We start from the raw sequence: 121,512 nt of genomic DNA, 5'->3' as shown, positions 1-121,512 counted from the left end.
TAGCCCAGCACCTCTGTCCTGTCAACAGGGTACAAAACACCAACCAGCAGACAAATTGAGCAAGACGGACAGTTATTCTTTGGCAATCACGAACAATGAGTCCCATCCAAAGCTTCTGTCTATCAAAACAAAAATAATTGTCACAAATGGGGTCACACCCATCAAGGACTGGTTTGCCACAGAATTATAACACAAAAGTGTCAGAATGTTTGGCTCCTGGTGCCCTGCAAGCCCTGGCTTGCCCAGTCAGATGCTTTTCCCTTGTTAATTATAACTTAACTCAGGTGATAATGGATGTGTACCTCTAATACTGAAGCCTGGTCTACACTGGAGGGGTGGGGGATTCAGAACCATCTTAAGTTACGCAACTTCATTTAACATAGAATAAACGTAGCTGAAATCCGACTTAGGATCTAACTTACCGTGGTGTCTTCACTGCGGTGAAGAGTCGATTGGCTGACCCTCTCCCCACATTGACATCCACCTGTGCCTCTCACCCACTGGTGGGAGCTAGTAAACCAGAGTTGATCCGGAAGAAGCGCTCGTGCAGTCGATTTATCCGTGTCCTAAAACTAGACGTGATAAATCGATCCATCCACCGCTGGATTGAATCACTGCCTGTTGATCCAGCATGGTAATGTAGACAAGCCCTGAGGGTCTTATTAGAATACTCAAGTGCAGCGGACATGGAGTGTAATGGACCCCCCTGGTAGCACATCATCTGCGCTGCGTGTCCATATGGATAGTTTTTTGGGTATCCAAAATCTAAAGAAATTATCCAATTCCACCTGTCTAAGATATAATTTTCGACAAAACAATGGACAGATTCTTTAGAACAGATTATTTTTCATGAGGACCCAACCCCACTTGCGTCATCACAGCATGGATTTTCTGGCTGGCTAACTTGAGGGTGGAGAAGAGACTATTCCTCTGAATATTCTCTTCTCCACATGGTTCTAAACTTTGGAACAGAAAATACTTTCCATAATGCAGCTCATCTATAAAAGATTCAATGATTTGGGGGGCCAGAACAGCAATCATCTTTCTTCCGTGGAGAACACAAATCCCCAAGAACTAATTCCCCGTTCTATTTTGGATTGTTTTTATTATATTCTCTGGAAGAACTAATGGACCTATAACTATTAGTTTCTATTAGAGTGCACCCTGGTCAGGAATATCCAAAGACCCCCATTGTCCTCCTGATTTCATTCGGGTTACATTTTATTCTTACACCGTCCTTAAAAAAGGGCCTAGTTTTCACACCCAAATGTTTTCCTTCTGTCCCTGGGAGCCCCCAACCAACGGCCACCCATTTTCTTCCTGGGGATCTTAATGTGGTTTTAATAAAACTAGATTGATGGATCTCTCCCCTTTGAGTACCCTTGGCATCATGACTCTCTCTATACCAATACAAACTAACTTTCAGTTGAAAATTGCCTTTTTTTAGTGGCAATCACATTAGTCTCAAAAGGGCCAGGGAGTTGCAGGCACTCATCGGCTGTCCCATTGCACATTGTCTACATGCAAAGAAAAAAAGGTTTTTCTTCTGGGGGCCTGGGACCTGGACAAATTTTTTTTATTATCTGAAGTGATCCTGTGAACTTTGGTTGGCATCTGAACCAGATGATCTACCTACCCTAGGTTCTTCCTTGCCCCATGTCTGATGACAACAAAACCTAAGGGAAAAGACTAATACACCATACTTTAAATAATGACACTTCGGCTGGGCTTCCTCTCGATCCTCCTTTTTAACTTAGATAGACCCAAAACACGTTTAGGGATCTCACCTAAGACCTAAATTGCATAATGCTTTTGTGGAGAGGGCTGAAAGCCACGGCTAGTCCTCAATCTCATCCCCCAAAGAATTTCACAAAATGGGTCTCTGATTTTTTGTCATTAAGCTAAGTATATTAGTTAGTCTAATTTAGAGAAGAGCCCCCCCTCCCCTCTGATTCTCAATCAAGCAAAAATAACGGGCTCATTCAATCAGCAGCAACATTCAGCATCTGTGGCTTCTTTGAGATGAGTTCCCATCACTGAAATGTATAAGGCAGCTAACTGTGATCAATACATTTATGTACAAGACACTGGTTCCTCACAGAGGCAGTTAAATCAGATCTCTCTTGGCAGAACAGTCTTACAATCATTATGTAGGTAGACTCCGGCACCCGCTGCTTGTACATCACATTATTGTTTGTCCATATGTATTCAACTCTTGGTGATTCACAATCACTTGAAGAAGAAAGAATGACTACTTACCTTACATCTCAAGGAAACCAGTTATTGTGTTCTCATGTGTATTTCATGCCCTGTCCTCCTTCCCCACAAGTGTGGATTCTTGTGGATTCTCTGCTGGTAAAGAAACCAATGGATGGTTGGCAACACTTTGCCCTTTATGCCCTTTGAAGGGCACAGGTACAGCCCCAACAAGCACGACTTGCCAAATGATTTTGATCTCAGGAGTGTGCACATCAAGAGTGGACTATATCTGGACAACAGTGCAAGGTAAGTAACCGTTCTGTTTGTGGTGTTGATTCTCAGCGTTTGTCCTAAGATCTGGGGCAGGGGCGGCTCCAGGCCCCAGCACGCCAAGCGTGTGCTTGGGGCGGCATGCCGCGGGGGGCGCTCTGCGGGAGGTCCAATGGAGCCACGGGACCAGTGGACCCTCCGCAGGCATGTTTGCGGGAGGTCCACCAGAGCCGTGAGACCGGCGACCGGCAGAGCGCCCCCCGTGGCGTGCCGCCGTGCTTGGGGCGGCGAAATGAGTAGAGCCGCCCCTGATCTGGGGGTAAATCCTGTGACTCTCAAGACATGTTCATAAGGCTAGTACTTCTATGCAGAGGTTCAGTGCCTGCTTCCCCTTTAGAGTAACAGAAGTAGAAAAGTGTTGCAATCTTATAAACACCAGTTCCATGTCTCACTAGAGTAAGTATAGGCAACATAGATATCAAACCCCAGTGCATTTGTATGGCCCCATTCCCTAAACAAAGATGACCATTAACTAAGAGCAAACATGGAAACTTCAATGTGCCAGTGAAAAAGGACAGCTCTTCATCCCAGAGAACAAAACACATTAGTGACTGACAATGGGGGTTATGCCTGTAGGCAGGGGCGGCATTTCGCCGCCCCAAGCACGGCGGCACGCCGCGGGGGGCACTCTGGCGGTCGCCGGTCCCGCGGCTCTGGTGGACCTCCTGCAGACGTGCCTGCGGAGGGTCCGCTGGTCCCGCGGCTCCGGTGGAGCATCCGCAGGCGTGCCTGCGGGAGGTCCACCGGAGCCGCCTGCCGCCCTCCCAGCGACAGGCAGAGCACCCCCCGTGGCATGCCGCCCCAAGCACGCGCTTGGCGTGCTGGGGCCTGGAGCCGCCCCTGCCTGTAGGCATAGATCTTGCTGGGCATGAGTAAGCTTGCATATAGTTTGATTTGAGTACTAGGTTAAACTGTAACTAAGGGTGTAACAGGTTGTGTGCTACAGATGGTGTGTTCAGGCTAGTTGATACAGTGGGAACACCCTAACCTGATAAACTTGAAATGTAGATGAGGTAAGGATATAAGTGATTGGTCCTTCCAGGATCTACAAAGTGATTGATCCTTACATGATCTGTATGATGTCCAAACCAATTAAATTCAAGATTTAACTAGGAAAAATGTAGTGTGAGACATGGTTTGCATGATTTGCAATCACCCTGTATCTAAACTCCCTGTGTCTGGGCCTGGCTAGCATGGTCATAGGGCTGCCTCATAAAGTAACATGAGAGACAAACTGGAGTTGAACTGAGTTTTTGGATCCCAGAGAACTAGAGGAAGTGTTGTCCCAGAACTGGACAACATGTTCTGGATAAGCTGGAAAAGGTCTCAGAGGGAATCCCAACAATGCCATGATAAGGGATCAAGATCACTGTCTTTAGATGTAGGCATATGTAACCCTTCTGCCAGGTGGAGTCGGCAGCAACAATCACCACCTCTGGGCCCCTCTAAGGCCTGGTCTACACTAGGACTTTAAATCGAATTTAGCAGCGTTAATTCGAACTAACCGCTCAACCGTCCACACCAGGAAGCCATTTAATTCGAACTAGAGGGCTCTTTAGTTCGAATTCGGTACTCCACCCCGACAGGTGGAGTAACGCTAAATTCGACATGGCTAGCTCGAATTAGGCTAGGTGTGGATGCAAATCGAACTTAGTAGCTCCGGGAGCTATCCCACAGTGCACCACTCTGTTGACGCTCTGGACAGCAGTCGGAGCTTGGATTCTCTGACCAGCCACACAGGAAATGACCCGGGAAAATTTGAATTCCTTTTCCTGTCTGGGCACTTTGAATCTGACGTCCTGGCTGGACATCGGGGCGAGCTCCGCAGCACCTGCAACGATGCAGAGCTCTCCAGCAGAGGAGTCCGGCCAATCCAAGAATAGAAAGAGGTCCCCAGCATGGACAGACCGGGAAGTCCTGGATCTGAGTGGTGTGTGGGGCGAGGAGTCTGTGCTGTCGGAGCTGCGCTCCAACAAGCGGAATGCAAAGACCTTCGAGAAGGTCTCCAAAGCAATGATAGAGAAAGGATACAGCCGGGATGCAATGCAGTGCCGCGTGAAAATCAAGGACCTGAGACAAGGCTACCAAAAAGTCAGAGTGGCAAACGGACGCTCCGGAGCCCAGCCCCAGACATGCCGCTTCTACGAGGCACTGCATGCCATTCTAGGTGGGTCTGCCACCACTGCCCCACCAGTGACCGTGGACTCAGTGGATGGCATAGTGTACCTGGACAGTTCCTCCTCGATGTTCGCCGATGTGGAAGATGAGGAAGGGTCTGTGGAGGACGGCGCAGGCGACAGCGAACACAATACCGCTTTCCCTGACAGCCAGGATCTCTTCATCACCCTCACAGAGATCCCCTACCAACCCTCCCCGGCCGTTAACCCGGACTCTGAATCAGGGGAAGGATCAGGCGGTAAGTGCTATAAACATGTAAACATTTATTTTTTATAAAACAGGTATAAAAAAATAGAAATACTATATATAAAATTTTCAATGAAAAACTATACGAAAAGTAGGTCCACACATATAGGGATTGAACAATAATCCTCCAGGGACAATTCAAGAAAGGTCTCATTTAGGTCCTCGAAAAGCCTCTGCAGGAGGTTCCTGGGGAGAGGTGCCTTGTTGGGTGCTCCGTGGAAGCACACTCTTCCGCGCCAGGACATCCTTATGTAGATGGGAATCATCGCCTCCACAAGCATGGCCGCATATGGTCCTGGTCTCTGCAGGGCTTCCCTTAGCATCCGCTCTTTGTGACTCCGAGGGACCCGCATCAGGGTGATCTCGTTCATGAAATGCTGCATCTAATTAGGGCAATTAGTGTATTGTTACTGTTGTGAATGGTTGACTTTTACTTTGCATAACAATGACCCTCGCTTAACAGCCACGTGTTGTAGGCCACATAGGAAAAGCATACATTGATCTTTCCCGTGCACTGGCGGGAGTGGCTGGAAAAGGGTCAGAGTATATGATTTCCAGATTGCCTTTAGCGGGAGGGCACAGCTATCCATTAACTGATAAGCAGAATGTACTGTAAGGCTTACCAGGACTGTCTGCTAGACGGATTCAGCTGTCTCTCCCCACTTGTCCGCTCTCCTGTGCAATGCCGCAGCCAATGAGAGCGTATTCCGAAATCTCGAACTTGTCCTGAGATCTCGTGAGACTTGTTGCCCTGTATGGTCTTGTTCAGAGAAACTGACTAGACTGTGTTCACTGTTCGCAAACATGTATCTGTTCAAGGAAATCAGTTACTTTTCCCATCACACAGCTTCGGCTCTTTCCCGGACTGCCCCGGCATTCCCCTCGCAGAGGCTGGCGCAGATTAGGCGGCGAAAGAAAAAGACTAGGGACGAGATGTTCGCGGAACTGATGGCCTGCTCCAGAGCCGAGGCGGCAGAGCAGAGACAGTGGAGGGAGACCCTATGTCAACAGCATCGCACACACATCGAACGGGAGGATAGGTGGCGGCAGGAAGACCAGCAGGCAACTCAAACGCTGCTTGGGCTAATGAGGGAGCAAACGGACACGCTCCGGCGCCTTGTTGATGTTCTGCAGGACCGCAGGCAGGAGGACAGAGCCCCCCTGCAGTGTATCTGCAACCGCCCTCCCCCGCCAAGAAGTCCTGCCCCCCCTCACCCAAAAGTACAAGACGGAGGGGCGGTAGGGGCCATGAGAACTGTCACTGCACCACTGCATAGCGCTAATGTACCACACACCTCTCACGCTATACATTTGTAGAAGTGCTTCCCTTACAGGCTCACCCAGTCCCAAATCCAAGTTTCATCCCCCCACTGTGTATTAGATTATTAAAAGCTGTTTGCTGTTATTCACTGTTTCGGTCACGTCTTTCGTGTCAGAGGATTTTTTTGTGTATGGGGGGGGAGGGGATTTATAATTGCACGGTATAGCCTACATTACCAGGGTACAGACTTGGGGGCATGATCAACTGCAGGGCACACACACACTGCAGTCACTAGGCACCAGGGTCACTCTATGTGGTGTATGCTGCCCCGGGTCATTCTGTGATGTGTATGCTTGTCCAGGGTCCTAGCGCCTGCCACCCCCTTAATGTTAAGGCACGCTGCCCTTACCATGCACTTCCATCGTAGCAACGAGCCTCTCCGTTGCCCTGAGCCCCAACAAGAGCCCTCATCCACGGACAGATACTCACCCTTCCCCCACACCCCTCACCCCTTCCTACGCCCAAACCCGCAGCCCACTGCCGTCATCCAAACCCCTATCCAAAGAAGGCACCACTCGCCCCTTCCTGCAAACCCACCCCTTCCTGAAATCCCTCCCCTTCATGCACAACCACTTGCAACCGTCCCCCACCCCAGAGACCTATGTAGGAGCAGGAGGATGTCATTCCTCTATGGAACAAGTGGTCTGTACATCAGTGCACACCGTGCCCAGCACAGTATGCGTCCATGTTTCAACACCTGAACAGAAATGCAAAGTAAAACAAAGATTTATTAATAATGAGTGTAACAATTAATTTGCTTTAAAACGTGCTTTGGAAGTGGGGGAAACTTGGAGAACGGGGTATGTAACCGCAGATCGAAATCGACACATATAGACACAGGCCCAGGGTCAGTTTCTCTTGAAAGCAAGTGGAGAGTCATAGGTTACCCTGCTCTCTGAGGAAACTTGCTTTCAAAGCCTCCCGGATACACAGCGCTTCCCGCTGGGATATTCTCTCAGCACGGGTGTCTGGCTGAGCATAAACTGCAGCCAGGCGATTTGCCTCAACCTCCCATCCGGACAAAAAGGTCTCGCCCTTGCTCTCACAGAGATTGTGTAGCACACAGCAAGCAGCAATAACTACGGGGATATTCTTTTCGCTGATGTCCGAGCGAGTCAGTAAGCTCCGCCATCTCCCCTTGAGACGTCCGAAAGCACACTGCACCACCATTCTGCACTTGCTCAGCCGGTAGTTGAAGAGTTCCTTCTCTCTGTCCAAGGTGCCTGTATAGGGCTTCATGAGCCAGGGCATTAGCGGGTAGGCTGGGTCCCCGAGGATCACTGTAGGCATCTGCACATCCCCAACCGTTATTTTGTGGTCCGGGAAGAAAGTACCTGCCTGGAGGCGTTTAAACAGACCAGAGTTCCTGAACACATGCGCGTCATGAACCTTGCCCGCCCACCCAACGAAGATGTTGGTAAAACGTCCCCTATGGTCTACCAGTGCTTGCAGCACCATTGAAAAGTAGCCCTTTCGGTTAATGTACTCGCTGGCCTGGTGGGCTGGTGCCAGGATAGGGATGTGAGTCCCATCTATAGCCCCACCGCAGTTTGGGAATCCCATCGCGGCGAAGCCATCTATGATGTCCTGGACGTTTCCGAGAGTCACTACCTTTGAGAGAAGTTGCTCAACGATTGCGTGGGCTACTTCAATCACAGCAACCCCCACGGTAGATTTGCCCACGCCAAAGTGGTTCGCTACTGACCGGTAGCTGTCTGGCGTTGCAAGTTTCCAGAGGGCTATGGCCACTCGCTTCTGCACACTCAGGGCTGCTCGCATCCGGGTGTCCTGGCGCTTCAGGGCAGGGGACAGCAAGTCACAGAGTTCAAGGAAAGTGCCCTTACGCATCCTGAAGTTTCGCAGCCACTGTGATTCATCCCAGACCTGCAGCACTATGCGGTCCCACCAGTCCGTGCTTGTTTCCCGGGCCCAGAATCGCCGTTCCACACCATGAACTTGACCCATTGCCACCATGATCTCCACGGCGCGGCGTACCCTGCTTTGTGAGAGGTCTGCGCCACTCTGTGAATTCCTGTCCTCACTGCGCTGCCGGAGCCTCCTCGCCCGATTTCTCAGCAGCTGACTGTGGAAGAGGTGGACAATAAGGTGCGAGGAGTTGACAACGGCCATAAGTGAAGCGATGATCGCAGCGGGCTCCATGCTCGCAGTGCTGTGGCGTACGCGCTGTAACTGACAAGAGAAGGGCGCGAACAGATTTCCCGCCGGAGCTTTCAGGGAGGGAGGGCGTGATTGACGGTTCAATGACAACAGTTACCCAAAAGCACCCTCAACACATTTTTCCCCCAGGAGGCATTGGGAGCTCTACCCAGCATTCCAATGGGCAGCGGGGACTGCGGGAACTGTGGGATAGCTTCCCACAGTGCACCGCTTCCAAAGTCGACGCCAGCCCCGTTACTGTGGACTCAGAAATTCGAATTAGTGTATTTACTGTGGATACACAAATTCGACTTCATAACGTCGAATCCACAAATTCGACTTAAGTAGATTCGAAATAGTCTTGTAGTGTAGACAAGTCCTAAGAGGCAATACTTCCTCACTCACAAGCACTGAGTCTGTGTATAGCAAAAGAAAACTTTTATTAAAAGGGAATCCAGGAATGATTTGGCAAAACACCACAATCGCATTCAAAAGCCTGTGACCATAAGCAAACACCCACCCACAATACATTGGGCAGCATCCTTAGCTATGTTGAGAGCTTCTCCCATTGACATAGCTACAGCCTCTCATGGAGATGAATTAACTATGCCAACGAGAGGAGCACTCCCATCGGCGGTGCAGCTGCGCTGCTGTAGCATTTGTATATGAAGAAAAGCCCTAGGTGTGTCTATGCAAATACTCTCTGCTCCTGAAGTCTTTTCCCCCAGTTCATCACTAGCTGCCAAGGGAGGGTTCATTCAGATGCTGCTTAAACATAGTATTACAGTAGAACCTCCGAGCTACAAACACCCTGGGAATGGAAAAGCAGCAAAGAGTCTTGTGGCACCTTATAGATTAACAGACGTTTTGGAGCATGAGCTTTCGTGGGTGAATACCCACTTCGTCGGATGCATTCCTGGGAATGGAGGTTCTTTGTAACTCTGAAAAGTTCGTAACTCTGAACAAAACATTATGGTTGTTTTAAAAGTTTACAACTGAACATTGACTTAATACAGCTCTGAAATGTTACTATGCAGAAGAAAAATTGGATGTGAGATAATGAGATTGCTTCACTGGGCAATTTATTCCAGTTCTTAACCACCCTGACTGTTAAAATAGGGAAAGAATAAGTTAAAAGTTACTTAGACAAGTTAGATGTCTTCAAGTCACCAGGGCCTGATGAAATATATTCTAGAATACTCAAGAAGCTGACAGAGGAGATATCTGAGTCATTAGCGATTTTCTTTGAGAAGTCATGGAAGACAGGAGAGATTCCAGAGGACTGGAAAAGGACAAATATAGTGCCCATATATAAATAGGGCAATAAGGACAACCAGGGGAATTAGAGACCAATCAGTTTAACTTCAGTATATGGAAAGATAATGGAGCACGTAATTAAGCAATTAATTTGCAAACACTTAGAAGATAATAAGGTGATAAGTAACAGTCAGCGTGGATTTGTCAAGAACAAATTATGTCAAATCAACCTAATAGCTTCCTTTGACAGGGTAACAAGTTTTATGTATGGGGGGAAGTGGCAGATGTGGTATACCTTGACTTTAGTAAGGCTTTTGATACTGTCTTGCACGACTTTCTCATAAACAAACTAGGGAAATACACCCTAGACGGAACTACTATAAGGTGGGTGCATAATTGGTTGGAAAACCATTCCCAGAGAGTAGTTATCAATGGTTCACAATCAAGCTGGAAGGGCATATCAAGTGGGGTCACACAGGGATCAGTTTTGGCTCTGGTTCTGTTCAAAATCTTCATCAACGATTTAGATAACGGGGTAGAGAGTACACTTATAAAGTTTGTGGATGATACCAAGCTGGGAGGGTTGCAAGTGCTTTGGAGGATCGGATTAAAATTCAAAATGATCTAGACAAACTGGAGAAATGGTCTGAAATAGGATGAAATTCAATAAGGACAAATCCAAAGTACAAATCCAAGGAACAGTCAGGCGCACACAAAATGGGAGATGACTGCCTAGGAAGGAATATTTCAGTATAACACTGTTGTAAAAAAGCAAACATCATTCTGGGATGTATTAGCAGGAGCGTTGTAAGCCAGACATGAAAAATAATTATTCTGCTCTACTCCATGCTGGTAAGGCCTCAGCTGGAGTATTGTGTCCAGTTCTGAGTACCACATTTCAGGAAAGATGTGGGCAAATTGGAGAAAGTCCAGAGAAGAGCAACAACAATGATCATCAGTTTTCAAGTACATAAAAAGGTTGTTACAAGGAGGAGGGAGAAATATTGTTCTCGTTAACCTATGAGCATAGGACAAGAAGCCAAGGGCTTAAACTGCAGCAAGGGCAGTTTAGGTTGGACATTACAAGGAGTAATGGTCTCAAGTTGCAGTGAGGGAAGTTTAGGTTGGATATTAGGAAAAACTTTTTCGCTGGAATGGGTTACCTAGGGAGGGGGGGAATCTCCTTCCTTAGAGGTTTTTAAGGCCTGGCTTGACAAAGCCCTGGCTGGGATGATTTAGTTGGGGATTGGTCCTGCTTTGAGCAGGGGCTTGGACTAGGTGACCTCTTGAGGTCTCTTCCAACCCTGATATTCTATGATTAGAAAAAAACTTCCTAACTGACAGGTTGCTTAAGCGCTGGATTAAATTGCCTAGGTAAGTTATGGACTCTCCATCACTGGAAATTTTTAAGAGCAGGTTAGACAAACACCTGTCAGGGATGGTCTAGATAATACGTAGTCTTGCCATGAGTGCAGGGGACTGGACTAGAATCATAGAATCATAGGACTGGAAGGGACCTTGGGAGGTCATCTAGTCATCCTGCACTCATAGTAGGACTAAGTATTATCTAGACTACAAGACACTTTGAGGTCCCTTCCAGTCCTATTATTCTATCATCAGGGCTGACACTCTGAGACCGTACAGGAACAGTAAAAATTCACTTATCAGATAAAATGCACTGTGCATGTTTACATTGATTTTCAATACAGAACAATTATTAAAATAAATCTCAACTGTTGCTTTAAATCCTGACATTATTTTTGTATTTCCAACACTATTTTTTTATGCTTGTACAGTGCCTAAAACCTTTTGGGCTCTACCGTAATATAAATAATATTTACAGAAGAAGAACAAGTTCTGATAAAAAATCAGAGGGATATTTGAGAAGTGTCTTGCATAAATACATTAAATTTTCTTTCCAAGTGTCATAAATTAATCAGGAAGGTAATTGTAGTGTTGACTAATCTAGTAAATGGATTAATAGATTCCAAGACCAGAAGGGACCATTGTAATCATGTAGTCTGACCTCCTGTATAACACAGGCCCTAGAACTTCCCCAAAATTATTCCTAGAGCATTGTGCAAATGTGGCACTAGAGATGCAAAACCAGTGTTTGTAAGTGACACAACATGTGAGTTAGACATTTTCAGGGGTATAATCCAAGATGGGATTCGGTGGGAAGGATGTGGGTGGAACATGACAAATAAGAGCGGTTACATTCCAAGTACATTGGTGGGGTGGAACAATGGGACTGAAAGTTGTGTAACCACCTTGGCTTAACCACGAGATCTTGCATGATCTAAAAAATAAAAAGGAGTCATATAAAAAATGGAAACTAGGACAAATTACAAAGGATGAATATAGGCAAACAACACAGGAATGCAGGGACAAGATTAGAAAGGCAAAGGCATAAAATGAGGTCAAAGTAGCTACAGGAATAAAGGGCAACAAGAAGACTTTTTATCAATGCATTAGAAGCAAGAGGAAGACCAAGGAGAGGGTAGGCCCACTGCTCAGTGAGGAGGGAGAAACAGTAACAGGAAACTTGGAAATGGCAGAGATGCCTAATGACTTCTTTGTTTCGGTCTTCACCGAGAAGTCTGAAGGAATGCCTAACATAGTGAATGCTAATGGGAAGGGGGTAGGTTTAGAAGATAAAATTAAAAAAGAACAAGTTAAAAATCTCTTAGAAAAGTTAGATGCCTGCAAGTCACCAGGGCCTGATGAAATGCATCCTAGAATACTCAAGGAGCTAATAGAAGAGGTATCTGAGCCTCTAGCTATTATCTTTGGAAAATCATGGGAGACAGGAGAGATTCCAGAAGACTGGAAAAGGGCAAATATCGTGCTAATCTATAAAAAGGGAAATAAAAACAACCCAGGAAACTACAGACCAGTTAGTTTAACTTCCGTGCCAGGGAAGATAATGGAGAAAGTAATTAAGGAAATCATCTGCAAACACTTGGAAGGTGGTAAGGTGATAGCGAATAGCCAGCATGGATTTGTAAAGAACAAATCGTGTCAAACCAGTCTGATAGCTTTTTTTGATAGGATAATGAGTCTTGGGGATAAGGGAGAAGCGGTGGATGTGGTATATCTAGACTTTAGTAAGGCATTTGATACGGTCTCGCATTATATTCTTATCAATAAACTAGGCAAATACAACTTAGATGGGGCTACTATAAGGTGGGTGCATAACTGTCTGGATAACCGTACACAGAAAGTAGTTACGAATGGTTCCCAATCCTGCTGGAAAGGTATAACGAGTGGGTTTCCACAGGGGTCTGTTTTGGGATCAGCTCTGTTCAATATCTTCATTAATGACTTAGATATTGGCATAGAAAGTACACTTATTAAGTTTGCAGATGATACCAAATTGAGAGAGATTGCAACTGCTTTGGAGGATAGGGTCAAAATTCAAAATGATCTGGACAAATTGGAGAAATGGTCTGAGGTAAACAGGATGAAGTTTAATAAAGACAAATGCAAAGTGCTCCACTTAGGAAGGAACAATCAGTTTCATACATACAGAATGGGAAGAGACTCTCTAGGAAGGAGTACGGCAGAAAGGGATCCAGGGGTTATAGTGGACCACAAGCTAAATATGAGTCAACAGTGTGATGCTGTTGCAAAAAAAGCAAACGTGATGCATTAACAGGTGTGTTGTGAGCAAGACACGAGAAGTCATTCTTCCGCTCTACTCTGCGCTGGTTAGGCCTCAGCTGGAGTATTGTGTCCAGTTCTGGGCACTAAATTTCAAGAAAGATGTGGAAAAATTGGAGAGGGTCCAGAGAAGAGCAACAAGAGTGATTAAATGTCTAGAGAACATGACTTATGAAGGAAGCTGAAAGAATTGGGTTTGTTTAGTTTGGAAAAGAGAAGACTAAGAGGGGACATGATAGCAGTTTTCAGGTATCTAAAAGGGTGTCATAAGGAAGAGGGAGAAAACTTGTTCATCTTAGCCTGTAAGGACAGAACAAGAAGCAATAGGCTTAAACTGCAGCAAGGGAGGTTTAGGTTGGACATTAGGAAAAAGTTCCTGTCAGGGTGGTTAAACACTGGAATAAATTGCCTAGGAAGGTTGTGGAATCTCCATCTCTGGAGATATTTAAGAGTAGGTTAGATAAATGTCTATCCGGGATGGTCTAGACAGTATTTGGTCCTGCCATGAGGGCAGGGGACAGGACTCAATGACATTTTGAGGTCCCTTCCAGTCCTAGAATCTATGAATCTATGAATCTTCCTTGGCTGAGCTTGCAGAGATAACTACTGGCACTGAACATGGTACTTATGACAGCAGGCAGCCAAACCAAGAGGAACCAAGGAAGAAAGAGAAAATGTGAAACTCCCATCTGCTCAGAATGCCATGTAAAGAAATCCTCTATATGGCCACAAAGATAGCCCACGACCACACATGGTAGACTTGACCCACAAACAGAAAGCTACCTCTCTCATTTATTTCCAGTAATATGTAAGATTATGTTATAAACATTTAAATGTTTTTTTAAATATGATAAAACTGGAACTTTTTAATGAGAATAAAAATATCCACATATTTAGTACGAGAATATAAAAATCCTATTGATAGCCAGAAAGCTGGAGAGGGGGAGGAGAAGAAAATGGGAAGACATTAAATTTTTAAAACATTGAAAAAGCCAGAGGTTAATAAATGGAAATAGAAGTTTGAAAAATAAGCAAAAGACAGAGGATGGAAAAAACCTTGTTCTGTCAGAGTCAGCAACTTGTGCCCTAGCTAGTATATGTGTCCTTACCCAACCCTGCCTCCCTGCTGTTTCTTGTGTAAGCTTGTAGCATCTTGGTTTATAGTCAGAGTTTAGTACAATGGAGGCCTGATCTTGGCTAGGTCCTCTGGACAATATAGATGCAATGCAAATAATAGACAATAATAATAAATCTTGAGAGGTTCTGAGCTCCTACTGAACACTATTAACCCCCATGGGTTTACAATACTATCAACTATATCAGAGTCAGAGTATAAGGCCCAGGCAGCCCAGACAACACCTTGGAGCAGCTCAGAAAATATTAAGCAAGATACAAGTAACAGCAGGGGTGAGGGAACCCCATAGGAGAGCTGGGACTATTCAGGATCGTGTAGGAAGTGGTTTTAATTCCCACCCTTAGGAGCAATCCAGAAGGCTAACACACAAACCAGCATGTGACATTCAGCATTCTGCTAAGTACAGTAATCTGAAATATAATTTGTTGTGAATAAAATTTTCAAAAACACTTATGCTCCATTTTCAAAAGTGATCCAGGCTCTTAGGACTCTAAGTCTCATGGAGAGGATTTAGGTTTATAAAAGCTCAAATCAAATTTGAAAATGGGATCAAGACTTGTAAATCATGTAGGTGGCTCTTGAAAATTTTACCCCTATGTCTCCCTTGTTCTCTCTTTTCCCTATCTGAAAAGCCATGTCTACACTACAAAATTATGTCAATCTAACTTACAATGGCATACAGCCACTGCAGTTATAAAATTGCTTGTACGTGTGCACACTTGGCTCCTTGTGTCGGTGGTACGTGACCTCACCAGGAGCGCTTGTATCGATTGTATTGTCAGTGTGGGGCATTGTAGGACAGCTCCTGAAAGCCAGTAACAGTAGACGTAAGCAATGTGACACTGACATTGCGTCAACCTAATTACATCAACTGTGACTCTATTCCACTCGGGGAGATGGTCATAGGTGCTGACTACATAGGTGCTCACCCACAGAAAAAAAAAGGCAGGTGCGGAGCACCCACAGGCAGCCCCCCAATCAGCTGTTCCACAGCGTGCAGAAGGCACTGCAGGGAAGGAGCGAGAGTGGGGTGCACTTGGGGGAAGGGACAGAATGGAGTGGGATGAGGTGGAGCAGGAGTGGGAAGAGGCAGGGCAGAGGTGGGGCATTGGCAGGGGTGGAGTTGGGGTGGGGCCTGGGGCAGAGCTGGGCAGAGCTAGGGGGAGCACCCCCTGGCACATTAAAAAGTCATCACCTCTGGAGGTGGTGGTACTAAATGGGCATAGAGAGGCATTTACGTCGGTGGGAGCCAAATTTAAGTGAAAACACTTCCACAGCTAGGTTGACCCGAGGCCGTAGTCAACCTTTTTCTCTTTTGTTTCTCTTGTGTATATTTACCTTTTTCCTTCCTTCTCACTCCCCCTTCTTCATTCCCCTATGTTGTGTTCTCTCTCTCCTCCCTCATTTTCAATTGCTCCTTCCAGTCCCGCATTCTCTCCCTCGTGCACTCTCTCTCTCCTTCCAAAAACTCATTAAACTGTCACTCCACCCAATAGCTCTTTTCTAAAACATCCACCCAGTCTTTTCCTCCTACTTCCCCACTAATCTAGTCACCCTTCACTTGGTTCTATCCCACCCAGTCACTCTCTGTCTCTGTGCATTTACAAGGTGTCAATCACTAGTCTAGGCAACAAAGCTCACATCCTCAAAGGTATTTAGGTAGGTGAAATCAATGGAAGTTAGGTACCTAAATACCTTTTGAGGATGTGGGCCCAACTCCTCACTGCTTTCTTTCTCCCTCTAACATAGAACTAGCGAGACCTGAAATAGCTTTGAAAAGCAGTCTGCATTGACTTCATCTCCCTCCCTTTCCTCACAAAGTCTGCTTCTTTCTTTCTCTGCTGTGCACAGAGCCTCTGAAAGCAGAGTGTGTGGTGAAGATAAGGTGATATGGCTGGCGTAAAGCAGTTTTCCAGCTATTTCCAATCGCCAGCACAGCCCTTAGAGCCACAGACAACCGTCTGTAAGTTAGGCCAGCAGCTCTGAGGCTGCTTTAATTTACACTGGGGCCAAACTGGTTCCTGGCCAGCCCCAGAAGCTGGCATAAAAACACCTTTGCCCCAGACTTCACTCCGGTCCTGTGTTGATTGCAGCTTGGCCAGACATAAAAATGAGTGCCTAGAAAACCAACTGTGCCTGGCTCATCTAATTAAAAATAGCATTTTTATACTTTAAAATCTCATGACATTCACGTATGTTATTTGTGGCATATCTGCTAGTAAGTGCTGGGCCCCACTGGAAAGTGGAGAATCTCCCAATCCCAGTAAGATAAAGCTGCCATTTCTAGTCCTGTGGTGTCCTGAGAGATCAGATTTTGAAACTGAGGTTTTTATGTACAGAGAACCTGTTACTGGCCCAGGAGTGAATCTTGCACCATCCCGGCCTTCAGTTAAGGACAGTTTTGTGAGAGAAATTCTATATTTGAGGGAGGAGTAGGCATTTCTCTGGCAGGTAGACTTTAAAAATATTGTGATTATTATTTGAAGCTCCTCAGGGGTTTAAAATGTTAAAATGAGGCCTGGGGGTGATAGATTAGTGGACAGGTGACACGAACATATGTTTTGGTAACATCTAAATGCCACAACTCGGATCCATTGTCCTAGGCAGTATAAAAGCACATAGAAACAGTTCCTGCACCAAAGAGCTTAAAACTAAATAGACAAGACAGTAGTAGTATCCCCATTTTACAGACAAGGAACTGAAGTACAGAGAGATTAACTGACTTGCCAAAGGTCACATGAGAATTCTGTGGTGAAGCCAGGAATTGAAGCCAGATCGTCCAGTCTAGTACCTTCACCAAAAGGCCATCTTCACTCTCTTAGTATGTGATAATATATATTATTTATTTTACATTTATATTATGGTAATGCCCAAAGGTCCCAATTAGGAGGGTGCTGTGCAAACAAAGAAAAGAGACAGTCCCTGTTCTGAAGAGCAGCCAGTCTAAAGATGGCGGGGGGAAAGAGGATATCACATATAAGCAAAATATAGCCTGTGCTGGTCTATTGCCCATACAACATACAAGCAAAAATATAAACAGCAAAGATGTGTTGCCCATATGTAGGAGAAGGGCATAATGACTTTTTCTCTATCTACTCCCAGCTGTGCTCAATGTGAGCAGAAACTGAATACCAACATGTGTTTTTATCTGAAACTTGGTACCAGTATGTTTTTTCACCTCATATAAACAAAGAAAAAGAAGGGTTTGTTCTGCTTCACTGGAGCAAAATAATAATACAATAGAGTACCATTCAGCAACACAAACAGCAACTGTCCTGTGACCTCTCTGTTTAAATGGGTATCCATGGTGAGATCCACATCGTTTTTGTTAGATGGCTTCAGCACTGCTTGGCGGTTTGTACTGTAGATATAGCAGAGAAGAAAGGCTGAAAATGCCATTTACAATTAAATAATGAAGTAAGATATAGAAATTTCATTACATCGTACTGCAGAAGGCTATGCCCCTGGCTCTGTTAGTGTATTTCTATTCATCCTGCTTGTCCAAAACCATTCAAATTAAGAGCTAGATTGTGGCTTTAGGCACAGCCCTGAGCAAGGGGTGGCACATAAATTGCACCACTCCTGGCACAGTGCCTTGCTTCCTTTCCTCTTGTTTTGGCAGGGCAGAGAATAGCAATTTGCTGCTAGCTTCTAGTCTGCACTGCTCCTGGGCTCTGCCCTGCTCAGAGGGCAAAGGGGCATCTCAGGATTTTAAGCAGTAGCTATGGATACCCGCAGCACAAGTGGCCCCTAATGCCTGAAGGAGGAAACTGCAGGCAGCTCAGGCAAACCTCCTCAGGTGTCTGTTTTCTTGTGAGAACACATGAGCTCCACACAATTGACCTGAAATCCCAGCACTCACAATAATACTGTGGGTGCTGGCTGCACTGGATATATGGCATACCAGGAGGTAGGGAAATAAAGACAAGAACCAGATGCAGGAGTCTGACAGAATTAGTAATGAAATGGTGTGTATCATGGAACCTTTATGTTTTCATGCCAAAGTATATCTATTGGCAGTATTGCCAACTCCAGATTTCAAAAATCACGAGTCAGGCCCCCAAATGTCATGAAATTAGCTTAAAAAGCATGAGATTTGTAAAATAACATCTGAGGTTCTTTTTATTTATCTTCTACTGTTGGGGCAAATAGAGTTCCTATTTTCAAGCTTTTCTCTAACAAACACGAGGGCTAGAAACGTATTTTTTGAAATGAAAGCTGAGTTCTCAGGTAATAACCTGAATCCAGAAGCTGGGGCTTTAAGAAACTCCCTAAATATCATGAGACTCATGATAAAGTCATGAGAGCTGGCAAAACCTGATACACTCTGCAGTCTGCTTGACATTTGAGTTCTGTCTTATTTGCCAAACTTGGATCATATATTTCCCGACAAAATCCTAGAAGAGAAATCCAGCCATAACATCAGCAAAGGAATGCAATCAAATTAACAATTCTGAGCCAAACCCTAGTCTTAGGCCTGGTTGGGGTGACCAGATAGCACGTGTGAAAAATCGGGACAAGGAGTGGAGCGTAATAGGGGCCCATATAAAAAAAAGCCCCAAATATCGGGAATGGCCCAATAAAATCGGGACATCTGATCACTCTAGGCCTGGTCTACACTAGTCTGTTATTTTGGAATTAGCCGAGTTGATTTGAAAAAAAAAAAGATTCCATCCACATGACCAAACTGACTTTTTCGATTTAAAGGGCTCTTTAAATCAATTTCTGTACTCCACCTCGGCAAGTGGAGTAGCACTTAACTCGAGATCGCAATCCCTGGTTAAAGGTATTGTGGACGCAATTCAACATTATTGGCCTCTGGGAGCTATCTCAGAATGCTCCCTTGTGACCGCTCTGGACAACACTTTCAACTCTGATGCACTAGCCAGGTGGGCAGGAAAAGCCCCGGGAACTTTTGAATGTCATTTCCTGTTTGGTCACCATCAGCACAGGTGACCATCAGCACAGTCTACCATCACAGGCGACCATGCAGAGTCCACCATCACAAGAGATCACGCAATCCTGGATTCGCAGATGAGTTCCAGCATGGTCCAAACAGGAGGTACTGGATCTCATCACATGCTGGGGAGATGAGTCTGTTATGGCAGAACTATGTTCCAAAAAAAGGAATGCAGATACGTATGCTAAAGTCTCCAGGGCCATGACAGAAAGAGGTTACTCCAGGGACACAGAGCAATGTTGTACAAAAATCAAGGAGCTCAGGCAAGCATACCAAAAAGCCAGGGAGGCAAACGGGCGCTCTGGGTCACAGCCCCATACATTCCGTTTCTACCGTAAGCTCCATGCAATTATGGGGGATGACACCACCACTACCCCACCACTGTCTGTGGACACTTGCAAGGGGGGAGTTGCACGGAGTGAGGAGGAAGAGTCATTGGAGGACGAAGAGGAGGAGGAGGAGGAGCAGGACAGTGCACAGGTGGCAAGTGGGGAATCCGTTTTCCCCCATAGCCAGGAACTAGGCTTAACGCTGGAGCCAATAGCCTCCCCCCACTCCCAATGCGGGCTCCTGGACCATGACCCTGGAGAAGGTACTTCTGGTGAGTGAGAGCCTGATCTGAGCCACGCGGTGGGGGGTGGGAGGGAAACCCAGCCATGCTGGGCTGTTCACTTATAGTTTAAAGGGCTCATCCTTGCTCAGAGCCTCATCGGAGCCATGAGGTGGGTGCGGGGTGTGGTGGTGTCCAGGGTGCCTGTGTACGGCTTTATGAGCCATGGCATTAAGGGGTAGGCTGGGTCCCAGACGATAACTGTAGGCATTTCAGCATCCCCAAAATTAATTTTCTGGTCTGGGAAGTAAGTCCCTTCCTGCAGCTGTTCAAACAGACCACAATTCCTGAAGATGCGAGTGTCATGCACCTTTCCTGGCCATCCCACGTTGATGTTGGTGAAATGTCCTTTGTGATCCACCAGTGCTTGCAGCACCATGGAAAAGTACCTCTTGCAGTTTATATACTGGTCGCCCCAGTGTGCCGGGACCAAGATAGGGATATGCATTCCGTCTATTGCCCCGCCGCAGTTAGGGAACCCCAGCGCATTAAAACCATCCACAATGGTCTGCACATTTCCCAGAGGCACTACCCTTGATAGCAGCTGGTCAATGATTGCGTTGGCTACTTGCAGCACTGCAGCGCCCACAATAGATTTGCCCACTCCAAACTGATTCCCGACTAACCGGTAGCTGTCGGGCATTGCAAGTTTCCACAGTGCTATGGCCACTGGCTTCTCAGCTGTGAGGGCTGCTCTCATTTTGGTGTCTTTGCGCTTCAGGACAGGGGACAGCAAGTCACAAAGTTCCATTAAAGTGGCCCTATGCATACAAAAGTTTCACAGCCACTGGGAATCATCCCAGACCTGCAACACTATGTGGTCCCACCAGTCGGTGCTTGTTTCCCAGGCCCATGATCTCCCAATCGCCACAGGCTGTGCTTCTAGGAATGTCTGTGTCCATGTCCTCATCAGTATAGTACAGGGGTCTCAAACTCAAATGACCCCAAGGGCCGCATGAGGACTAGTGCATTGGCCCGAGGGCCGCATCACTGACACGCCCCCTTGCTGCCCCTGGCCCCACCCCCAATCCACCCCTTCCATGAGGCCCCGCCCCTGCCCTGTCTCTTCTCCACCTCCTCCCCTAAGCGCGCGCAGTTTTAATAAATATATACACTCAGTAATGCACCTCACTCAAAGGACAAAACACGCACTTACATTTACTGCCTAAGGCTCTGGGAGGGAGTTTGGGTGGGGGAGGGGGTCTGGATGCAGGCTCTGTGCTCGATGCAGGCTCCAGGCTGCGGCAGGGGGTGGGGGTGCAGGCTTTGGGACGGAGTTTGGGGATAGGAGGGAGTGCAGGGGTGAGGGCTGTGGGGCTGAGGGCGAGGGGTACATGATGCAGGAGGGGGCTCAGGGCTAGGGAAGAGGGTTGGGCTGTGGATGAGGGGTTCATGATGCGAGGGGGCTCAGGGCTAGGGAAGAGGGTTGGGCTGTGGGGTGAGGGCTGTGGATGAGGGGTTAATGATGCGAGGGGGCTCAGGGCTAGGGAAGAGGTTTGGAGTGTGGGGTGAGGGCTGTGGATGAGGGGTTCATGATGTGGGGGCGCTCAGGGCTGGGGCAGAGGATTAGGGTGTGGGGGGATGAGGGCTCTGGCTGGGGCTGAGGATTAGGGTGCAGGGGGATGAGGGGTTCATGATGTGGGGGTGCTCAGGGCTGGGGCTGAGGATTAGGGTGCGGGGGGAATGAGGGCTCTGGCTGGGGCTGAGGGTTTGGGGTTGGAGAGGCTCAGGGTAAGGGAAGCCTGCCTTGCCAGTACTGGCGGAGGGCAGGCACTAGGACCCTGCACCCTAATCCTCAGCCCCAGCCAGAGCCCTCATCCCCCCACACCCTAATCCTCTGCCCCAGCCCTGAGCGCCCCCACATCATGAACCCCTCATCCCCCCGCACCCTAATCCTCTGCCCCAGCCCTGAGCGCTTCCCCCCCCCCAGCCCGGCCCCGGCGGGTTCCGCTTCCCTTCCCCCGGCCCGGCCCCGGCGGGTCCCGCTTCCCTCCCCCACCCCCCGGCCCGGCCCGGCCCCGGCCCCGGCCCCGGCCGGTCCCGCTTCCCCCCCCCCCCTTACCCGAGCGCATCTCCGGCGGTCCCGCTCAGAGCCGCGTGGTGAGGGGGCGGGGCTGTGAGCTCCACGCCGAGCGCAGCGCTCAGCCCAGAGCTCCCAGCCCCGCCCCTTCCCCACTCGGATCGGGGCGGGGCTCAGGCGCTCGGACGGAGACTCGGCGCTCTATGCGCCGAGGCTCCAGGAGAGGGGCGGAGGCGGGAGCCTCCGCTTTTCTCTTGGGGGCCCCTGCGGAGCTCCCCTGGGGAGCTCCGCGGGCCGCAGGGAAGAGCTCCGCGGGCCGCATGCGGCCCGCGGGCCGCATGTTTGAGACCCCTGGTATAGTAATTGCGTTTTGTTGCCGCTGCCTCGCCCGGTTTTGCAGGTACTGCACATACTGCTGGATAATGTGTGAGGTATTTACAATAGTCAAAACTGCAGCGGAGATCTGAGCGGGCTCCATCCTTGCAACACTGTGGCACCTGCATGGGTAATCCTGGAAAAAGGGAGCGAAACGAGCTCTTCGGTTCAAGATGGCCAATAAAAGGCGGTAAATGGTTGTCTTCTGTAGCTTTCACGGAGCTGCCTTATGTAAATCCTATTTAAGGGTGGGGAGGAAGGCAAACAGGACTTCTCCTCTCCATGGCCTGTCTGCTTAAGAGAAAAGACTGCAAAAGATGGACTGGGAGTGGCTGGCTCATTACAAAAGCAGCTTTACCTCTCCTGGAATTGACACCTCCTCATCTATTATTGGGAGTGGACTACATCCACCCTGATTGAATTGGCCCTGTCAACACTGGTTTTCCACTTGTGAGGCACTCCCTTCTCTTCATGTGTCATTATATAGTGCCTGCATCTGTAACTTTCACTCCATGCATCTGAAGATGTGAGGTTTTTTACCCACGAAAGCTTATGCCCAAATAAATTTGTTAGTCTCTAAGGTGCCACAAGGACTCCTCATTGTTTTTGCTGATACAGACTAACATAGCTACCACTCTGATATTTGTAGCCAATGTTTTTAGTGAAACTAGCTTAGTTTGCGTGTTTGATTTCATTTGCTTAGTAATCTGCTTTGTTCTGTTTGTTCCCCCTTTTACCACTTAAAATCTGTCTTTTATAGTTAATGAAATTTGTTTTGTTTATTCTTAAACACAGTTTCTGTAATTTCTAATGAGGGGGCAAGAAGTGTGCACACCGCTCTCTACAATGAGGGAGGGGGCGAACTTCATAATATATCTTTGGGTCTTCACTCCAAGAGAGGTAGACATCTGAGTGCTGGGGCAAGTCCCTTAAACTGAGTCTTCCCAGAGATGATCTGCAGCTGGGTGTGGCCCTTTGTGTGTGTTAGAGGAGGTTTTAAGAGCCTCGATCAGTAAGACAGGTTAAAGGGGGCCCATGCTGGCAGAACAGGTAGACTCAGTGATATCTCAGCACATCAGGTGGCTTCCCAAGGGGTCCAACCCATTACATCTGGTTTAACTCATCAGTTATGCGACAGGTAAGATGCACTGGATTCTGCATTATTTAATTAGGTGTCTTGCTTCTATAGACATATAATTTCAGCAGCTACCGTCATCAGTCAGGATTTAAAAAACATAGGGTAATAAGCTAACTGACTGTTTCATTTCTTTTTATGAGTATTGTATTGGGAGGGGTATCGATTTAAATACAGTTTCCTTTCCATATACTTATTATTAAAACTATTTGTGGTGATGTGTAGGGGGGGCATTCACTTCTTGAGTGCCTCCTTGCAGCTATGTACAGTATTGCAATCCTTTTCCTGCTCCCAGAACCCCCTACCAGCTGTCTGCCTGTCACTGCCAATCTTCTCTGGCTCAGCCCTCCGGCAGGGTCACACAGTCAAAATTAATACCTTCCAGGGCAGCAATGAGTCCAACAAATAAATAGTCTATCTGCCCTCCCCAGGCTCTTCAACTCCAGCTCTGGGCTCTTTAGATTTAGCCCTTCGCTCATGCCCTATCCCTTTCTTGAGCTTAGGTTAGGCTTGTCTCTGTTTTTTAGGGTTTACACACTTTGCTGGTGATCAGTGGGGGAACACAGGCTTGATCACTATTCTGGGTTCCAACCCAGGGACTTTGTAAACAGCATTTGTGTACTGCTCAGCTGAGTTCATTGCTGCTTCTTCCATAGGCCTCTTCCCTCCTGGGTCCTTTATCTTCACCCTTAGTCCAGGGACAAAATTCTCAGGTCTCTCTCTCCCTGCAGACCCAGCTATGCCTGTAAAGCCAGAGACAAACATTGACTAGTCCTCCTGCCCATGTGGCCAAATAGGGAGACCTTTCTCCACTTGTCTGGTCCCAGAGAGGGACTGCCCTGAGGGGGCCCTGAAGCTCCTTTTATTTAAGCCTGCTGGGCTATGATTTGCTGTCACTAGCCCTTGGATGACTAGATTTCTGGAGTTTGCAAGATCACTGCTCTGGAAATGCTTCTCTAGGCAGGCCTGGAGGACCCAGCTTCACTGCTCCATTCATCCCACATTGAGAACTGTGGGATCTCTTGCAGGGAGCTACAAAGGCCTGGTGCACCCATCGCATGCCAGCTGAACAGTGAAAACTGTATGGAACTTTGTACCTTGTCAATCCACAGTTGTTTTTTTGCAGTATGTTATTTTATTGATTGGCTTATTTTGTGAATATATGTGTTCCTAATTGCTGAGTAGTTCTTACCAGAGTTTTACAGTTTCAAGTTTTTCTATAGCACCTGCTGAAAATTAAAATACCGGTGTTTTGTTTGCTGTATAAGCAGATTCCATCTGGAGGATCTTCACAGTAAGAACAGTAAAATTTAGCATATCTTGTTAATGTGCTTTAAACCACTCATTTGCACTTGGGGTTGTCAGCAGAAATAAATAAAAAAAAATACGTGCAGTGTATAATCTATATCTCCCTTGCCTTTTAGTGTGATAGAGCTAATAGGAAACAGTGTTGCAACATTCTTACTATGTCACTTAATTCTCTTTTCATTTTGGAATCTTTTTCTTTCTGGTCTGGCAGGGAAAATTATACTTAAAACAGCAGCAGATTGGAGAGTCTCCATCCTTTATATAAATTATAAATAACAGCAAAACACTGACATAGTAGCCAAATTCCAAGATTTTCAGAGGTCTAACTAGCCTCTGTTTCTTAAATAGCAGCATTCAGGGCCACAAAATATCCACTCCTCATCCCCGATAATTGACCCTGCTAGACATAGAAAGAATTGTTAAAAGTGAATGTAACTTTCACCATATGTTTGTTTAGTTTTTGTATTCCGCTCAGTTTGGATAATGAAACTAGACCTGTCATTAAATGCTCTGTCTGTACAGATCCAGGTAGGCTAAGCCCCACTAAAATATCCCAGCTCTTAACCACACTATAAACGTTGTGTAGCCTCTGTTCAAAATCTAACACACAGTTAATAAAGAATTAAGGTTAAGAGTATGTGTCAGTGGAGTCCAGCAAACACCCCTAAAGTCAATTTTTCACTGTCTTTACAAAACAACCCAAATGTTACAAAGACTGGAAATGAACAGTTAAGGGACCCAGCCAATTCCCCGCTGCAATATAAATCCTTCATCACTCACTGTTTGCCTGAATTACACTGCACACCCACACTGGAATGCTGGGGTGGCTGACGATGCTCTTGCTGCTGGGTCCCCCACCCTTGGTACTGAAGATGCTGATGCTGCTGTCCCTTCAGCCTGGAATGGGTGGGCTGAAGATGCTCTCAATGCTGCCTCCATGGGGAAGCTGAAGAACTTGGCTGGTGGGCTCCTTCTGTCCAGAGCAGAGCATCTGGAACAGCTGCTCTTTTCATGGGGGAGGGGAGGGGAGTGAGGAGCGGGACCCAGCAGCAGAGGCCGAATGGTGACTGAAGGCCCAGTGCAAAGGCAGCATGGCAGAATCAAGAAAAATATATGGCTCATGTACCTATGGGGAGGAGGGGGTTTGGCTGTGCTTGGAGAATAAAATATGGGTGACAGTTTATGTGGGCATGTATGTCTACATGTGTGAAGACAGAACAAGTGTGTGTGTGGGTGGGGAGATATTGATCTGTTTTGGGGGGTAGAATAAAATGGTTTGTATGTTTTTGTTGGGGGAAGTAGAAATAATTGGTGTGCCCAGGAGAGGCAGAATTGTTGTGGAGGTTAGAATTAAACAAACTGTGTTTCCAAATACATGCATGTTTAAGCAAATTAAAACTGGAGTGGGTTTGATTGGATAGTGTTGGCAGGTCTGAATCTTCATTGGCCTCACTTCTGAAACAAAGATGAGGGCAGCTCCCGGCTGTACTTCAGGCCTCCAGAGGCCAGGCTTTTGGGGTGTGTGTTTTCAGGTTTTGTGTCCTGTGATTTTTGCTTTCTTTCTTTCTTTCTTTTCTTGGTTTTTATACCGCTTCCATCACTATAGTATCTGTGCTCCTTACAAAAGTTAAATCATCCACAGGCCAATCCCCTGCTTGGCATGCCCAAGGTGTGAGCATAGATGGCTTTCCACCATCTTTCCAACTCCAGATCCTGGTGGTAGCCAGGAGCTGGTACGGTGCAAACTAGAGCAGCCTCTAACTGCTACTGACTAGTTCTTCTGGCCCAGGATAACCAGCATGCCTTGAACTCTAGCCACACTCTCTCCTGACCCCAACCCTGGGGCCAGGGCCTGTGGCTAGAACTGTTTATGCCACCTGGGGCTTGCCCTAGGCAAGGGACATCCCCAGCTAGATATTTATGTCTGTTCTCCATTTCCTTTGCACCACAACAGCCTCTCAGAGAGAATGGAGCTGGGGCCAGGATCTTGTCCTGTGTAACTGTTCTACAGAGAGACCTGCAGCATTATTCATCTTCTAGCAATGCTTCGTATATAACAGAAAAAATATTCTTAATCGAGGTTGTTTCCCAAAATGGAGCTTCTGGAATTCCCCAGTCATTAAGGAGCCAGTGTGGTGATGGTAATGTTAATGTCTGGCACAGTTTTTGTTTTGACTCTCTTTACAGGGGTGAATTTCTCTGTGAATCACCTAAATCCTTAAAATAGGCTCAAGTGGCAAATAGGCCTTGTGTTGGGTATCTGCCCAGGTGTGAAATTCCTTCAATAGGAACAAATAAAGGGAGAAAGAGAAAAGCAGAGAAGATGGGTGGAAAGGTGCCTAAAAGTGGGAGGAAGTGAAAAACTACTTCAGAATGAGATGGCTGTGAAGGGGAGCAGAAAAGGTAGCACAGAAAAAGGGGAGGAAGAAGAAGAAAGGAATAAAAAGAAAAAAGGAAGAGAAGTGGAGATGAGTTAGTGAAGGCTTCTGTGTAAGAAAACTAATTTCAGAATGAAACTGCCACTTCACCAGAATGAAGCCAGAAAAGTTCTCTCAGGACAGAAGCAATATGCTCAGAAATCCAAGTTTTAATAGTGCAAATGCCTCAGGGAAGTAGCAGACAGATCTGACTGAAAATAATGAATTACAGAAGTGAAGTCAAGATGTAAGAAAAGCCTCAGTACCCCTTTGAGATAACATGTGCTCTTACCTGGAGAGGTTCCTACGAGTGCTGTAGGAGCTTTAAAGAAAGCACAGGTTCCAAAATTGCAAACTTCAGAAACAGGAAGAAGAGAATTGCCTTCTAAAGAAACAACTAGGAGAGAAGATTCCTCTGCTAGGAGAGGTCAGTCAGTAACAACCCTGTCTTTAGTCATCATTGAAACACTGAAATCAGAAAGGCAATTGTGCAAGGCAGCGAGAATTGCTGCAAGGGCTGACTGATATATACTTTTTTCTCTATATATCAGTGATGGAGCCGAGTCACCAAGCTCAACTCTGACTTCAGATCCGGATCCAAGTTTCAAGAAAGTTTGGATCCTGACTTTTTGGGCAGGGCACAAAGTTCATCCGAACTTCTCAAAGCTTGGGAATGTTCAGATCCAGTTTTTTAGCTGTCTTTCTATGTTGATGTGTAAGTATCTAAACAGAATAAAACTAGTTTCTGATGATGATGACAACGGAACTATACATCTGATTAGGAATGGTACACAGATATTAAATAAAATAAAAAATGGTATGCTCAAAAACTGCTATGGAAAGGGGAATGTTAAGTGCCTTAACATTGCTCTATCTGTAAATAGGAGCATCCCTAGGAGTAATAGCTGGGTACTCAGTGAGCACTATATATTATATATAGTGTGTATAGGGAATGTTGAATGAAGGCGATGAAGAGTAGAATGCACAAGTGGGAGGTTTGGCAGCTGAAAAGGTCAGGTTACAGGCAGAGGAGACATAAAGAGATCAAAAGCTAATACCACAATAAGAAGATGAAAGTATTCAGCCAAGTATTGAAATGAAATGGCAGTTTAAAAGGATCTGACCAGAACTTCCTTAACAGCAGTAATTAATTTCTTTATTTTGGAAAGTAGCAATAAAGCTCTCCTCTAGGTAATTTTTTTTAAACCTTCACAGCTAATGATTTCCTCTGCTTTGATAATTTCAGCTGAACGTTTCTATGTGGATTTGTACAGTGCAAGTCTTATCTGTTTGGATTCTTTTTGGTTCATTCTTGCAATGTGTCACTTCATAAACATTTGAGGAACTATTTTATGCTTTCTGGGGTAACTTTGGGCCTAATCCAGGTCTCACTCACCCTGTGTATTATTATTAATTGTATTGTGGAGTGCCTAGAAGGCTTCTCTGAAGGATTAGAGCTAGGGTGACCTTAATCAGAGCTCCATTGTGCTAAGCATTGTACATGTATTTTTCCGAATGCCTATCCCTGCCCCAAATAGCTTACAATCTAAATACAAGACAAGAGATACAGGTAGATACAACAAACAGACGGGGAGGAGCACAAGGTTAGTAATGAGACACTTATCATTAGTATACCAAGCTGTGGTTACAGGATTCAAACTATCTAGTCCCTGTCAAGTGTTTTGTACACATCAAGGCCCAGGTGGGTTTTAAGGAGAGATTTAAAGGAGAGATTTGCTGATTCTTCCAGGGAGCTCTTCCCATGCATAGAAGGTGAGTCATATGGAAGAAAATAAGGAAAGAATCTTTGCATAACTCCAGTCAGTGGAGGTATGCACAAATCTTGTGTTATCCCTGGTCAACTGTTTGTCATATGCTGTATACTGTAAGCAGTTTAAGAAAATTCTGTGCTTTTGGAGTGAGAAGATGAGCTTTATCCCTGCTTTGCTGGATTTATTATAGTCAGAAAACTTAGATGCAAACTCCTAGACAATCAGGAGTTGAAGGTCATGTTAAATATATATATAACTGAAAGGTCATTTCCCCTAGCTTTAAGTCTCAGATTTTTTATACCTATGCTTTTCATGTCATAATCCTTTGTGAAATTTAGTATGTCTGTTCCTGAGTTGAGTACCTCAGTTAATTTATTCAATATTTAATATGCAGGATAAAACTGACACAAGAAAAGCTTTGCAAAAAGATCCATAGAACTGTTTTAACAATATTTTTGATTTGCATAAATATTATTCAGCTAAAGTGTTTGCAATGTAAAGCAGCAAAAATATTTCTATAAACCCAGAAAAATATTTATGCAAAATCAGAAACTCCATGTTTTAATACAGACAGTTGGCCATGACACAATCCCTGCTGGTCTGCCGGCGCATTCTCCAGTTAAGCTCTTAGGCATTCCCTACACTGTAGGGGAAATTCGATCTAAGCTACACAATTTGAGTTATATGAATAGCATAACTCAAATCGACGTAGCTTAGATCTACTTACCGCAGGGTCCACACTATGTGACGTCGACAGGAGATGCTGTCCCGTCGACTCCCACTACTCTTCTCTATCTGGTGAAGTACAGGAGTCAATGGGCGAGCGATCTGCGGTTGATTTAGCAGGTCTTCACTAGACCCTCTAAATCGACCACCAATGCATCAATCACTGCTTGACAATCCCCTGGTAAGTCTAAACAAGCCCTTAGTAAATCTTTAACTCCGCGAGTGACTCCTGTAATCTTGTTCAGTTTGATACAAAATTGTGTTTTCCCTGTTTGAATACCACATTTTACTCTTGATTTTTTTTTAAACGTTTGCTAAAACCAGGGATGCTAGAACCATTTGTATAGTGGGGGTACTGAGAGCCTTTGAACCAAACTGTAAACCCTGTATATGATGGAAACCACTTCAAGCCAGGGGGTATAGCAACACCCCCAGCATCTCTACTTCCAGCACCTATGACTAAAACTGGTTTCAAAGATCTTGAAGTATTTTTGTGAATGCATATTGCTAAGGATTTCTGTCATTACAGTGGTTACATTAAAAATGAAAAGGAAACATGTACATTGTTTATTTACAGTGTTATAGTTTATATGTATGCAATAATTAAAACTAATCATTTTCCTCAAGAAGTGTTAATAGTGGGTTGCAGTGCCTATTGCAGCTGCACAGGTGGGCCTCAGGGAAAAAAAGTTTGGGAATCCCAGGTTTAATATATTTACAATGGACTTCCCAGCTAGAAAAATCTGGTGATCAATATATTTTAAATAGTGTAAGTCATCAAAGCAATGAAAGTTGCATGCAGCATTGAATTGAGTGCAGGACTGTAGTTATGCTCTTTTCTGTCTGTGAATGAGAAAGAAGAAAGGCAAGAAGAATCATTACTTTCTTGGAGTCACAGTGACATTGCCGTTATAATAATATTCACTGCTATGACTTACATACACTTTTATGCCTTTTTCCCTCCATACATACAATTAAATACTCAGTGTGATTAAAAATAGCAGAAACCTAAAAAGTAAAAAAGTAAAATAAATAAATAAATACATAAATAGTTTAAAATATCATTCTGTAATTTACAAGGCCTTGTCAGGAAGATTATATTGCTAGGTGACCTCAGATGATATCAGCCACTAAAATACCGCAGTATTTTCCAAATGCAGTAATCAAATCATTTTAGACTGAACAATTTTGTATTATAGCAGAGTGCCACCTCTGCTATAGTTAAGGTTGATCATTACATTCTGTTTAAAGGTGGACTATTCTAAGTGCTCTGCAATCACATGCTTCCTTGGATTGTCTTGAAATTGGACCAGTGGTAGGGCAGTCTCAATAGTTGGGGAGAGTATGGGCTGTTGGAGCAGTGAGGGGGAGTATTGGAGTAGTATTGGGAAGAGTAGGTTGGAAAGGAAGGAGTCAGAACTGTGCAGTCAGGGGGTTTGGTGGGAGGCTTCAGCTTTGTCTTCCCAAAAGTCCCACATCAATCTATCAGTCATAGGTACTTATGTGGCCCCCGTTATTGTAGCCTCACAATCTTTAATGTGTCTATCCTCACAACATCCCTGTGTAGTAGGGAAGTGCTATTATCCCATATTCTGAAAGGGCACCAGGCACCATTGTGCAACTCTAATTCTGTGTTAATCTAGTTTTTCGGCATTTAATAACAATAAAGGGTTAAGAAAGCTTTGCTTAAAACTAGTAGTCAGGGGAGTTCGATTGTTTTTAAGTACAACCTAATGCCATGAAGTCAAAATAAAGTTCCATTTTTTAAAAATGTTAATTTCTAATCCGAGTGCATGTTTTTTTAACCTTATAAATGGTATTTTATTGATTGAATTCATGCTAAAAATAATCTATTGTAGTCGCTGGTGATTGTTTCAATAAGGAAATAGTCATAATGAATCCATAGCTACAGTAGACTAAATATTCACTTAGAAACTAACATTTCTTTAATCCACACTGCACTATTAAAAAATGTGGGGACAAATCAGGTTCATGTTCTGTCATTTTTTTTTTTGGCAAACAACAGTAGGAGAGATATTTTTTTTTGGTCTTGTGATACAGAAAATCATTTGAATTATTATCCGTATATTTTGTTTTACAAATTGAATTATATTAGGATGTATTGAGACTTAAGGAGCTCAGTCTGGTTAGGTTATCAAAAAGATGATTGAGAGGTGACTTGATTGTGTTGTAAAAGTACCCACACAGGGAGAACATACTGGATACCAAAGGCTTCTTTAACCTAGCAGAGATAGCATAACAAGAGCCAAAAGCTGGAAGTTAAAGCCAGACAAATTTATATTTGAAAGAAGGCATACATTTTTAACAGATTTCAGAGTAGCAGCCGTGTTAGTCTGTATCCGCAAAATGAACAGGAGTACTTGTGGCACCTGAGAGACTAACAAATTTAGTTGAGCATAAGCTTAACTATAATAAGCTATTATCAGCTCACCTTATTATTATCTCCTGCTGATAATAGCTCACCTTAACTGATCATTCTCCTTACAGTGTGTATGGTAACACCCATTATTTCATGTTCTCTGTGTATATATATATATCTTCCTACTGTATTTTCCACTGCATGCATCCGATGAAGTGGGCTGTAGCCCACGAAAGTTTATGCTCAAATAAATTTGTTAGTCTCTAAGGTGCCACAAGTACTCCTGTTATTTTTAACAGAGTGATTAAGCATTGGAACGAAGTCCCCAGGGACGTGATGAGGTCTCCATCATTTGAAATCAGGACTGGATGCCTTTCTGGAAGATGCTTTATTCAAACACAAGTTATGGGCTCAATAGAAGAGTAAATAGATTAATTTCTATGGCCTTGGTTAACAGGAGGTCAGAATAGTGGAATGTAGCCTTAAAATGTATGAATATATTAAATGGATTTTTGCTTGCTGTAATTGTTCTTTTAAGGGCTGGAGGCCTGGAGCTGGCCAGCCCTGTACAATTAGCCCTGCCTGCAAAACCAACATGTCATGGAGCAATCTGGGCATTTTGTTGGCATGCCTCATGTACTACCAGAAAGAACATACATTTTTGTAGAGAAGATAAAGTGACTGGTGTGGATGTGTGTTGTGTGGATTTTTTTAATTGTCTTGTTGTTGACTGCCTAAGCCCCAATTTCAAAACCAAGCTTTAATTCTCTTTCCTTCAGGGCTCTAAAATGCAGAACACAAATTTGTGGGTAAATCATCTTGTTAGACATTAACAGCAACTAAGAGTTAGTAATGTTATTTTTTCCTCCCAAGGGAATTATTTAATGTTTAATGAAAATACTGATTTGCATAATTCACTTGCAGAGTGAAGGTCACCGTCAATCTGTCACTAGGATAACAGGATAATTACTTTAAATGACGATCTTCCAGCCACAGAAGAATGCTCATTTGTTGAAAATGACAATTTAAAATGATAATATTAGTTATATCCTTGTCATTCTATTTTAAAGAATGTCTGAAGTGTCTCTGCCATAATTCTCAAAGCTGTGTGTCTTTCTGCCCAAACTATGGGAAGCAAGAAGTAGCTGGATATACCAGCAGTGCTAGCAGAGGGAATCCTTCCTTCTTAACTTATCTATTTTCCATCAAACAGTATTGCGCTTTCTTTCCCACTATCCTACATTTGATAGTTATCATTTAAGAGTCCAGATGGTTGGCAACTTTAACAGAAATTTGCAACAGTTTAGCAAATTAAAATGGCAGAAACATTACAAGCAAGGTATCTCTAGTCCATTTAGGGCTATGCCATCCCTAGTCTTGCGTGAGTGCAAGGAGCCTCCCTGCCCACTCCACAACCCCGATTGAGTCAAGAGTCAGACACAGTCTTGATCCTTGTATTCATAACAATCAAGTGATTCTAGCACCAGCAGTGATGCTACAAGTTCCATAGAGGTGAGGTGAATTAGAGTAGAACCATCATCCTGCCATCCAAAACAAACAGTGATGCTGAGTGGCTTCAGATATGGCATCCTAATAAAAGGTGTAGCAGATGCCACTGTTGTGTGGGCTCCCTGGCGCTCCTGGAGATGACATTCCTGCCTTAGGCATGATGCCGCCTGCTTTTGTCAATTCACAGCCCTTCATCGCACAAAAGAATCTGGTGCTTTTTTAAAAGTCAAAAATAATCAAGTAAACCCAAACCAGGAAGTAAACTCTTTTGCAAGTCACTTCTAGGCAACTCACGTTCTCTGTATTTTTCTAGAACTTCTTCATGCTGAGAAAGGCTTCCACTGTATCTTGACAGGTGTCATTACAAGTAGAACAAATCACTCAAACACCTCTTTTGCAGGACTTCTCAACAGAAATAAATTACAAACGAAGAATACAGACTAAATCCTTCCTTTGACATACTGGTGTGGAAATTCTTCTCGCCTCCTTTCCCATCCCTTCCAAACAGCACAGCAAGATCCCCCTGCAGTATTTGAGTATGATAGGCTGGGAAACCAACTATGCACTGGCTAGCACATCATAACCCCAAGGGGTGCATCCTATTGGTTAAGAGGCCACAACTATACATGGATAAATCAGAACAAGTTAGGGTATCAGCACCTGCCCCTTCCTCTTGTAAATAGCACTTGTGTAGTCCCAGTGAGTGCAATGGGTGTGCCCTTTGAGTCAGCTGTTACCTTTGTGCTAAGTAACAGAACTGGCCCATAATAGGAGGGCTTTTCCAGCCCTCCTAATCCACAGGATGCAGCCATCAACAAGTCTTAGCACAGGGCACATGTTGCTCCCACTCAGTAGAGCAGTGAAGTGTATCCTATAGCACTTCTTCCTGGTCCTCTGAGGAATCCCACTCTGGCCAGCCAGAGTCCTCTCAAAAGTGGTATTGTCTCTTCCTTTCCCTCCAGGAGGTCAAGATTTTCCCTTGTAGTTTTGAGTGCATCATACATTTGCTTTTCAGGTAGGTAAGTGATCATGTTAATTACCTAATGCCTGGAACGCATTCAAGGCTTGGAAAGTGCTCTGTTTTTCCTGTTTCCAATGCAACATGCCATACTGCACCCACCCCATGGCAACCAGGGTGTTTCCTCTAATGAATTGTTTGGCCCCCTTTCCTGTGTGAAGCTTTTGGCCAATACGTCTCATAACACTAACCACTAAAAGCAAGATTCAAATAAATAACTGCTAGAATCAAAGAACAAGCAGCAGATTTGCTCTTCAGCTGAATCAGCCTAAGGACTTTTAAAGCCACTGCTGCATTACGGGGAGTGTGTGGGGCACGACAGCATCAGTGGCCAGAAGCAATCTGTGGGGAACAGACAAGCAGGCGCAGCACTCCGTTAACAGAATACTGTGCTATCCGCTTTAAAGAGGTGCAGTGCACACTTCCCCCATGTTGGTTCTGGACCACCAGGGCATGCAGGCAGGGCCCCAAGTATCAAGATGCTGTCTGTAACAGGGGTAGATTTCAAAGAGTTATTTGCTTGTGCTTCCCGGTTCCCGGCCAATGGGAGCTGCGGAGCTGGCACTCGGGGCGGGGGCAGCACTTGGAGCCTCCCTGGCCGCACACGCGCTTAGGGGCCACAGGACATGCCAGCTGCTTCCAGGAGCCACGTGAAGCCAGGGCAGGCAGGGAGCTTGCCTTAGCCCCGCTGCATCACCAACCGGACTTTTAATGGCCCAGTCAGCAATGCTGACCAGTCACTTCCAAGCAACGCTGACCAGGCGTTCTGGTCGAAAACTGGACGCCTGGCAACCCTGGAGCCGAGAGAGGCTCCCCAATGCTGCAGGCAGCTGCTGCAGCACTGTGGCCGAAGTGGGAAATCACTATGAATGCAATTCATATAAAACAACATTTAATCAATGTTCCATAAGAACAAGCATTCTCTCAGTGTTCAGCATTTTGGTCATTCTAGTTAAGTTAAAGCATCATAAAACACTTTTCATTTTTGGAGTAAGAATACAAACTCTTTCCTGCTCCTCTCGCCCCTCCCACCCCAAAATAGTTACATGCTTGGGTTGAGCACTTAAGGGACAAAAAAAAGCGAGTCTTTATTTTAAAAATACTCCTCTATGTCCTCTCCTTTCAGAAAGGTTTTGAGCAGAAGCACAGGAAATTACCGGTCACTTCCAATCCCTTAAAGCAAAATGTGGATTGAGCCAGAACTGTTTACTAATGCCAGAAAGCATCTAATTCAGGAATGTACTGTACAGAAGGGGGATGGGACATTCTGGAGAGATACACAAGAATGCAATAATTCTGCAAGTACAAAGTTCTTACTCATGTTTGCTTTTATTGTAAGAGTCTTAAGCATAAAGAATTAATAAGAAAAGCCTGGTCCTTCTCCAACTCAAATTGATGGCAAAATTTCCATCTACTTCACTGGGAACAGGACCCTATTCAAAACGGAACCCAAATAACAAAAATGATAATGCTAGTGGATCAAAGTCATCCCTGGTGTGTCACTTCTTCCTGCAGAATCTAAAAGCCATAGTGTGCTCAAGAAATGTTCTACCATAGGATGGTGTTCTAACATCACCTCCATCATTTTCACCACAGTATGTCCATAAATATGAAATTATTAAATATTTTTGTCTTGCCCTCCCTCAGCTGTATTTTTAAGAAATAAAGAAACTTTTGCTATAACAGGCAACAAGTAATATTGAGGGGTAAAATTGTCTTCATGATGTTTTGTCTTTTGCTCTTTATATGATGAAAAGAAAATGAAGGAACCAGATAGCCACCGCTGTCTCAAATAATTGTTGATTGAATATACACAAACGTTCAACACCTAGCTACGTACATCCTGCTGGTGCTGCTCTGGCTGGTTTCTGGCAGCTTCTATGTGAGGCCTTGAGGCAGGGTCCCCCAAATAAAGTGACTCTGAAACTCTGTATAAGATGGTAATAAGCTTTATTGCAGTGAGAAGCTTATGAGAGAAAGTTCCTGCACTAGGAGGTAGGAGCCTCCTAGTGCAGCCCTCAGCCACTACCGCCTCATAGCTAATTATACACTGCCAAAGCTGATTCCCCACTCTGGCACTCCGAGTGCAGGAAGTGGGGGCCTGCAAGAAGTCTAAAAATTAATACTGGCCCCTCCAGGCTTGTATTAAACTCCCAAGGTTACAGCTTTTCTCTGACCTTGGATGGGTAGATGCTGCCACCACCCAAGTGCAAAAGCCCCTTGGGACCCAGGAAGGTGCATTGGGAATTCCTCCCTGTGGGGCACCCTCAAGCCCTTTCACCCCTCCTCCCCTCCCAGGGAACAGCTGAGAAAAAAAACAAAGAAAATCAGCTGTTGCCACCAGCTAATTAAACAACATATGCACGCACCTCTTAGGACCCAAAAAACCCAATCCTGTTCTTAAAAAAAAAAAAAGGTACATTTTATTAAAAACAAAAAGAAAGAGAATACATCTGGAACTTAGGCTGTTGCTAGATTTTAAAAGAGCAAATATAAAAATTAAGCATCAAGAATGGTTTTCTTGAGGTCCAGCTTAATGGTTACCAGCAAAACAAAACCATATGGGGGTTAGTACATAGGAGTCCACAAGCCAATAAGAAATAAAAGAAATAACCCTAATCACATCTTCCTAGACATTCCCTGATTTACTTACATATATGAGGTTTTAGATAAGCAATTCCTAGGTATGATTTGATGATTTTTCATACCTGGTTTAGCTTCTTACAGCATTGCTGCTCTGTGTCTCCTCTCTCTGGAGAACAACAGACAGACAAACAAAGGGAAAGTTTTTTTCCCCCCAATTTAAAAAAGTTCTAACCCTCCCATTGGCTCTTTTGATCTGGTGCCCACTCCCTTCCTTTTACTTATGGGCTTTTTTAACCCTTTACAGGTAAAGCAAGTAGAGAACATATAGTAACAGGGATTTTATAGCTAACTGGCTAGCTGGGTGTCTATAAAAGGGAGCTACTCCCCCCTTCATTTATCACATGCACCCTGAAATCTTATACCGTAATCAGCCTGGAAACAAGTTACACTCTGGCTTTCCCTAGTGGATCATTACAGCACATTTACTCTAGACTATGGAGTTTTCAGTGGTTAATGTTCATTCTAGTTTTATTATTTCTATTGCAGTAGCATCTATGGGCCCCAACCATCCATACTATGCATTCTACGATTTCTGAGAGGTCTGCTTCCAGGCTAACCCTTATTTGAAAAAACAACAACAGAAACCCACAGCATTTGACAGCAATGGTCCAAAAGACGATTGTAATAGTAGCATCACTGCAGAGCTGGAGGTGATGACTGTAGAATACAGTAGTAATACTTTATAAGTATAATTAAAATCCAGTGTGGAGGTCTGCTATGTAAACTCAACTGCTGATGTATCACAGGTACAATTGTAATAACACAGCTGAACAACAGCCCAACCTTTATTGGGAAGTAAAACAGTAAAGTAGAGCATGGATTATTATCAGAGCCAACTGGTATCTTGTAAATCCTTCTGGATTTCATTCTTTTTATCGAATGACTCCATTTTGCAATCTTGATGCAGCACCAAGTTTCCATGTTGTTTCCTCTGGAGAAGACTGAATTCAAGAAAAAAAAGTCAAAGGATAATATGAATTTTCATTGGCAACATTTAAATAAATATCCTGCACTAAACCAGGCACAGTGATGGAACAAGCTCGCAGGCTAGCCTGGAGATTTGACTGAGCTTGAAGGACTGTAAATATAATTACTGTCACTATTGGTTGCATCAAGAATTACAGCCACATGACTTCAAACCTTCATCAGTTTTAGTCAATGCTTTAAGGCTGGGTCTCTTTTTAGTGGCGTGGGATCCCTCTAATCCCCTTCCCATAGTTTTCGTGTCCTATTTTTGGACAGCTAGGGAACTTTTCTATGTACATTTCCCAATTCACAATGACAATAAAGTGAACTGAGGACTGGGTCTGATGAGGAGGAACAGAAACAAGAGAACTGGCTCTGCACTGCGTCTCATAATATGTAACATGAGGAGGAGAAGCAATGCTTCCCTACTGTGGTGAATGGAAAGAGGACTCCCCTATTACTGTGTCTCGGGAGGGGATTCCATGACGAGGAGCAGGAAGAAGAGACGACCTGCGGGAAAAGGAGTCAGCCACCAAAGCCAGAATGTCTGTCAGGAGTGAGACACTAAACTTCCATCAATTCCTCCTACAGAACTCCATCAGGCTAGCAGTTGGCAAATGAACCCTATCGGGGCAGAGAGGTGTAACTGAGAATGGCAGGTGAGGGGTTTGTTTTGGAGATAGGACCATGTTAGTGCTGTCTTCTAATCATATCTCTTCCCCTTTAACATCTGTGTTCTCCCCTTATGGCCTCCATGGAGCTGCTATGGAAGCAGCTCACATGCACAGGGCTGTAGGCTCAGATAGCAGGTCCTTGGCCCAAAAGTCTCTTCCCTGCTTAGCCTTGGTACACCCCACAGGACACCCCCACCCAACTCCCAGCATGTCATCTGCTGAGTAGGGAGCTGGGGGAGAAGATTAAATAGGATGGGAGAGAAGGATCAGCCAAAAATATGTAAGAGAGTAAAAAAAAATGAGAAAAAGGAGAAGCATGAGAGAAAGTGGACAGAAAATAAAGAGTGAGATGGTTGCATCTGGGCAAAGCTGTTGTGCCAGGGACATGGGAGGACCCCTCTGCCAATCCATCTCATGGGGTCAGAGGGAGAAGACAGCTGCAACAAGAAATCATTGGCTTAAATGTCTTGTCATGAAATGGAAACTTTGCTAATACTGTTCTGATCAAGAAGCAGTCATTGCTAATCACTAAAAGTTGGCTACGTCAATTCTCTAGGAGATCTCTCAGTAAAACAGCTACCCCAATTAAGTGGAGTACTCTGTACTTTTATAAGTATTGGTACTATAAAGTGGAGTACACAGTGTATACAAATTGTAGCTTTGTAAAGCGGAGAAATTTATTTCTATCTGGGGGTGAATATACTGTGTTTCTGTAGGACTTATTCCATGTTTCTACAGTGCCCATCAATATGGTATTTTATAGGACTTTATGATTAGCTCTCTTCTGCACTAGATGCCCTTTACCAACACACATCTAAGTACAGTTCCCACTTTCCCCTTTATTTAATGGGAGCAGTCCATTTCCTCAGACTTGCTATCTGAAGTCAGAGACAAATATTGATAGTGACGATATCTAAATTATTTTTTTTGTTGAAGATTGATTTTCTTGGGCTCCAGTAGTATTGGCTGCATTCCCAGAAATGTCTCTTAATTTATAATTTCTAAGGTGTCAAACTGAGACAGAAGGAACAAGTTTTAAATATAAAACTCTTCAAAGTGGGAACATTTCACACACAGTGAAGTTTCAGCCGTAGCCCTTGGTACAGTAAAATGTAGAGTTAGCTGAGAAGAACTGAGGCAGTGAATTACACTGTCAAGGGAGAGAAATTAGTTTTAGAGTGGGTCTGGCTCGCAGGCCAAGGGCTGCTGAGAGGACATTCACTGCACTGCACTCCTACATTTGATTCTTATACTGAGGACTACCTGACAGACACCTGTGTGACCCAGCATTAGCTAGGCAATGAGTGAGGAAAAAGGAATGTAAAATAAGGCAGAGGGGATGCACAGTCAGTTGTCTGCAGCATTATACCGAAGAAGTGGTTTTGAAAGCTATGATGGGAATCCAGCTCCTCAGCACAGTGAAAGCCGTGTTGCTTAGTAGTCACTGATGCTGACAGCATCACTCTTCAATCCTCCCTGTTGCCCAGACCGATCAGCATCAATAGCTCCTTCTAGTCTGTCATCTCATCCTTCAGAGAAGAGTGAAGGAAAACACCCCAGGAATGTGCAAGGTGACATTCTAGAATAGCGTGGAGAGGCACAATCACTGATATGATTTGCATTCTAATTGTCAGATGACACTAAATCAATGGAGTTGCACCCACTTGCACCAGGGCTGAACTCGGCCCATGATGCTGTTACAGTAGTGCATATATGTAGTCTATAACATGGAACACCGTGACACAAAATACAATAGAACCTCAGTCTTATGAACACCAGAGTTACAAATTGACCAGTCAACCACACACACCTCATTTGGAACCAGAAGTACATAATCAGGCAGCAGCAGAGACAAAAAAAAAAAAAGCAGCAGCAGCAAATACAGAACAGTACTTTGCTAAACGTAAACTGTTAAAAGATAAAAGGAAAAGCAGCTTTTTTCTTCTGTATAGTAAAGTTTCAAAGCTGTATTAAGTATTCTTACATGCAGGAAGCTGGAAGCAGGGGCAGCTCCAGGCACCAGCGCAGCAAGCGCGTGCCTGGGGTGGCAAGACACGGGGGGCGGCCTGCCGGTCGCTGTTAGGGCGGCAGGCAGGTGGTTTTCGGTGGCGCGCCTGCGGGAGGTCCACCAGTCCTGCGGCTTCGGCGTCAATTTGGCGGCGGGTACGCCGATGGCGTGGCACTGGCAGACCTCCCGCAGGCATGCCGCCGAATCTGCGTAACTGCGTACCGCCCGCTGGCACGCCGCTGAAAGCCGCCTGACTGCTGTGCTTGGGCCGGCAAAAAACATAGAGCCGCCCCTGGCTGGAAGAAGGAAGACAGGCTGCAGAGCAGGGTTAGGGGAAACAACCTCTTCCAGCAGAATGACCATGCAAGCAGTCAACAAAAGGTCTGTGCTCTAAGCTGGGCACCACAGAGGAACAAACAAAACCCTTGCTCCTCTAGTCCATTCAGTAGCCTTCTCTACCTCTCAGGGGACCAGGTGAGGCTTTCCCACTCACTGGGAGTTCAGACAATTTTTGAACCCTATTTTGAAGAAAACCCTATTTTGTGCTGGTTCCAAGACTTCCCCTCAAGTGAGGGAAACATGGATAGTCTTTGCCACTCCCTAAGTGGGAAAACAGTCTATAGAAATGGGGTCCCTTTCCCAAGGTAGCCCCTTGTCTCACCAGCTATCTGCAGACCTCATGAACCCAGACAGCTTCCTCTAATCCTCAAAAGAGATTTTTCCCTGGCAGAGCAGCACCATTGCCCCTTCTCTCTCCTCCACGTGGGTAGCCACTCAGCACTAGTTCATTCCAGGCTTACAAGAGACAGAAATTGTTTACCAGGGCTACCTGCAGTCTGAAGGCTGCTTCCATTTCTTGTTCCTCTCCTGACTCCTTTCTCCAGGCTTGGTAGTGTAGCTGGGGCTGTGTGACAGAAAGCCTTGAACTCATTGTGGGGTTTGTGCACTTTCTCACCCACTAATTATCTTTATTGGTTTGCAAATCTTTTCTAAACAGAGAATCAGATCTGTCTTTCCAATAAATAATTAGGCCTGCTGCTGGATGGTGTACGCTAGATGTTAGATAGGTTTCCCATTAATAAGACAAGGACTGGAGAAGTGACACTTTACATGTTATTAGCATTGCTACTAATTGCAGCATCAAACTAAATGTTTTTTTGTTTTTTTTTTAAGATGAAAATCTTAAATCTGGAGGCAGATTTCTAGCCCACAGAACTAAGCATCTGACCTGGCCCATTAACTGAGGTGGCAGCTGGGAACAGCAGAAAAAGAGCAATGAAAGGGAATGCGTCTTGAGTGTGCAGATTATTTTCCAATAGTCTGCACCTCCATCTTGCATGATGAATAGGTCAGACCCAGTAGATCATCATGCTGCAAGGGTTCACTTTCACACTAGCTGAAAGACCAGTGTTGGAGTCTTGCCATGGCCAAGCTTCGGTAGCTCGAGTGAAAGTGAAGACTGGCCACCTGTCATGAGGGGAGGTCAAGCTAAATTAGAGAGCTCCAGCAGTTCAGTAGGTATTGCCAGTATCTCTGCTGAGGTGAGGCTGGTATGAATTCAAGTCAACCCTTAGTACTGCCAGCTGAGTTCCAACACAGTCCAGGCCCAGCAGTCACTCTCTTTGCTGCCTTGTCTGGCAGCTTGAAAAAAACCAAACAAACATACAGAGCCACTCTGCATGTGTGTTGCTTCTGCTGAGTTTTACAGAGCATGTTTACATACACACTCCAGCATAGTCCTGCCCTTAATTCTGGTTAGCCACACAGGTTTGGGGAGTGGAGAGTGCCAGCATCTGTTCCAAGAGTTCATCTGTCAGTGCACTGAAGTATGGTTCATTGTGTCTGGGAAGGCACTCCTGACTTTTTCTCCAAAAAGAACAGCATACACTCCTTACAGTAGCTATGGATGAACTCGGGGAATGACAATATAGGTACAGCGGGTGAGAGACTGGCCATCTACCCAGATTGGCATGTTAGTGCTATGTGGGAGGATGGGCCTTCCTGTTCTGCTGATGTGTGAGGGTTGGGGATGAAGAGGTTCCCTACCCCAGTGTTGCTCATGAGACTCATGATAACTATTGTTTTCCTTAAAGCCCCAGCTCCCGGAGTCAAGTGGATATGTGATGATTTCAGCCTTCATTCTTAAAGAAAAAGTAAGTTTCTAGCCCTCATGGCTGTGAAGAAAACTTCAGAATGTGACCCCAGTGCACCCTAGAGGCTCGAAAAGCAGAAGGCAAATAAAAGGAATGCCACATCTATTATTTTTACATAGTCTTGTGATTTTAAAGCCAATCTCATGATTTTTGGTGAGCCTGACTCATGATTTCTGAACACCTAAGTTTGGCAATATTGCTACCCTCATGTCCCCATCTAGCATTTCCACAGCAGATGGTAGGATTTTCAGCTGTGCTAGCAACAACCCCATTTACCACATGGATAGGAATCTACACTTAAGAACCATGTTTGTCATACAGTAATATATACTAAAACCTGAAAGGAGTCTCTAGCAGAGCTTTTAAAACTGTACCAACTAGCTGTGATGTTTGAAACAGAGGAGGTACCATTGGGGAAAAACAGTGATAAAACAGTAACAATCTTGAAAAGAAATAAGTGACCGTGGCCAGAATCTCTGGTCTCCCCTTGATACTTCTACCCCTAATCAAACAATCAGGGCCATGCCCCTGAGATATAGGGTTCTGCAGAAAAGCTCATACAGCTCTCTGTGTGTTTACTTCTTTTGTACAAGTTGCACACATAAGGCTCACTCTTATCTCCCCCAGCCTACCTGGCTCCTCCCTAAAGCAGACCCTGCACCTCACAGAGGGGCCTGGGAAGGTGATGCCACAGAGTCACCTAAGCTCCCATTTTTCAGTTCTGTGCATTGAGGACTACTGAAGCTCAGTTCGTCTGGCCCCTTGTTTGGTACAAATGAATCTCTGACGATCTAACAATCAACGTTACCAGAGGGAGAAATTATTAGGCTACTACAGCAAGTTCTATAGAAACTAGGACTAATTAGAGGAAATTAAGAGGTGGATGCGACATTCCTCTGGTGTTATCTGGACTGATGATCTGCTAGGTCACTCCAATCCTCGACTCTGGGAGCCAGCCTTACCCTGCTCTGCTGTGAGAACCCCCACTCCTGGCTGTTCACGCACAGCCTCTGGCATGTAAGCTGCTCCTAGCTACGTGAGTGAGCACTTTTGGCCAGCCGCTGCTTGGATTGTGCAACTGAATGACACTAGCCAATATCTCCAGTCCCAGACACAACTCTAGGAACCTCCGTCTTGCAGTGTCCAGTTATGCCCACTGGATGCTGCAAGCTTATATGAGTTTGTCAATTTAACAAAGAAATTGATATGTACCACACTTGTTATCTCCAGGAGAGACTCTGACATGCTTCAAACCAAACACTGCTTCAGGTAGAATAAGCAAACAAATTTATTAACTACAAAAGATAGATTTTAAGTGATTATAAATCAAAGCACAAGAAGTCAGATTTGATCAAATGAAATAAAAGCAAAACACATTCTAAGCTGATCTTAACACTTTCAGTGCCCTTACAAACTTAGATGCTTCTCAGCACAGGCTGGCTGGTTGTCCTTCAGCCAGGCTGTTCCCTTTGATCAGCACTTCAGTCACGTGGTGGTGGTGTCTGTAGATGGAGATGGAAGAGCGAGCGCATGGCAAACGTCTCTCCTTTTTATTATGTTCTTTCTTCCCTCTTGGCTTTGCCCCCACCTCCTTCAGAGTCAGGTGAGCATTACCTCATCGTAGTCCCAAACTGACCAACGGAAGGGGGGTGACTCACTCGAGAGTCCAACAGATCCTTTGTTGCTGCCTAGGCCAATGTCCTTTGTTCCTGTGAGGCTGGGCTGGGTTTGTTCTATATATGCCCTGATGAGGTGTGAACTGCCCCTCTGCTCCTGGAGAGTTTTTCCTGGGCCTCTCCTCCTGGAGAGTTTTTGCCTGGGCTTGTTTTAAGCCATGAGGACAGATTTTCAGCCTCATAACTATATATGAAATTACAACCTATAACATTACTATAACAACAATGCTCAGTGCATCATGAGCCTCCCGAAGACACCTGACATGACAAACTTTGATGATACCACACAATCATATCATAAGGATGAACATGGGGGTGCAGGGTGTTCCCCCAAAGTACAGAGTGTCACAGTGGAATATCAGGAAAAGTTTCCTAATAGTGAGATCAATATGGCTGGGGAATGGTATCCCTGGTGAAGTGGTGGAAGACCTATAGCTTGGGACAATTAGCCAGGACAAAGCAACAATACTTGTGCAATGGGGAATAATCTTGAGTTTGAAGGAGCTGGACTAGTTAACCAAAAATATCTCTTCCATCTCTAACATCTGATTTTAAAACTGTTCTTCACTTCCTTTCTTGCCTAGAGAGTGGACTCCTTGGATGGGGTCCAGCTCCATTATCCAAATTGTTTTTCATCAAGGCAACTCCTAGAAAAGTAGTCTTGACATTTTGGTGCAAATTTCTCTCTATATTAGTAGATACAGGAGCTAAAAATATGGGGTGGAATCCTGCCTCAGTTGAAGTCAATAGGAGTTTTGCCATTAACTTCAACGGGACCAGGATTTCCACCCTGGGTTCCTTGTGCAGCACGAGTTCCTCCACATGCGTGTTGTCTATAGATTTGAGAAAAGTGTTGTTAGTCCAGCTGTTCCATTTTTCTCTCTGTTTCATTCAGACATCTGTACTTGGATGATCATGTAAGACTGACTGAAGCTTTCATGCAACGTCAAACCTTGACAAAGATCTTTCCATTTGTGTGGAAAGAGTTCTAGGAAATTGTTTAATTGTTCACCATTAACAGTTGTTCACCTAAGGCCAGTTAAATGCACCAATAACATCCTAAATTGTCTGATTGCAATACCAATTAAAAAGCATCTTCTATTACTGGTATGACTATGAATGCAGCAAGAGCTATCGCAAGTGGAAGGAAAATGTGATGTCAAATCCAACAAACAGGTGAGCTTGAAGAGCCGTGCACTTTGTTTGGATCTGTGTCCGCAGCTGCTGCTTTTTTATTAGTCAAAGGCAAAATCCTCACCAAATCTATAACACTGTGCATACAACAAAGTCAATAATTAACGTTAATCTCTGCAACTTTGTCTCTCATAAAGAAGTCTAGAATCACAGTATTTACAATTAGGACAGTCAAGTTAACAGTGAATTTATTTTTTTTAACTTTTTATTGTCCAATATCTTTTTCTGGCACATCAAAATCAGTCTAATAAAAACATACATTAATTCAAGGATTCCTGATTGTTGTTAGTATACTCACTGACAAGTCTAACCAAAATGTCAAAGTCCATGCAGTTGAGTTCATTCTGCTTCTCCAGGTTGATATCACGGAATAAGGAATACAGTCTATCACAGTACCACGATGAGTTCAGTTAACTGCTTTTACTTAGGACTTCCCAGTAACATTTCTCTCTCAGGCGTCACACTGTGTTGTGTTTTTAATTATGTTGGCTCTGGATAGGAGACAAAACTCTGCAGTACTAAATATAGAGGGGATTTTTTAAGAGGCTGCTGACCCTGCAGCTTTCCTGAGCTCTTTAAATAATAAATGGAGATATACACCCTTCTTATAGAAGAACTGGAAGGGACCCTGAAAGGTCATTGAGTCCAGCCCCCTGCTTTCACTAGCAGGACCAAGTACTGATTCTGTCCCAGATCCCTAAGTGGCCCCCTCAAGATTTGAACTTACAACCCTGAGTTTAACAGACCAATGCTCAAACCACTGCACTATCCCTCTCAGATGGACTACCACAGCCTGTCTCCCTGAGTCCTGGCCTAGATTTCACAGTAATGGCATAGATTAATAACAACACATCCATCTTTTGTTTAAACTAGTGTTTTAACAAACATTGGTTCTCAGCCTATGGGGAGCAAACCCCATCACAATCCCCATCTCTTTCTTTATCGCTAGAAAGAAGAGGGTCCTGAAAGCTTTTCTGTTTTACCATGGGTCAATGTACAGAACAGGTGGAGAATCGCTGGTTTAAAACTCTTGAATACTCTGTATTCTAACTGGAAATGTATATAAAAACAGGTATATTCCTTTTCAAATGTGAAAACAGTATCAGCACCCTACTACAACATTATATAATATAAAGATTTTAAAAAATGCAAATTGGAATAAAACATTTTAATTGAACCAAACAATTTTGGGAAGGGGACATTTCACTTAGTCAGAAAATGAATTTTTTTGGTTTTGTTTTGGAATGGAAAAAAATCAAAATAATGGAATTTCCTGCTAAATGAAATATCTGGTTTCTGCTTACCTCCAGCAGTAAGGTTTAGATCAGAGGTCCCCAAACTGTGGGGCACGCCCCCTTAAGGGGGCACCAAGGAATGTTACGAGGAGTTTGGCTAGCACCTGAGCCAGCCCCCACAGGGGCTGTGGAGGGAGCGCCACCCAGCTCCGCTCCTGGCCTCAGTCCTGGCTCCGGCTACTGTTCCCACACCTGGGGCTCTGCTCCTGGCCCCAAGCCAGATGCCCCAGCTGCGGGGCACTTGCACAGGGCTTTGCCCAGGGCCCCAGCTGCTGGCCCCAGGCCCGGGGCCCCAGCTGCTGATCTTGTACCCCAGCCAAGGCTCCGCCCCCACCCGCACCAGCTTCAGCCCTCTTACCTCGTCCATGTCCCCCGCACCAGCTCCGGGAGGCTCGGAGAGGGGTAAGGAGGCACAAGGTAAAAAGTTTGGGGACCACTGGTCTAGATGTAACCTCTCAGGTCCTCTTGCCCTGTATCTTCCTGCTCTGGCTACCACTGGCTGCTGCCAGCAACAGGGTGCATCTCAGCCCTTTCCTCTGCAGCCTGGTCCCAGATTGCAGCCTCCCGTCTGCTGTTCCTTCCTGCTCACATGCAGCCTCTGCCTCACTCTTGTCAGCCAGTTGGCTCCCCTATGACAATACATCCCTTTCCTGTACTGGAGGGATTATGGAGCCCTCTGCCGGGTGGATACTGCACCAAGGATTAACACAAGGTCCAGTAATGAGCAGGGATCCTAGAACTCCATTTGCCATGGAAAAATGCATAACTTGCATTTTTACAGAGAATCTATAGTTTTTACAGTTTGTGAAAAAATAAAAACATATACACCTCAACCCCGATATAACGCTGTCCTCGGGAGCCAAAAAATCTTACCTTGTTATAGGTGAAACTGCATTATATCGAACTTGCTTTGATCCGCCAGAGTGCGCAGCCCCACCCAGAGCACTGCTTTACCGCGTTATATTCGAATTCATGTTATATCGGGTCGCGTTATATCGGGGTAGAGGTGTATTAACTATTAACTAAAGTAACTGAAAGTACCAGTGGCACTTATTCAATGTGTGCAACCTCCCCCTCTTGTGGTTGATTTTTGAATGCACTTTAAATTTACTGGCTAAACATACTCCGATAAACGGCTTCCAATGTATAGAGGTTACTCAGTGGTGAATAAAGGTTCATGTTTTAATGCATCTCAATTTTCACTTTAGCCTTTAGATGTGAGTAATTAAAGTTATGAAAAGATGCTGAAAACTTTAAAAATCACCCCTCATTCTTTTTGCTGATACAGAATAACACAGCTATCACTCTGAAACCTGACCCCAAATACCGTGTCACTGACTTTGGCAAGGACAAATTTCACATTGACGGTAATGTCTTGTGCTGTTCTGTATGCAGCAAGGCTGCAGATTACTTTCAAAGGCAGACAATTGTAGAACACATGGAAAGTGCTAAACATAAACTGAATGAAAAGAAATGAAAACAAAAGGCTTTGTACTTGCTTAAAAATTGTAAATTTATCAATAAAATATTGTGTTCAACTGATACCTATATGTATTGTGGCTAGGGAAACTAAAGTTCAGTGTTTCATCTTAATAGTTGAAAATCGTGGATTTTTTTTTTTAATCAAAGAATTTTGGCTTTTTTATCACCGAAAACTAGGATCCTGGTAATGAACTAGCAGCTTCATTACATTACGCTAAATAATCCACCAGCTGAAGCTGCTGGTACTTCTATTTAGAGTTTTAGTTAACTTTGGATTCTTAAAGTTAAAGTGCAGTTAGTCACAAAAATGACCGTGTAAAAAAAATTGCACCTTCTCAGTCAAGCAAATCTGTATTCTGAGACATCTGCTGTTTTTTTCTGTTACATTAAGTAACAGGATAGGTTAATTGATTCTGAGGCCAGAACACCTTGTGTAACACGGGCCATACAATTTCACCAAGTAGTTTCTTCATCAACCTAAAACTTCTGGTTGAGATACAGGATGGCTTTTTACAAAGATATCCAGTCTTGATTCTAAGACTTGAAGTAATGGAGAATCCACCACCATCTCTAGGTAAATTGTTCTAGTAGTTACTCGCACTCTAAAAAATGTGCACCGTATTTCTAGTCTGAATTTGACTAGTTTCTGCTTTCAACGACTGAATCTCAAGCCTTCTTATGCTAGATTAAAGAGTCCTCTATTATCATAAATCTTCTCCCATTGTAGATTCTTATTGTTCATGATCAAGTTACCCCTTAACCATCTCTTTGTTAAATTGAATAGGACTGAGCTTCTTTAGTCTCTCACTGTAAGGCAGGTTTTCCAGATGTCAAATCATTCTTGTTGCTCTTTTCTGAACACTTCTTAATTTGTCAACATTCTTTTTAAAGTTTGACTCCTTTCATGGGGGACATTGGACTTCTATATCTTCTTGGACTCTATTAACTTCCTTTGGGAGGAGATGAATTCATCTGGTGACCTGGCTGGAGGGTAGAGTTGCTATCTACTGGAAAGGAGATCACCACTGTAATAGAGTGACCTCTGGCAGGGGATGCTAGAGATGAGAGAGTGAAGATTTCAGGTACCTAATCACTATGCAGCACCACTGGTAAGTGCTGCGTATCACAGTGTTATAAAAATATATAGTGGATCAGTGTAATGCAGGGAAGGTTGTCATTCAAGAATTCCTCATTGGTAATACATTTCCAGAAGGAAAAATATACTGGTAACTTTAAGTTCGTAGCTCCTGAATTTCTGACGAATCTTTGGCAGCAAAAATTCAGTCAAAACAACATATATAACCATGAAATCATTGGCTGTCCTATTTATCTACCAAGCTTCCTACTGGATTTAGTCATCTATGCCTCAATGGAGGTGTGAAGGCTTTCAGGTACCTCTAAAAGGATCTCAGATACTACAGTGACAGGTGACCTTATAAATGACTAGCTAGCTAGAAACTGGGGTGGAGTGGGGGTTGCTTCCCTTCCCCCATCCTCTCATGAAATACATCTCGCCTTTTCACATTGGTGTGCACTTGTACAGCATAGGCACAAAGGAGGGGGTAAAAGGATACCACAAACAGCAGCTAAAAATGGTGAATACAAAGCGGTGTTTGATCTACTAAGGGTCAGATCCAGAGTCCTTCTCCTTACTCACTTTGTTTCACTTCTTACTCTAGTAAACTGCCATTGATGTCTCTGGGAATTTTGCCTGAATTAAATAAAAACAGAGTAAGGACCTCAGGATTTGGCCATGAAGCAGCAAAAGGATGGGAAAAATACGCTACCAGTGCTGCATAAAACTGAGCTGACACTTTACATCAGGAGGTTGGTTCTGAAGCCATAGAATTAGAGGACAGAGTTCTTTCTTCTGCAGAAATAATGCCAAGCCACATTCATGTTATTGACAAGGGCAACATTATTGCTCTAGAATGAAATTTGTGTTGTATATGGCCATGCATGTGTGGGAAGAAGCCATGTGAAAGGAAAGGATGGAGAGGATTGTGGTGAGCTGGCGATAGCGAGACTGTGGCAGGAGGTCAGAGCAAACAACCAAACAGCAGAATGTAGATGTAAGCAGAGTCTGAATGAGCTCTCCCCTGACATCTAGTGATGAACTGAGGAAGAAGACTTCAGGAACTGACCTTGTTTGCATAGGCACACCCACGCTGCCTATGTATGCAGCATGATGAAGCTGCTTTGTCCAAATGACCCACTTTTGGTGGGTGTTGGATTGCAAGTCACTTTGTTATTGGGTGCAGGGGTAATAAAGTGTTGTATCCTTGTGTGGATCAAGGGAAGCAGAACTGTGTTTGGCATGCCCTAATTAAAGGGGTTCACCCTCAACAGAACTGCACTCACTAAGCAGGAGAAGATGCCCAGTGGCGATGGGAAAGGGTAGGGACAAGTGTTTGTACTTGAGTGGGTCTTAGACATCATTTGAGTCTTGTCACTGTGTAATGACAGAGCTAAGACTCAGTTAAGACTCTTTTATTGCAGATTGATTGGTCTAAGCATTAGATCTGCTATGGGACAGTGTTTTTGGTGAAAGACTGCCTAGCCAGCCTGCACTAGCAGTGAAGTTTCCCCTGCTAACAGCTGAAATCATTAAGAACTGAAATTACTGAAAGTTGTGTTAAGTGGTAGGACCTCAAGACAGCCTAGAAGTTGCAGTGGAATAGCCAATGGGGTAGTGAGCAGGCAGGGGAGTGGTGAACGGCAGAGTGAGTAGCCAGTGGAGCAAATGGTGGAGCAAGTGGCTAGCAGAGTGAGTAGTCAGCAGTAGAGCAACTAGCATGGTGAGTGGCTGACCAGTGGAATGAGCTAGGTGCTTCATTCCCCCCACCTCTGCCAGGGTGGGACTTATGCAAATGCACCTCTGAACTCTGGGTCTTCACTGACCAAGGACAACAACTGTGACTGGAGTGCAGTGGAGGGAGAGAAGAGGGGCATGTTGAAGGAATTTGTTTGTTGGAATTTCTCATTTCAAGGTGAAAACCTGAGGCAAAGGACACTGCCCAGCAAAGTCTGAGATGGGTGTTCTGTTCATGGTCATATGCTTCTGAATCATGCTTGCGGCATTTTCCCAACTTAATGCCAGGTTACTGTCTCCTTTTTATTAAGGGTTGCTTTTCTACACACAGACTCGGTACTTGCATGAGAAGTATTGCCTCTTAGAGATGCCAAGAGGTGGGGTTATTTACTGGATGGGGGCTTGAGTTGGTTCTGTGGTGTATTGTTAGAAAGGAACCCCTAGATATTGAACCCAGCCCTTGTTGCTGTCAACTTCACCTGGCAGAAAGGTTACATAAGGAATATGCAAAGTTCAAGGCATGGAATATAGGCTCTATTGATGTCACTGTGGTTGAGGAAAAGGAAGCTGCGCAGCAACTCCTGCTGCCTGGGAAAGTGTTTCTTCAGGGTATGGATCAGCCAGGAGATGTGTATTGCTCTTCCTCCACCCCATGTGACTTGAGGAGTGGGGAGCTGCTAGGGACATCTAGTGGCCCCTTGAACAACAGTCCTCTTTGCTCCTGCCCCAAAGTCATTTTGTGTTCCTGATTTTGGTAGTTTAAATTTTGTCCCCAGCCTAATGATTGTTGGGATTTCCTCTGAGACCTGTTTTCACTCAGCTTCCCAAGAATTCAGTTCAACTTCAGTCTTTGTTACTTAGGTATTTTTATTTGGCATACAGCAGTGCTACGTGGAGTTGATTAGACTCAAATGCAGTGGGGATGGATGCAGGGTACATCACAGCTCCAAAGTTACAGACACCCCCTCCTTTCATATACATTACACATCTTATTGCATTTACTGTGCAGTGCATCATACATGCTTGGCTTGGTTATTTGCAGGAACCAATCCCTGTGCAACATGCACTGTACATGGTTCAACTTCCTCTTTACCTCATTTCTAACTTATTTTGTCCCTTATGTCCCTTGTTATCCTAGTAAATAGTTCCCTGGGTGTTCTCCCTCTTATCTTAGTTGGCTCAGAAATTTTGTCATCTTAGCCTACTGACTTATTTACTTATCTTCTGTTTTCAACCTGACCAAGGGGGGTGGATAGAACCCCCAAAAGTAGTAAGAACTCCTAGACAACAGAGGGAAGAAACCAACAAATGTTGGTTTTGTGGTAATGAAGGACCCCCCAGGCAGGGGAGCCAGGAGTGCAGCCACTGGTATCTGTGGCTAGGAGGAAATCCCAGATGAGCCCCACTCATGTTACAGGGCAGCTTCCTTCTCCTTGTCCCTGCACCCTGTGCTTGGGGTGGCCAAAGAAAGGGTCTCTGATGCCTCTTACAGGTGCTTCAACTGTGTTCTTTTATTTACAGTGGCTGTACAGTCCCAATTCCCCAAACCTGTCCCTGCTCCAACCCCTCACTGGGTCCTCTGACCTTCAAGGCTTGTGTCAGCCAGCAGAGACAGAGCCCTAACTCTCCTATCTTCCTGTCTGGCTTCCCACCTGAGCTTTTCCCTGGCTTTATATGCCTTCCTAGTCATCAACCCAGCTGGTTCTACTAGGCTCAGCAGATCACCCTGAACCTACCCTCATTAGGGCCTGCAGCTGGGCTCCCTGCTAAGGGTCTTGGCCCATACACCCAGCCACCTTACAGGGAAACAGGGGGAAGCCGGCCCTTTAGAAGGACACCCAAAGGTTTTATACCTCTGCCCTGCGACAAGCACCTTTTAAAAAAAGATTTTATGGTTGAGATGCTTACTTTGGACTAGCACGGGGAGTTGCATGTTATTTGCCATCAAAACAGCTGGGGTTTATTTACATACATTTATCAATTATTTTGGGCCTACTAAAATATAAATATTTTGCACTAGAAAAACCTTGGACTTGTTTATATGCCACAACATTTAGCACCTTTTAAAAGGTGTTTTTTTTAATATATTATATACCCATAAACTTTTAAACCGTGCAGTTTCTTTTTTAGTTGTTCATTTTGACCCACAGATACCATTTAAATTCAACCTTGTAGTTTTTTAACTACCACCACTACTACCCCAGTGTTTAAACACCATAAATATTTTAGAAAGGTAGATTGGTTTTGTTTAGTTTTAGATGGTAGTTTGTAGATTATTTTTATGGTGCAATTGGAGTTTACAGTATTTTTGCAGTGGTTTGGGGACCAGGAAATTAACAGTTGAAGTGTTTTTCAACTTTACGCCCTTTACATTAGGGCACACACTGTTAAAAGCCTTTTCCACTTTATGGTTGCAAATGTGTAAGACAAAAAGGGAAGAAAGCATTTTTTGCTCCACCCGCCCTTCATTTTGTGAGCTTTTAGTTGACTTTTTTTAAGCCCAACTTCACCCTTTAAATGTGTGTGGTTACTCTTCAAGCATATTATGCAGTTGACAAAAGGAGGTATATGACAAACACTTTCACACAGGACTGGAGAGTGAGCTTGTTGCACACTCAGCTAGCAGCAGTGGCTCCTGTCTTGCGAGGCTGGACCTGGCTCCCTTCTGGGCATTGTGACATGGTGCTGTGAGCTTGTACACCATGTCACAATGCCACTCACTCCATCATGGAGAGGCAGTTGGGCCAAACCTGAATGGTGCTGTGATCTGAAGAGCCAGGTCACGCTGCCTGGAGTGGTGAGTTGGGCCCAGCCCTTTGCGATGGGAACAGATGCTGCTGGGTGAGTGCAGGGTGGACTCACTCTCTCATTATTACCTACTGCCTGCCCCCTGAGTTGCAAAGCCTGGCTCTGCCATTGCTGGGGAATCTTCCAGCTGGGGATAGAAATTGATAGTCTAGTATTTTCCTTGATTTCTCTTGTTTATTTACAATGAACATATAAAATCTCTCACATTTTCCAGGGTTAGGTACTGCGCTCATAGGCTGTTTCTTGGCTTTCTTGCTTTTTGTCTGTCTGAGTTTGTCTCATACTCACTCCCTGTACACAACACCCTCCAGGTGCTAGTTTCTGGGCAGACTCCATTAGGCCTTGTTGTAGGTGTGGCCCCTAAGGTGTTTCTTACAGATTATCTGAAGTGAAGGGTTTTAACTCAACTTATAATGAGGATTAACCCAGCTCATAATACTATAAAACTACTCATTAAAGTGATATTCAACAGCTGTTGTCTTTAACTTTAGCTCCTCCCAAAGTAAGCTGTTTATGTCCCTGCCTTTAAAGCACTGGCTCCAGTTAATTAATAGTTGTAATTTTAGCTTGTTCCTCAATCAGTCTCTTCCGAGCTGCAGAAACCTGGGGCTGGGAGAGGCGCTGATTAAACTGAACACAAGGCAACATACACACACACACCTCACATCCAGCCTTCATTCACATAGTCACTGGAGTAGGAAAAAGATAATTTCCATCTGCTCCTAGGACCAAGTTGTAACAGATTAGGTATATGTCTGTGCCAAATTGTGACCTCCTTTGGGCTCAGGGGTTCCACTTTGTATTGTAACTTTTATGTTTGAGTGTTACCTTCATGCTATATTGCAACCTCTGTTGTAGATAAGAGCATCCATTTTGTGGCAGGGACAAGACACCTACTTTAATCACTGTCTGAGACACTAGCACAGAGCAACCTAGGGCCATCAGTTGTGTGTCTCAACTACCAGCTTATCTGCAAGAACAACTGTCTAGGCACAAGTTGACAAGGTTGGTGGTGGGGGTGTTGGAGGGCCTGGATCTGGAAGTCCCTCAGCAGAAGCACATGGCTGAGAGATCTGCAGTTTCTCTTGCTAGCTGTAACAGCATGGCACCCACCTCTCGTAAGCACCCCCTTCTGGTCAGATGTGTCTACAGTCTTTAAATCAGACCCAGCCATGGTATCGGGCCATACCCCCAGGACTTCCTCCCTGAAGACAATGATTTCACCTTCTTAGTCTGTTCTGGACCCAGCTGGGCCTCCTGACAGTTCAGTCCCCTTCTGGAGTTTATTGCTGTCCAATTGTGGGCCCTTTCCCCACTGGCCTATGGCAGGGGACCCAGGCCCACCCACTACTTCACATCCCAGCGCAGGGACCCTAAGAATAGCAGCTATGCACCACCATGTCCCCTTAGAAAAACTGCCTTCAGTCCCCTGGACCACATCCCCACAACCCCAACCTTCCCTGAGGTTTTACCCTGAGCTTAGGGCTCCTCCAAGCTCAGGCCCAGCAGCCAGCCAGGAGCTCTTTATCACTCCCCTAGGGCCTGTCTATTGTCCAGCGATGCCCTTTGACCAACCAGGAGCACCCTCTGCACTCCTCTGGTTCCAGCAAGGAACAGCCTCTCTCTGGTTCTGAGCTCCTTTTTCTAGGTCCCTTCTGGGCCCTGACTGGACACCCTGCAGCCCCTCTGATTGGCTGCTTCCCCTACAGCCACTCTAGGCTGCTTGGAGGACCTCTCCACTGCTCCTTTCCTGAGATGAGTGTGGCAGGACCCGAAGGCCTCCAACAGGGGACCTCTGGGTCTAGTCTACCCCATCACTGACCAAAGGGGTCAGAGACTATATTTAAGAGAGAATATTCTCTGTGAAGGGGAATCCACTGCCACATGCCAGAAGAAAAGGGCTGGAGGAGAAGGAAGGGCCACGTAGGCTAAGGACACAGAACATGTGCTTCTTTTCCAAAGATTTTGTAACTCTCAAGTATCCTTTGTTAAGAGTGAAGTCACTGTGGTTAAGAAATTCCTTTGCTAAAGCTCTGTTCTTTGCTTTCCGGCCACATCATCCCTGAAAGGGTTACTAGAGAAACCAGAGCTCCCACAGCTAGGTGAACTCTGTGGGAACATGTCTAAGCAACTGGGAGGGCTGTGGGACTGGTTCTGGGGTCTAAGTGGCCAGACAGCAGGGTTCCATTGCCCTAGAAGGGTGTCAGACATGGGGTCTGCACTGGGGAATGCACTCGAGAGACGGAGAGCTACGAAGAGTGACCAGTCACTACCCCAACCCAGAGGGGCTTGGAAGCCAGCAGTTGGTGCTACTCGCCAGACTGGTATCCATCCAGAGAAGGGGACTGGACCAGATTGTGACAACAGTAATAGCTCACAAAGTAGCAAGCAAGAGTGTTACTACTGTGCCTTGTGCCTTGATTGAAAAATACTGTAGAATGTCTAAGCTTCTGATATATTACTAAAGGTTTAATGTTGCGGTATTTGGCAGTGGGAAACTTAAGCCGGTGACTCAAAAGCACCACCTGCTGATTCTTAACATAACAACAACTTTCCAAACTCCATCTTTCTTCTTAGAATGCTGATTGCTATAGCTGTAACTCTCTGGCTATTTCAATGCATCTAATGATAGCAATGAGACAAGGTGCGTGATGTAATATCTTTTATTGGACCAACTTCAAGACCTGAAGAAGAAGAGCTCTGTGCAGCTTGAAAGCTTGTCTTTCACCAACAGAAGGTGGTCCAGTAGAGATAATACCTCATTCACCTTGTTCTTCAAATAACCTCAGACCAACACAGCTACAAGAACAATGCAAATAATAATATTAATAGCATACTTCCTTTAATTAATATCACTACCACTACCTCTTACGGATAGCCTAATAAGGAGTTAAACAACATTAATAAAATCCCAAACCTACCATCTAGAAACTTGAAAATCAAGACACCGATTCCTTTTTTGAAAAGGACATTTTTCAATGATGTGTCTAGAATGTAACTGTAGGTGCAGATTTGTGGCACAGCTAATTAAAGATGCATTTTGATGTCAAACTACTTGACTTCTGAACAAACTAAAATACACTGTAAAATATGCCTGCAATTATTTTTGCCAGCAAAATTACACACGCACATTTTCCCAAGTGGAAAATCTGAGGAAACTTCACATCAGGTTCTAAGTGTGTTAAGTATGAGATAAGAGGTACAACCTCATCCTTACTATGTACAAATAACTCTTTTTATATTCCAAGGGCCCTCAATGCAGGATTCTCCATTCTTCCCCATTGTTTACACACACATCTCTTAAAGGCACAATCCAGTCTATGTACCTTAATGCACCCATCTCTGTGGTATTCAGTTGTCTTGTATAAGATCAAGTAATTAAACCAAAGTAGCTCTCCTAGATATCACCTGCTAACTTTGTTATTTACAGAGAGTTTCTTCTTTTGTTCTTCTTTTCTCTGTTTCCCCTTCTCCCACTAAAAAAAAACATTACCTGGCTGATATCTACCATCATTATTCAGGAAAGGCATTCAGACAAACCAGGCTTTGTCTCATGGACTAAAAATGGCTTAGTCTTGGGTTAGTCTAATCTGATTATAAGGAATTCCACATCTGGGGGGGAATAGGGGCTCTGCCAAGAACATTGTACCCCTGATCCTGGGCCTCTGTCACACAGTTTTCTGAGGGAGCAAAGTTGCCTTGCTGGGTTACAGAGGTCACAAATGAAGAGTCATCTATTGGAGCACACAGAGCACCAAGGTGATGTGCTCTTGTTGGAGTTTCCTATGTGTGATGGGGTGTTGGAATGGGGTTCACTCATCACTCTAGCACCACCTGTGGGTTATCATGGGAATTAGCTCTGCATGTTAGTGCACCCTCTTCCAGGGCCGCCCAGAGAATTCCGGGGGCCCGGGGTCTTCGGCGGCGGGGGGCCCCCGCTCAGGGGCGGCTCTAGACCCCAGCGCGCCAAGCAGGCGCGTGGGGCGGCCCTTTCCCTGGGGGGCGGCATTTGGCTCCGGTTGAGCTCCCGCAGGCATGCCTGCGGCAGGTCGACCGGAGCCCGGGACTAGCGGACCTGCATGACTGCGGCGGGTGCCGTGTTCCCGCGGCTCCGGTTGACCTGCCGCAGTCATGCCTGCGGGAGGTCCAGCCGAGCCGCGGGACGAGCGCCCCCCTCCGCAGTCATGCCTGCGGCAGGTCCACTCGTCCCGGGCTCCGGTGGACCTGCCGCAGGCATGCCTGCGGGAGCTCAACCGGAGCCGCGGGAAGAGGGGAAACACTCCGGGGGCCCCGGAACACACTCCTGGGGGCCCCTGCAGGACGCGGGGCCTGGGGCAAATTGCCCCTCTTGCCCCCCCCTCTGGGCGGCCCTGCCCTCTTCAGGTGGTGCCTCATCACCATCACTCCTGCTCTTAGGACCCACATCTCTTCAAGGACTGCCACATCCTTTTCAGTGCAGAGGGCTGTGTCTCACACTGTGCTCCCCCCTTCCAGGGGACCTGTAGTCCACTGTTCAGCCACTGTCCTTAGTGGCCACTTCCCCATGGCCCCAGCATCCTCATTGCTTCAGGGCCTCAGCCTACAAACCCCAGCAGCCAGAACTGTCTCTTGCTCCCTGCTAGGAGCATTGCTCTGTCCAGGGTGCTAGTAGTTCTCTCAGCCCTACAGAGACACAGTCCTTCCTCCCAACAGAGAACTGCCTTCCTCTGCCCTGCAGCTCCCATTTTCATATGGGCCTGCTTGGCCCTGATTGGCTGCTCCCTTCAGCCCTTCTCTGATTGGCTGCCTCCTGTGCCGCCTCCCTAGGGCTCTATTAACCCCTTAGAACTGAGTGTGGGGCAGGCGCCCCATCACAGGTGTCCACCCCACACAAGACTTGAAGGGGTTAAGGTGGCGGTGGGCCAGTTAACTCCCCAGGCTACACCTGGAGGAGCCAGGGAGCAGGGATTGATTAAATGAAGCTCAGGTGGACAGGAATAGGAGGGGCCTGTATAAAGCCCAGGAGCTGAGTGCAGAATAGGGGCTGCAGAAAGTAGTCTGCAATTACTCCCTAGCAGATGTATTTGGGACTACAGTTACTCTCTGGGAAGAGGGAGTTTGGGCTGACAAACCCAGGTAGGAGGGAGAGAACTAGAAAAGTAGGCAAGGCTTGCAGGAAAAGTAGCAAGGCATATGGCAAGGCAGAACTTGGGTGCTGATGAGTGGGAATCTGGAGCAGAGGGTGGGACTGGGTTCTTCTACCAGCTACTGGGGAAGTGCCACAGGCCAGGCAGTGAAGAAGGGATACCTTGGGGCAGTTTGCCCTGGAAGACTTTAATACCCTGGAAGGAGAAAACACAAGTGACCTGGTTGGAGGGCTGAGACACAAAGATGAAGCAGGAGCTCCTGGCTTGAGAGAGGGGCAGTGGCAGGAAGTGGAGCAGCCCAGCCTCAGCCCACTCTACTCCGCCAACTCCCAGCCACGGCGCTCCGCTTCCCACCGCAGGTGAGAGCCGGGGGCGGGTCCTTTCCCCAACCCGAGCAACATGGTTGGGGCAAGGGAAGTGGAGTGGGCTTCCCGCCCCCAGTGAGTGCAGGGGGCAATGGGGGAAGAGGTGGAATGGGGGTGGGCTGGGGGCGGAGCAGGGGGGAAGGGTAAGAGGCAGGGTGGAGGGAGTTGTCCAGGGCCCCACACGCCCTAGGGATAGCCCTGTCCCTTCAGTGGGGTCTGGCTGAGGGATAGGGCTGGTCACCAGGGCTGGTGCTGCCACGTATGCAGCATGCAGCTGCCTAGGGCACCATGAAATTTGGGTGCCCCAAATTTCATGGTGCCCTACACAGCTGCATATGCCTAAGGATGGCCCTGCCAGTCGTGTAATGTCCCTCAAAGGCCTTATGCCAGCAAAGGACTGGGTATAGGAGAGCTTGGCTCTGCCATGCTACATCTCATCTCTGTCCTGATCTGACCTCTAATGCATTTTTGACTGGGATAAGGACACTTTGTGCTGCATAGGAGAATCACGTAGCAGACTGGAGAATCCAGCCTTTCACCACTTTTGTTCAGCCCATTTGTTTTCTCCAGTGCTCTTACAGTGAAATAACTACTGGGGAGACAGCACAGGGCACAATATATCTTTATTACATTGCTTGAACAAACTGAAAAGTTTTCCCAGGACTAGGGTGTAACTGCAATAAACTCATGTTAACATGTTATACTGCATTAGCGAGTGATCCTAAAGGTATCTCAGACATGTTACCATCAAAGAGATTAGAATGCATTACCTGTTTACTGGCATTCTTCATAGCTTTATGATCCATTATGGTGCCTGCCCTTTGTAATGATTTAATGACTATGATATTGAGAATCAAACTCTATCTTGACACCTTCTTCCTGCCCTCTGTGTGTACTTATGTGAACTGGCATTTGACACTACTTTGAAATAAAATCATTACTTTGATCATAAAAACATTTCAGATACCACATGGATGCAACTCATGTACTAATGCCTGACTATGGCTTTATTTTGCTTAAGGAATTAATGAAACAGTGCTGGACTGGCAGCCCTTAGACTGATGTTATCTAGTTAACCACAGAACAGTTACAATAGAGGAAGCAATAGGCAGTTTGGGAAGCTTGTGCTGTCAGGACCCAGGGCCTGCAGCAGAGCCAGCCTCTGGGCAAGTAACAAGTACAGCAGGACTGTAATAGGCTGTCAGGCTACACTGCATGACTGGTAGGGTTGCCAACTTTCCAATTTCTGGAAACTGGACAGCCTTGTTCCACCCTTTCCCCCTGATCCACCCTGTCTCCCAAGGTCCTGCTCTCTGCTCACTCCTCTTCCCTGTGACGCCCTGCGTAGGGTTGCCAACTTTCTAATCGCACAAAACCGAACACCCTTGCCTCGCTCCCTGCCCCTTCCCCAAAGCCCTACCTTGCCCCTTATCTGAGGACCCACCCCCCTCACTCCATCCCTCCTCCTTCCATCACTCGCTCTCCCCTACCCCCACTCACTTTCATTGGGCTGGGGTCAAGGCGTTGAGGTGCGGAAGGGGGTGAAGGCTATGGCAGAGGTTGCAGGCTCCAGGCTGGGGCCAGAAATGAGGGGTTCAGGGTGTGGGAGGGGGCTGCAGACTGGGGTAGGGGGTTGGGGTGAGGAAGGTGGTGAGGGGCTCGAGCTGGGAGTGCAGGCTCTGGGGTCAGGCCGGGGATGAGAAGTTTGGGTGTGGGATGGGGCTTAGGGCTGGGGTTGGGGTGCAGGAGGTGGTGTGGGTTCCAGGAGGGAGTTTGGGTGAAGGAGGGGGTTCAGGGCTGGGACAGGGGTTATGATGTGGGAGGAGGTGTGGGGAGCAGGCTCTGGGCGGCACTTACTTTGGGGGGGCTCCCTGGAAGTGGCAACATGTTCCTCAATTCTTAAGTGCAGGGGTGGTCAGGCAGCTCTGTGCTGTGCATGCCGCAGGTGCCACCCCTGCAGCTCCCATTGGCTGCGTTTCCTAGCCAATGGGAGCTGTGTAGCCGGCGGGCTGGGGGCAGCGTGTGGAGCTTCCCTGATCGCCCCTGCACCTAGGGGCCACGGGGACATTCCGGCTGCTTCCTTGAGCCACGCAGAGCCAGGGTAGGTAGGGAGTCTGCCTTAGCCCCACTGCGCCACTGACTGGACTTTAAACAGCCTGGTCAGCAGTGCTGAGCGGAGCTGCCAGCGTCCCTTTTTGACTGGGCGTTCTGGTCTAAACCGGATGCCTGGCAACCCTACCCCTGCACCCAACCTGGGGATTGCTGCACTCTCCCAATCCCACCTACTTGCGGGGTAGGGAGGCTCTCTCATCCCCGCTGCACCTGCCTCAGCCGGGCCCAGGTGGGGGGTGGCCTGCCGCCACATCCCACAGCCAGGCTCTCTCTCAGGCAGTGCAGCTGCCATGCTGGGTGGCTGGGCTCTCATGTCGACTCAGAGTGGCTTGTGGGAGAAGTGTGTGGTCGTCCCCCCACTTTTGCTCCCTAGCATGTTTCCAGCTCACTCAGCCTCTGACTCTGGCAGCTGGGTGCAGGTGGGGAGTGGAAGGGGCGGGACCACCTACTTCTCCCTCCGGACACTCTGCTCTGGGTCATTGTGAGAACCCAGCCGCCCAGCCAGCCTGGCGGCTGCCTGCAAAAAAGAGATCCTGGCTGTGGGCGGTGGCAGCAGCAGTGGGAGAAGGACAGAGCCCCTCTCCCTGCCCTGGTAGGCCAATCTGGGGGGGAGGGGCAATTGCCCCTGCATGTTCCCCCTACGCTCCTGCAGGCAACAACCGGACTTTTGGTGTCTGGTCAGTGTTTCTGACCGGACACTGTCTGGTGCTGTTTTCGACCAGACTTTCCGGTCGAAAACCGGACACCTGGCAACCCTACTGACTGGTGGGAAGAATCAGCAGACGGGCTCTTAAGCCCTTCAGCTGCTCAAAGTATTTACCCAGGGCTGTGATAGTTCCTGTTTGCCCTCTGCCTAGGACCTAGCCCTGCCTTGCAACAGGTAACCAGCTGAGCTCTGACCCTTGTTTCCTATTCCTGACTTTGGCTCTGACTCAGGCTCTAACCCTGGGTTCCTATTCTTGGCTACTGACTCTTTGTCTAACCACTGGGCCTGACCACTCAAGTCCTGGTCTTTGACACTGCAGGGGCCTCAGGAGTAAGACTGAAACAACACTGCCAACTTGTGTGATGGCTTCTGTGATCTGATCATTAATAATCTGACCGGCACCATAAATCTCTTTTTGTCTCTTCTGGTCATTAATTCTGGGTTTGAGTCAGACTGGTGACACCTTAGGGAGCCTTTCACACTTTACATTGCCAGTCTTCTGAGTCTCCTTATTTCATCAATTAAACGGGGTTCAAGTGCCCTTTTCTGATAAAGAAATGCAGGACTAGGACTTTCATGTAGGCAAAGTTCATTGCAGTCAGTGTTTATAGGTTAGCTTAAATATTTTGACACAGATTAATGAAATGAAACGAATGTCTTGCTTACATACATAAGGGCTGATTCTGACACCTGCTAAGCCATTTTTATTCTGGTGAAGTTGGAGCCACTCCTGATTAGACTGAGATATCTGAATTTAGATCAGGCCTCCTAGAATCAAATGGAAAAGATCTATAAGGCCATTAAGTCTTTTCCATCTGCTGGGGCAGGATGGCCAAAATTTTCTGAAGTGGTGATGATTTTGGATATCCTACTGAGACACTTTGGGCCTCTTCCTTCATACTTGCTGAGCACCTACAATTTCCATTCCCATCAATGGGACAGACAGGTGCTAAGCACCTCAGACAATCAGACTCAAGGGCATGGATCCATAAAGATACTTAAGGGCCTAAATCCCATTTTTATGCACCACCATGATCCACAACACTCCCAGTTGGCTGCTGCCTAACCCTGTAGGCACCTAAAGTCATTCACTGCCTACGTTTTTGCAGTAACAAGTTCCCTAGGTGCCCATGTTACTGCCTCTGGTCATGTGCACTGCTGCCTCACTCTAGGTGCCCAGATGCCTATCTCCTGCCTAAATGCTAAAGCAATCCACAAGTTGGGGTGGAAAGATAGGTGTTGGGCTCTTATCCAGTAAATCTGTTCAGAGGCCACTTAATTCAGACCAGCCGGTGGGGAGGGAGGAGGAGGCAGCTCTCCTGTATAACCTTTAACCTAGTAGAGAGGGTAGTCTGCCAAGTCCCAGGTACTGGTTCAAGTGCCCCTTCTGCCGGATGAACAGAAGGGATTTCAACAAGGATCTGTGAGTCTCGGGTGAGTGCTCTAACCATTAGGATATAGAGGGGAATCTTACATTGTTTTGGCTCAATTAAGACTTAATTATTCAATTAAAGTGGAACAACTTGAATAGGGGAGATTTGATGGAGCCCCACGTCAGGCTATTCTCTTGCCTAGTGGTTAGAGCACTCAGCTGAGAGGTGGCTGAGTCCTGTACTCATCTCCTCTCATCAGGCAGAAGGGAAACTTGAACTGGTCATCTCTCACATCTCAGGTAAATACCTGAACCACTGGGCTTAAGGTTATAAGGCAGCTTAGCCTCTTCTCCTCCCCTCTGCTGTCTTGTGTGGAGTTAGGTGGCCTCTAAGCATGCTTATTGGATCAGGCCCCACATCCAAGTTAGGTGGTGATGCAGCCATCTCTCCCCAGGTTATGGCTCACAAGCAGAAATAGGGACCTCCCTGCAGCCCAAACTTAGGTTCCTGGCTTCATCAGAGGGAGGGGGCACATACATATCATTGGTCTATCCCATCACCTACCTTAGGTGGCTCCCTGCCTAGTGTGCTGACTTTTGTGGCTCACGGTCAGAGGCATCTGTCTCTTCCCATGCTCTGTATAGGGGGCCTAGGCACCTAACTCAGGCTGTGTAGATTGCAGTGTTATTCCTGTGATATTTTTTTTAGGTGCCTAAAATTAGGCATTGCAAAGCTCAGTGTTGCAATTCTTAAGTCCCTTTTGTAGATCCAGCCAACATGTCCCAAATTGGGCATCTGTAACCTAAGGCATTTCCAGTGGCTGCTTTTGAAATCTTCAGCTGACATCTTAGAGACTGTATTGGGTATTAAATCGATGCAATCTCCAATTTAGTCCAAGGGCTCAGAAAATGAAATCTCTGTAGATCCATTCTCTTCATAAACACAGACAAAACAACTGCTCTTGTGGAAATAACACACATGCCTGCGAGTCTTTCTGGAGCCAAAACCATTAATAAGCCATGAATAGTTCCCAGGAAATGGCAGCATCAGTCTCAAAATAAAGCAGCACCACTAACAGGTGTTCATTTGACAGGAATGCACAGAGATGTTGGGCTGTTACAAGTTTCTTTTGAGAAGCTACATTTCACAGATGCTGCAGTCTCAGGAGTTGTCCGTCATATCCTCAGTGGTTGCAACGATTTTATAAGGGGCCACATTTACAAAACAATATCTATACCGGGACTTCAGGTTTCTTGCACTAGATTTATCTGGTAAAACCATAGATAGTTCACTGTCTATTGCATTTAGGAAGGATTAGTTTTTTGTCGGTAAATGACTTCACTGTACAAACACAAACCAACAAAAAAAAATTCCATTGATGACTGAAATTTACAGATAAGCAAAGTAAGAAAAATGCTGTGTGAGAACTTACGAGAGTTTGAATTAAGGATATTTACTTTGTATATTTTGATGTGATGTTGACAACTTGTGATTTAATGGTTTTCGTTTTAACTTTTTGAATCTCAATATCTACTGTTAAACAATTGTCTGATCCCCTCCATAACTTTAAATTGATTATTTTTAAGCTTTTTAAAATTGTAATGCTATATGTTTGGGGGGTGGAGAGTATTGAATTCTGCCAAGCACACACAGGTCATTCCACTGCTTTAAAATATTGTGCAAGAATTCTTTCTATTATTATTATTGTGAATTATGACATGCATAATAATGGAGCTATTCTGGGTCTATTAGTTGGGTAGATAGGAAAATGCCTGAACTACAGTTCCCAGAATTTAGGGCAATCATTCTGTCATTCTAAGAAAGATAGTAAAACTGTACCTGAGACAACCTTGGAGGTCCCTTAATGTAATGGCTCCTTATGAGGGAAGTACTGAAAAGCTGGGATATCATGGCATCAGAGATGAATTTGTAACATAAAAAAATTGTAAAGACTGTATTCACTCAGAAAACTAAAACTCACTAAAATCTCTTTTGGATGGCTGCTGTGGATGGGAAAAGATGACTCTCACTCTTCATACACAAACATTTCTCTTTTGTTTAAACTTTGCCATTTAGTGGTCATCTGCACATTTATCTTCATTTATAAAATATAACTGATTAATCTTAAAGTGCATGTATATGTAACTCTGCTTTTAATTATTACAAGCAGAAAAGACTCTTTCGAGCTGCCAACCTCTGGGATTCTGAGAAAAGATCTTGATAAACCAAGATAGAAATTCTACAAACACAGGCTTTGTCAGAAAGTGAATTCCAGAGCTAAGGTTCTTCAGTGAGAACACCCTGCTACCATTGTCCTCTCTCTTTTCAAGCAAATATGCCTTCTTTCTCATGAAAGGCGATGCGATTTGTTCATAACAGTGGAACTGGTTCACCTCACAATGATGTAACCTGTTCATAAATCTGCTAATGTTCGGTGGCATTATACCACTGTAAGTGACAGATCTTGAGACTTATCTTTATTTACCTATTTACCCACCATCTTGTTCACTTTGTATGCATGATATAGAGAACAACTTATATGCATTCCATCAAGATAATTAAAAATGTTCTTGCAACCAGAACTATATATAAAAATGGCCACTTGAACATTCTCACCACTTCAAGAACACATGAAGTACTTGCATTAAAATGTTTATGAAGCAGCATGCCACAAAATAGATAGAAAGATATCCTGATTGTACAAGGAGATTGGAATGCTAAAGTGGGTACTGACGCACAGGCAGATTGATGAGATTATTGTGGCCCTTTCTGTAATGTGGTAACCAACGAGAGAGGATTGAGACTTTTGGAGTTTGCCAGCTATAACAATGTGGTTCTTGCAAACACATTAGGGGCACATAAAGCTTCCAGTCGATCAACATGGTGTGCACCTCATGGTCTACATCACAGCCAGATTGACTACATCATGGTGCAAAACCGATTTCTTTCTGGGATTAACAGAGCAAAAACAAGGAGCTTTCCCAGTGCTGATATTGGAAGTGATCATGACCTTGTGATGCTAAATTTTTGGCTGCAGCTAAGGAAAATTGTCAGCCCAAAGTTCACCAGAACCAAGTTTGACTTCAAAGGACTCAGAGACTGAAACATTGCAGAGTCATTCCAAGCAATGATCAGCTGAAAATTTGCCCCGCTGCTTGCTCTAGAGGAAGACAGAAACAATGACCAGCAATTTCAACGGTGTAATGAATGAGGAAGCAATGGACATCCTTGGGAAACATCATAATGAGACAAAACCATGGGTCACAAATGAAATACTACAAATGTGTGATATTAGAAAAGAACTTAAGAGAGACAAGAACAGAACTGAGGGAGCTGATAAATACAGAGTGGTTGGCAGAAAGATCAAGAAAGGAATGAAGGTGGCCAAGGAGATAAGGATTGAACAACAATGCTCTAAAATTGAAGAGTGTATCAATAATAAAAATAGCAAATGAGCCTTCCAGGTCGTAAAAGAGCTGATGAAGGAAAGATGGACCAAAGCTAATGCAATTCAAGACAAAGAAGGGAACAGTCTTACAGAAGAAAGGGACATCGTCAATATATCAATAGATCAAACTACTGCTCTGATCTATACAATCACTAGACAAATGGACATCTTTAGACAGCCCAGATTCAACAGAGAAGGATGACTTTCCAATACTATGTGAAGAAGTGGAGACAGCTGTGAAATCACTCAAGAATGAAAAGGCTACAGGTATTGACAACTTCCCAGCTGAATTGATGAAATTCGGAGGAGAAATAGTAATAGATGTACTCACCAAGATCTGCAACAAGATCTGGCAGACTGGTGAGTGGCTCTCCATGTGGACCCATCACTAATCATCACTCTGCCAAAGAAAGGTAAACTGCAATTGTGTCAAAATTACCAGACCATAAGCTTAATTAGCCATCCCAGCAAAGCGATACTGAAAGTCATATTGAACAGATTGAAGCCACAAGCAGAGAATATCATTGCTGAAGAACAGGCTGGCTTTCGTGCTGGAAGAAGTACCACAGAACAGATTTTCAACCTTCATGCTCTATGTGAGAAGTACTTACAACACCAGCAGGACATCTACTATATCTTTGTTGACTTCAAGAAAGCATTTGACAGAGTAAGGCATGAAGCTCTCTGGGCAACCATAAAGAAGTGCAATGTTGGTCGTAAGCTTATTCTAACCATTAAGCAACTGTATGCCAAGGCCAGCAATGCAGTTCTCGTCAATGGCACAATAGGAGAGTGGTTTCACTCCACTGTTGAAGTCCGGCAAGGCTGCTTTCTTTTGCCCACACTGTTCAACATCTACTTGGAGCGCATAATGACTGATGCCTTAGAAGATCACATATGCAGTGTCAGCACTGTGGGGCAAACAATCTGAAATCTTTGGTTCGCTGATGACATTGATGGCCTGGCAAACAGCAAAGATGAACTTGCCAACCTTGTGAAACGATTGGATGAAACCTCCACAAAATATGGCATGGAAATCAGTGCAGAGAAAACCAAGCTGATGACAAATAAACGTGATGGGATCAGCTCACATATCACTGTCAGTGGACAAGAACTGGAGACAGTGAAATAGTTTTCAAGTATTTAGGGACAGTCATCACTGAAGGATCCAAGGCAGAAATTTGGGCAAGAACTGCGCAAACAACAGCAGCAGTGGCAAAGCTAAAGTCAATTTAGAGGAATAAGAACATTTCCCTAGAATCCAAACTGAAACTGCTGCATGCATTGGTCATCTCCATTTTTCTGTATGTGTGCAAGACATGGACCCTTATGGCAGAACTTGAATGGAAAATAAAGGTAGTAGAGATGCGATACTTCCATAAAATCCTGGGCATCTCCTACTTCAACCACATCACTATTGAAGAGGTCTGCAACATCATCATCCAATGCGCTGGGTCATATGAAGACCTGCTGACGACCGTGAAGAAGCGCAAGCTGAAGTGGTACGGCCATTTAACAAGATCATCTGGCCTATCAAGATCATCTTCCAAGGGACAGTTTAGGGGAAGAGAAGAAGAGGTAGACAGAAGAAAAGATGGATTGACAACATAAAAGAGTGGACAGGAATGGACTTCATGGAGACTCAAGCACTGACACACAATCGTCAGGGGTGGAGACAATTGGTTGATTGCTCATCAATGATGGTGTCCCAATGACCAATGAGCGATGCTGCTGATGCCTCAAGATAATAGTGCAACTGTAAAATAGTCTTGAGTGGTTTTATTAGCATGTTTGCAATAAGTGGTGTTCACATATTCATTACTGAAGTTAACTCGTGGAAAAGATTAACTGGTGACTCCACAGATTTGATGGATTATTATTGCTGAAATACCTTGAAATTCCCAGTGCATTGACATCTGCTTGGAGCATCCTAGCAAAACCAGTAAGACAAACAAGGTGAGGAAAATGCAGAAGGAATAATCTATTTAAAAACAAACCCCTAGTATTGTAGAAAAAAATGCATTCTGACAGAATATTACACACCATGGCTATACACCCAGGTGGAAGGTTTCACTTTCTGTATGATACAAGGAACAAAAACAAACAATATTTTTCATCTTTAGTCTAGTTTTCATTGTCCAAATATCCCAGAAAAATTGTAATTTATTTAAAACAAATGTATTTTAGTGGCATGTATGATGGTCTCCTCTGGGAATACAAAACCATGTGTGAGAGAGAGAGCTATGCTGGGCTTTAGACCATGTGTCAGCTCTTTGCAACACCAGTCTGTCCACCACAGTCTTACCCTTGCCTTGCAGATAACAATTAGTGAATTAGTTCCTGAGTTCCCCCAGAGACTTCTCTCTATAGCATCCAGTCCCTCCCAAGGGACGCGCACAAGCTTGCTGTCTCCAAAGAGACCGTGCATACACCAGCTTGTTAGGTTTGCTTCAATATAACAGCACTGAGCTGGTCTATAGTAAAACTAAGAATAAGTTTATCAACAAAGAACAGCGATTTAAGTGATATTAAGCAAGAGAAAACGACAGTTGGGTTACAAACAAAACAAAACATGCTTTCTAGTGACTAAAGCTTAATTTTAGCAAGTTACAATCTTTGTTTAAGCAGTTTTCTCAGTTACATCAAGTTACTTACATCTCCAGCTCTCCAGGCTTGAGGGTCCAACTGTCACAGACTCTTGTGAGACTTCTGCTTAACATTCTTTCAAACATCCATCCATTCTAGGTATATATTTTTTCAAATATCAATTGATTTATTTTTTTCCTGCACTGTTATGTATGGGAAAGGAAAAATGAAAGGGAGGAGAGAGATGAGGAATAGTAGCAAGAAGTACAGACCATTAAATGTCTACAGTGTGTCCTTTAGCTGCACCAGGATGGGTCAAAGGTGCTGATATGAAGTGCAAGCTCTGATATCAGGGTACGCTGCCAGTTTGCATTGCTGCCCGGGTCTCCTGGGGGAGCAGAGGCTTTCAGCTTCCATCCAAGGAGCAAGTGGCCATACAATAGCCTCAGGATGAGTGGCGAGCATCTGCTAGGCTTGATGTTTGCTCTTTGTAGGCTTGTACTGTGTCTGTCATTTTCTCTTTGCTTTTCTTGATTTTCCACTCTGAGTCCTGCCTAGATTAATAAATGAGCAGTGTTTAGCAAAATGTGTTCATTAACACCCTGTGTTGGATGATATTTAAATCAGCTCACTGCTCCCCATCCAGAGTCCTCATTCTCCCAAATCAGTGCCCCAACTCACTACTTCCCACCCACAGCCTCCCTCCATTCTTCAGAACCTGGGGGAAACAGGATGGTGTGCTGTCTCACCACAGCTAATGGTGTGCTCTCTCACCACAGAGATGCCTCCCTAAAACTGGATAGGCTACTGACGTTGATGGACTGGGATCCACGGGTGATGGTGCATATCAGTACTAATGACACTGTGTCACGGAATATCTCTCAGATTATGGACTACTTCAGGGAGCTCAGAAGGGTGCTGAGATAGAAGAATATTCAAGTGATTTTCTTGGAGATCATTCCTGTCCCATGAGCAAAGGAAGAAAGGAGGCAGAACGTTCTGGAAGTGAAAAGCTGGCTAGGTAAGTGGGATAAGGTAGAGAGGTTTTGAAAGGCCTCAAACTAACAACAAAAGGAGAGAGTAAAAAGAGGGAAGAAATGAGCACTTATTTAACACACAACTCAGGTGTGAGAACAAAAATAATCAAGAAACCAAAGGACATAAAGAGAAGAAATTATTTAATTGTCTATATACCAGTGCTAGGAGCCTGAGTGACAGACAAGAATAGGAGTTGCTCACTTGAGCATAAATTGGATCTAGCTGGAATGACTGAAACCTCGTGGGATGATTCACATGATTGGAATGTGAACAATCAATGGTTATAGCTAAGGCTAAGATTTGTCATGGATATTTTTAGTAAAAGTCATGGACACGTCATGGGCAATAAAGAAAAATTCACAAAAGCTGTGACCTGTCTGTGACTTTTTGCTGTTGCAGCCCCATGGTGTTCCCCGCCACCATGGGGGGCTGGAAGCTGTGGCGTTCTCCCTCCAGCCACGGCAGCTGGGAGCTGCAGAATGACCATATTTCCCAAAGAGAAAATGGGACACCCCTAGCTACTCGCCCAAGGTGTCCCCCTCCCCCTGCGCAAGGTTGTTGCCTGTTGCTGGAACCCTGAGAAGGGCCCCCTCAGGAGTCTGTCACCTGTTGCTGGAATGTTGCAGGGGCCCTTTCTGTTGCTTGTCACCTTTTGTTGCCTGTCGCTGGAACCCTGACAGGGCCCGACTGGCTGTCAGCTCCAAAGTCTTGCAGCCCCTGGGACTGAAGCAGAGAATGTCAGGAAGGTCTCTGGAAGTCATGGATTCCGCGACTTCCATAACCTCCGTGACAAACTTAGCCTTAGTTATAGCCTATTTACGAAGGATCAAGTGGGCAAGAAGGGAGGAGTGGCACTGTATGTCAAATATGGCATAACTTGTTTCTGAGTCACTGTTAATTCGGAAGAAAATGATCTTGAATCCTTATGGATTAATGTTGTAACAGATAAAGCACAAGATGGGGGTATTAGCTAGTGTCTGCTACCACCCACCAAATTTCACTGGGGAACAGGATGACAAGCTCCTTAAGCACTTCTCTCTCATGGGTAGGGCAAAAAAGGCTGCATAAACACGGGAGACTTCAGTCTAAGTGACACATGCTGGAGGTCTCATGCTGCCAGTACTAAAACATCCTGAGAATTTCTAAATATTATAGATGACAGTTTCCTAACTCAAAGTGTTGTATCCCATGTACAGAAGTTCTATATTAGACTTTGTCTTGATAAAGGGAAACTGATCACAGAATTAAAAATTGTAGTAGCTTAGGTACAAGTAATCACGACCCGATCATATTTGTTAGGTAGAATAGAATAAAGTCCAAATCAATAATGGTGACCCTAAGAGCACCTCAGTGCCTGCTGGTGGAGGGCACACTGTTCTGTAAACTCCTAACATATTGCTGACATACTATTTATCTGTAAAGCATGTTGTATGAAGTATCAAACGAAAGCTGGTGACACACCAGTCACTAATATTGTAGGAAGTTATATACAGATGGTGTGTAAAGAGTTATGTATTTGTGCTGGAAATATGTTCATAAAATACATTTTGGGGGCATACAGGTTTGTCTTAGACAGTGGAATGTTTTGCCTGTTTCTCTAATGTAAATTGAGCAAGGAGATGCTGAGACAATGGGCAGTTTATTTGCATATGAGGTAAACACCAGTTATCAGGAGGAGGAAACTGCAGATGTCAGCACACTGGAGGACACCCTGCAGCCTGAACCGCCAGGGGTCATCCTGACTCTTAAGACAATGACAATGAACTCTGGGGAAAGCAAAAGGACATCTGGTTATCCAGCACTTAGGAGACACAGAGGCCAGCTTTCTAACTTTGAAGAGTGGATCCCCTTCCATGTAGGAAGGTGACACTGAAAGGTTGCTTTAGTTAAGAAGCTTATCTTAGACAAGGATTATGGCTTGTGAGTTACTTTTTAATCACCAGAAAGCATGATTATACAAAAACAATGAGGAGTCCTTGTGGCACCTTAGAGACTAACGTGCCATAAGGACTCCTTGTTATTTTTGCTGATACAGACTAACACGGTTATCACTCTGAAACCTGTCACCATGATTATACAGTAGAACCCTGTTTATCCTGACCCTCCATTATCCGGTTCTCCGTATTAACTAAACAACCATGCACACACGTCCAGAGGCAGGTGATCTCTCCTGTGGCCGCTAGATGCACTGCAGCCTCACACTTTTCCATTCTCTGGATTAACCACATTTCTGATTATCCAATCTGGCCCTGGTTCCAATTAGATTGGATAAACAAGATTCTGTTGTACTTTTTGTTTTATTTGTAACTATTTTCTGTTTCTATTATCTCTACTTAGAATCACTACAATCTCTGTTCTTTATTAATAAACTTATTATATTATAAATTCAGTTCAGTCCTCAGCTGAGCCAACAGGCTGGTGTATATGCTGTCTCTTTAGAGGCAGCAGACTTGGTAATTTCTGTAAGTGTCCAGTGATGGGCTGGATACTGCAGAAGAATGTTCTTCCATGGCATTCAGTAACTGGAGGCTTCAAGTGTAACCTGCAAGAAAAGGACTGGCAAAGTAATAAGCAGTTTGGTGGTGTGACAGATTTTTGTTACCAATCTGCCTGGGCCACAGTTGATCAGGCTCGGCCACAGGATCTTTTCAGGGAGGAGATGACGAAGCACACCAAGGGTCTAAGCTTTAAAGCTTTATTATTAAAATAATAAAATACAGCAGAGCGTGCTGGGAACGCTCCCACGTCACTCAGGGGGAGAAAGACAGCATTAGAGCCCCAAGCCCTAACCCACTTTCATACACACTCACACTCACTCACACACACACACACACACACACACACACACACACACACACACACACACACACACACCCAAAACTGGTCAGGCCTGGGCGTAATGTAAGAAGAAGAGGGGGAGGAGTGGACGGTAGTTCTTGCCCTGGGCCCAGGTCGTCTGGGGAATCCACTGTAATCTCCGAATTGCTCCAGCTCTCAGGAGGGTTTTTAAGTCCTGGGTTCCTTTGGGGGTGTTGTCATCTAGGGCCCTCTGTGCCTGGTGCTCTTTGTACCAGTCCCAATCAGCTTACTGTGGCCTTTATTTATAGTTTGTTTTCCCTTCTGTTGGCCTTCACCGTTGCTGCCTCATTCACTCTGCTTTCACTGCTATCTTTGCAGCTCTGCTCCACTTAGTTCTCCTCTTCTCACGACTGGGCAGCTGTAGATTTCTTGTCGGTACATTTCTCGTCAAGCCCATGACCTTAGGCTGGGGCCAGCATCTGATCTCCACACGGAGTGAGCTAAAGTGCTGAGTTAAGCCATTCTCTGCTTTTTCTTTCTCCCTCCCGACGGCCTCTCGTACTCCTGCAAAGGAATCTTCCATTCCCCACTTACACACCTTTGACCCTCCCCAAAATGCTTTGCAATACTTGCAACAGCGTTAGCCACATACAATGCTGATCTGCCTTCCCCAGGGACTCCCTGAGGGAGGGGACCATTGGGGTGTGACAGTGGGCTGGCTAGCAGACTGCAGTCTCAGGGAGCTGACATAGTTTAGCAGCAACAAATCTCTCTCTTGTGGAGGCAGAGGTGTAACAAGATGACTCTCCCAGTTCTGGATGCCCCAAGAAAGCATCACAGCAATCTATATTTACTTGGTTCACAAAGCTGAAAACAACTACAAGCCAAAGCAGCTGAAAGGAAGAACTTAAACAGAAAAATGTGTATGACAATTGGGCAGTGTTTAAGAACACTTTACGAAATGCCAAGAGAGCCATAATCCCACAACTGAGGGAAGGCCACACTGGTTAAAAAACCCAATTTGGTTTAGAGGGGAAGTATATAGCAAAAACAGTATATAGCAAAATGGAAGAAAGGGGAAGCTGAAGGTAATGAATATGGAACAGAAGCTGGGAACTGTAGAAAATTGATAATGGAAACAATGACAAGAAGAAACCTATGACCAGCATTGTTAAGGACAATGAGTTATTTATATTAGGAACAAAAAGAATCCTAACAGTATTGTCTATTACTATATAGAAACAGTATTATTAATGCAGAAAAAGCAGAAGTGTACCATAGATATTTCTGTTCTGTGTTTGGGAAAGAAACTGATGTCATATCATGGGCTGTTGATACACTTTCCATTCCCATTTCCCATCATGACTCAGGAGGATTTTTTAACTGCAGCTGCTGAAGGAACACATTGTTAAATCAGCACAACCCACCAGGGATTTCCCCCCCCCCCGAATTTCCCCAACATCTCTCCCCACCCCTCAGTTTTGTGAACTAGTTACATGCAGTGTTGCCAGTTTAGTGATTGTTTGGAAATGTGAATTGAAATTGAAACATTAATGCACACTTTAAAAGCATATAGAGTGTATGATAAAATGTGTATCTGAAAAAGTATAATAGATTTGAAAAATATGAAGATAGACTAACTTCCTTATACAGCTGATGTTTTTTATGACAATGTCAGTGTATTCATTTTGATGATGTTGGCCAACCTAATAATTTCAAATAATGATTTGTAAACAATATAGTGGATGAAGCCAAACAACGAAGATGGAGGTGGCTGGGGCATGTATTGAGAATGGATGCTGACAGACACCCTCGTATTGCCCTACGATGGACACCTCAAGGAAGAAGGAGGAGAGGTAGACCATTGGGGACGTGACGAAGGACCATTGAAGAGGAAATGAAAGGTATGGGAATGAAGTGGGATGAACTCTGCTGTCTCGCTCAAGAACAAAATGAATAGAGGAGAGTGGTTGGTGCCTTATGCTCCACAGGGAGTGAATAAGAAGAAGAAGAAGCAGCAGCAGCAAAGTCTAAATGAGCTTTCTCTGACAGCTAGTGATGAGCTGGGGGCTGGGGGGAAAGGTTTCAGGACCAGATTGTATTTACATTCACACCTAATCTACCTAGGTATCCAGCAAACAGAGCTGCGTTGCCCAAGTGGTAGATTTTGGCTGGGGTTGGGTTACAAATCATTTTAATGCATGAAATGTTGTTATTCTTATTGTATGAGTAAAGGGCAGTAGAACTGTACTTAGACTGGTGCTGATCGAGGGCATCAAGAGAAAGGGTGGGGACAGGTGTTTTGCTTGATGGTCTGCTTGAGTCACAAGTACTGTTTGACCTGCCCCTCTCCACTGTTTAAAGACAGAGCTGATTAGTCTCCATAGATAGTCTTTTGTGGTAGTGACCACCACAGCTGAAATCACTGATGGTCTAAGTGCTTAGACCTACAGTGGGACAGTGTTTCTGTGGAAGAGACGGCCCAGTCTGCACTAGCAGCAGGGTTCCCCCACTGAGAGCTCAGCTGAAATCACTGAGAGCTGGGTGGAACCTCAAGAGACCAACTCGCAGAGGTCACAGTGGCAGGTGGCAGCAGAAGGTGATGGAGCAGGGCTATTGGCAACAGAGCGATTGGAGTGAACGGTGGCACAATGAACAACTGTGGCCAGAGCGAATAGTGAGCAGCTGGAGGAACGAGCAAGGTGCCTTCTTGCCCCCCCACTTGGGACGTGAACTCATGTGAAAGCACCTCTGAACTCTGAGTCTCCACTGACCAAGGACAACACCGGCGAGTGTTAATGAGGCAGTTAAGAATGCTAGAGATACAACACAGTTCATGCGAACAAACATGGCTGTGGCATCATATTTTTATTTAAGCAAGAGATAACACACACTACAAACTGGAGGCCAGTGTTAAGTGCATTGTCACTTGTTCATCCTGAAGCTGAACACTGGTTCTGAACAAGACCAGCAAATGCTCACTATCTTTCTGCAAGAAACACAACTGACTGGCTAGAAGCATGTTGTGCAACAGTGAAAGATCTTACTAATCTATTAGAGTTCTTTGAAGGGGTCAACAAACATGTGGACAAGGGGGATCCGGTGGACATAGTGTACTTAGATTTCCAGAAAGCCTTTGACAAGGTCCCTCACCAAAGGCTCTTATGTAAATTAAGCTGTCATGGGATAAAAGGAAAGGTCCTTTCATGGATTGAGAACTGGTTAAAGGACAGGGAACAAAGGGTAGGAATTAATGGTAAATTCTCCGAATGGAGAGGGGTAACTAGTGGTGTTCCCCAAGGGTCAGTCCTAGGACCAATCCTATTCAATTTATTCGTAAATGATCTGGAGAAAGGGGTAAACAGTGAGGTTGCAAAGTTTGCAGATGATACTAAACTACTCAAGATAGTTAAGACCAAAGCAGATTGTGAAGAACTTCAAAAAGATCTCACAAAACTAAGTGATTGGGCAACAAAATGGCAAATGAAATTTAATGTGGATAAATGTAAAGTAATGCACATTGGAAAAAATAACCCCAACTCTACATACAACATGATGGGGGCTAATTTAGCTACAACGAGTCAGGAAGAAGATCTTGGAGTTATCGTGGATAGTTCTCTGAAGATGTCCACGCAGTGTGCAGAGGCGGTCAAAAAAGCAAACAGGATGTTAGGAATAATTAAAAAGGGGTTAGAGAATAAGACTGAGAGTATATTATTGCCCTTCTATAAATCCATGGTACGCCCACATCTCGAATACTGTGTACAGATGTGGTCTCCTCACCTCAAAAAAGATATTCTAGCACTAGAAAAGGTTCAGAAAAGAGCAACTAAAATGATTAGGGGTTTAGAGAGGGTCCCATATGAGGAAAGATTAAAGAGGCTAGGACTCTTCAGTTTGGAAAAGAGAAGACTAAGGGGGGACATGATAGAGGTATATAAAATCATGAGTGATGTTGAGAAAGTGGATAAGGAAAAGTTATTTACTTATTCCCATAATACAAGAACTAGGGGTCACCAAATGAAATTAATAGGCAGCAGGTTTAAAACAAATAAAAGGAAGTTCTTCTTCACGCAGCGCACAGTCAACTTGTGGAACTCCTTACCTGAGGAGGTTGTGAAGGCTAGGACTATAACAATGTTTAAAAGGGGACTGGATAAATTCATGGTGGCTAAGTCCATAAATGGCTATTAGCCAGGATGGGTAAGAATGGTGTCCCTAGCCTCTGTTCGTCAGAGGATGGAGATGGATGGCAGGAGAGAGATCACTTGATCATTGCCTGTTAGGTTCACTCCCTCAGGGGCACCTGGCATTGGCCACTGTCGGTAGACAGATACTGGGCTAGATGGACCTTTGGTCTGACCCGGTACGGCCTTTCTTATGTTCTTATGTAAAGACTCAACAGTTGAAAAAGTGAAGAACTCTCTCACCACGTTCAAAAAATTTGCATAAATGGTTGATGAATGCACCGAGGCAAATGGGCATCAAGTATTAAATCATTGTGTACATTATCTTGATGGCAGTGGTAGGCCAGTAGATGCATTTGTAGCTGTTCAAGTTATAGAAGACACATCGGCTGCATCTGTGATAACCCACATCTTAGAAGGAGTTAAATGCTTGTCAATTGGACCCCAAACTGATGGCTGCTTGTGCATTTGATGGAGCTGCAAACTTCTCTGGAAGACATGGTGGAGTACAAGCTTTTCTCAGAGAAAAGTGTAACCGTAATCTCTCCAATACACACTGCAGAGGCCATCTACTTCAACTAGCACTAGTATGAGCTGCAGACTCTTCAAAAGACATTAAAAAAAGCTATAAATTTAATGTCTTCATTATATTATTTTTTCAGCAAGAGTCCAAAAAGACTGAACATCTTGGAAAATATAGAAGATACACTGGGACTGAAGTTCAAATTAGTCCAACCTGGGAAAACCCTCTGGCTTTCTCATGAGCGATCCTTGGCTGTTGTCTTAATTACTCCAGCTGTTATTACTGGCTTTGGAAAGTATCTACCAAGATGGGATGGATCTAAGTAGTGAGGCTGGTGGATTACTTTTGCTACTATGTTCAGAGAAGACTATTGCCATTCTCTCTTTTGAAACCACTTGAGTCATTAAACAATGCCATCCAGGCATCTGCTACAACAGTAGTAGGTCTTTGTCCAGCAATAGAAGCTACATTTGGATCAATCAGAGAGCTATCCATTGAAAAAGTACTGGAAGAAGCAAAGACTTCAATCAAGAAGTTGACTAATGAAGGCATTTATATTGAATCCTTAAGTGAAGAGGACAAGAAGTGTTTGTTAAGACAACTGAAAAAGTACACAGACTTGGTTTTTAAAAATCTACAACCGCGACTTCTAGATTCTACTCAACCTCTCTGTAGCTTTTATAGATCCCTGTCCTATAAAACACCAACAGTTGAGTGGAGTAAGGCACTACCAGCAATGGGGCTGCCATGTGCTCAGGACAGAATAGAGAATTTGAACACAGAATGGAATATCATATGACAAATGAATGAAGATTTGACTTCAACTTCCTTTTTATCATCACTAGTGGCTCGACCCAATCTTCATGCTATGTTTCCTGGGATGAAAGAAGTAGGAATTCATCTCTTGCTACTCCAGTAACAGCTACAGCTGAGCGTTCTTTTTCATCACTGAATAGAATTTTGTGCTTTGAATTTTGTGCTTTTGCCTGATCATGTGAATGAACTACAGAGCATATCAAGTGAAGGAATGGAAGTACCAGACACAAGAGAAGCCACCAAAGATGAACGCATTTGCATTCAAGAAGTTCATTAACAGAGTTGTGGAAAATTATAACAAGAAACCAAGAAGGATGTAGATGTAGTGCTTCATGGAAGGCTTGAGTAGCCAACTTTAATTTGTGTGATGATTTTAAAACATGAGTTAAATCTAATAAAATGATCATTAATTTTTTTTCAGTTTTTACTATGGTGCCATACAGCCCATCTTCACCCTTACGGTCTCACCCCTCATTGGCCCTGCCTTCCCCCACCCCCATAAATTCAAACACCCACACTAATTTCAATTCCTGAGGAAAACACTGCATCCCACTAACTTCCATCCAAGAGTTTTAAAAGAGCAGGAGCTTGCTGGACAATTAATGTTAATTTTTCAATAAATCTCGGACTACTGCAGAAGTTCCAGAAGACTGGAAGAAAGCTAATGTTGAGCCAATATTGAAAAAGGGTAAACAGGATGACTTGCATAATTATAAGCCTGACACTGATCCAGGGAAAAATAATGGAACAACTGATATGAAAGGAAAGCAATGTAATGCCAGTCAACCTGAGTTTATGGAAAATAGATCTTGTTAGGCTAACTTTATTTTTGATGAGATTACAAGTTTGATTGATAAAGATATTAGTGCTGATGTAATTATATTTAGATTTCTGTAAAGCATTTGACTTAGTGCCATGTGACATTTTTACCAAAACCTAGAATGAGCCAAAAATTACATGGCACACATTAGATCAGGGGTCTCAAACACGCGGCCCGAGCTCTTCCCTGCGGCCCGCGGAGCTCCCCCACCAGGGCCGGCTCTAGAGTGGGGAGCCCAGAGCCTTTTAACTCCCAGCCGCGGCTGGGAATCAGAAGGCTCCGAGCTGCCCGCCGCGGCGGGGAGCCCAGAGCCTTTTAACTCCCAGCCGCGGCTGGGAATCGGAAGGCTCCGAGCTGCCCGCCGCGGCGGGGAGCCCAGAGCCTTTTAACTCCCAGCCGCGGCTGGGAATCGGAAGGCTCCGTGCTGCCCGCCGCGGCGGGGAGCCCAGAGCCTTTTAACTCCCAGCCGCGGCTGGGAATCGGAAGGCTCCGAGCTGCCCGCCGCGGCGGGGAGCCCAGAGCCTTTTAAATCCCAGCCGCGGCTGGGAATCGGAAGGCTCCGAGCTGCCCGCCGCGGCGGGGAGCCCAGAGCCTTTTAACTCCCAGCCGCGGCTGGGAATCGGAAGGCTCCGAGCTGCCCGCCGCGGCGGGGAGCCCAGAGCCTTTTAACTCCCAGCCGCGGCTGGGAATCGGAAGGCTCCGAGCTGCCCGCGGCGGCGGGGAGCCCAGAGCCTTTTAACTCCCAGCCGCGGCTGGGAATCGGAAGGCTCCGAGCTGCCCGCCGCGGCGGGGAGCCCAGAGCCTTTTAACTCCCAGCCGCGGCTGGGACGCGGAAGGCTCCGAGCTGCCCGCCGCGGCGGGGAGCCCAGAGCCTATTCACTCCCCGCCGCGGCTGGGAATCGGAAGGCTCCGAGCTGCCCGCGGCGGCGGCGGGGAGCCCAGAGCCTTTTAACTCCCAGCCGCGGCAGGCTCCGAGCTGCCCGCGGTGGCGGGGAGCCCAGAGCCTTTTAACTCCCAGCCGCGGCTGGGAATCAGAAGGCTCCGAGCTGCCCGCAGCGGCTGGGAATCAGAGGGCTCCTGGCGCTTCCCGCCGCCAAGCCGCCAAACAGCTGTTGGTGGTGCTTAGCACTTTCCAGGAGGGAGGGGGGAGGAGCGGGGAGCCGCGCACTTAGGGGAGGAGGTGGAGAAGAGACAGGGCAGGGGCGGAGCCTCATGGAAGGGGTGGATTGGGGGTGGGGCCAGGGGCAGCAAGGGGGCGTGTCAGTGATGCGGCCCTCGGGCCAATGCACTCGTCCTCATGCGGCCCTCGGGGTCATTTGAGTTTGAGACCCCTGCATTAGATGGTTTAAAAAATGACTGGTCTCTAAATGTAATTGTAAATGGGGAATTATCAAGGAGCAGGTATGCATTTAGTGAGGTCCTAGAGGTCTTGGTTCTTGGCCCTACACTAATTAACAATTTTATCAATGACCTGGAAGTAAACATAAAATCATCACTGATCAAGTTTGCAGAGGACCCAAACAATGGGAGAAGGATAAGTAGTGAAGATAGGTCACTGATGCAGGGCAATCTGGATTGCTTGGTAAACCAGGCACAAAGCAACCCAAATATGCCTTTTTATATGGTTAACAAAGAATGTAAGCCCTACATACAGGATGCGGGAGTTGATCTTGGAAGCTGTCATAGTAGATAATCAGCTGACCATGTCTGTGACCCAAATGCAGTGAATGCGATCCTCAGCTGTATAAACAGCTGGATCTCGGGTCGGAATAGAGAGGTTTTTTCACCTGGTGTGCCCACTGCTGGAATGCTGGGGCCAGGTGCTGCAGAAGGAGGTGATCCAGTGGAGAGGGAGCAGAGAAGAACCAGCAGGGTGTGACTAAAGGGTTAGAAAACATCTCCGGGCAGGAGCTCGATGGTTAACCCAAGTGAGGGTTCAGCCGTGACTAGACCCGCGCTGGCCAAGGAGCCTGCCAGCCTGGCACAGAATGGTGGGCAGGGGTGAAAGTAATTTACAGGACTTATCTGTACTGCCGGAGTCCTGAGGGGGTGTGTGGTCTCATTCGGAAGAGGTGCGGCCTCATCCAGAAGAGGCGCGGCCTCTCAAGATTTAAAGGCCCCGGGGCACCAGCTTTGGCTGGGTCCGGAGACCCAGGGCCTTTAAATCAACCAGGGGCTCCCAGCTGAAGAGGTGGCTGGGAGCCCCCAGGGCTCAGGGGCAAATTAAAGGGCCCAGGACTCCAGCGGCACCCCGAGCTTTGCGGGGCAGGGATTTAAAGGGCCCAGAGCTCCTGCTGCTGAGGGGAGCCCCTAGCCCTTTAAATCCTGGTCCCAGCCCAGCCGCCAGAGCCCTACATCCTGGGGGCTGAAGCCGGATCCATGCGGCGTGGCGGGCACCCAGGCGCACAGTTACCCGCGGGGTGCTGGGTCCGGGGGGTGTTTTACACAGGGATGGGGGGCTCCATCCTCCCAAGGGTTCGAGCCAGCTGCCCGCCTCAGTCGAGCCCGGCGCAGAGACGAGGCGGCTGCGGCCAGCAGCTCTAGGCAGCAGGTCAGACTAGATGCTCCTGCCGCTTCTTTCTGCTTCTTCGCCCCCCGGTCCCTGCCCGGACCCTTTCGCTCGGGCTCCGTTCCCGGCGGCACAGTCTGGCCGCAGGGCGGTGCTGCAGTTCAGACCGCCACGGCAGGGGGCGCTGTGCCCAAGGCGCGCGGCTGACAAAGGGCCGATATTTGAACTCTTGTCCCGGGCTGAGCCTCTCGTCGGAAGTCTCGCGAGACTGTACAGGGTTGTTCCGGACCCGGCCGGCCAGGCAGGCAGACACGCGCGGAGGTTGCGGCCATGGCGCTCTACAACTTTAAGAAGATTATGGTGGTTCCTTCCGCCAAGGTGAAGCGCTTCTCCCCTCCCCCGTCAGCGCCATCGCAGGGGTAGCGGCGGGGGGCGCGCGCCCCTTTTCTCCTACCGGCCGCTGGCTCGTGCTGACCTGGAGCCACGTGTGCCGGGGGCGCTGCCCCGCCCCGTGCCCAGCGCGTGGGACCTTCACTGCCCCGGGCACACGGGCCGGGGCGGGGGAGCGGGATGAGGGCACCGGCACGGGGCAGGGGCCCAGCAGAGGAGTGGGAGTTGGGGGCCCAGCAGAGGAGTGGGAGTTGGGGGGGAGGGGCGGGGGCCCAGCAGAGGAGGGGGAGTTGGGGGCCCAGCAGAGGAGGGGGAGTTGGGGGGGAGGGGCGGGGGCACAGCAGAGGAGGGGGAGTTGGGGGCCCAGCAGAGGAGGGGGGGGGAGGAGGAGAAGTGGAGTATTGGGCTGCGTGCATGTCACAGGCACCTCTGCCCTGTGAAATTAGCACAAGAGCGGGGTGCCTCTCTGGTGAAAACCACTTCAGCCCAAAAGCAGATCTAGTCCTTGGCGTAGTGGCTTCAGTGCAAACACTGCTTCAGTGAAACCAGCCTGAACACATGTGAAAATGTACTGGGGAAAGGTGATGGTTATCAAATATCACTGTCTTGTGCTTTTCCAAGGAGCTACCAAAGTCTTCGTCAAATTTAAACATAAGCACACATTTTCTGTAACAGGCCCTCCTACATAGCAGAAACTTGGAGCTTGTTAGTCTTTAAACCAAACTATGGTTTGACAGGCAGGAATTTTCTAAATTGTAATCCTGACTCTTATTGATTTAGTGTCTGGCCGTAAACAAATCCTTGTCTGTACCTCAGTTTCCCTTTCTGTAATATATTTAGTTACCTGACAAAGATTAATTACTCTATTTAATATTTATATACTATTTTTAGTATGTAAGTGCTCAGTATTAAGTTTTACAGGGAGAGAAATTAAACAATGAAAATCTGCCACACAAAGGGTAAATGACTAGACGTAAGATACTATCACAAGTAGTGGTTATTATAAGAAATTCATTGTTTTATGATAATCTGAGTTATTGTCACTGCTATGTGTGTAATCCTGAATGTGCAGAGCTCCCTCAATGGGACCTGTTACTCTTGTCTGAAATGTGAAAATTGTCCTTGTTAAAAAAGACTTCAACAAATTTAAGATTAAAAGAGGTACATTCTTGTGACTAAACATAGCAAGTCTCTCCCTAAAGGCTCTCTATATAAAGTGATTACATCCAAAAGAGCTTATAAATTTTGGTTTTCTCAGGACAGTCACCTTTTGTTTCTCTTTTCTAAATGCAGAACAGGCCTGCTTTCAATCATTATTTTGAGCTTCAGAAGTTCTGTGCCATTTTCAGAGGCATATATAAATACCAATGACAATTCTAATGAGTGCCTGCATCCTTCAGACTTCTGCTGTCTCTTCTCCCAACCCTTCATTACCCCTCTTCAGAGACAGTTGCTTAAAATCTGTGAAAATGGTTTGAAATTGGCTTTGTGGTTTCATCAGGATTCAAAGCCTGAGCTGGGTGGTCAGATTGTTGGAGAAAGGACAGTAATATGCATATTATAAGGAATTGCCCCAACAGGAAAATATAGATAAATGTTTTTATGCACAATAACTTATTGTTTCATATAGTATCTATTGTGAAAGTATGCAGGTGCTGCACACACATAACTCAGTACACAACTCAGAGTGGGTCAATAAAATACCTGGACAAAACCCAAACAACTCTTCTCCCCCTATTTAACATTGTCGAAAGTCGGGGGTGGAGGGAAGAAATGAAGCCTTTCATTATGATCTGTGCCTCACCAAACTTGGACTCTGACAGGCCAGCAGAGAGGGAGGAAGCTGTAGAGATTTGGGCCTTCAACTGAACACCTTACTGCCCACCGCAATCAGTCGAGATCTAGCACTGATAGTGGATACATGGCAGTTCCCTGAAAGAATGTAGGAAAAGGAGGCTGTCTCTTACATAGCTGCAATGAACACTGGATAAAAGAATGAAAGGTTCTGCTTACAAACTTGTGGGTGGTGCATGGGACTGGGTGGTCTGAACTTAATTTAATGGAAGGACTTGTTTAGATATCTTAAAATTGGAGTGACATGCTATCTATGTTTTTTACTGATGCCTTTGAAGCTGCACAACAGCTTTTTTCTTTAAAAAAACGTGGTTATCCCACACAATGCAAAATTCTCAACTTCCACAACAGTGATAGAAAGTGGATGCATTGTATTCTATCAACCTAACTGCAGGTAAAAGTGTGGTGTGAAATGTCAAGTGTGTACTGATTCTTTCAATAACTGCTTAGGTGTCTTTTTAAAACACTTGACTGCTCTATTTTCCTTTTCTAAATAACTTTCATATTAGAATATTGGTTCTTAGTAATAAGTAATACAGTCTTTGCTGATAATTGTACTTTTCTTTCAGGACTTCATAGATCTGACATTGTCGAAGACTCAGCGAAAGACTCCGACAGTTATTCATAAGCATTATCAAATCCACCGCATTCGACAGTTTTACATGAGAAAAGTTAAATACACCCAGCAAAATTACCATGACAGACTCACCCAGATTTTAACAGATTTCCCAAAATTAGATGTAAGTGACTTTGGCAACTGATAAGTGAAAGAAAGTGTACCTTAAATTCATCAGATCTAATGCTGTGACTATAAATTGTGGTCTTGTGAGGTTTTGTTGGCTAAGCAAAATCAGGCTGACTTATTACTTGGATAGGAGACTTTGGAAGAAAAATTATATCTGCAGGAAGAGGTATTGATAACTCAGGTGGCTCTATTTCTTTTGAGTAAAGTTCTGAATCAGGGCTCGAACAGGGTTCTAGGGCAACTTTTTCCAGGAGCTCACGTCTTGTAGACGAGAGGTAAAAAATCGAAGTCTTAACCACCAGTGGTGATTAAAGGTCTCACAGCACTTTTTCCAGGAGTGGGAGTTTTAGCACTAACTTCTAGATACATTTAAATTTGATAGAAACTTCAGTTGAATGACGGGTAAAGAAATATAGGCTGTTAAAGGACTTTGACCTCCTATTTCTAGTGAAAGGTGCTAAAGAAACATAGGATATTATTTTCACAGTTATTGCCATCCAGATGTTTTGTAGGAAAGAATGAGCATCCAAATATAGGTCTGATCAGTGTGTTTACAGTCTAATGCACTGATCTTGCAGTTGCAGATGTGTAGTCTTCAGTGACTGGGGCTTTGTGTATGCACATGAATCTGCCTGTACTTAATCCGATGCAGAATTGAGATGTTAGTTTGCGTGGGTTTTTTTCTGACTTCTATTTTTAATGGCTGATCTCCATTACAGAGTTCTGAAGTACAGCTTCTGTATTTGCTTAACTAGTTTGGTATCTATGTCATGTGGTTAAGTTTCTAAAAATAAAGCATGTAGATGGGTAAAATATTCTCTCTGATTCTTTTACACAGAGATGAAGGGATGTGTTGTAAACTCTCTTCAAAAAGAATTGATGTGAAGAAGGTGCACTCTTCATATGCTGATGAGTTTATTCAGGCATGAAAAATTGTCTGCCTAAAAAGAGATGAATCTTACAGAATTTAGGGTTCAGTGAAAGAGAGGAATTACTTTGCTGTGTTCCCACAGTAGCAGAAGTATGTTAGAAAAAAGGCTGCCGCTATACAGTATGCTTGCAGTTTCCCTCTGTACAATATAATCTTGCATTTTTTTCTTTTTTAACAAAAAATATTCTTACAAAGAAAAAGGCACAAGCAGAAATTTAGCTTCAGTCCAATGAAATATAAAGCAGGAAATCAAAGTTATGGAAAAAACATTCAAATGTATGGATAAGCAGATTATTTTCTTTAGAGATTTTTAGATATGGAAAATGGTCTTCAGTTTGTACTTGTCAGCTGTACCACTGGTTTGTATCTATGAAAAAGCTCAAATTAGTAGTAAGAAGTCTTTACGTTCATGAAAGAAAACATCCAGAAAAGGTTTTGATTAATTTATTTTATGCTTTTTTAGGATATCCATCCTTTTTATGCAGATTTGATGAATGTTCTCTATGACAAAGATCATTACAAGTTGGCCTTAGGACAGATTAATATTGCCAAGAATCTGATTGACAAGTAAGATATCTTAACTTATTTTTTTGTGGCTTGTTTTTGTCATAACAACAGATTAACCTTTTCTTTCCTCCTGCAATAGTGTTTCTAAAGATTATGTGCGCCTGATGAAATACGGTGATTCCCTTTATCGATGCAAACAGTTGAAACGGGCAGCTCTGGGACGTATGTGCACAATTATCAAAAGGCAGAAGCAAAGTTTAGAATATTTGGAACAAGGTATGTATTGCAAATATGGTAAAATGAAGAATTTTGAAGAGAGAATTTGAAATACAGACTTGCGCATGAAGACTTTTTACCAGTTGTTTTTATAAATAGCATCTAACCTTACTTTAACTGAAAGGTTTGAGGAAAAACAATTTTTTCTTTTTTCAATTTATCAACATTTTGTGGTTAGTTTCACTATTTCTCCTGACTAGTCAGTCAAATACACCTGCTTTTTCTGAGATTTTTTGCATGGCAAGAGGAGAGGGAAAAACATTTTAAAAAAAAAAAAGTTAAAATATAATTGGCACAAATAATTGGCGCAGGAGCCTTTGAAAGATTAAGTACCTTGAAGTATTCTTAACTTCAAAACTGACTAGATTTCTTGTTATTTGCAGTGGTGGTGTAGCCCTGTGGGTCCCAGAATATCAGAGAAACAAGGGAGGTGAGGTAATATCTTTTATTTTACCATCTTTTGTTGGTGAGAGAGAGAGAAGCTTTTGAGCTTACCTAGAGCTCTTCAGGTCTAGGAAAGGTACTCAGAGTGTCATAGCTAAATGCAAGGTGGAACAGATTGTTTAGCATAATGATCCCTTGAAATGTGTTAACTACATTTGCTAAACAGTCTGTTCTACTTTTTATTTAGCGGAGACACTCTGAATACATTTCCCAAACCTGAAAGAGCTCTGTGTAAACGCAAAAGCTTGTCTGTCTGCAACAGATGATGGTCCAATAAAAGATATTATCTCACCCACCTTGTTGACCATGTCTTAAGTATTGCATTCACAGTTAAGTACATTTGTACAGTGCATTTTTCCTAGTATTTGATTTACTTTGACTAAATGAGATAGGCGGTCATTATTTATCTTTATCAATTCCCTGCCTCTGATTTAATAGAGGCCAAATATTTTTTTATACGTTCTTCTCTGTGGCCCTTTTTGCCTCTTGTTCACATTATAGCTAATTGGGGGGGGGGGGTGATGTGTTAATTAAAATATAATATTTACAAGAATCAGACACACTTTATATTAAGGTTCCATTTGTAAATAGATTATCCAGGTTAATAAATGTTTTCATAAATGGTTAATTGTTAAAGGTCCAATAGGTTGTTTATAACCATCTAGAACACCTTCTACTGATGTACGTATAACTATAACATTCAACTCATTCTTGTAACATGCTTTATTAATAATTTATTAACACTTTATGAACCACTTACAAACGGAAACTTAATGCAAAAATAGGTCCAAATTAAATGTGGTTTCTGAATAGTGTTGTTTCTGAATAAAATCAGAAGCTTTCCCATCTACAAAGAAAGATCTCTTCCTTTCTGTTTTAGTACATTTAAACTTTATTTTATCACCCATGTAATTAATTAAAGCTTTTTAAACTTTTCAGTGCGACAACATTTGTCCCGTTTGCCAACTATTGATCCCAATACACGAACTCTTCTGTTGTGTGGCTACCCAAATGTTGGAAAATCGAGCTTTATAAATAAGGTTTGTGAGTTTGTTGTAAAAAAATATTACTTCAAAGTTTAAATAATTTGAACTATTGGGACTCTACCCAAGGATCTTAGCTAGCAGGTCTCTGTACAAGGTTAGGGATTTAGTATGAATCTCAGGGCTGTAGAAGGAAATTAAAAACAGATTTATTTTTAAATCAATTTATTGTATCATAAGCTTCCCCAGTGTGGTAAAATCTTTCTCCCAGATAGATGAAAAAGTGTATTAACCTTCTATAGAAAACCATTGAGAATAACTACTTTGATGTAGCAAAGGAAGTACATGATAATTGATATAGACTCATAGACTTTAAGGTCAGAAGGGATCATTATGATCATCTTGTCTGACCTGCTGCTGTCAGGAAAATAATTATCTCAGTAAATGAAAAAATCTTTATTTGGGGATTTTTCTTGTTTTAAGGTGACAAGAGCAGATGTGGAAGTGCAGCCTTATGCCTTTACCACAAAATCCCTCTTTGTGGGACACATGGATTATAGGTATCTGCGTTGGCAGGTAAGAGCTATTGCTAACTTACCGCTCTGTTTCCACAGGAATGAATTGGTTAGGATCCTGTTGCTGTTGAGAATACCATTTGCTTGCTGATGGCTATTTCTAAAGTACTGTGCCTAGAGAACTGCTGTGTAAGATCTCTCTACATAATGTGCTGAGTAAGGTCAGCTATCAGAAGCTATTCTAAAAATGTAGATCCTGGGGTTTTTCAGTTGCTGGGAGGGACAGGGCACTTGAATCACTTTCTCTTACTACTCAGGAGTTATTCATCTCCAGACTGGATCAGGTCAGGGTAGGTCTCTCTCCCTCTGATTCAGTCAAAGTGAAAATGCACACAAACTACAGGTAGTCTTTCCTTGTATTACTGTGATACTCTTTTCTCTGACTATAATCTGAAGTATTCAGTCTCATCTTATTTTAACACGAATACTATTGTTTTTTTATTCATTTTTCATGGTCTTACTTCGAATGAAATTACAAACTCCTGTCTGAAAGGAAACTATATATATAGTTGCGATTGTCAGCATCTGTTCTTTTAGGTTTTTATACCATGCGTATCACTATAGTATCTGAGCACCTTCCAGTAGTATATTAAGCCACATAACTACACATCAGTCTTATGTTGTTTGTTCTACTGCACATGCTTCTCTCTCTGGGGAAAGAATGAGAGAATGTCCTGTTTTGGAGCGCGCGCGCTCTCTCTTTAATATAAATATATTTGTTGCTATGTGTTTCTGTTAGAGAAGGCAGGTCAAAAGAAACGTGCTTTGCACTTGAAGCAGAAAATGGTGAGGTTCCTAAAGCCTGGTCTACACTAGGCGTTTAAATCGGTTTTAGGAGTGTAAAACCGATTTAACGCCACAACCGTCCACACTAGGAGGCACCTTATATCGATTTTAATGGCTCTTTAAACCGGTTTCTGTACTCCTCCCTAACGAGAGGAGTAGCGCTAGTATCGGTATTACCATATCGGATTAAGGTTAGTGTGGCCGCTGATCGACGGTATTGGCCTCCGGGCGGTATCCCACAGTGCACCACTGACCGCTCTGGACAGCAATCTGAACTCGGATGCAGTGGCCAGGTAGACAGGAAAAGCCCCGCGAAGTTTTGAATATTTCCTGTTTGCCCAGCATGGAGCTCCGATCAGCACGTGTGGCGATGCAGTTAAAAATCAAAATAAAGAAAGAGCTCCCGCATGGACCATGCGGACGTGATCGCTGTAAGGGCAGGCAAATCTGTTCTATCAGTGCTCCGTTACAGAAGACGAAATTCAAAATAATTTTTTTAAAATCTCCAGACAGACGCCATAGCAGGGGCTCAGCGCACTGCTGCGTGACAAGCGTAACGGAAAGCCAAAGAATCAAATGGACGCTCATGGACTGGAGGACTCAAGCTATCCCACAGTTCCTGCAGTCTCCGAAAAGCATTTGCATTCTTGGCTGAGCTCCAAATGCTTCTAGGGTCAAACACGGTGTCCGCGGTGGGTCAGGGCATAGCTCAGCAATTTACGCACCCCCCCACCCACTCCCAGAAGTGAAAGGGAAAACAATCCTCTCTTGACTCTTTTACATGTCACCCTATCTTTACTGAATGCTGCAGATAGACGCGATGCTGCAGCCGTCAACACTAACATCCTCACTCCCCCCCCCGCCATGGGTGGCTGATGGTGCAATACGACTGATACCCGTCCTCGTCATCAGTCTATTGGCACATGGGGCAGTGCAAAAGGGCTGGTAACCATGCCGACTAGCATCAGTGAGGTCAATCAAGGGCGCCTGGCCCTAATTTTTCCTTGTAGATGGTGCAGTATGGCTGGTAACCATCCTCATAATAGCAACAGGGGGCCGAGCTCCATCAGCCCCCACCCTTCATATGTAAAGAAAAGATTCAATTGCCCCTGGACTAGCAGAGGGATGCTGGGCTCCTCTTCTCCACACTCCTTACTGTCCTGTCTGGACTATCATAGCAGCTGGAAGCTGCCTTCCACTCATTTCTCACTAACAAGTCACCATGTCTTTTTATTCCTGCATTCTTTATTACTTCATCACACAAGTGGGGGTGCAATGCTATGGTAGCCCAGGAAGGCTGGGGGAAGAACGGAATCAACAGGTGGGGTTGTTGCAGGAGCACCCCCTGTGAATAGCATACAGCTCATAATTTCTGTGGGATCTGACACAGAGCAGCTGTGCTCTCTGGCTCTATGATACAGTGGTTCTCTAGTACACTTGCCCATATTCTAGGCAGGACTGATTCGATTTTTAGATACCAAAAAGGAGGGATTGACTCAGGGAGTCATTCCCAATTTTGGCTTTTGCGCCCCTGGCTGATCGGCCAGGGGCACTTATGACAGCAGCAAATGGCACAGTGCAAAAGGACTGGTAACCATGACCATCTTATTATCAATTTATGGTATGGTAGATGGTGCAGTATGGCTAGTAACCATCTCTGCTATCATGCAAAAGCAAAAGCATGCTTCTGTGTAGCGCTGCTGAATCGCCTCTGTGAGCGGCATCTATTACACATACGGTAACAGTCACAAAAGGCAAAACAGGCTCAATGATTGCCATGCTATGGCATCTGCCAGGGCAATCCAGGGAAAAAAGCCGCGAAATGCTTGTCTGCCATTGCTTTCCCAGAGGAAGGAGTGACTGACGACATTTACCCAGAACCACCCGCGACAATGATTTTTGCCCCATCAGGCACTGGGATCTCAACCCGGAAGTTCCAAGGGGCGGGGGAGGCTGCGGGAACTATGGGATAGCTACGGAATAGCTACCCACAGTGCAACGCTCCAGAAATCGACACTAGCCTCGAACCGTGGACGCACACTACCGATTTAATGTGTTTAGTGTGGCCGCGCGCACTCGATTTTATAAAATCTGTTTTACAAAACCGGTTTATGCAAATTTGGAATAGTCCCGTAGTGTAGACGTACCCTAAGTTCCTGGGCTGTTCATTCCACAGTCTCAGACTGCCCCCAGAGAAGGTGCGCTCTCATGCACATACAAGCTTTACTCTTATTGTTGAGAGTTCCATTGTGCCAGAAGAGCATAGTTTACTCCTGGGGGAATTCTGCACCACTACTCACATGTAGAATTCATGTCCCCTGCAGATTTCTTTGCTTCCCTGCAGAAAATGATGGGGAAGCATAGGTAAGCTGTAAGAGCAGTCACGCCTCCCACCCCAGCAGCGCTGGCGCATCATTTTGGGTGCCCGGAGCAGTGGGCGGAGAGGTAAATCACTGTGGGGCTGGAGACGCCCCGGCCAGTGGCTCCTACCGTGTTCTGGGCTCAATTGCTAGTCCTGGCTGGGGATGGAGGAGGATGGGGCTGTGCCAGACCCACCCCTAGACCCTTCCCATGCAGGAAGCTCCGTACCCCTCCCTTCCGCCACTTCATGACCCCATGGCTCCCCAGGCTTGGGGGAAGGGGTCAGTGTGCAGGGAGCTGCTATCCCATCCACCTAACCCCATGCATCTGGACCCCCTATATCCAGACCCTGCCAAGCCCCACCCTCCTGCATCCATACCCCCACCCCTGCATTCAGCCAGCCTGCCCACACTTGAAGCCCCATCCCACTGAGCTGTACTTCCACTGGAACCCCCCTGCTGAGCCCCATCTCCCCGCACCCAGACCCTTCTGCTGAGCCCCAGCTATCTGCACGTGGACCCCCTGCAGAGTCCTGGACTCCCCACCTAGCTTCCTGCACACAGATTGCCCCACACAGAACCCGATCACCCCACATGAAGCCCCTCCACACTTGGATCTTGCTGGGCTGAGCCTGCTTTCAACACATCTGGATTGGGCGCCAGGGCGGGTGTGCATGAGGGACTCTGTTCCTCTTGCATACTGTCTTGGTGCAGCAGTTGTGGAGGGGCAGGGCCCCAGAGTGTTTTTGGGGTAGGCCCAGCCCTTGTGCTGTGTCAGGGTTGGATGCAGCCTCACCGCCAAGTCCATGTCCTGGGGGGAAGGGAGGGCTGCCAGGGTGATCCTCCACCTCCGTGCAGCCAGTGGCCTGTGCTCCCCACTACCATGCTTGGGGCGTCCACATTTATTTATTGACACATAAAATATGCAGGATTTTAACATACTGTTTGCAGAATTTTTATTTTTTTAGCGCAGAATTCTCTCAGGAGTAATAGTTGTTGATCACTGTCTTTGTCTTGTAGCTTTAGATGATTGTTTAGATATCCTGGGGCCTGGTCATGGGGGGGCTATGAAGATAAGGACTGAGACCTTGCACTTAATATGATATTCTATGGGAAGCCAGTGTATGTTGCAGAGGGCAGGTTTGATATGTTTCTGCTTTGCTTCTTTCCCAACCAATAAGCACAAACATACTGTGAAAGATTGATTGATCTCTAACCCCCACAATCTTATTACTTCTGTGGCTAATTTATGTTAAGGTGTGAGTTAATTATGTTAATCTAAATTTTAGGTGGTAGATACCCCTGGTATTTTGGATCATCCTTTGGAAGAGAGGAATACCATTGAGATGCAGGCTATAACAGCGCTTGCACATCTTCGTGCTGCTGTGCTTTTTGTAATGGATGTGTCTGAGCAGTGCGGGCATAGCTTGGAGGAGCAGCTAGAACTCTTCAGAAATATTAAACCACTATTTGCTAATAAGGTAGATCTGATTTACAACACTAGTCAAATCTAATTTTTCACAATGTGAATCAATAAGCTGAATAATATTGTTTACTTTCTTTCTATTAGCCTCTTATAATCGTAGCGAACAAGTGTGATGTGAAGAGGATTTCTGAACTTCCTGAAGAAAATCAGGTTAGAAGGCTTTTCTTCTTTTCATAATTTACAAAAGCATTATATGCCTCTATTGTGGAATAATATATGTTATAATGTGCACAGGTGAACTTCATTGTGTAACTTGTTAATCGGACAGTTTAATAATCTGATGAAGAGTGAGTAGGTCTTTGAGTCTTGATTTTTTTTATTTTTATTTTTTTTAAATCATGAATACCTACTAAGGTGTGTGTTTGTGTATTTCCATGTATGGGGGGTACGTGTGTGAGAGAGATTAGCCTGATTTTTCATAAGTGCAAAGCACCCATAGTTCCTGTTGATTTCATAGATAGTAAGGCCAGAAAGGGTCATCTGATCTGAACTCTTGCATAACACAGGCCAGTGAACCTCACCCAACAGTTTCTGGGTAGAGACAACTGAGTACTAGTGTGAGGCACACTGTCTTGAACTGTCTGAATGGAAGTTATGTATAAAGTAGTATCTGCACACACAGGCCTGATTTTCATATGCATACAGGTTACCCTGATTTTCACAAGTTCTGAGCACCTATCTAATGTATATATTTTTTTCTATTTGTTACTTAACTTACTGTTTACATCTGATATCCATAAAGTATTTATGTGTAAAAGTTAGTCTATGCAAAGTTTCTGTAGTTCCTCTTTAGGAAAAACATATATTAATAATACAGTTGTTCAATAATGTCAGAAGAAATTTTTATTTTGAGATGAGATTAGAAGTTTGACTTAGTTTAATGAGATGGAAACAGTGATCTTTAAGAAATAATCAGAACGTACTTTATTTTTGTGTGTTCTGTTTGTTTTTTAGAAAATGTTTGAAAATTTAGAAGCAGAAGGATTTCCTGTCATAGAGACAAGTACTCTAACAGAAGAAGGTGTGATTAAAGTTAAAACAGAGGTGAGTTTCTTCTTTCACTTACACAAATTTTGTTCCAAATAGATATCTAACTTTTGTTTTACTGCTTGTGAATCTAGTCTTTATTAAAGTAGTGGACTGGTGCTCTGGCTTGAGACAGATAAAGCAAGTTTTCCTGTGTGTCTGAGGAACTATGACACTCTCATGTTCACGTTTTGGGTCTCACCTGGGACAGATACTGCCAGATGAGCAAAATTGTTTTTGCTTTCTATGATGTGAATAAGTGGAGATTAGGATGAGACAAGCAAGTATGATTCTTACTTCTGACATATTTATTGTACAGTTTTGCTTACTGAAATGGCTTTATGAAAATTAGTGCATTTTTTGAGGATCCCAGGGGGATGATAGCCACCCTCTCTTGTCCCAGCATATAACAAAGCAGTAGAAGTAAAATAGATTGTAGGTCACAAAATCTAAAATGGCAGAAAAAACTATACACATTACTATGAAAACCCTGGATCTTAATTTGGACTGAAGAGTTACTGTTTGAAAATTAACTCTAATCCAGCAGTTCTCAGACTGTGGGTCGGGACCCCAAAGTGGGCCGTGACCCCATTTTAATGGGGTCACCAGGGCCAACATTAGACTTGCTGGGGCCTAGGGCTGAAGCCTGAGCTCCACCCCCACCCGGGGCGGTGGGGCTCGGGCTCCTTCCCTCCGCTTCTGGGGTCATGTAGTAATTTTGTTGTCAGTAGGGGGTTGCGGTGCAATGAAGTTTGAGAACCCCTGTGAATCATTGGTTAGATTTATATAAATTCTATGCAGTGTCTTTAATCCTGGTGGAATTTCTATGTACTGGGAACTTCTCCACTGTCTTTCAGATATTAATCGTAAATTGACTACTTGTTCAGAGGCTATTTGGTCATTTCTTAGACCAGTGTCTCTCTTGCTACGCAGAAATAACACATGAGGAAATTCCATCTACTTTGAACTCTTGTCCCATCAGACTTTTTGTTAGCAGGGATAAAAAAAGATAGTCATTAATTTGGCCCTGCTTTTGGTCTGGGCAAGCAGAGAATTGTTCTCAGCTAAAAATAAAACACTCCCACTAGATATTACAGAACAGCAAAAGCTCAGTTTTGAAAAGGTCCTGTGTATTTCTAGAAATAAATCTGAAGACAGTTTGTTTTTTGGGAACCATTTTCCAGACATTACTCATGCCTTACATTGGAAACTATTTTCAAACTCCATATCCAAGATTGAACAAATATGACAACCAGATCCTTAACTATAATTGATCACACTTCCTTGGCATGATTTTCCAGATTTCTTTAATTTAAAAAAAAAAAAAAAAATTGACTGAGATTTTTTTCTTCTATAAGCCTTTGTTGCTGATTTTTCTTTCTGTATTGCTTGTAGATTCTCACTGTAGGAGATTCCGTTCCCATTTAGTCATGGTTTAAATATGAATATTGTTACATAACTGCTCTTGTATTGAGTTGTAAAATAAAAAAATATCAAGTATTTTGGGGGAGGGGAAACAGTGACTTAAAATAGGATTTGAACGGGTCTCCGTAAGTGAAAAGCTAGTGCATTAAATCAGACAGCCTTCTCTCCGTCCCTGACAATACTTAATGACACTTTGTACATTTTTAGGCCTGTGACAGACTGTTGTCCCATCGTGTTGATACCAAAATGAAAGGAAATAAGGTGAATGAAGTGCTGAACCGACTACATTTAGCTGTACCAAGCAAAAGAGATAATAAGGTAGGTTATTACAATTTTGATATATTTTTCAGTAGTCTTTGAAAATCCTTTTTTTGCTGACTTAATGTGGGGATTCATTTTGTTGGAATCCTGTGAATTTCAGGATTTCAGTTAATGTATTGGCATAGTGAATTAGTGTGACATTACCCAGGGTACAGTCTGGACAGATGAATAGCTGTGTCCCCTCAGTTCTCCAAACTGGGGTGTCTTTTATGCTGCTTTGCTGTAAGAGCAACCACTCCTGGTCTTCCCCCACATAGCCTCCAGCATGTAAATCACTCCCAGCTATATTGTATGAGTGCTATAGCGAGCCACTGATGATTTACACTGCAGGGCAACACCAGCAAACTCCCAGTGCCAGACTGCCCCTCCCAGAAATGTGCATAGTGTACTGCCCAGCACCCTCCTGGACAATACAAATTCATGTAAAGTCCGTCATTTTTGTTAATAGAAAATAACATGCACAAATCTTGTTATCCCAAATGAAGTTTCCCAAACACTTCAATCCAGACACAGACTGGTTCAGATAAAACAATAAAAAAAAGTTTATTAACTACAGAAAGGTAGATTTTAAGTGATTACAAGTAATGAGGCATAAAAGTCAGTGTTGGTTGCAAAGAAATAAAAGGTAGAACATAATTAACTCCTAACTTAAGATAAATGAATTCAAGAGAAACCTTTGCTTTACCACGTGCTTTCTAAGTCTTACTGTCTGGAATCCTTTCAGGCAGGACCCCTCCCCCAGTTCAGTGTTAATTTCCTTGTCCTTCAGGTGGTATTGATGCTGTGAGTAGAGATAATTTGGGGTATCTGTTCTCCTTTTTTCTATCTTTTCATCCTCTTTGAGAATCCTCTCCAGCTGGGATTCAAGAGACAAAGTCTGTGGGACAGGAACTTCCAGCTGTTTGTTTGTTTGTTTTGTTTTTTGCCAAGATGTAAATTTCTTGCTCACCTCCTTTTTCTTGCCAAAGAGTGGTGGCTTCACCAGGGATAGTCCATTTAATTTTGTTGAAACCTGGCTGAGGCATCAGTTTGCCTTTTGACTTTGAGGAAGCAGTTTGTGCCTGCTTTTCTAAACTTGGAATATGTCTCAGTGTTATACAATAGAATCTTATAACTTTACATACAATATTGCCACATACATTTTACCAGGACAAAATGATTGGCACACTGAGTTTTCAGATGATATCTCACAAGGCATATTTTGGACAAAATCCATTATTGTTTTTGTAAAATGCGTGAACATAGGGATACAGACTGTCACAATCAGTTAAGATTATTGAAAATTTTTCTTACAGAGAAATGGATAGTGACAATGTTTTATTTGCATTACAGAAAATTTGGGATTTCCACATTACATTAAAAAAGAAAAGAATTGCATGCTTTTGTGATCACTATATTGCATTAATTTCAGGAAAGGCCACCTTTCATTCCTGAGGGAGCAATAACACGTAAGAAACGCATGGAAGTAGATGTACCTAAAAAGAAGAGGGTAAGTGGTTTACCGAACAGATTTGACACCCTTGAATTGAGGAATCAGTAGCGAAATTTAAAAAAATCAAAACAAAAGAGTGATCATTGAAAAGTACAATATTTATGCTACGTATGTCTTTTCAGGAGAGAGATCTTGAAGTGGAAATGGGAGATGATTATGTTTTGGATCTTCAGAGTAAGTGTTATTCAAGTCTCAGTATAATTATTTTAAGAAGTGAAATTGGGCTGACGTTGTCTTTCTGTGTTTGTAGCAGAAAGTTTCAAGGAGGAAAATCTTATCCTAACTATTTCCATCTTAAGTGTCCTTGCTGATATTTTAGTGAACACTAACAGACTTTTTCTCTAATTCCAAATTTGTAAAAATTGGCGTTCTGCTCTCACTTGTGTTGTGATGTAATTTGGAGTGTCTTCCAGTTTGTAGAACTACTGAAACAGAATGAATGGCTTGATGACTCAGCTCTGTTTCTTTTGTCCTGCTTGGACATATCTGATACATATTCTTACATGATCCTTGTCTTAAGGGAAATAATTGATTTGTGGAGAGAATAATTTGGTGTATTCTTTTTCACTGATATTACTTTTGCTCATTATTTGTGTGTCACATGCATCATCACTGTTTGAGAAGACTTCCAGTGTAAAGTTCTGTGTGGCACAGATTCTGTATGTTATCAAATGCTTACATTTTAGAGAGAGATTTGAATCCTAATATAAAATACAAATGTTTTCTCCCATCACGGATTTTTTTATAAAAAGTTTCAATGAGTTAAAGTATTGGTTAATTTTTGCTTAATTTCTTTTTTTAGAATACTGGGATCTAATGAGTTCATCTGAAAAATATGATAAGATACCTGAGATCTGGGAAGGACATAATATAGCTGATTATATTGATCCAGATATCATGAGGGTGAGCTTTATGCTATTTGTTTTACACTTTTGAGGATATTCTGGTGGTGAATGCTGATGAACTTGAAACCACAAGGAAACCCTTTGGGTGGGATCTGGAGGGCTGCTTCTGCTGGAACCAACATTAGGTTGCGGTGATCTCTGATTAGCTTATTAGCAGGAATGTAAATTCTTTTATTTTTAATGTTTTCTCTGTAGTGCTTGTTACTTTAAGAATAAAATAGACTTGGATTAAAAGAGCTGTGTGGTAACTGTAACTAACTGTGGCAGTCCCACTTTTAGCCATCTCTGAAGAGAAAACAAGCAGGTCCATTTGGACAGCCTGTCTCTGCTGAGATAACATGATATTGTCGGACTATGCAGCCTGGAAATATTCTGATCAGACGGGAGTGAGACACAGGCCTCCAGCAATGGGTCATTGCAGGGAAATACAGGTGCAGTTGCCTTGAACTGTGACACTAACAACTTGTTTTTCATTTGATCTCTTTACATTTTAAGAAACTGGAAGAGTTAGAGAAGGAGGAAGAGCTGAGGCAAGCTGCTGGGGAATATGACAGTGAACCAGAAAGTGAAGATGAGGAAATGATGGAAATCAGACAACTGGCACAACAGATTCGAGAAAAAAAGAAACTAAAAATTCTGGAATCCAAGGAAAAAGATACTCAAGGTCCAAAAATGCCTAGGACAGCTAGAAGGGTAAGTATAAAATACCGTCAGTAATATAGTCTTCTTCATGGATAATATGCAAATGGAAAATGATTCATTATTAGGTGTGATTTCAGTTACAAGATTCTACCAATCAATGTAGCACTTTCTTCTGTACCCTACCCTGCCTTTCCTTGCCAAAAACAGGTTCAGAGAATGCCACTGGAGCTCTAGGAATAGCTACTGTGGTGATAGGTAAAGAGATGTGGAAATATGAGGGAAAGGGTGGGAGCCTCCATAAAACATGGATCTGGCATTTTGGACCTTTTAGCTTATTAAATAGAAATTGGCAAACTGTATAATTGAGCTGTAATTCCATTAAGGGGATCTGGTGATGTCATAAAAACATTGAAAAGCTAAAACAGAATTATGGCAGCATAAACCTAAGTTTGGCTGTGTTATAACAGGTGGAACTGATCTCCCCCATGGCTTCTTCCCTGTTGTTCTGCCCCCTCTCGCTTCTTTCCTGCTGCTCACTCCCTACCTTCTCTCCTCTATATATTACCTCTGGGCCTGTTGTGTTGAAAACCCTACTTAGTGAGTTACGTAGGTCATGCCAAACAAATGCCAGTAGTACCATCACATTATGTCACCTTATGATATATATATTATAGAAAAACTCATAGGAATTTATTTAAAATTTTAGAAGTGGGTTTGGTTTTCCCTCTTCACCTGCAAACCCAGTGTTCTTTAGTTGTCATGAGTCTAACTGTATGTGGCTTGGAGAGAGCTGTGAACACCTCTTGCAATTATATAGAATAGCAATGTATACATAAAAATGTCACTAACTTAAAGTCTATTATTTTAGATAATTCCTGGGCTTGAAGTGATTGCTAGTTCCCTTTAGAAAGTTCAGGGAACTCTCTTTCTAATTATATAAAGCAGCTGTGTCTAACCCAACAGGGTAGCAAGAAGTCCTGTTGTAAAGCTGTGACGTTTTTAGAAAACTCTTACTGTCCTACGTTAGAATGTTGCCAATAGTGGGTATGTAATGTTGGTAAAAGAGGGGAATTTTGCACACTTTGGGAAGAGAAGGAAATATTTATGTAATAAGTTGATTTAAAAAACAAACAGCAAAGCCTGGCAGCTATTTGAAGTTACTGTAGAGTTTGGAATATTAAAATAATCCCATGAAGATGCATTAGTGGGCAGAGAGCCAGTAAAGTGATCAAAAGTGCATGATAAATTCATGGCTCATGATAAATCACATGGCTCTTCAATTTGTTGTATGTATAATATATAGACATTTTGTTTGATCAAGAAAACATACGGAAACACCTTCTTAAAAAAAAACCATTCTCTTAATTATTATTATTTTTTTTTATAAAGGTCCAACGGAAGATATTAGAGAAGGAGATGAGCAGTCTTGGTCTTGACATGGCTGGTAAAGATGAAGTAAGACTTTTGCTAATTAAGTATTACAAATGTCTGAAGAGTGAGGGTTTGGAAATCCCATTGGAGTTGTGTGCTGAACTCCTTTTGGATGCCTTTGAAAATCCCCCTAAAATGTCAGTTACATCTACAGTTGATAAACTGAGTGAAGGGACCATTAATTCATGTATGGACATGCAGATCTCCTGTTGTTCCTTTATCTGGCTTGACTGAGCTATGCAGTTATGCCATGCTAGTTACCTAAAAAAGATTTCTTTGCCATCGTTTTTCAGCATGATATACTTGTATTGGCACCGCTGTCTTATACTAGAACATTTCATGTGGATTTGGGTGGGATTCCAGCTCTCCGGAATAAGCTTAATGTACAAGAGTCAACTTTGGGGATACAGAATTAAGGAGCAACAGTTTTTAGTATGTTTAATTTTTGAGGACATAATATTGATTAGGATAAATGCCCATTAAAAATGTGGCTTAAAGACAGGGACAAATTAAACAGGCTCATCACACAGCAGCACCATAAATTACTGGTTTTTAAGTGAGACAAGGTAGGTGAGGTAATATCTTTCATTGGATCAATGTGTGCTGGGGAAAGATAAGCTTTCAAGCATACGCAGAGCTGTTCTTCAGGTGTGACGTTAAGTGCCTGACTAGTACTTAGCAGGTAATGCAGTCATGGAGTAAATTGTCTATCCCTGGATTTTGGGGTCCACTTAATTGTAGTACAAGATCCCAGCACCCCTTTTTATACTCCTAATGTAGCACAACTATATACAGAGATCTCATGTGAGACCCAGAGCCTTCAGATAATGAGGGGTTGGGATGTTAGGAATAATAAGAGGTGCCATTATACATTTGAAGCAAATACTTATGGTCTGCAGAGCTTGGAATCCAAGTTTATTTAGGAGCCATACTTCCCAAAGGCCTGCTGTCTCAGCCAGACTGTATAGGGGAAGGAGCCTGAGACTTGTGTGGAGTGATGCTGGTTGTCGTGACTTTGAAGCCTTTTCGTGCTTTATCATATAAAGCTACTGGTAGTTACCTTAGTCTGGGTTTCCCCACTGTGCAAAGTTTATTTTTGTTTGTTTGTGCTGAGCTGCTGCAATCTTTATTATCTGTTCACTTTTCTGAATGATATATTTTAAAGTCATCTACCTCAAAATTCTGGTGCAGAAAGCTAGACACCGTGGTATTTTAGGGGAATCAGTATGAGAATGTTGAATGAGTGATACTAAGTGCATGTTAGTGATCTTTTGCATAAGAATTGTTGGAAATACAGCAGAGAATTTTGATCAACAGTTGACTTAAGGACTTTATCCAATGGTCTTTAGCTTAACGAGGAAGAGCCAAGAGTGCTGTATCAAAGGAAGCCACAGGAGGTCTTTTTACAATGATTTTTAAATTATTCTATTTGAAATAGACAATAGCAGCTCTAATGCTTACTTTGTGTATTTCAGGCACATTATGTGGTCCAAGCAAGAAGATCCAGGAGTGTAACTAGGAAACGTAAACGTGAAGAATCTGAACCCCCTAAGTCTGCAGCACGCAGTCGCAGTTCCTCTCGCACACCACGTGACACTTCCGGTCTGCGAGATGCAAAGGTTTGTTTTAGTTCATTAACGTTATCTAAACTTTATGGTAACTGCTACAATATGTGGTCACATTTACAGATACTTTTAATAGAATATAGATGAGGATTTACTATTTGTACAAAGTTTCAAATGATCTTCAATGAAACTTTGCTCTGGTCTCTTTTCAGTATATATTTTGTGGAGGGGATATGTCTTCTCCATGATTTAAAGTCAGTTATTGCTCTGATTCCTTATGCACACTGAAAAATGACAACATGTAAAGATAAAATGTAGTGATACAAAATGGTTTAAAAATGCTTTTCACAAAACACTTGGTAACACTCAGATTTTAATAAATTTATTTTTAGACACCTGAGAAGGAAAGGCAATCTAAATTGAAATTGAATTCATTATTAACTTCACACATCTCATAATCTGACACTTAAATCTTGTGTCTAAATGTTTAGATTCCCAAAGATATATCATTAGGTCGCTCTTAATATATTTGGAAATAGGATGCTAGCCTGAGTTTTTATCACAGAAGGAATTTCTGACTGACTTTGTAATTTCTGACTTTGTTTGGAAAGGAGATTCATTTCCCCTTTGTCACTTTTTCTTACACCTGGCCTTGAAAATCCGCTCTAACTGCAGAGATGATGGTTTGTGCTTGACCTTTTGTTTTGATATCTTCTTCCTGACATTCTGCAATTTAGGTTTGCTAGACTTTTAACGAGAATTTTGTTTCAAGTTTCTTGCTGAGGAGAAGAAAGAAAGAGAATTTCTCTTAAATGTTTGTTTCTGTTTCAAATAGATGGTGAAGAAGGTTAAGACTATCATGAAGAATTCTCAAAAGAAAATGAATCGCTTGGGCAAGAAAGGAGAGGCAGATAGGCATGTGTTTGACCTTAAACCCAAACATTTACTGTCTGGCAAAAGGAAATCTGGTACAACACAGAGAAGATAAAACATTTTTCTGAATTAAAACTACTTTGCTGTCCTGCTTTTTTCCCCCCAACACCCAATAAAAACTAGATCATATAATCTGGAAGCAAAAATAATTATTAAAGAAATGCAGAAATCTTTCCTTGGTAACTATTTAGATCTAAATGTACAGAAGGAGAGTTTGACGTTTTGGTTCCATAGTCCAAAGTGGGTTAGTAAGGCCATCGGAAACGGATATGACTATCTCACCACTAGAACCAGAGTTTTGAATGGATGTCAGATTGGCATCGATCCAGATGAACCATCTGAATAACTACAGAAGTTGAGGGTATTAAACCCAAATGGACTTGGCATGTTGTCATAAGAAAATTACTGTAATGAGAAACTTCACATTAGCTTGGCCAGTTAAAATCGTCTTAAGGATATTTTACCTCACAGTGGTTTTAAAAAATACATGATTAACAATAACAAAATAACAGTAATAGTTAGCATTATGCCTTATGCACAGTATTACAAATAGCTTGTTATATAAGATTACATACTTGTTCAGCACATGCAAAGCTGGAGATTTGAATACTATCTTAAATAAAAAAAAAATATCCAATGCTGTCAAGCACTTAGGTTTTTTTAATGGTTGTGACTGAAACATTTGCTTGTTTCTATACCTAATTTGCATAGGACTTGTTATAAATGAAAAATAGGCAGGAATACATGTTCTTTAGTAAATCAATGGGATCTGTTATCTTTGTTCTCAGCCCAGAAGGAGCTTGTTTCATCCATTGTGTTAGGGCACTTAATTTAATTTACACTGTAACGTAGAAGTGTTTTTTTTTTTTAACATGAGATACTTTTTGCAGTAATAGACGTAAAACAAACTATTAAAGACTTCATGTTGGAGAGCTTATGCTGAGACTTTCCAAACTATAGAGGAGTTCAGTGCTAATTCTCTACAATCCTAAAATAAACTAGCAAGTATATTTTCTCCTGGCACTGGGAAAACTGGTGATGGTCAGAAGGGCTGAGTGATACTGGCCATCTCTGACAACCAAGCCCCTCTTCCCTGCCACATCCCCCCCCCCCCCCCACCACACTAGCCTCATTATGTATAGTATAAAGTAAGAAAAAAGCAGATGTTAAAACCTCCAGCACTAATATAAGGAAATATTTTGGCATAAGAATTTGATTAAAACTGGCAGGAGTATAATGTTTAGAAAGGGGAGACTAGAACTTTGCCTTTTGCACTCCGGCCAAAGTCAGGGCAAGTTTAGCTATAGTGCTTTTGTTTCAACATGTTGAAACTTTGCTCTTTGGCTTTCAGTATTTGTTGCAGGCAAGGTGTACTTTCCCAATTGCTGAATCTGCCATTTTTTTATGCCAAAGAGATAATCTTGTCTTTAAGTCGTTGACAGTGCCTTTCATCCCTTCATTTGAATTGGGATGGGAACTCTGTTGCGTGAGTGGGGTGTATTTTTTTAATCTATTTAATGAATCAGATAAGCAGCATGCACTTTCCATTATTGAACTGTTTTTATAGTCAGTTTATTGCAACGTCCCTCTGTTATGGAGTAGAATGGTCTTCTGATTTCATTCTGATAATCAGACTGTGTAAAATCTTCAAAAGCAGCTAATGGGACAGTTTTAGTGAAATATTTCTTTAGTTTAATGAGGTATTTATTGAAATGTCTCTAGATGTACACAAATGCAATTTCAGCAGATGTCCTTTACACGGATACTTCAGTTCCTGTTTTAATGTGCAAGAACATGATTAGCTTTCACTGACAATACAGTAGTGAAGCACTAGTTGTGATTGTACTGTTGAATTTCGTCTGTTTTTTAATGTTGGTGAGATAAGTTGTGCATTATACATAAACGTATTTCTTTCATTTATGAAAAGCAATAGATTTTTTGCAGCTCTGCTAATACAGCACTTAAGTGCTCTTCCTAGAAGTGCAGGTAATTGTAAAGTGAGTTCACTTTTGTTTATAAAAAGTGTTTAAGCTGTTTTTGTAACAAAAGCCCTGACCAATGTTAAGATTAATGGTCTTCTTGGGAATTTGTCGTCTTGCCAATGCTCTGGCAAAACTTCAGACTGGGTAATGCAACTGACAATTGCATAAACTGTCAGCTTTATCCTAGAGTGGTTGCCAAGAGTTTTACCCAATGTGACCATCAGGGTCAGATAGAGAAAAGAAACAGTGATAAAATTTCACAAGTTATTTTCTTATGCTCCTATTTTGACTTTATTGAAGCAGAATGGATTTCACAGAAGACAGAATTTAGCATTCAGTTTTCAATGCCTTTAGAGCTCTTACACTTATTGTCTTAATTCAGATCACACTGAGCAAAAACGCTTATCGTCATCTAGTTTTGGTTTGAAAAAACTAGTACCTGAATAAACAATATTTTGGTTCAAACGCTTTTAATATACACATCTTTATAGCAACATGGCTCTATTTTAGTGTACAGTATCAGCCAAAACAGCTGTCCTTAGAACCTCTCAATAATTCAGATCTTAAGTGTTTTGATAGTCCACCATGATCCACTTGTACAAAGTGTGAGAGTTGCGTAACCACAGTAGGCTCAGTGTTGGGGGGTGGCAGTTCCATTTTGGTGTCCACAATGTAAACTGAAGGGGGGAAGAGGAGGAAACTAAAGAACCAGGAAAACAGTTGTCTAAAATTAGATGTGAAGAACAGTGTCAATTGTGGCTCGACCCAAAACACAACCACTCTCAAAGGTTCACGTCAATTATTTTTGTCATCAAAAGAATTTTAGAAATGAAGCTACTTAATCCTCTACAACACTTCCAGGGTGCTCCATTAATGATAAGGGAAAAGATGTCACGTGGTCACAAGGTATTACCTTTTTCTTGAAAGGTTTAGTTAAAGGTAATACAGCTTTCCTTACTTTCTGATTTTAAGGGAGAACCCTCAACCTATTTTTACTTTTTTCCCCACTGTATCAGACTCCTATCACATGACCACCAGTAATTTTAAGTGCATTTAAGTTCAAAGAACTTAGTGAATTACTAAGGTTCTTATATTTGCATTCTAACAATGGTTATGTTGCACTTTCTGTGCTCCTAAATGTCCTTTTAAGGACTGTAGTTAACAGCCTTGTCAGTCACTTTTTTTTTTTTAGGAAAAAACAAACAGATTTCCATTTTAGTTGTAGTTGCCTTGTACGAAAACATCTAAGTTGAAATTCCATTTTCTGCTTTATAATAAAATATTAAGTTATTAAACTTAGTGGAAGTCTTCAGTGATGTGAGTATTCTACTTCAACCTTTTACAAAAGAGCACAGGAACCAGTCACTGCAGGTGATTTTCATATAACTTAGCTATGAGTTTATGTAACTTACGTTTTCAAAGGAACACGTACTTCAAAATTTTCATTACAACTTCTAAATATTACTGAGACTGGTACAGCTGTGAAGTTTGTGATTTGTTTACTTTGTGCATTTGATAACATTTACTTAGTAAATCCGTTTTTCCCCTCCCCCCCCTCGATGAAAGATGAAGAGATGCTAGTTATACTGTGTCCTGGAACTAGTATAAATACAAGTTGACAAAATTCCTCTAATTAACCTAACTACCAAAAGCCTCCATTAACTGAGTGTGGAAGGAGAAGTCTCAGATTAATTGCCAGTGGGTGGGTGTTTACATCAGAAGTGGCACTTATTTACAGTCACAATGGAGACAACTAAACAGAGTTAGAGACTGGATTATCCTCCATTCATTGGAGAGAATCACTCCCAGTCATGTTATAGGCACTGCACTGGAAGGCAATGCAGGGAAGCTTACTTTGCTGTTGCCTATTTGTGTCTGTCTCCTTCTACAAAACTCATGTCTACAAATAAGCCTCATTAAATGTATTTCAGTGCCCCTCAAAATAAAGGTTTATAATTTTTCTACAGGGGCTTTCTATCTTAGTATTCATTAAGCCCCAAACAAGTTCATACTGTACCTACTGTTATTTACTTATAGTCATCAAGGCTGGCTTTACATTTAAAACTTTTTTCAGCACTTGGGTAACACCACAGCTTGCCTGCTCTGAAAAGATGACTTAAGTTTCCCATGCTGTCAAGCCAGCACCATTCATCAGCTGTAAACTAACTAAAAAAAAACCCCCAACCCAACTGCCACACCATCACTATGCATAGGTACAAAAATTCCTACAACAGGTACTGCTGATGTACCATTTCTGTCAGTATTCAAAACCTTAAGGATTAAAAGTTACCTTACTGCTATTAAGGCAGCATCCTACTGTTATCCTTCACCACTACATTTACTTGGAGCTTTTTACATTCTGTGTATTTTTTCATGATCCACAAATCTATTTAAATTATGCAGGTTATCCCACCATTTAAAAAGAAAAGTCTCTGCAATTAATTTGAACCATGGAGTAATCTTGATTTCATTTTTTGATGCTTTTTCCAAGAGTTGTTTTAGTTCTTCCTGTGTCACGTAACAGTAACTTTTGATCTCATTTGTATCAGGATTCAGTGTTACATTCTTCTGCACAAACAAGATGTAATCAATTTCATGTTCTCCCCAGATCCCATCAGAGCGGGCCTTGTAGTGAATTCGCGTTAGATAGCAGATTTCTTCTGGAGTTACCTATAACCAAAATCCTTAATTAACTAATCAGCAGTAAGAGATGGGGAGATACAGCCGAGATATTTTAATGAATATATTTTGGAAGTGGAAAAAACAGAACAGTTATGAATCACCTTTCTGAAGGGACACTGTCAGTTTAAAAACACTCCAACATACATTTTTGGTCTGGAAAAAAGTTTGAAGCTTATTTCTAATACACAAATAGAGAGAAAATGCTTAATTTTTTTGTCCAACTTGGTGCACGTGACAGCACTCGAGTTGGCTTCACTGTTTCCCTATACAGCAGTATGCGCTCTCATTTTGTGTGGGTTTTTCTACATGGAAACAGAATAAATATTTTTAAATAGTTAAGTAATTAAAAAAATCCAGCACTGCCAGGGGACTCAGGGGCAGGTATCCTACTTGTTACTCCTTTTAACTTTCATAATTGAGTAGGTACAGAAGCCCTACCCCTCATTGCCAATTTGTATTTTTAAAATCACTGAAATACTGTGGGGTGACTTAGGTTGGTGATTAAATGTCCTTTCCCATGTTAGTAAACAGAGGATTTAAACTGAAATGATGAAGTCCTACTTTGCACCATGTTATTTACATTTTGCCTTATATTTAGGTTGTACTCATGTACAACTCAAGTACTCATGAGGGATCCTTTAGTAGGCAGTTAGACAAGATTTTTAGAATCTGGAACACACTTGTGCCAATTGACTCACCAATATTTACATATATCCCTAACCAACTGGACCTACAAGGTTAAAAAGTCTAATTCCTCTTCAGTGTAAGCTTTTGCATACAAGTCCTAGTTGGTAGTTATTTTGTGCCAAATTCAAAAGTCTATTTACTGTTCAACAATTTTTCTTCAGGTAAATTATAATCCAGGGGTAGGCAACCTATGGCACATGTGCCAAAGGCGGCACGCGAGCTAATTTTCAGTGGCACTCACACTGCCCGGGTCCTGGCCACTGGTCCAGGGAGCTCTGCATTTTAATTTAATTTTCAATGAAGCTTCTTAAACATTTTAAATACCTTATTTATTTTACATACAACAATCGTTTAGTTATATGTTATAGACAGAGACCTTCTAAAAATGTTAAAATGTATTACTGGAACACGAAGCCTTAAATTAGAGTGAATAAATGAAACCTTAGCACACCACTGCTGAAAGGTTGCCGAACCCTGTTATAATCTGTAGCAACACCCTCTATTACCTGTTCCAGGGGAATGCCTAACTCTGCTCTTAATCGCCTCTGTGCTGCTCGCCGAACACCATGGGCATTATTTTCTTCCAGTTCTAGTGGGGTGCTCAGTGGATGGCTGCAACAAGTGTTGGTAAAACAATCTGTAAGAAGTTTGTGTACAGTCAATGTTCAGAACAGTAATATATGTTGCAGAAATCCAGTATAGAACTAATGCATCACCAGTCAGCATGTTTTGAAAAAAAGGTCTGCAGTACCCTCTACCTTAAACCTCGAGCATCTATTCCTCCTCCCTTTGTTTTTATTTGACAAAAAAGAGAGATTCCCCCTAATCAAATATTTCTAACAGAAGTTAGAATTAACCTGACTTTGCATGTTAGTGCCTTATTTGTGCTGCAGTATCACCTTGGATAACAAATGTTGTCCCACCAGAGGATCTCATCCAGTGTTGCAAGATCAGCAGGCAAAATCCTGCAGACTTTACCTGGAGTGTTTGAAAGTTTGATAAACAATAGAATCCAAAGGATACTCTCCAGCAGATGGTGCAAATCAGCTCTGAAGAGGCAGGACAAATGAGTAAGAACTGCAAATGCTACTTGCTTATTTAGGGCTTTCCTATACAAAATTAGAGCTTGTCTTCACTACTGGCTGATCAACGTTGCTGCAATTGATGCAGCTGGTATCAATTTAGAGGGTCTTCACTAGACCCGCTAAATCAACAGCAGCACGCTCTCTGGTCAACTCTGGTACTTCAGCTCCCCGAGAAGAATAAGGTAAGTCAACTGGAGAGAGTCTCCTGTCAAGGCAGCGAAAACACCAAAGTAAGTTATTCATGTAGCTGGAGTAGTGTAACTTAGGTCGACTTACCCTGGTAATGAAGACAAGTCCTTAGCTTGCTGGGGGGTAAATATACCCCATGCTAGCCTGCTGCACTCTAAGTATCTATGTGCCGCACACTGAAATTTCCCCAGTGCATTTTAATCTACTCTAGTTCAAAGTGAGTTAGATCAAGGTGCACCAGGGTCCATATAGATACTTAATCCATGGCAGGAGTAGAGTCACACCCTAGCTTGCAGCAAACTAAGCAGTTGCATTGACAAGCCCTTAGATTGGTAGAAAAGAGCACCCACCCACTGCACTGAATGTTTTCACATTAATTACCGATTAATGCTTTGAGTTGGTAAATGCTTTGAGTTGACCAAACCAGTCTAAATAATCATTAAAACCCAGGTGCAAAGCACTTAAACACATGCTTAAATCCTACTGACCTGAATGGGATTTAAATCACATGCCTGAGTGCTTTGACTGAAGTAGTAGTCTCATAATACAATGAGATTTTTCTAGAGCAGACAAGATTTAGACATTTTCAAGTCTAAGCTGGGTTTCAGAGTTCTAAATGGAAACAGGCATATTTAGGTTTCTCTGTAAGTTGTCTTGCCTATTGTTTTGACATTAATAAAGAACCAGACTCTGAGAAAACAGACCAAAGCATGAAAGGATAAAAAGAAGGAGGTTGCAAGGGGGCTGTGACGCTGGCAAGCCAGGTGCTAGCTCTTGCCAAAGCTACAGGCATTAGCTAAGGACTGACAAACTCACAGCTATAGAGACCGGACCATTTCACTTATGTGTTAAGTGTTGCTCAAAATCAGTATTAGTCTTATAAGAATGTATTTAGTGCTTACACCAAGGTTAGTCTATTTTTTGACAAGTCCAAATTTCTTGGTCAAGGTCCAGACTACAAAGAAACACTTTTCACACCACCACCAACACAATAGTTTTAAGTAAATAAAAAGATTTTGTGGTCCATTCAAAAGCATCTGGTGGTCTGGATTTGGCCCACAGGCCGCCTACTGACTATCCCTGGCTTAGACTCTATAGTATGTTTGTTAGTTGCTGCATGCATTAATTTTATTTGTAATGTCTGTATTTCATGCTATAAGGAAATATATAAGTTTTGCTTGATAACTTTGAAAATATTTGCTCTACATTTGAACTCAGATGGGAAGAGTGTCTCTTCCTGCCGACCCAGAAGAACTATCAAAATCAGATGGTACATCAAGGAACATTACAGTACAAAGGATTGGTGAAGGGCCCTATAACACCTTGGAAATTCTATGTGCAAGGAAACTCATCCGATGGACCTGGAAGCTGAATGAAATAAATAAAACAAAGATATAGGAAAATTTTCTCCCTTTTTGCTGTTTGAACTCTCACAGGGCCAGAGATACCAAACTGAAGCCAGAGACTTGCAGGGGTTACCCCTGGATCCACCCTGAAAGATACTTTGAATTGATAGATCACTACAGCTCTGTCACTCTTAGGATTTAGATTGCAACTCATTTGCATATATACCGTATATACTCGTTCATAAACCAAATTTTTTTAGTAAAAAAGGGAAGCACTAGAGAAGGGGATTGGCTTATGAACGGGTATAGAGAGGGAGAGGTGGGACACAGCCCCTCCCCCCAACAGAGGGAGCAAAGAGAGGCAGCAGAGCCAGAAGGGAAGAGGTGCGGCCAGAGTCTCTCCGCTTCTGGCCACGCTGCTCTCCCCACAGCCTCCGAAGCAGCTGTAGCTCTGGGGCTGGCAGGCTGCAGCCCTGGCACTCGGCCTCAGCCCTGCCCCCCAGAGCAGGCTGTGGCCATGCCACTGGAGCACGCTGCGGCCACGCCACCCAGCCCAGCCAACTGGAACATGCTGCGGTTATGCCGCCTGGCTGGCCCAGTGCAGCCGAGCCTGCCGGAACAGCTCCAGCCAGGCCAGAGACATCCTCCCCAGATAAGGTGGGAAGGGATGGGAAGAGTGTGGGGGTCCCAGGCTAGGGGTGGGGTCATGTGGGGGGGTGGTCACAGGGATTACTCCCCTGACTCCCAGCTTCTCCCCCCGGCCCAAAAAAAATTTCCCCACCAGTTGCTGTCCTGGCCCGTCATGGTAAGCAGCTGCCGCACTGGGACCCTTTGTTTACTTAGGTTTACTTCTGTGCCTGTGGACGTTCAAGGTAAACAAACCATCTCTGCCCTCCAGCGGCTTATCCTGTTGGCCCAGGAGCCAAAGTCTGCTGACCCCTGAATTATAGGGTAGGCTTATGAACGGGTTATAAACATTTTCCATTTTTACTTATCCATTTTGGGGAGGTCAGCTTATAAACGAACTGGCTTAAGATCGAGTATATATGGTATGTTTGCTTGCTTTAACCTGTCAATAACGCTTACTTCTTTTTCCCAGGTAATAAACCTTTAGTTAATTTGTTACAGAATTGCCTTCAGGTATTGTCTTTGACATGAGATCTAGAGTACCAATTGATCTGGGGTAAGTGACTGGCTTCTTGGAACTGGGAGCAACTAGAATATTTTGGTGTAAGTGACCATTTATCACTAAGTCCAGCTCGCCTGGACGGCAAGATAGACTGAACAGTCTAAGGGGACTGTGACTCCATGGTAACACCGATATAGTGATCCAGGAGTTCACTTTTGTTACTGGCTTGGTGAAATCTAATTATAGTACATACCAACAGTCTGGGATGTCCGTTCTATTTTTGACAATCTGCCCTGAGATAGGCACACTCAGTTGTGAGACACTCTAGACAGTGTGATAGGGGCACTGTACCTTCTCATCAAAAGCAGTATTTTTGCTACTTTGTGGGGTGGGGTGGGGGGTGGAAAAAGAACTACTAAAACAGCAGGGTCAGGTAAAAGGAGTCAGTTTTTAGATTCAACTCAGGATCACCTTCCAACAGCTAAATATTTTTTTCCTGAGAGACTTCAGTTGCACTTCTTTCCAAGTGGAATCTAAAGGCTCAAATTCCATTTGTACAGGTAGTTGCATGGCTTTCCCACTTTGTTTTCTAGCTCTTCTCTACTGAGAAAAGTTAATTACACTCTCTGCACCTGCATAAACATGTCTGTAACATGTCCTAGGACAATCTCTCCCTACAAGCCTCTAATCCATGGTATAATTATTCTCTAATGCAAGAAACTGTTGTGCCTATACATTGATTTCATCTCCTGGAAAAGCCCAAATCAAATTAACTCTCTCTCCTCTCCCCAAGGAAACTGATCTTAAAGTCTGTAGAGGAAGTAATGGTGGGAAATGAGAGAAGGACACAAACACAGCTTTTTACCTTAGCATGAAATGTTTACATACTAACCTGGAAAAGTAATTTTAGCATCTGATCTCTGCTGCAATAGCAACTTATCTTCTGTATTGAATAAAAAAACACTGAAAGCTCGGTGCAATAATCCTAAAACAGACATAAGAACCATGAGTGTAAGTCTCTGAAATAAAAGATTAAAAAAGAACTGCAAGTAGAATAGTAAAGATCACAGAACTGGAATAGGTTAATCTTTTAAAGGTTTTTTTCCCTCAATCATATGTGCTAGAAACTTTTCTTAAGTAAGAAGTGGAAAAAAAGAAACACTTGATTTTGTTTTTTGACTTATGTTAAATGTTAGCTTTTCCTATTCCCAAACATGCACACGTCTCTAAGTATCTGCTTCCAATATATTATTGCAATTAAGCTCAATGTCTCTGAAGCAAGTTTATCTATGGCATGTTTGGGCAAGTCACTACCAGGGCTTAGTCATTACCTGAGATTTTATATGAGAGAGAGAGAGAATGTAGGACAGGCTGTTAAAATCCCAAACTTAACTTTGGAAAGCATCCAGCTCTCACAATAATGGGCATGGAGTAAGAAGTAGAATTTAAAAACAGAACTTCCCCACAAATGTTAGCTCTCTGTCCTTCTGCAGGACAAGCTCCTTACTTTGTACTGTGAGTACACAAGAGCAATCTGCAAACCCTTACATGAAATACCATTTATTGGGCCACCAAAAAATATAAGGATAAGCATTCAAGAAGTATACAGACTCATGTTTCCAGTAGACACAAACCAGCATGTAAGATGAGACAAATTCCCTTTTAACACCCCTCTATGAAGTGGCTATATTTTGCCATTTGAAAAAAAAACAAAAAAACCACTCTACTAAAATACATGTTAATTACTGTCTTCTAAGACTTTTGTTATAATATATCTATTTGCTTACATTTTATAAGTTAAAATCGAAGTGAGTCAAAAACATCTAATACAGCACCTTGGCTAATGTTCATGGCCACATGTTCCTAGTACTATTGTCTTTATTCTCCCTTCTTTATTGCCTCCAATTGTTTGTTATTCCCACCGTAGCATCTTGCTTTAAAATTAGATTGTAAACCCTTCAAGGCCAGGTTTGTGGTTTTTACATATATATTGCACACAATTATTGTTAACATGATTTCCTATCAATTTAAACTGTACCTTTATCAATATTTTCATTCAGATGACAGTTTTTCTTGGTATCTGCACCAATCTTCTTGTCATTTTCATCAATAAGGATACACATCTCTGCCAAAAGCTGCACCTGCTGCTCATCAAGATTATCTGTGTTTACTTCAGGCATAGCTGTGGTACTTCTCTTCCCACTGAAAACAAAAGAGACAGTCACTTGATGAGACAGAGCCAGCAAATTTAGAACAGGTTAGAAAGGATACTTCACACATCACATGTTCAGCCTTCAGAATTTGCTGCCATAGGTGGTAGACTCTAATACTGTGGATAGTTTTACAAGAAGTTATATTTATCATTATTTTGTTTAGAGAAGGATAAGCAAACCTTATTCTGCTAAATGTAAATGGATTGGCACAGAGATGAAGGTATTGGCTACCCCACAGTATGTACTGTATTGCAATATTAGCTAGATGCTTTATGGAGTTTTGTCAATTTCCTCGGAAAGAGCAGGTATTAGCCCGAGAAGGAGGCTGGATATCTGATCTGATATAGGAAGTCCTGCATTACATGCTACAGATCAGCTTGCCCAAACCAGATTGAGTGAACTAATCATATGGTCTGGACCAGACGTACATATATGTGAAGGGGACACAGTTGCTTCCCAGATAAAAACACCCAAGGACATACTTGAAAGACAGCGAGGCAATCTGTTAGCTTCAAGGCCCCAGTCTCCAACAAGTTGCAAAGATTATTTTCAGGGTGGATTTGATTTAAATTTCTCACCTCTATATATTATTTATTTAAAAACATTTTTGCTGTTAACAAGCAAGTTATCTGTGGAGACACAAATCCACAGTTTGAGAACTGCAAAACTAAGCATCACTGATGGTACACCTCTACCCCGACATAACGCGACCCAGTGTAAGGCGGGTTCGCATACAAGGCGGTAAAGCTCTGACATGCTGCTCTGAGCAGCGTGTTAAGGGTGCTGGGCCAGGCTGGGGCCAAGGAGTCTGATAAGGGGCAGAGGGTCTCGGGGGCAGTCAGGGGCTCCCCCCTCCCACCACGGTCTGGGGGGCAAGAGCTGTAAGAGGGCACTTTTGGGGGCCCCACAGTCCCAGAGTGGCCCGGGGGATTAGCAGGGAGGGCCCGCTCTGCTTCCCTCGCCTCAGGCCTAGCCGTGTCGCTTGGGGGAAGCGATCCCCCCCCCCCCCCCCGCACTCACCAGCAGCGGCAGAAGCAGAGCAGCCTGGCCCCAGCCCGCTCCACTCTGCCAGCTCCCAGCTGCAGGGCTCCGCTTCCTGCTGCAGGTGAGTATGGGGAGGGGCGTCCTTTCCCCAACCTCCCCACACTCACATGTGGCGGGAAGCGGAGCACCGCAGCAGGGAGGTGGCAGAGTGGAGCAGGCCGGGGTTGTGTCGCTCTGCTTCCCACCGCAGGGGAGCGCGGAGAGCGTCCTTTCCCCAACCTCTCCACACTCACCGGCGGCGGGAAGCGGAGCAGCCCAGCCCCAGTCAGCTCCACTCTGCCAGCTCCCAGCCATGGCGCTTCACTTCCCGCTGGGCAGGTGAGTGCAGGACCTTTCCCCAGCCGCCCCCCAGCAACACGGCTAGGGCCAGGGCAAGGGAAGTGGAGCGGGCTGGGGCCGCGTCGCTCCGCTTCCCGCCACAGGTGAGTGCGGGGAGGCATCCTTTCCCCAACCTCTCCGCACTCACCGACGGCGGGAAGTGGAGTGCCGAGGCTGGGAGGTGGTGGAGTAGAGCGGGCTGTGGTCGGGCTGCTCCGCTTCCTGTCGCTGCCGGTGAGTGCCTGTCAGGGGGGCGGGGAGGGTAGATAGGGGTCGGAGCAGTCAGGGGGTTGGGTGGGGTCCTGGGGGTTATTAGGGATGGGGGTCTCTGGAGGGCGTGGTCAGGGAACAAGGAATGGGGGAGGGCAAAGCAAGTTTGATATAACGCTTTCTCATCTATAACGCGGTGAGATTTTCTGTCTCCCGAGGACCACGTTATATTGGGATAGAGATGTTTCTTCTAGACTGAATACTGAGTCCCATTGGGTAGATCGAAAGATTAACCTAAATAATCTCTACAGAAGCCCCTGGAATCCCATAAGATTGGGTTCCTAATCCATGAACTATTGGAACTCAATTACAAAACTTTTCTTAAACGTTCCATGAACATATTGTCTCATACTATAGAATTAGAATTTATAATCCCTATTCCATGATGAGATATCTTTGAGCTATAATGTATCTTAATTAAAACTATCTTTAGATAGATTTTTTTCCTCAAAAAGCATTACCAAAAAATCTGATTTAAATTAAAAAAATCTGATTTTTTAATTTTTTTTTTAAATCATTGATTTTTATCCACCCTGATTGTTTTGCCAAAGCTAGAGGTTACCAGATCAAAGGACTATAAGCAGCTAAAAAGTTACATGATTCCTGCAAAGGAGGGTGGAGTTGCCAGGCTGCTTAGGATGTGGTCAGTAAGCTCCACTAGGAAGACAAGTTGAGAGGGAGAGAGGCTCTATGGAAGACCCTATAGGAAGTCAGATCTACATGTGAAATATGGTTAAAAATCTGATAAGCTACACATGTACAATCTGTTTTATTATTTTTTAAGATTGTTTTTTCTGACATGCTTGCTTTAAGGAGGTTGTTTGGTCACTGATTTACCACTGTCATTGCCCCACAGAGGGAACAGAATTGCAAAGTCTGGACATAAATCAGATCTGCTGAGATAATCACAGTTGATACACAGAAAAATGCAATCTAGGATCCTGTCAGAGTGGGAGAATTGCATGATTCCACCCTGAGAGACACGGGACAACTAAGGCCTGAAACCAAGAGGGCGCGTGCTCAGAGTGTACATCTACACTGCGATAAAAATAACTCACAGCACTGGGTCTCCGAGCCAAGGTCAGCTGAGTTGGGCTAATGGGACTTGAGCTGTGGGGCTAGGCTTGGGCTGGAGTCAAGGCTCCGAGACTGCTGTGAGACGTCTTTTATCACAGTGTAGCAATAATGAGAGAGAGCAGGAGTCTGAGGTGTAGTATTCCCAGAAACTGTAACATGGGGCAGTGTATTCTAAACAATTTTCTAATTAAACAAATACCTTTTTTCCTGTTCATCCTGTTTTTTTCCTGTGCCCAAAGTGCTGCAAGATCTGCCCAAGATGTGACAAGTTTATACAGAGACTTTATTCTCAATACAAAAAAGTTTATACTTCTTTTAAAAGGAATTAAAGTTAGTTATAGGTGATTTGTCTGCCCCTATGGCTCCTACAACTGACTGAGGGTTTTGCCGTCACCTTTTGCTATTTTTAAAAATTGTTTAATTTTTGCTTTGTGACAAACCCACACTACCTAGTGGAAACAGTGATGACGACTAGACAACGGGTACCATCAAACACATCAAGGAAATATTTTCCTTTAATTTCTCTCAGTTACAGGGACTCTTCAGTATTGCAAGCAACACTGAGAAGCAGGTCTCCGACTGAGGTATGAGTTAAGATGATGGTGGCAACAACTCTTCAGAGAGATGATCCGAATTCTCTATGAGAAGGTTAGTTCCACTGCAGCAGTGCCAGCCTCAAACACCAACCTATGCAATGGCATGAAAACATCCAGCACAGAAAGATACTCCTGGGCCCTTAGGCTGGGACCAGATGAAGTGGATGAGTTACAGCTGAGGAGGAGATTCACCCACACTAGAAAGAGCCAGGGATGTAAAAAGCCCTTCCATGCAAAATCCCCTCAACCCCACCTATATCCCCAAATCCTATGACACCCCCTATTCCCCTGACACTCCCAACACACCCCAGTCCCCAATACCACCCATCCTCCCTTCCCGGACACCCCATATCAGAGAGCCCAGTAAAAGACCCTATCGAACATCAGATACACCAAGGTCTCCTAATCCTTTGACACCCCCCAATCCTCTCCCGACACTCCCATCCTCCTAACTCCTGACACTCTCCATTCCTGTCCCCCCAACATCCCCACCCCATCCTCCTATCCTAACACCCCCACTCCATTCTCCCCAAATCCAACCCTATCCTCCTATCCCCTGACACCCCCACTCCCATCCCCCTGACACCCCTACTCCTGTCTCCCTGACATCCCCACCCCACAGCTTCCTGTCCCTCCAACATCCCCATCCCCCTATCCTGACACCCCCACTCCTGTCCCCCCAAATCCCCACCCCCACCCTCCTATCCTGACACCCCCACTTGTCCCCCCAAATCCCCACCCACATCCTCCTATCCCGACACCCCCAGTCCTGTCCCTCCAACATCCCCATCCTCCTATCCTGACACCCCCACTCCTGTCCCTCCAACATCCCCATCCTCCTATCCCGACACTCCCAGTCCTGTCCCCCCAAATCCCCACCCACATCCTCCTATCCCGACACCCCCAGTCCTGTCCCCCCAAAACTCCACCCCCATCCTTCTATTCCCTGATACCCCCACTCCAGTCCTCCCAAATTCCCACCCCTATCTTCCTATCCCCGGACACCCCTACTCCTGTCTCCCTGACATCCCCACCCCACATCTTCCTGTCCCCCAACATCCCCATCCTCCTATCCCGACACCCCCACTCCTGTCCCTCCAACATCCCCATCCTCCTATCCCGACACCCCCTGTCCTGTCCCCCCAAATCCCCACCCACATCCTCCTATCCCGACACCCCCACTCCTGTCCCCCCAAATCCCCACCCACATCCTCCTATCCCGACACCCCCACTCCTGTCCCCCCAAATCCCCACCCACATCCTCCTATCCCGACACCCCCAGTCCTGTCCCTCCAACATCCCCATCCTCCTATCCCGACACCCCCACTCCTGTCCCCCCAAATCCCCACCCTCCTATCCCGACACCCCCACTCCTGTCCCCGCAACATCCCCTCACAGCCTCCTATCCCCTGGCGCTCCCGCATACCCTACATCACCACCCCCGGTCCATCCCATGCTCTGCTCCCGTTAGCGCCCCCCCCCGCGTCGCTCCGTTCCCCATTACTCCCCCCCCGGCGCCCCAGCGCCCCCGCCAGAGACGGTGCGGCCGCTGCCGCTGCACTTACCTGACGGGCAGTAGCGGGCTGGGAGCGCGCAGGCCCAACCTGCCAAGCGCGGCCCCGCAACTCGCGCACAGCGCACGCCACATCGCCCGTCACCCCGCTCCCGCCAATACCTGAGCCCCGAAACCAGCACGTCACCGCATCGCCCGATCGCGCCACCGCGCCTCGGCTTCCGGGCTGGACTGTGCTCCGTGCAGCCTAGCCAATCACAGCCAGGTACTGACTAACTCGAGGGAGAGTTAGTCAGTACCTAACAGCCAATAGCGAGGGAGAGTCAGGCCGCGACTGACCAATGGGGAAGCGAGGATTAGGCTGACGGTGGAGAAGTCTGCGGAATCTATGGGGATAATCATTAACCCTTTGCGGTGAAGATGAGCTAGATCAGTGGTTCCCAAACTTTAACAGCCTGTGACCCCCCCTTTCACTAAAATGTCAAGTCTCATGAACCCTCTCCTGAAAATGACTATTTCCTGGTGATTTTCTCCTTTACCTGAGCATAAATTATAAAAGCAGTGACCTTGGAAATATAAAATTTGTTTTTATGACATGCTTATTACACACTATTATTAATTATTATTTATCATGACAATATTTTTATTACATTATGAAAACAGCAACACTCTTCCAAGAGCTCACTTTCATAGCTTGTATCACTTTGAATAAGCCTGTTACAAGACAAGGCTCCTATTTTTCATCGAGTGTCAGATGTGAAACACCATGAAGGTGTTGGTGTCCCTAGGCCTAGGTGAACCAAAGTTGTGACTCTAGGCCTAGGTGAACCAAAGTTCTTCCATGCTGTGAACTTTAACCAGCCTAAAATGCTAACAAACAGCAAGCAAAAATTTGTAATTGTCAGCTTTCTTAGCTTGCAGCTGCAGTACAGCTTGAAACAGCAAAAAGCGGCGGTGAGACGGGGGAGAAGGGGGAGGGAAGTCTTCATGCGTCTGTGCTGTGAAGGCCATAGATAAACATGCGAATGAGAACAGTTCTAACAAGCTACAATATAGTGTTTAGTGTAACTGTTGTAAGGGGGAGGGAGGAAGGGGGAAAAACAGGGAGAAACAAAGGCTTGTACAGACAGCTTGAAATATAAAAGGGAAACTTGCTTGTAATTAGTGTGCTTGATTTGAGACATGTCTGTCTCCTGGCATCGCTTTGAGATCTCAAATAAACTTGGTTTGCTTCTCCACCCTGGTGTGTTAATTAGTGCGACGCACAGCAGGCAACGAACCCCACTGTTGCCCCCCTCGGGCCCTCTGGGCCGGCAACAAAGGTATTTAAGAAGCCAACTCAAAGTGTTCCTCCTACATAAGCATTTAGGTCTTGAGCAATTCAGGCAAACAATGTATGTTAAAACAAAGCTTAAACTTGTTCTTCATCATAATTTTAAAAACAACACTACCTGCCGATTTAATTT

General features: G+C 44.2%; 2 protein-coding genes across 6 annotated transcripts; one reads left to right on the top strand and one right to left on the bottom strand.

Annotated features, from left to right (window-relative positions):
• Positions 1–54,440: 54,440 nt before the first annotated feature.
• GTPBP4 (GTP binding protein 4) lies at positions 54,441–104,530 on the top strand. Of its 4 annotated transcripts, none has more exons than XM_045004819.1 (17): positions 54,441–54,463; positions 85,652–85,822; positions 87,222–87,325; positions 87,405–87,541; positions 88,925–89,025; positions 89,452–89,544; positions 93,979–94,170; positions 94,260–94,325; positions 95,130–95,219; positions 96,834–96,944; positions 98,359–98,436; positions 98,562–98,613; positions 99,242–99,342; positions 99,840–100,037; positions 101,376–101,441; positions 102,893–103,036; positions 103,818–104,530. In XM_045004819.1, exons 2-17 carry the CDS (start codon positions 85,745–85,747, stop codon positions 103,968–103,970), a joined length of 1,764 nt encoding a protein of 587 aa, XP_044860754.1. In that variant the 5' UTR covers positions 54,441–54,463; positions 85,652–85,744; the 3' UTR covers positions 103,971–104,530. The 4 variants fall into 4 exon arrangements, with proteins under 4 accessions (XP_044860754.1, XP_044860755.1, XP_044860752.1 ...); XM_045004820.1 differs by lacking the exon at positions 54,441–54,463 and adding an exon at positions 75,850–75,887; XM_045004817.1 differs by lacking the exon at positions 54,441–54,463 and adding an exon at positions 83,092–83,216.
• A 1,634-nt stretch (positions 104,531–106,164) lies between these two features.
• IDI1 (isopentenyl-diphosphate delta isomerase 1) lies at positions 106,165–120,332 on the bottom strand. Of its 2 annotated transcripts, none has more exons than XM_045004822.1 (5): positions 120,209–120,332; positions 115,054–115,217; positions 113,908–114,000; positions 109,773–109,903; positions 106,165–108,567 (listed from the first exon to the last, which is right to left on the bottom strand). In XM_045004822.1, the coding sequence occupies exons 2-5, from the start codon at positions 115,193–115,195 to the stop codon at positions 108,250–108,252; spliced, it is 684 nt and encodes a 227-aa protein (XP_044860757.1). In that variant the 5' UTR covers positions 115,196–115,217; positions 120,209–120,332; the 3' UTR covers positions 106,165–108,249. The 2 variants fall into 2 exon arrangements, with proteins under 2 accessions (XP_044860757.1, XP_044860756.1); XM_045004821.1 differs by having other exon boundaries at positions 120,099–120,256.
• Positions 120,333–121,512: the final 1,180 nt, after the last annotated feature.

The sequence above is a fragment of the Mauremys mutica genome, chromosome 2, assembly GCF_020497125.1.
Source record: "Mauremys mutica isolate MM-2020 ecotype Southern chromosome 2, ASM2049712v1, whole genome shotgun sequence".
Taxonomy (NCBI): Eukaryota; Metazoa; Chordata; order Testudines; family Geoemydidae; genus Mauremys; species Mauremys mutica.
Note: the sequence above shows the minus strand (reverse complement) of the source record. Positions and strands in the feature narration are given on the sequence as shown.

Excerpts from the sequence above, each read along its gene's own strand:
- GTPBP4 (XM_045004817.1), top strand. The coding sequence starts at position 83,169 with ATGGCGCTCTACAACTTTAAGAAGATTATGGTGGTTCCTTCCGCCAAG. Across the intron at positions 89,545-93,978 it reads ATAGGTATCTGCGTTGGCAG|GTGGTAGATACCCCTGGTAT; the intron begins GTAAGAGCTATT and ends TCTAAATTTTAG. Across the intron at positions 96,945-98,358 it reads CAAGCAAAAGAGATAATAAG|GAAAGGCCACCTTTCATTCC; the intron begins GTAGGTTATTAC and ends CATTAATTTCAG.
- IDI1 (XM_045004821.1), bottom strand. The coding sequence starts at position 120,181 with ATGTGGCGTGCGCTGTGCGCGAGTTGCGGGGCCGCGCTTGGCAGGTTG. Across the intron at positions 115,218-120,098 it reads AGCCCGCTACTGCCCGTCAG|TGGGAAGAGAAGTACCACAG; the intron begins GTAAGTGCAGCG and ends TTTTGTTTTCAG. Across the intron at positions 114,001-115,053 it reads GAATGAAAATATTGATAAAG|GATTATTGCACCGAGCTTTC; the intron begins GTACAGTTTAAA and ends TGTCTGTTTTAG.